The sequence below is a fragment of the Coregonus lavaretus genome (assembly GCF_964263955.1).
Source record: "Coregonus lavaretus genome assembly, chromosome: 28".
Classification (NCBI taxonomy): Eukaryota; Metazoa; Chordata; class Actinopteri; order Salmoniformes; family Salmonidae; genus Coregonus; species Coregonus lavaretus.
In genome coordinates this window covers 3,542,808-3,686,986 of record NC_140015.1, presented here as the reverse complement: position 1 = coordinate 3,686,986, position 144,179 = coordinate 3,542,808, and the positions used below count along the sequence as shown (strand labels likewise).

Sequence of the window (144,179 nt, the reverse complement as noted above, 5' to 3'; positions counted from 1 at the left end):
TACATTAGTATTCAGACCATTTACTCAGTACTTTGATAAAGCACCTTTGGCAGCGATTACAGCCTCGAGTCTTCTTGGGTATGACGCTACAAGCTTGGCACACATGTACAGTGAGGGAAAACAGTATTTGATCCCCTGCTGATTTTGTACGTTTATTTGAACAGTGAGAGACAGAATAACAAACAACAAATCCAGAAAAACGCATGTCAAAAATTTTATAAATTGATTTGCATTTTAATGAGGGAAATAAGTATTTGACCCCCTCTCAATCAGAAAGATTTCTGGCTCCCAGATGTCTTTTATACAGGTAACGAGCTGAGATTAGGAGCACACTCCTAAAGGGAGTGCTCCTAATCTCAGTTTGTTACCTGTATAAAAGACACCTGTCCACAGAAGCAATCAATCAATCAGATTCCAAACTCTCCACCATGGCCAAGACCAAAGAGCTCTCCAAGGATGTCAGGGACAAGATTGTAGACCTACACAAGTTTGGAATGGGCTACAAGACCATCGCCAAGCAGCTTGGTGAGAAGGTGACAACAGTTCGTGCGATTATTCGCAAATGGAAGAAACACAAAATAACTGTCAATCTCCCTCGGCCTGGGGTCCATGCAAGATCTCACCTCGTGGAGTTACAATGATCATGAGAACGATGAGGAATCAGCCCAGAACTACACAGGAGGATCTTGTCAATGATCTCAAGGCAGCTGGGACCATAGTCACCAAGAAAACAATTAGTAACACACTACGCAGTGTAGGACTAAAATCCTGCAGCGCCCGCAAGGTCCCCCTGCTCAAGAAAGCACATATACATGCCCGTCTGAAGTTTGCCAATGAACATCTGAATGATTCAGAGGAGAACTGGGTGAAAGTGTTGCGGTCAGATGAGACCAAAATGGAGCTCTTTGGCATCAACTCAACTCGCCGTGTTTGGAGGAGGAGGAATGCTGCCTATGACCCCAAGAACACCATCCCCACCGTCAAACATGGAGGTGGAAACATTATGCTTTGGGGGTGTTTTTCTGCTAAGGGGACAGGACAACTTCACCGCATCAAAGGGACGATGGACGGGGCCATGTACCGTCACATCTTGGGTGAGAACCTCCTTCCCTCAGCCAGGGCATTGCAAATGGGTCGTGGATGGGTATTCCAGCATGACAATGACCCAAAACACACGGCCAAGGCAACAAAGGAGTGGCTCAAGAAGAAGCACATTAAGGTCCTGGAGTGGCCTAGACTGTCTCCAGACCTTAATCCCATAGAAAATCTGTGGAGGGAGCTGAAGGTTCGAGTTGCCAAACGTCAGCCTCGAAACCTTAATGACTTGGAGAAGATCTGCAAAGAGGAGTGGGACAAAATCCCTCCTGAGATGTGTGCACACCTGGTGGCCAACTACAAGAAACGTCTGACCTCTGTGATTGCCAACAAGGGTTTTGCCACCAAGTACTAAGTCATGTTTTGCAGAGGGGTCAAATACTTATTTCACTCATTAAAATGCAAATCAATTTATAACATTTTTGACATGCGTTTTTCTGGATTTTTTTGTTGTTATTCTGTCTCTCACTGTTCAAATAAACCTACCATTAAAATTATCTACTGATCATTTCTTTGTCAGTGGGCAAACGTACAAAATCAGCAGGGGATTAAATACTTTTAACCCTCACTGTATATGGGGAGATTCTCCCATTCTTCTCTGTAGCGCCTCTCAAGCTCTGTCAGGTTGGATAGGGAGCGTTGCTGCACAGCTATTTTCAGGTCTCTCCAGAGATGTTCGATCAGGTTCAAGTCCGGGCTCTGGCTGGGCCACTCAAGGACATTCAGAGACTTGTCCCGAAGCCACTCCTGCGTTGTATTGGCTGTGTGCTTAGGGTTGTTGTCCTGTTGGAAGGTGAACCTTCGCCCCAGTCTGAGGTCCTGAGCGCTCTGGAGCAGGTTTTCATCAATGATCTCTCTGTACTTTGCTCCGTTCATCTTTGCCTCAATCCTGACTAGTAATCCCAGTCCCTGCCGCTGAAAAACATCCCCACAACATGATGCTGCCACCACCATGCTTCACCGTAGGGATGGTGCCAGGTTTCCTCCAGATGTGACGGTTGGCATTCAGGCCAAAGAGTTCAATCTTGGTTTCATCAGACCAGAGAATCTTGTTTCTCATGGTCTGAGAGTCTTTAGGTGCCTTTTGGCAAACTCCAAGCAGGCTGTCATGTGCCTTTTACTGAGGTGTGGCTTCCGTCTGGCCACTCTACCATAAAGGCCTGATTGGTGGAGTGCTGCAGAGATGGTTGTCATTCTGGAAGGCTATCCCATCTCCACAGAGGAACTCTGGAGCTCTGTCAGAGTGACCATCAGGTTCTTGGTCACCTTCCTGACCAATGCCCTTCTCCCCCGATTGCTCAGTTTGGCCGGGAGGCCAGCTCTACGAAGAGTCTTGGTGGTTCCAAACTTCTCCATTTAAGAATATGGAGGCCACTGTGTTCTTGGGGATCTTCGATGCTGCAGAAATGTTTTGGTACCCTTCCCCAGATCTGTGCCTCGACACAATCCTGTCTTGGAGCTCTATTTTGCAAAATTTTCTAAAAACCTGTATTCGCTTTGTCATTATTGGGTATTGTGTGTAGATTTCTGAGGATAAAAAAAAAAAATCAATTTTATAATAAGGCTGCAACGTAACCAAATATGGTATAAGTCAAGGGGTCTGAATACTTTCCAAGGCACTGTGTGTGTTTTATATATATATATATAAAAAACACACACACATACACACACACACACAGTACCAGTCAAAAGTTTGGACACCTACTCAATCAAGGGTTTTTCTTTATTTTTACTATTTTCTACATTGTGAATAACACATATGGAATCATGTAGTAACCAAAAAAGTGTTAAACAAATCAAAATACACTGCTAAAAAAAATACAGGGAACACTAAAATAACACATCCTAGATCTGAATGAATAAAATAATCTTATTAAATACTTTTTTCTTTACATAGTTGAATGTGCTGACAACAAAATAACACAAAAATTATCAATGGAAATCAAATGTATCAACCCATGGAGGTCTGGATTTGGAGTCACCCTCAAAATTAATGTGGAAAACCACACTACAGGCTGATCCAACGTTGATGTAATGTCCTTAAAACAAGTCAAAATGAGGCTCAGTAGTGTGTGTGGCCTCCACGTGCCTGTATGACCTCCCTACAACGCCTGGGCATGCTCCTGATGAGGTGGCGGATGGTCTCCTGAGGGATCTCCTCCCAGACCTGGACTAAAGCATCCGCCAACTCCTGGACAGTCTGTGGTGCAACGTGGTGTTGGTGGATGGAGCGAGACATGATGTCCCAGATGTGCTCAATTGGATTCAGGTCTGGGGAACGGGCGGGCCAGTCCATAGCATCAATGCCTTCCTCTTGCAGGAACTGCTGACACACTCCAGCCACATGAGGTCTAGCATTGTCTTGCATTAGGAGGAACCCAGGGCCAACCGCACCAGCATATGGTCTCACAAAGGGTCTGAGGATCTCATCTCGGTACCTAATGGCAGTCAGGCTACCTCTGGCGAGCACATGGAGGGCTGTGCGGCCCCCCAAAGAAATGCCACCCCACACCATGACTGACCCACCGCCAAACCGGTCATGCTGGAGGATGTTGCAGGCAGCAGAACGTTCTCCACGGCGTCTCCAGACTCTGTCACGTCTGTCATGTGCTCAGTGTGAACCTGCTTTCATCTGTGAAGAGCACAGGGCGCCAGTGGCGAATTTGCCAATCTTGGTGTTCTCTGGCAAATGCCAAACATCCTGCACGGTGTTGGGCTGTAAGCACAACCCCCACCTGTGGACGTCGGGCCCTCATACCACCCTCATGGAGTCTGTTTCTGACCGTTTGAGCAGACACATGCACATTTGTGGCCTGCTGGAGGTCATTTTGCAGGGCTCTGGCAGTGCTCCTCCTGCTCCTCCTTGCACAAAGGCGGAGGTAGCAGTCCTGCTGCTGGGTTGTTGCCCTCCTACGGCCTCCTCCACGTCTCCTGATGTACTGGCCTGTCTCCTGGTAGCGCCTCCATGCTCTGGACACTACGCTGACAGACACAGCAAACCTTCTTGCCACAGCTCGCATTGACGTGCCATCCTGGATGAGCTGCACTACCTGAGCCACTTGTGTGGGTTGTAGACTCCGTCTCATGCTACCACTACAGTGAAAGCACCGCCAGCATTCAAAAGTGACCAAAACATCAGCCAGGAAGCATAGGAACTGAGAAGTGGTCTGTGGTCACCACCTGCAAAACCAGTCCTTTATTGGGGGTGTCTTGCTAATTTCCTATCATTTCCACCTGTTGTCTATTCCATTTGCACAACAGCATGTGAAATGTATTGTCAATCAGTGTTGCTTCCTTAGTGGAGAGTTTGATTTCACAGAAGTGTGATTGACTTGGAGTTACATTGTGTTGTTTAAGTGTTCCCTTTATCTTTTTGAGCAGTGTATATTTGATATTTGAGATTCTTCGAAGTAGGCACCCTTTGCTTTGATGACAGCTTTGCACACTCTTGGCATTCTCTCAACCAGCTTCATGAGTTAGGACTTTTACCAAATACGGCTATCTTCCCCCTACCTTGTCACAACACAACTGATTGGCTCAAACGCAGTAAGAAGGAAATAAATTCCACAAATTAACTTTTAAGAAGGCACACCTGTTAATTGAAATGCATTCCAGGTGACTACCTCATGAAGCTGGTTGAGAGAATGCCACGAGTGTGCAAAGCTGTCATCTCCTACTCTGTTTAACACTTTCTTGGTTACTACACGATTCCATATGTGTTATTTCATAGTTTTGATGTCTTCACTATTATTCTACAATGTAAGAAATAGTCAAAATAAAGGAAAACCCTTGAATGAGTAGGTGTGTCCAAACTTTTGACTGGTAGTGTATATTTACAACCACTACTAAAGGACACCAATAATAAGAAGAAACCTGCTTGGGCCAAGAAATACGAGCAATGGACATTAGACCGGTGGAAATTTGTCCTTTGGTCTGGAGTCCAAATTGGAGATTTTTGGTTCCAACCGGCGTGTCTTTGTGAGACGCGGTGTGGGTGAACGGGTGATCTCCGCATGTGTAGTTCCCACCGTAAAGCATGGAGGAGAAGGTGTTATGGTGTGGGGGTGATTTGCTGGTTACACTGTCTGTGATTTATTTACAATTCAAGGCACACTTAACCAGCATGGCTACCACAGCATTCTGCAGCGATACGCCATCCCATCTGGTTTGGGCTTAGTGGGACTATCATTTGTTTTTCAACAGTACAAACACCCAACACACCTTCAGGCTGTGTAAGGGCTATTTGACCAAAAAGAAGAGTGATGGAGTGCTGCATCAGATGACCTGGCCTCCACAATACCCCGACCTAAACCCAATTGAGATGGTTTGGGCCGAGTCGGACAGCAGAGTGAAGGAAAAGCAGCCAACAAGTGCTAAGCATATGTGGGAACTCCTTCAAGACTGTTGGAAAAGCATTCCAGGTGAAGCTTGTTGAGAGAACGCCAAGAGTGTGCAAAGCCGTCATCAAGGCAAAGTGTGGCTATTTGAAGAATCGCAAATATAAAATATATTTTGAATTGTTTAACACTTTTTTGGTTACTACATGATGTGTTATTTCATAGTTTTGATGTCTTCAGTATTATTCTACAATGTAGAAAATAGTAAAAATAAAGAAAAACCCTTCAATGAGTAGGTGTGTCCAAACTTTTGACTGGTACTGTATATATATTTGCTACTGCTCAACAACAAAAACATCTTGGTCGACCAACAGCCTATCGACCAAACAATCGACCAGTCGACTAATTGGGGTCAGCCCTAAAAAATTATGTTACAGGTGAAATGAAGAACGTGTCTCTTCTTCATCTCCTAATGTATTGCATAAGTTGACTGCAGGTATTTACTTAAAAAGTAGCACCAAAAAAATCCCATTCCAAATAAATAGTTTCAACGGTAAAAAAAACCATCCCGTGGCTATTTCCAAATACCCCGGTATACAGCATATACGGTATACCGCCAAAGCCTAGTACAAGCAATGAGATTGAGCTGTCCAGTGTAATCAGAGAACTGCCTGACATTCCCACTGAACCCCTGCAGTAGAGTGGGATATCCCTTGAGTTACCAAAAGGGGCTGAGGGTGAAACACAGAGCAGTATCCTCAACCTTGGCCTCAGACCGCGACACCTCCGATGTTCTGTCAAGTGTTTGAGGTGTCTTCGGAGCCTTCTCCTGAGCAGCTGCAGGAGATTGAGCTGTAGCCAAGATGCGGTCAGGAGCTTGATCCAGTGACTAATTGGGTTGACAATTCCCCAAGCAAGCCCTAGTGACATGCAAAGGGTCCGAAGACCATCTAACATACACTAGCCCAGGGCTCATTAAAGATGAGGATGGTGATGATAGTATCCTACCCAGTGTAAGGTACTTAAAACCTGCCCAGCTCTTACAATACCAAGTTCCCCTAGCCTACAACCAACTCTCTGGATCCACCTGCCAAGAGATGATGAGCTGGAAATGCCTCTCAAAAGGAGGCCTGTGGCCCGCCACACTAGCACAGTATTTTTTACTTCCTACTTCCTTCCAAGGGATCCAACCCCAAAATAAACTTCTGAAGATGAGGATGAGCTCAACCGCAGCAGAAGTTCAAAGGTTGAAAATACTGATCATGTCTCCCTGACTATTCTCAATTCAGGTGAGGGTGTACCTTTAGACCGGGCACCATTTTCAGCCAACCCCTGGAAGAGAAATCCCTACACCTGTTGGGGATTGTAGTAAGGGTCTGGGCCCTGGAACTGAATATGCTAGGTTGAGTTCCCCCAGCCAGAGTCCCTTGTGCAAGAGGAGAGGGAGTGGAGTGATGATGATGATGTCAACCACCAGCCCCCCCAGCAGCCCAGAGGCAGAGATACTGGTTCACAAGAGGAAGAAGTCAGACAGGAAGGTCCCCAAACACTGAGACTGATAGTGATAAGAGCATCTTCTGCCTTCAAATTCAACCCCAGCATCTATTTTAACATCCATTCTTGTATAAGATATAGTGAAAATTGTAGTAACAATAAAATAAGAATTCAGCAGCATCATAATGCAGCATAATGTAGTCGTTTTCTCCCCCCAGTGTTGTGGGAGAAATGTGTGGCATGGACTGAATTTTAATATAGTTGACATAATTGTCTTATAATGTAGGCCTATTAAAATGTGGACAGGTAGACATGAATGGGACCAATTCTGTGTTGCGGTATGCTCACATTTGATTGGCTGCAGAGACTGACACCTCCAACCCTGAGTAACCAATAAAATAACAGGGCTCCTAGGGAGTATCAGATATTGACAGAGTAGTCAGGTCATGGTACACTTTTCACCAGTTCCAAGCACATCCTACCGCACATAATCTAGCAAAAGCTACATTTCTGAAATGTAATCTGGACATGTTAGGTGGTTAGCTGTTGAAAGAGTCTGGCTGTTCAGACAGACTACTGTTCTCTACAGAAGATCCCACCCAACTTGATCCCCAGGGCCACACAGACGCCATCACACATTGTCAGACAATCACATGTCTGCCTTGTGAGTTAGTTACAGTAATACACTTCACATGGTAATAGCCAGCTAACAGAAATCATATTATCTAAGACATGCTGTAAAACGTGATGTACAAGAGTGAAGTTAAAATGTCATTACATATTCTAACAAAATGTTATTTCGAGTAAATTCACCTCAAAGGTGGTTTTATGTCTTACTACTACTTAGACCTATGCAACCAATATCTCGACACTTGTGCAGCAAATACATGTTTTTTGTTTTGTTTTTACCTGAGCAGTAGCAGTGCTGGAACTACTCGGTCCGTACTCCATAGATTGAAATATATCGTGGACTGTCTTGGTGGTGCTGCCAGCCATGATATAATGTTGCAAGAAGTAACTTCTAACTTGTGTTGATCATCAACATGACACAATGTATCAGTGATGGAATGACACTGCCTTGCTTGTTCTGTAGTCCGTCAGCGTGCTAACCAGAAATAATGCTAGCTAGCGTCGCAAAATTTCAGTTCAGATATCAAAAGAAAAGTTCCCCACGACGAGTGCAACGTCCTGCCTGAAGAAATAATGTTCTGTCCTGTCGCGCTAACTCCCTCCCACTTTACTAGCTTAGTTGCCACCCTCTCTGCTTTAGCTAGCCGGAAGAAAAAAAATCAACTAGCTACCTAGCTAGCACAGCAGCCAAAGAATCAGCCAGCATGTTGTGTATGTTAGCCAGTTTCCACACGGACACATTAGCGTGTGGACCCATATTGACAATGCGCACGCGCCGATTGTCTCCGTCCTCTGCTCTCTCTCGAATCTCGTCTTTCATTCCATTGTCAGGTCTTGTTATCGGGTTGTTCTTGTTTCTTGCGCTTGTAGATTCTGCATATTATCTTTAAGGATTGTCATATTTTCTTAATAGAGATAAAACAGCAGCAACCATTGTCTGTCAAATAGATGTATAATAGTTTCATACGGGTATAAGAGAAGAACTACAATTACTGTACTAAAGTTTTCTGAAGTTACAGTTATCATTTGGCCTGGGTGTGGACTGTCAATGGCGTGTGTAGAGACATCAGGTAGCTAGGTGTGCCAGTGCAATATCTCATCACTGCAACAATATAACCAAGTTTTCAGTACATTTTCAATGCTAGTTATCATGATTCTGTTCTATTTGGTTTTATTTTATGTCGACTAGACCTAAACTGGTTTTGGTTTCATTTTTTATTTGTTCTACAGATGACAGAGTAGGAGAGATCCTGCTGAATAGGTGAGTTTCACTTTCACAGATACTCATAAAACTGACCACAAAGACGCATCCTATAGACACACCTAGCTGTAAACCTGTGGGGTTGGGAATTGACAAAAACAGACAGCAAAAAAAACAACAATGTATTCTCTACATTATCAGTTAAGTGCAAGGAAGAAATGAAAACCGGCAGACACTGTGTGTCGTGACAACAGTAGTTTAGTTTGACACACTACAGCAGGCTATGTGCTCTAAGAAGGGGTAGTTCTGGACCAGAATGCTGTCTCGTCCCCAGAGTGATGCGGGAGCAGCTGGAGGAGGTGTTGTCATCAGAAGCCCTGGTAGTGCTCCCCACAGAAACCCAGGAGGTTGAGAGTGATCAGGAGCAGAAGGTGGTGTTACAGCTGGCTGTGATGATACGGACCATCGGAGACGCAGTCAAAAAGGACGGGAAGCTGGACGAGTCAGTTGACATTAGAGCCATTGCTTTGTGTTTTACAGTACCTGTTCAATTTCTCAAACTGATTTTTTTATTTATTTTTTTAAATCGTGTGAATTCACGTTGATGAATCTGATGCAGTAGACTACCCAGCAAACCGGGAACATTCCCATAACATTATCTAAGCGTCACATTAAGTTCTAGTTAGGGTTTTATCTAACATTAGCATTTTTTTTTCATCAGAAAAAGTTTTAAATGAAATATCCTTGCAATGTTCTCCTAACATTCACTAAAATGTTGTGCACAACATTTGTAATAATCACAACAGAACATTCCCCAAATGTTCTCATTCGGTTTCCAGGTAATGTAATAACAAAAACTAAATGTGTTCTGGGAACGTTCATGCAACATCAGGCACATTTTTTGTACAAACACTGTATAATCATCAAGTGGACAGTTTTTGTGTTATGAGAACATTTGCCGCAACCTAACGAATGTTCTGGGAACTTTCACAGAACCAATTTTGGTTTGCTGGGTAGGTAAACAAATATGAATATAGAGTATGTGTGTCTATCTGTGTGTTAGTTTACAATGGTCTAAGTCAGTAGTCTAATTCCTACCCTACCTCCCTCAACTCGTCTGTCCGAGCAACAGTGCGATAGATGGAATGGTGGGGCAAATGACCAGCAAGACCAACTACTGGAAGTTGGTAGAAAAGGTATTTGAGGATGGTCAAATCACCTGGGAGAGAATTGCTGTGCTGTTCTACGTAGCAGGGAGGATAGCTGTCAAGGTATGTTATACACTGTTCTTGTTACTTTGTTATTATTATTATTGGATGTACAGTACAATCACTGTTTGTAAGCGTGTGTGTGTGTGTATTAAATCACTCTTTTCGTTTCTGTTAGGTGGTGATTGCTAACCTCCCCCAGTTAGTGAAGGACATTCTGAAGTGGACTCTGGAGTACTTCAGAAGCAAATTACTGGACTGGATCCAGAAACATGGAGGATGGGTAAGATATGGATACCATCAGAGGCTGTCCCCCAAGTGTTTCCCCTTTGTATTAAAATAAACCAAATGGGCAATATTCTATATTGATATAAACTTGGTCTTGGTTGAAGTGTATGATGTGGTATTAACTGTTGTAAGAGAAAACTGAACTTGGATTGTCATTGATTTCTCTCTTTCGGCCCTCTTTCTTTCTCTCCTCTTTTTCTTCTCCCCCTTTCTCTCTCCTCATCTTTCTTTGTTCCCCCTCTTTCTCTTCTCCCCCTATCTTTCTCTCTCTCTTCCCAGGTGAACAGTTTTGCTGAGCTGGCACGTGTGCAGGTGGAGAGGATGTCCTCTATGAGCGCCTGGTCTTCAGGGCTCATCCTGGTCTTCCTCGGAGGTGTCATACTGGGTAGTGTCATCACCTGGAAACTCTCCAGGAGGACGTGACACACACACACACACACACAGTCCCACTCCGGTTCAAGCACAATTGTGTGACATGACATGCAAACGTGTGGGCGTGCGCACACTCACACACAAATATATTTGTTTACCTAGTCTATGTATTATTAGTTACCTACCTTCTGGTTTACTCAGGATAAAGAAGATGACCAGATGCTGCTGGAAGTGGTGTTGGAGAGCCAGTAGGAGGCAGTCTTTCCTCTGGTCAAAAAATAATAATATCCCAATGCCCCAGTGCAAAGATTGGCGCAGCGGTCTAAGGCACTGCATCTCAGTGCTTGAGGCGTCACTACAGACCCCCTGGTTCGATTCCAGGCTGTATCACAACCGGCCGTGATTGGGAGTCCCATAGGGCGGCGCACAATTGGCCCACCGTCGTCCGGGTTTGGCCGGTGTAGGCCGTCATTGTAAATAAGAATTTGTTATTAACTGACTTGCCTAGTTAAATAAAGGTTAAATATTTTTTGGTTGTTTTAAACGATTGGGGACATTGCCCTGTGTAGGGTGCCGTCTTTCGGATGGGACGTTAAAACGGGTGTCCTGACTCTCTGTGGTCAATAAAGATCCCATAGGACTTATTGTAAGAGTAGGGGTGTTAACCCCGGTGTCCTGGCTAAATTAATCTGGCCCTCATACCATCATGGCCACTTAATCATCCCCAGCTTCCAATTGGCTCATTAACCCCCCCATTCCCCAGATCATTGCTGTAAATGAGAATGTGTTCTCAGTCAACTTACCTGGTAAAATAATGGTAAAATAAAACTCATTTTTATCAGTGCCTTCAGAAAGTATTCACACCCCTTGACTTTTTTCACAATCTGTTGTGTTACAAAGTGGGATTAAAATGGATTTAAAAAAAAAAAAAATTATGTCAACGATCTACACAAAATACTCATCATTCATTTGATTATTCTCTCATCATTGATTTAATTTACTTATCTCAGCAATTTGAGTTTTTTTTGTATAGTTGTCTAATGTTGGTGTGGCATATTCTGTTTTAATGTTACTCCTGAATCACTAAAAATCATGTTAAACACTATTATTGCACACAGAGTGAGTCCATGCAACTTATTATGTGACTTGTTAAGCACCTTTTTACTCCTGAACTTATTTAGGCATGCCATAACAAAAGGGTTGAATACTTATTGACTCAAGACATGTCAGCTTTTCATTTTTCATTAATTAGTAAAAGATTCTAAAAACATAATTCCACTTTGACATTATGGGGTATTGTGTGTAGATCAGTGACACAAAATCTAAATGTCATCCATTTTAAATTCAGGCTGTAACACAAAGGGGTGTGAAACACATGTGAAAGTCCAAATTTGATTTTCACATGTGAAAGTCTTTCACATGTGAAACTGCAATTCAAATGTGAGGTGAAAACATGTTATTCTCACATGTGAAAGGGTGGCGTTAACATGTGAACTCTATATTGAATACATGTGAACAAATGGTTTCACATGTGAACAACTGACCTCGCATGTGTCTCTTGTTTTCAAATGTGACATTTGAGCTCAACATGTGAACAGTTATTTCATGTGAAAATACGATTTCAAATGTGAAAATGCAATAAAATGAAATAAATCTATATCATCACATGAAGTGTTCCAAAACCACATGGTTTCAAATGATTTCACATGTGAAATTTCACGTGAAATAAAATGTTACATGTGCAAAACGTAGAAATTTCACATGTGAAATCATGTGGTGTTTCCCGTAAGGGTATGTCATTTACATTATATTTACGTATGTCATCAAGTTTGTTGGTATCCTGCTAGACTAGGGTATCTGTGCCTGAAATGAGAAACCAGTGTAAGCCTAACAGACAGTCAAACATCATGTTATGTGATTGTTTTTTTAACAGAAAAGTCAAATTATTATGAAAATGTATGAAATATGTATTTTGAATAAAATCTGGGATGTTTGACTTAAATGTAATGTATTAAATGTGCCATTTAATTAGGATGAACAACATAAATGTGAGTGGACGATGATGTTTGTGCTGCAATAATCATGTTTGAACTATGACCCCTAAAAGTCCTCAACATGAGAGTCAGTCAGTCAGCTCCATAATATCAGTCATGATAGTAGTTGTTAGCTAAATGTACAAAAAATGCACAGGACACAAATTGAAAATTTTGGCATAAGCTTTTAATATTTTTATTGAGTTTCTGATATTTTCTCTTTAAATTGGATTTGTTTGTTTTTCCAGTTAATTTTGTGTGTTTTTTCATTTGATTATTCTTGTTTTATTTTTCTATCTGTAATGGAGAAGAGTTTTTTAGTTTAATTAGCATTCACTTTCAAACGTTCATACTTTTAATAATAGAACTGTGTTTAAGTCTCTTTTTTCACAAACTTGTTTGTTAAATTATTACTGTTTATTAGTCTTTTTTCTTTACACGTTTCAAAAATATAAAAGGTAAATAATAAACATTCCATTGAAATATATTTTATACAGTTCTTGATTCTTTTATTTTTATTTTCCTGTGGTATGACATTAAAATTGTATCCAGCATCAGTCTTTATAGCATAAACCCCATTCAGTGTTATTGTAGTAACCTTCTCTTCTTCCGTCTCTGTCTTCCCTCTCTTTCTCCCCTGATAGGAAAGTGGCATGGCTGCACCCAGTGCCTTATTCGCTTAGCGGCGATGTAGTCACAGCGCAACAGTTGGCAGGACCAATAGAAACATTAGCTGCATTGGCGTTAATAGTGCAATGTTCTTTCAAATGTAAAATTCATAAACACAAATCAGCGATAAAAACATCAGACAAAAGAGTAAACAGGCACCAAATGAAAATAAAAATAAATAAAAGCATCAAATAAGGAAAATTAACAGATAAAAATGAAGTAAAACTGATATTGACGTATCTGTATCTAGACGGGTAGATTCATAGATAAATAACCTACTGTTATAGACAGAAGATAGGCAGAATGATATATAGAGATGTGCAGATGCAAAAGACATGGACAATGAAAAATGTAACAGAATGGACAGATTGGCGCAATGCCAATAGCACTGCCGAGATCTCCCAGACTGTTGTATGTGTATCAGGGAAGATATCGGACTCATTAAACTGAGCCTATTTCACCTCCCTTTCCTTCCAAGTACAATACACATAGAAAGATAGCCAGTGTATTTCTACCAATTCAGTCAAGCCACACTGCAGTAAACGAAAAATATGACAACCAAAAAATTCACATAAAACAGCGATATAGAAAAATATGTTTTTTTTTAAGAGTCTGTTTCAGTTTGCATATTCCCCCCCATCCTCTCACCACTGGCTGACAGAGAAAGAGGAAGACAGAGATTGCAGGCGAAAAGAGAGTTACTTCATTCTGGCCATTCACAAATAAGTTAAGCCGTCTTATTTTTTTCTCCCACGCATGCATTAGAATTCAACTTTAAACAATATGTTAGAAAAACACAAGAACAAGGATGCAAAAAGAGCTTCTTCCTCAAAAATGTGTGGAGGAGGGAGAGAAGGAGAGGGGGATAAGAGGGAGGAAGACGTCGGGGAAAGAGAGAATATATGACAGCGGGGTTTCTGGCTTTACTCTGCTCCTCTTGATATGTTTTGTATTTGGGTTTCAAGTAAAGTTACACAAGTGTTGAGCTGTCAACCCTCTCAAGTGGGCGTGGCCAAGTTCAGGAGCAGGATCACACCCCCCCCACACCTGCACAACGTGTCTTCTGGTAGCCCACACACATTCCCACTGACACACAGTCAGACTCACAACTGTGCTAGTACAGTCATTCACATACGATGGAGGTTATTCACAGTATATTCACCACCTGTTTTGTGAAAACCCTTCCCAAAACTCAGAGAGACTAGATGTGTATGCATGCTTTAAAATCAAGATGAAAACATTACAGTAGAAAGTATTTAACAGTTTTTTTGTGTGTTATATATATATATTTTTTTTACAGGTGGTAAGGTTACTTTGACAGTAAGGTTAGGTAAATGGCATTGGACTGGCCCACAAAATAGAGGGTTTGGAACAAATTATTGCTCTGACAATAGACCCCCCTCCCCCCTGACATTGTAAATGGAACGGTCTATATTTCCATTTAAAGTGTCTGTGTGAGTTGTGCTACCTGAAGGATGATGGGGGAGGGGGGTGTATGATCCATTCACTTCTGTCTTTAGCTGTATCTAAGCCAGTTGTGCCCATCCCCTCTTCTTCCCATCCACCTTGCACCCGATCCCTCTCCTTCTCTACCCCACAAACAATCATTTCCATCTTCAGAATGAAATGTCTAGTAGCAATGCGTCCTTCCATAGTCTATGCTTACATATGTCTCTATCATTTCAAATCATTCTTTTGGTAACAAACATCGTGCCATAATAAACTTTTTTGGAAAGGGAGAGAGTGAGAGAAAGAGTAGTCCGGAGTTGAAAGAGAGGGAGAGAGGGAATGAAGGTTTAAGGGATGGGGGTCGAGGAGGAGAAGGAAAAGTGGGAGGAATCAGACATAAGGTGATGAATGACAGAGATCCAGTGTTATCAAATGAAAACGGTGAGTTCAGGGACATATCCTGAGTGGCAAACTCCAGGGTCTTCAGGGGAGCCCTATTCTAATTACTTTAACCCCACACCCCCATTTACTGCAGTAAACAATGCACCATGCTAGATATAGTAGCTGCCCCATTCTTGCCCTCCCACACAACAGACAGACAGACCCAACACACTGAACTCCTTTGGCACAATGAAACACTGAAGTATAATCGTATGCTACAGTCAAACTCTTGCATAGGTAGTTGCTCAGTTCTCAGTACAGTTAGCCCCCAACATCTCTGGAACATCATCAAAATCTTCATCATTGCGTAATAACAAATAAACAAACAAAAACAAAAGAACAGTTTTGGCAAGTGAACACAAGTTAACATGCATTTGAGACAAAAATATAATCGAGCAATATGCAAATTGTGTGTCCCAAATTGTATTTGACACGGTCCGAAGTGACGTCATTTAAAAACATAATTAACACTCCTCTCCCACTGTAACATTAAATAACACCCTTGATATGAACCCTGCTCTGCTGGAACACTCTGTTAGACCAGAAAGTCACCAGAGACTAATCACGGCTCAGATGATGGCACTCTTCACTGGGGATAAACTACATCCCCCGCAATGCACTGGAGCCCAGTAGAGGGCGACAAAGAGTAGGCTACATACGCAGCATATTATCTAAACTCTGATGTAGACCTAGCTAAGGGTTTGCAGTGACTGGTGATATATTAATTAATTAATTAATTAATTAATATGCCATTTAGCAGACGCTTTTATCCAAAGCGACTTACAGTCATGCGTGCATACATTTTTTTGTGTACGGGTGGTCCCGGGGATCGAACCCACTACCTTGGCGTTACAAGCGCCGTGCTCTACCAGCAGAGCTATATGAGCTATACCATATGACCTATACATACAGGCTTAGAACAAAGCAACATTAGTTTTCACTTGCCAAAGAAACATGGAAAAACAGGGAAATAAAACAAAACATCTGTTGTTGTTGAGAGTGTGGTGAGGTGCCTGGTGCATACTGCAAAACAGGCAGTGGTGGTGGAAGGTCAACAAGAGCTTTTGTTCATCAACAGAAACAACAACAATTTATCTAGATAAGCTCACTATGATAGCATAGATAGACCGTTTCGCGTTCCCTTCACACGTATTTGAACAGCAGTTGTCCCGGCAATATGCTATCCCCACCTGAGGAAATGGAGCAAAGATGGCTGCTTCACCGACGCCGGGGGAACCAGCATGTGTGAAACAAACACTGTTGACTGTCACATGGGCTTTAGAGTTAGCGATTTAGGGGGGCGATTGTGTTAAATGCCACAACGATGCGTTATGCACATCCCCGTAATCATGGAGATAGGCCTACAGTACATTATCACATAGCAATACAAAGCTATACATCGTATAGCTACAATATCAGGGCTGAGCTAATATGACGCCATCTATGGCCAGTCAGTGCAGTGCTACAGGTGCTAGCTACAGTACAGTGGCAGAGCTACAGTATACATGATCCAATCAATGTAATGTATTATGTGTAAGGTCATAGCTAATCTCGTTCACCAGATCAGATACTTTCTCCCAATGCGCTGTGGGCAATGAGCCTCGCTACACTGCCTTAGTTAGCCGATACCTTATAGGGTCTACAACAGCGTCCCAGTGGTGAAGCTGCCATCTCCCACCTTGAGCACGAGACTGAAAGAACAACAACAGAGTCCATCATGGTTGTATTCATTAGTGCACACCGTAGCAAACCGATTTGCAGCAGAAAACTTGTCAGACAAGTTCAGGTATAGTGCCTCCCCGTTCCGGCCCGTTTGCTTCCGTTTGTATCCTAGTGAATATGACACATCGGATCTGAATGCAGTCCAACTAAACAGAGTTATGCAGACAGACAGTGTAGAGGGGGCCTGGATGGACAGTGGGGTGGAAGACAGAGAACTGGCATCAGGGGCGCAATCAGGGCGGTAGGACCAGAGAGTGAGAGCGGTAGAAGAAGAAGTAGCAGAGTGAGAAGAGTAGTCATCGAAGTCGTAGTAGTTGTAGTATCAGTTCCTCGCACAGTTCATCTCTGGTAGATTTTGTGGTGTTTGTATCTTATTTATCTAAGAAAACATTGTTCAATGTGTATCTTGCTATATATCCTATATATTTTTTTCATTATTCCTTTTTTATTATCCCAAAACAAAATATAGATCTTTTTTTTTATATAATCCTGCTCTTTTTTAAATTAGTTGCATATAACATAAATATTTTTTGTTTTGTCTCGATTTTGTTCATTTTTTCCATTCCTAGCCCTCTTTTTTTTTTTTTGGGGGGGGGGGGGGGGGGGAGGATTAGGGCTTGCAGAAGTAGAGTCATGCAGAATAGTCATGCTGGTAAATAAAGTAATAAAAATGCTTTTTCACTTTTTTCCCGGGAATTGTTTATCAAAGTTCACCCTCTTCCCGCTCTTTTCCCGCACTTCCTTGTGAACCTCTCTGACCCCCCCCCCCCATAGGTACAGTGCTCTTTGAGCTTCCTCCTTTCTACAGAAAGGAGAGAGACCCTTATAGTAGCCACTCTCTCAACGAGCAGTCGACTGTTTGTCATCTTGACACTTGCAGATAGTTACCAATTGGATATTTTTGAAAAAGGTTGATGTGACTATGATTGTTTGATTGTTTGGTTTAAAAAATAAAGTCTCTGGTCTCTCTCTCTCCATCCTTTTGTTCTCTACGTTTCGCCCCTCAGGTTTCTTCGATCATGCCATGCAGTTTGCTACGGAGGGGGAGCAATGCTGAGATGCAGAGGGGTGGAGAAAAAGAGAGGGAGAGATTGAGAGAGAGAAAGAGAGGGCAATGTATGTCCTTGTTCTCCAGCAGTCGCTTCCGTTCTTGGCATGCGCGTTGCGGCCATGCTTCCAGTGTCTCTCCTTTGGCGTGCTCCTCAACTCTCCAGCACACACACTCTCACGCGCACACATATCCTCTGGTTTTCTTTGGGTCCAAATCCTTCAAAGTGGTCGATGAGTAGGTCTGTCCGACACCCTCTCTCATGCAACATGAGTCAGCATCAGTCAGTCAGGGAGTGTATTTTATGTCAGATCTCAGGTTGATATGAAATGGCCAATGGCCTGGTGTACTATATGACTGGTTGCTCTACTATTGGGGCCCATAATTCAGTATCTTCTGAAGTGTGTCTCTTGTGAGAGGTAAGAGGAGGGCTGTCAATCAATGAAAACAGTCCAACCGGTGTGACTGACTGAACATAAGAAGATAGTGTCACCATAGAGGGCCGACTCAAGAGTCACTGGACCCAGTGGTCGTTCAGCCTCATAGCTTTGCATAGTGTTTGGCTGTAAAACAGTCAAATTACTGTTATGTAAATGTTTTGCCATTGGCTAGCACCTGGCTTTCCTTTTCTGTAGTCACATCCACGCTGACTATGGTGAGTCATCTCAGAACACTGCAGTAGTTTGTTTATATAGCCTACCCTACTGTATGTCCAATCTTTGAAGTACTAAATAGGAAGATTTAAAAACAATTGAATATACTGTATCTGAGAGCCACTAAGATGTAATTTGTCTAAGGGAACGTTTGACAGTGGTTAAGAGCATACATTGTCTATGAAACAGTAGGATGACAACCAAGTTGTGGAACATTGTCCTACTGTCCCATGACCCTTTGGCTCTTTCCTAGTAGCATTCTGCTCTATTGTTTGTTTATTTTATTATCTGTCTGAGATTTCATTGTCAATGACCTAGTATAATAAGACTCGGTAAAGCAGGGTGACATAAGGTATGTGTTTCAGTGTTTTCCAGGTAGTCAGAGTCACTGTAAGTCTGTCAAGTTGGTCTGGAGTTTGTTTTCGAAGGGATGGTGCTGATTGAGGAGTCCACAGGAACGAAGGATGCTTCTGGCGTGGAGGGATGACCAAATCTCTTTGTCCGCTCATCATCCGCTCATCATCACCTTCAGTTCTCTCTTTCTTCCTCTCTCTCTCTCTCTCCTTTTTTCTCTCTCTCTCTCTCTCTCCGGTTACGTATCCCTTCAGCCTACAGTGAATCCAGTAGGGAGCTCTGGGTGAATTGTGTCCTAAGGTTGTTCCTCTTCTTGGACAGAAAGGGGAATTTTAGAAACTCAACACTGGGGGAAAAAGAGGAAAGAAACAAGGAGAAGAATCAGTGGAAAGTTCCAGCAAACCTAGAATATCAACCAGCTACGACTGGATGTTTAAAAACCTACACGATCCAGGGTAGTTTAGTTGATATTATTAACCTAACATGAGCTTGAATGGGAGTTTGAATTCATTTCATATTCTCAAATGTTATAGTCAAGTGTTTGATTGTATGACTGGATGGGTTTACTTATGATGAGTACAACTCTTCAAATTATTCAACTGATTGATAGACGATAAAGCAAACGAAATACCTGTTTTTTGCAAAGCACATCTGGCATGCATGTACACAAAATACGAAAAGGCAGAAAAGCCTGTACGTTTTGCACAGACACACGCACAGACACCAATACAATTGGTGTGGGTGGTTTCAGTCCTTGTGGGCTGTTTAGTCCGCTGGTGTTTGTCTACCTCTTAATTCATTGGTTAGTCATAGTCCAATAGGGTGCTTTTCCAGCAAAAAGGACTGAGTCATTCCCACACAGGACTACAGCCCACCAGGACTGTTAGCTTAGCTAAACACAGACCAAGAGCTGAGAGCACTTCAGAAAGTATTCATACCCCTTGACTTTTTCCACATTTAGTTGTGTTACACCCTGAATTTAAAATGGATCAAATTGGGATTTTGTGTCATTGGCCTACACACAATACCCCATAATGTCAAAGTGAAATTATGTTTTTAGAACATTTTACAAATTAATAGAAAATGAAATGCTGAAATGTCTTGAGTCAATAAGTATTCAACCCCTTTGTTATGGCAAGCCTAAATAAGTTCAGGAGTAAAAATGTGCTTAAGAAGTCACATAATAAGTTGCATTGGCTCACTCTGTGTGCAATAATAGTGTTTAACATGATTTTTGAATGACTACCTCAACTCAGTAATTATCTGTAAGGTCCCTCAGTCGAGCAGTGAATTTCAAACACAGATTCAACCAAAGACCAGGGAGGTTTTCCAATGCCTCGCAAAGAAGAGCAGCTATTGGTAGATGAAAATAATACATTAAATAAAAGCAGACATTGACTATCCCTTTGAGCATGGTGAAGTTATTGATTACACTTTTTATGGTGTATTTTACATTATACATTTTAGTCATTTAGCAGACACTCTTATCCAGAGCGACTTACAGTTAGTGAGTGCATCCATTTTCATATTGTGTATCAATACATAGAGTCAGTACAAAGATACAGGCATCCTTCCTAACTCAGTTTCCAGAGAGGAAGGAAACCGTTACAGAGTTTAATGGATCTGATAGGAGAAAACTGAGGATGGATCAACAACATTGTAGTTACTCCACAATACTAACCTAAATGACAGTGTGAAAAGAAGGAAGCTTGTACAGAATAAAAATGTTCCAAAACATGCATCCTGTTTGCAATAAGGCACTAAAGTAAAACTGAAAAAAAATTGGCAAATAAATGAACTTCATGTCCTGAATCCTAAGCGCTATGTTTGGGGCAAATCCAACACAACACATCACTGAGTGCCACTCTTTATATTTTTAAGCATGGTGGTGGCTGCATCATGTTATGGGTATGCTTGTCATCGGCAAGGACTAGGGAGTTTTTTTGGGGGGGGATAAAAATAAATGGAATAGAGCTAAGCATATGCAAGATCCTAGAGGAAAACCTAGTTCAGTCTGCTTTCTAACAGACACTGGGAGACAAATTCCCTTTCAGCAGGACAATAACCCAAAACACAAGGCCAAATATACACTGGAGTTGCTTGCCAAAACAACATTCAATGGTCCAGAGTGGCCTACAGTTTGGAATTAAATTGGGTTGAAAATCTTGGAAATGGCTGTCTAGCAATGATCAACAACCAACTTGACAGAGCTTGAACCATTTTTTAAAGAATAATCTGCAAATATTGTACAATCCAGGTGTGCAAAGCTCTTAGCGACTTAACCAGAAAGTCTCACAGCTGTAATCGCTGCCAAAAGTGATTCTAACATGTATTGACTCAGGGGTGTGAATACTTATGTAAATTAGATATTTCTGTATTTCATTTTCAATACATTTGCAAAATTTTCTAAAAACAGGTTTTCACTTTGTCATTACGGGTTATTGTGTGTAGATGGTTGAGAAAAAGATATATTTAATCAATGTTGTATTCAGGCTGTAACACAACAAAATGTGGAATAAATCAAGGGGTATGAATACTTTCTGAAGGCACTGTATGTATCCTACAGCATACACACACACACACACACACACACACACACACACACACAGATAGGCAACATGGAAGAAAAAATGAGACATGAAACAGAGCGAACACACGCAACACATAACACAGTTACACACAAACGCAAACACACACTGCGGAAACACAGCACACGAAGCACAGAGCGAAACAGCACACAGAACACAAAACACGCATCCTTACACTGAGAAGTGATCAGCTTCCTTCCTCCTCTCTTTTAGTTTTTTTCTTTCTTCCCCAAACTGTCCTCCATTTCATGGTTCTTCCTTTGTTGACAATCATTTTTTTAAATATACAGTTCCTACTTCCCCCCCAAAACATCATACGTAACGTTTGACAGTCTTTCTGTCCTTTTTTCTGTCCACTCCTATCCTCGGGAGACATTTGTAATCCACTTTTAGGGAAGATGGAACTTCAACATTTATGGCGGTGGTCTTTTCATTTTCCCAAAGTCTGTTGTTAAATTTGTGGGTTTTGTAATGGAAGCAGTAGAGACATCTCAAAATACAAATTAAAAAAGAATAGGAGAAGGTGGAGAGGTTGAGATGGGGTGAAACGTGTGTGTCGGAGGGAGAGGAGAGTGGAGGGACAAAATCTCAGAATTACATAACAGGGTACATAGGTGAGCTGGGATGAGGACACAGGACATACACTATTTACAGGTCCATGCATACAGTAGAGACGAAGCGAAACATTTCAAACCTTCTCACTGTTCGGCTCTGATAGACATTACGTCTGGAAGCACTGATTTAAACCAACATAGAGAGAGATATACCTGAGTTGTGAATGGAGGGAGACTGACGAAGAGAGGGAAAGGGGAAATGTGGAAAAGGGGGAAGACAGAGGTGTAGTCAAAAACATTGCACTGATGATATTATTAAATTCATTTCTACGTCAGTTATTGGCTAGACTACAAACATCCTCAATTTTAGCATCTTAAAGTCATTCTCCCTTCTTAGGATTGATAAAAAGTATCTTTCTTCCCAGAGTTTTTTATCTGCAATGATTGAACGAAAACATGCTATGATGCACAGACCTGAACATCACTCTACTAACTGAAACCACTAACTAAACCATCAACTTTCCCATCAATAATGAGCAATATAACCACCTATCACAACAACCTATACTGATCCATTCTAGAATGTCACATGCTCACCTCCTACTGCTTGTCAAAGAGTAGCACCCTCCTGACCCAGTGACAATGGGGGAATATTCAATACCCATTGGGAACACACGTCAATTCAATGTCTATTCCACGTTGGTTCAGCGTAATTTCATTGACATGACGTGGAAACAATGTTGATTCAACCAGTGTGTGCCCAGTGGGTATTGACTATTCTTATTCCCTATAATAGGGCTCTGGTCAAAAGTAGTGCACTATATAGGGAATGGGTTGCCATTTCAATTGCAGAAAGCACTATATAGGGAGTAGGGTGCTATTTCAGATGCAACCTAAGTTTAAAAAATTTGCAGGATGCACAAGGAAGTAGCATAAGTATTTTTGCTCAACAATGAGTCATTCATGTCTGTAGCCTACAGTTGGTTACGCGTCAATTCTACCACCAGAGAGGAAAGTATAGTCTATTTGTAGATTGTTAGTGACAGTCGAGGTTCGTTTTGCTATCTGCTATGACTCAATAAGTGTCATAAACTAATAACCTGTAACCTGGGATATGATGTGCATTTAAATGCTACTTCGTTATGCTACACCTTGTGGTTACTTATTATCACCATTTTCTTATCACTAATAATGCAAACGTTGTGTGAGTTTTCCTTCCACATAGTGGAGGTGAGGGGAATTTGTAACCTACTCAAAAGTAGAGTAACTTCCGTTACTTTCAAACGTTAAACCCCTAAAATGTTCTGTATGTACTGTATCTCAGGATATTTCAAGTAAGATGGGTACAAGACAGGACAGGACAGGACAGGACAAGACAGGACAGGACAGGATGGATTGATGGAATAAGTGAGAGGGAGAACAGAGAGGAGAGGAAGTGATGAAGTGTGTAGAAAAGACGGTAAGGTTGGGGTGGGCTTTGGCCAATGTGGTTTTCACATGTGGTTTTGGGAAATTGAGTTTTGAGGACGTGTTCTGATTAACGTGGAAAAAGGAAGAAGTAGATTATTATTTTTTTCTCTAGTATTAATTCACAGTTACTGCTTCTTTTTGCATATACCTGATAAGCACTGGGCTCTCAGAATAGTTCTCTGTAAAAAGATAACAACAATTATAAATCATAAAGTAATTATTATTACCAGTTAGTCTAGTAAGGTCTATAAGAAATAACAGAGCAGCTACACAAGACCACTAGTTACCCTTCCCCATCATTAAAAAATAAACTTTCCCAAACCCCCCTCCCCGTCTGGGTACAAATGATCTCTTCCACCCTATAGCATCTTAGCATGCATATATAAGCTCCACTCTTCTCAGACAAAACTGTGAGAGGCGAATGCTTTTTCCCCCTAATAGCATGCTGTTAGTCTATATGTTATGTGTATAGAAATATACACATTCATATGCACTTAATATATACAGTAAATATATACACATTCATTAAGCTTATGATAAAATCTGATGTCTTCTCAAATCATATTTCCTTGATTATGGATATAGACATATCAATTCCTTATTGCTTGCAATGGAAACCCCATGCAGATTGAAATAACTGTACAGAACATTTGGACCAATAAAAGGTATAAGAAGAATTCCTATCATTAAAGAATCAACACCCAAAGCACTAGATCAAGGGAGAAGACAGGGGAGGAAGGGAGGAAAAATAGATTTGGTAGTTTGTAGACTGGTGTCTGGGTGTCAACAGAACCATATATAGGGAATACATATATGTATACTACCATATATAACTATATTATCATATATATTACTCTGGGTGCAGAGTACTAGTGTAGGTTGGGGTGAATTCCATTTATATTATATCAACTCTGGAGGTGAATAAAAATGCAAACCATGAATTGAAAAGAATCCGCATTTAATATAACAGGCGATTTTCAATTAATGAATTGAGATTCAATGCATCTCCTGAATTGACTGCAATCAAAATGGAATCCACCCGTACTATAGTTATAGGTCAAACTTTTCCCCTCCCTGACACTCCCACCTCAAACTCAAACTCTACACAGATGAAGGCTTTTCGGATTCTCACCCACTACTATTGGATTAGCATGGTCCCAGATCTGTTTGTGCTGTCTAGCCAACTCATATGTCATTGGCAAGCTAAACATGACATGTTTGATGTGACAATGAGTGACAATGACTTGGTAATAGAGCACAAACAGACTGGCACTCAGGCTACTATTGGATAAGTGCAGATATGGAGTTATGTCACGTGACTGACGACAACAGTTCATATTCTAATCGAATAAACGTCAAACCTCATAGCATCATTTGAGCCTGTAGAGGATACACTTCTCAACCTAACGAGTCCTGAGCTTTGAATTATCGAATGGTCTTGTCTTATTGTCTTTTTTTTACTTTGATCGCTGAGCGAGGTTGCCCTAATAGCCTTTTTAGCTTAACGCTATCTAGAGTGTATACAGGCTACTGCTAATGTCAGTCATAGAGAATGCCTTTCCTACGAAATGTGAAAAGATTGCACCTTCGGTCCTTACACAACCCTCTGTCTGTCTCTAGTGAGAGAGGAGAAGGTGGCAGAGTAAGAGATGAGGAGGGGGAGAGATGGGTAGGTCAAACAAAAAAAAAACACATCAAATCAAACGGACAAATTCCAAGCAACAGAACTGGATACGACCAGTTAGAGACATAAGCATTACCTTAATAGATGGCAACATTCTATGCCAATAAATATCAATAATAAAATCGACAGTAACATCGGAAAATACAAAAATAAACATTTCTGTAAATCAACCGCTTAAATGAAAATATACAATCCATAAGAGTGACAATAATTAAAATGTCGACATTGGGTGTATCAAGATAGAGTGGTCTTAACATTGTCACTATAACCTTGTCATCTTCTACATTTCAACAAACAATTTCAAAAGAAATTAGGATTTGAAGAAGTTTTGGTCTCTTTTTTTTCTGATGTCTGTAATGGAGGGAAAATGTTTGTCCTACTTCAACACTTCCTTTTCCCTCCTTTTTTCCCCCCAGAAAACAGTGAGAAAGAAAGGAATGATCTGTAATTCTGATGAATTGGCACTCTTGCATCTTGGGCCAGAGGTAGATGCATGTCTGTGCACACAAAACCACACAACCCCCATGTGCGCCACAGATATACAGCATACAGCATATCTCCATAGGATTAACTATACATAGATACAAATATATTTCTATACATTGCATATTTCTATATATGTATGTTGCCTTTTTTGTTCATTTTGTCATTGATTCGTTCTGTTCTTCTACCAAGCGCTGTCAGTCCATCCTCCATTCACGGTGCCCTCTTTTTATGTGAGGAGCGATGGTTCAGCAGCCAGGACCGGGAGGTGGGGTGTGGGGGGTGGGAGGAGGGTCAAAAAGGACAAAAGAGAAAAAGAAAAAAAGAAAACTGAAAAAATCACTACACTAAATCATAAGAGTCATTGTGAGAGTGGCGATGTGGTGAAATGCTCGATACAGGAAGACAACGAAGGATTGAGGAAGTGGAGGAAGATCGATGACGAAGATGAAAAATACTGAAATTGATCTCTTGTCTAACGGGTGACCCGAAGCCACTTCTCAATAAAGCCACACCCTCCTGACACTGACATGTGCAGACTGAAGGGTATAGTTTGATATGTGTACAGATTTCTGAGGAGCCATATTTAGAAAAAGAGAAAGAAGCTACATTTCATTTCATGCACCTGCATACAAGAGGGCCGGTAGGGCTGGTATATGGGCACAAGTTCAATGATGAGAAATACTGATCCCTGCTTCGATGGTCCTTCCCCTTTTACTGCTCCCAACCAATGGGAATGAGAGTCCCACCCCCCACCCCTTCTTCTCTACCACCCCTAACCCCGCCCCCTAGAGAAAGAAGAGAGAATCCCTCCATCCCTTCTGCCCTTTAATTCTCACAACCATTATAAAAATAGTGTGTTATTATGTCCTCCCTCTCTGTGGGTTAGGATGCTACTCGCATTCTCTTCTTTAAAACATTGATGGCCGTTGTCCAGGCTTCCATCAGAGTCTGTGTATTGCACAAAAGCCCCAGAACACTTTGCATTCGCTCCAGCTCTCTACATGGCACTGATAATATCAATAATGATAATGATAATAACAGTAGTCGTGAATGAACGCAAGTATAGTATAACTCCCTATCACCCCCTCCCCCCCAGCTTTTAAAATGATACATTGCTGTTTGAGCGGTCAGTTAGTCTCTGTGTGTGTGGTCTCTGTGTATGTGTGTGCCTGTGTGTGTATGAAACAATCTATTTTCAGCACACAGAAACACATTTAACGGTCCAATGAGTCAACTCCCCTGGGAGATCTAGCACTAACCAGTACACGGCGTGTTTTATGGGTGCTCCTAAAAAATACCTTTCTTACTTTGGGCTTGCCTCTTTTTTTCTTTTCAAAGATTTTCTGTTAAATATAAGAATTTCTTTGTGTGATTTTTATTCCTACTGTTTTTCATTAGTTGTTTTCTTTAAAAAAACGAATGCATGCATTTTTTATATATATATATATATATATATATATATATATATATATATATATACACACTATATTAGATATTTTGTTGGTGTTAGTTACTGTACGTGTTCTTCTCCCATATACAAGCGGTGTGTGTGTGAGTGGGTTTGCTGTTGAGGCTTGATGACGTGTGGTGGTGTAGAGTATCAGAAGAAGTCTCATTTGACTAAGGAGCTCTTTAGGATTAGCGGTAATACTGAGTGCAAGAACAGCACACATTTATTATAATACAGGGAGGCCTGCTACTGTAGCTCTACATCATTTATCAGTCTAAATCACTAACCTACACTCAATCCCTGTTAATAAGGCAAGTGTGTGAGAGTATACGTGTGTGTGTGTGTGTCTGTGTTGATGTGTGTTCTCATTGCTCCATCAGGCGTAACATCAAATAAAATAAAATAACATTTGCTGTAGACTAACGCTGAATACCTCTTAACATTTTGCACGTTGGATGTGGTGGGAAAGTGCATGTAGTCATAGCGGATATTTTTGCTATTCATTGTAAGTCCCTTATACACTGAATGTCCCCCTATACCGGGCTTTCAATATAGAGCATTATTAAAATGTGGCTAAATGGCACCCCCTACAGTTCATTATCATTATCACTATATGACTAATATCAGTGGGAGTACTGGGATTACAGTGGTGTTGGTATGTCTCTCTTTCCTGGTGCTCCTCCTGCAGTTGACTTGTTGGCTTGCTTCTCCACATCATGACGCTACAAAATGGAGGGGATGGGGGAGTGACAGCGGCGGAGGTTTGTTCCCGGGGGATCGAAAGGGTTGGTGATGGGGGTGAGGCGCATAGGGGCTCCTGACATGCCCGAAATGTTATTGAGGCTGCGGGACTTCTCATAGCCTGTCGCTGTGGTGACCAGGTTGTCATGGTTAAAGGGTTACATTAGGTTAGAGGTCAAGGGGTTACCGTAGAGGTGGCAGAGGTTATCAACAGTGGTGTTTTGGGAAAAGTAGTTTTAGGGTTTAAAAACAGTTTAAATGCAGGACATTTGGTACAAAATAAAGAAAGTAAAATGGCATAAATGTTTGTGGTTAATTTAAATGTTTGAATGATTATTAGCGATTGTTAATGTTATTTGTTTAAGGAGGACATGGATATCATTTGGATGACAGAGAAAGATGTCGTGTTAAAATATATAATGGGTTAGAAATAGCAAGGAATACCAATTGTTATGAATAAAAAGGTTTAACAAAAATAAAAAAATAAAAAATAAAATCATACCGAATCAAGTTAAATCAACAGCCAAACCGAAAATCCAAATCAAGTTTTAAGGCCAAAGCAAACAAACAGACAGACAAGGGACAGAGAGAAAGACAGACAGACGGGAGAGACAGGACAAAACAGGAAAATGAGTTATGAAAATATGTCATCAAAATCTTGCCACATCAATACAAAATGGTGCTCTCTGTCAGTAGCACCAGCATACACAGTACAACACAGTAAAGTACAGCACAGTACAGTAGAATATAGTAGGGGGGAGAGTACTGATGGATAAAACAGCTGGTGTCAAGCTCCAGTGACTTTTAGCTCCCTCTGGCATACACAAAGAGAGGGAATAACTCTCATTAGTCTCTCAGAAAAAGGGAGAGCGATATCGAGAGAGAGAGAGAGGGCAGACTCAGCATCCAGATGTTTTAGCCTCCAACACTGAATTCTAAACCTCCAGACAGACAGACTTCAGACAGACAGAGGGACAGACAGACGGACAGGGCAACAGTACATACAGTCAAAGCTCTATTCAGCACCTCCCCAGAATAACAACGTGACCAACTTGGACCTGGTGAAGTCGTCAGGGTTTGGGAACAGAAACATAAGCAGAACATTTACTGTGTGTGTGTGTGTGTGTGTTTGTGTGTGGCGGAAGGCCTTATGAAAACACTGACAGCTTCACCGGGCCCAACAGAAGCTGGCTTCCTCCCCCTTATTCACCCTTTACACCTTCCTCTCAGAGCCCCCATCACAGTAGTAATGATCTCGGAGCAGTTTGACCTTTTAGATCATCATTAATAAAAATAATAAGATAAGCTTTTAATGTACAGAGGTGACCTGATCCTAGATCAGCACTCCTACTGAGACGGATTGTGGATGCAGGCCCATACTTCCTCTCATGGTCCAAGCCTGCCTTCTTCCCCTCCTCCTCCTCCTCCTCCTCCTTCCCAGGGATGTTGTGGAACGTAACCTTTTCGTGTTGTGGATAGCCTCTATGCACATACAGTTGAAGTCGGAAGTTTACATACACCTTAGTCAAATACATTTAAACTCAGTTTTTCACAATTCCCGACATTTAATCCTAGTAAAAATTCCCTGTCTTAGGTCAGTTAGGATCACCACTTTATTTTAAGAATGTGAAATGTCAGAATAATAGTGGAGAGAAGGATTTATTTCAGCTTTTGTTTCTTTCATCACATTCCCATTGGGTCAGAAGTTTACATACACTCAATTAGAATTTGGTAGCATTGCCTTTAAATTGTTTAACTTGGGTCAAACGGTTCGGGTAGCCTTCCACAAGCTTCCCACAATAAGTTGGGTGAATTTTGGCCCATTCCTCCTGACAGAGCTGGTGTAACTGAGTCAGGTTTGTAGGCCTCCTTGCTCGCACATGCTTTTTCCGTTCTGCCCACAATTTTCAATAGGATTGAGGTCAGGGCTTTGTGATGACCGCTCCAATACCTTGACTTTGTTGTCCTTAAGCCATTTTGCCACAACTTTGGAAATATGCTTGGGGTCATTGTCCATGTGGATGACCCATTTGCAACCAAGCTTTAACTTCCTGACTGATGTCTTGAAATGTTGCTTCAATATATCCACATAATTTTCCTTCCTCATGATGCCATCTATTTTGTGAAGTGCACCAGTCCCTCCTGCAGCAAAGCACCCCCACCGCATGATGCTGCCACCCCCGTGCTTCACGGTTGGGATGGTATTCTTCGGCTTGCAATTACCCCATTTTTCCTCCAAACATAACAATGGTCATTATGGCCAAACAGTTCTATTTTTGTTTCATCAGACCAGAGGACATTTCTCCAAAAAGTACGATCTTTGTCCCCATGTGCAGTTGCAAACCGTAGTCTGGCTTTTTTATGGCGGTTTTGGAGCAGCGGCTTCTTCCTCGCTGAGCGGCCTTTCAGGTTATGTCGATATAGGACTCATTTTACTGTGGATATAGATACTTTTGTACCTGTTTCATCCAGTATCTTCACAAGGTCCTTTGCTGTTGTTCTGGGATTGATTTGCACTTTTCGCACCAAAGTACGTTAATCTCTAGGAGACAGAACGCGTCTCCTTCCTGAGCGGTATGATGGCTGCGTGGTCCCATGGTGTTTATACTTGGGTACTATTGTTTGTACAGATGAATGTGGTACCTTCAGGCATTTGGAAATTGCTCCCCAGGATGAACCAGACTTGTGGAGGTCTAAAATAAATAAAAAAATGGCTTATTTCTTTAGATTTTCCAATGATGTCAAGCAAAGAGGCACTGAGTTTGAAGGTAGGACTTGAAATACATCCACAGGTACACCTCCAATTGACTCAAATGATGTCAATTAGCCTATCAAAAGCTTCTAAAGCCATGACATCATTTTCTGGAATTTTCCAAGCTGTTTAAAGGCACAGTCAACTTAGTGAATGTAAACTTCTGACCCACTGGAATTGTGATACAGTGAATTACAAGTGGAATACTCTGTCTGTAAACAATTGTTGGAAAAATTACTTGTGTCATGCACAAAGTAGATGTCCTAACCGACTTGCCAAAACCATAGTTCGTTAACAATACATTTGTGGAGTGGTTGAAAAATGAGTTTTAATGACTCCAAACTAAGTGTATGTAAACTTCCGACTTCAACTGTATTATTACGCCAGATTAGTGTTCGAATTAGAATTTCTCCCAACTAGTCATTGTGACTGAATTTAGTTTTTGCCACTACTGTACATCCCTGCTTCCTCAGCATTTCTTACAACTTGTCGGTCTGTTTGACATTTTTAGAGAACAGATGTCAATAACCTGGAGAATGATCAGGTAGAGCAAAGTAGGTCGAGGTTTGACACAAGCTCAAGCTGTTGTTGCATCTGCCAAAATCTCACACCACCCCTTCAAGGGTGAGCCAAAATTCAACACCACCTTTTAAGAGTGAGACAAATTCTAACACCATCCCTTTAAAAGTGAGCCAAAGGCCGCATTCCCCTGCTCAGACGTTGCATGCATCAACCAATGGTTGCGTGCCACGTCATTGACTGTGCTGTCAGCAACTTCTGAGCAGGGGAACACGACCAATATCTAACACCACCCCTTTAAGAGCAAGCCAAAATCTAACACCACCTCTTTAAGAGTGAGTCTATCTCTTCCCAGTTACAATTCAGACGAAAGAGGGGGGAGCGAAAATATTTATATCACTTAACTTTGTGTGTGTGTGTGTGTGTGTGTGTGTGTGTGTGTGTGTGTGCGTGTTGTGAAGTTACAATAGAGCAGCACTCTGGATATAAACCTCACCACACATGACCAAGCAGTAGAATCTTCAGGTTAGGTGGCATAACAGGATAGGTTTGATCATCCTCTGTTCTCTAAACCCAAACAGCCATATCTCCTCCTAATGTGTCCTTTATTATTGTTATTTTTGTTGTCATGAATGACTTTGTTTAATCGTTACTGATAATAGAGAATGTGGCCTTGGGCAGGAATGAATGAGGGTGGAAAGGCAGTCACATCACATGTCATCAAACATAAACCTGGGATCCAATTCAATCAATCACAGATAAGTGGTTTACGTTGTATACAAGGTCTCACAGACATTGTCATTGGATATTTTGATTTTGTAAAACCACATCTACCCTTAAAATACAGCATCAACATTCTGAATGAAACCTGCAGCCCTGCTGAAAAAAAAAAAACAGCATAGACCAGCATAAATTTCAAGCTGGTCTATGCTGGTCCATACTAGTCATTGTCAGCATGGTATAGCTGGTCAAGTTGGTCTGACCAGCATGTTCTGGTTCTGCTGGCTGACCAGTGTGGTCTAGCTGGTCAAGCTGGTCTGACCAGCATGGTCTAGCTGGTTATGCTGGCAGACCAGCCTTCGTTGCGTTTCCGTTGTGTTTTCGCTGATGACCAGCCTTCATTGTGTTTTTGCTGGTGACCAGCATAAGCTAAAGCAAAACCAGAATCAAGTCATATAATGCTGGCTTACAAAATGATGTTTAATTCCTATTGGAATCCAACCAGAGTGGATTCTCACAGTCTGCATTCAGAATTACTGCCAGGGTTTAGAAGATGATGAGGAGGAAGGGTCGTTCAAAACTGCGACGCAGTTGTCAAGTCAACCCATCCGTCAGTGCTGCTGTGAACCGCATCACAAGAGACATCCCAAACGGGATATGTATATATATAAAAAAAATGATATCATTGTTGCAATTTCACTGTTTGAGTTGCTTTGTGAATCACTAACTTAGCTTGAGATGATTTTACTGCAACACTGCATCCAAGTTGCTTGACATAGGCGTTTCAAAGAGCTGTCAGTCATGGCGAGCTCATGAATATAAGCTCCCCACCCACTCATCCTGTCTTTTCAAACTTCCTGGTAGTTAGCCATGAGAGAAAAGGTACTTTTCAGAATGACTGTTCAGGAACGTTGGGTGCCACGTAGAACCCTTTGATTTGCCTCTGTAGGGGAACCCTTTTGAGTTCCATTAAGAACCCTCTCATGAAGAACCCTCTGGTTCCAGGTAGAAGCAATGACAGATTTTACAGTTATACTTATAGGATACTTCAGATGTGCCTGAAGTATCCTACAAGTATTAGTTACCTGCTACTGATTTGCAGTAAAAAAAAATACAGTTGGGCCATACTTGTGAACATAAGCAAACATTTCAAGTTAAATGGGTTCTCACACACAAAATGTGTATCAGCCAATGAAAAGCCTCAATTTACTTACATGTGACGCTAAATTGTACTGGTCCCATCAGATAACATGGCACACATTAGCCCTATGCTAATCTCATCAAATGGTAATGATTATGTCCTGGCACAATTTCTTCATCAGCCTATGAAAGATCTTAGACTTTATATCGACCAACCAATGTCATTTCTTAAAATAGGTCAACCCTGGCCACTAGAGGGATATTTTAAACCTACAAATTCAAGATTGACTTGTTCTGTTGGTCTGTAACAAAATGTTGTGTGCCAATATTGCACTGATGCATCCTTAATTAGGCTACTAGCTACTACTAACGTTAGACAACATTTTCACGTTTTTGCATACAGTACCAGTCAAATGTTTCGACACACCTACTCATTCAAGGGTTTTTCTTAATTTTTACTGTTCTCTACATTGTAGAATAATAGTGAAGACATCAAAACTATGAAATAACACATATGGAATCATGTAGTAACCAAAAAAGTGTTAAATAAATCAAAATATATTTTATATTTGAGATTCTTCAAAGTAGCCACCCTTTGCCTTGATGACAGCTTTGCACACTCTTGGTATTCTCTCAACCAGCTTCATGAGGTAGTCACCTGGAATGCATTTCAATTAACAGGTGTGCCTTGTTAAAAGTTAATTTGTGGAATTTCTTTCCTTCTTAATGCGTTTGAGCCAATCAGTTGTGTTGTGACAAGGTAGGGTTGGTATACAGAAGATAGCCCTATTTGGTAAAAGACCAAGTCCTTATGGCAAGAACAGCTCAAATAAGAAAAGAGAAACGACAGTCCATCATTACTTTAGGACATGAAGGTCAGTCAATCCGGAACATTTCAAGAACTTTGAAAGTTTCTTCAAGTGCAGTCGCAAAAACCATTAAGTGCTATGATGAAACTGGCTCTCATGAGGACAGCCACAGGAAAGGAAGACCCAGAGTTTACCTCTGCTGCAGAGGATAAGTTCATTAGAGTTACCAGCCTCAGAAATTGCAGCCCAAATAAATGCTTCACAGAGTTCAAGTAACAGACACATCTCAACATCAACTGTTCAGAGGAGACTGTGTGAATCAGGCCTTCATGGTCGATTTGCTGCAAAGAAACCACTACTAAAAGACACCAATAAGAAGAAGAGACTTGCTTGGGCAAAGACACACGAGCAATGTACATTAGACCGGTGGAAATCTGTCCTTTGGTCTGATTTCCACAAATTTGAGATTTTTGGTTCCAACCGCCGTGTCTTTGTGAGACACTAAGTAGGTGAACAGATGATCTCTGCATGTGTGGTTCCCACCGTGAAGCATGGAGGAGGAGGTGTGATGGTATGGGGGTGCTTTGCTGGTGATACTGTCAGTGATTTATTTAAAATTCAAGGCACACTTAACCAGCATGGCTACCACAGCATTCTGCAGCGATACGCCATCCCATCTGGTTTGCGCTTAGTGGGACTATAATTTGTTTTCAACAGTACAATGACCCAACACACCTCCAGGCTGTGTAAGAGCTATTTGACCAAGAAGGAGAGTGATGGAGTGCTGCATCAGATGACCTGGCCTCCACAATCACCCGACCTCAACCCAATTGAGATGTTTTGGGATTAGTTGGATCGCAGAGTTAAGGAAAAGCAGCCAACAAGTGCTCAGCATATGTGGGAACTCCTTCAAGACTGTTGGAAAAGCATTCCAGGTAAAGCTGGTTGAGAGAATGCCAAGAGTGTGCAAAGCTGTCATCAAGGCAAAGGGTGGCTATTTGAAGAATCTCAAATATAAAATATATTTTGATTTGTTAAACACTTTTTTGTTTACAACATGATTCCATTTGTTATTTCATAGTTTTGATGTCTTCACTGTTATTCTACAATGTAGAAAATAGTTTAAAAAAAATAAAGATTTCATTGGCTGATATGCATTTTGTGCATGAGAACCCATTAAACTTTAAACACTTGATTTTTTACAGTTGAATTAAGGTGTTATTGTTGTGAAATGACTTGTTTACCTTACTTTCACTGCACTTTGAAATGTGCTGGTGGGGCTCATTAGCATATTTGGGGGCATGGTCTAAAATATGTTAGTGGAAGTATTGTACCAGTTGAAGTGGTTTTATCATTATGTTGATGAAGGTTGAGGAGGAACAACTATCGTACAGTGCAGTGTGCTGCCGCGATCACTGCTCAATGAGTGCAGTCCATAGACATTGAAAACCGGTGCAATCTTCTAGGTGTAGTGTGTGGTGTCTGGGAGTCGAAAATGGCGGCGAGTAGTGTGGACAAAATGGAGAAAAAGTTGGTGAAGCAACAGCTATGTTGGAATGCGAACAATATGGGAGTCAGTTCTGATGGTATGGAGCGGGAGGATGAGGGTCAAGGGTCGGTAGTGGAAAGACACAGGAAAAAGAGAGATCATGATACAGAAAGCAATGGAGCGTCTAGTAAAGGAAGCATAACGAGGGCCAAGGTAGGAAGCAAGAGTAATAATGCGTTGGAGTGGAAAGTGGTGATAGTATTTGATGAGACCACAGGGCCACATTTACACCCTGTCCGACTAACTAATGCCGTAGAGAAAGAGGTAGGTCAAATTAGCTCGGTTTATTGGAAATGGTAGATTGTTAATATTGTGTGGTAGCCAGGCTCAGCAAGAGAAGATTCTGAAAATAGAAACGCTTAACATGAAGAAGATTAAAAGCCATGTCCCTGGTGCTTATTCTAGATTGAGGGGAGTCATCACTAGGGTCCTAATATCTATGTCCATAGATGATGTTAAAGAAAATGTGAAGGGAGGAAGAGTGATTGAGGTCAAAAGGTTGATCAGTAGGAAAGAAGGTCAAAGAAGTGAAAGCCTATCAGTGCTGCCAAGGTTTGAGAAGGTTATGCCTGGGAAAGTACAGATAGGATTCTTTAGTTTCAATGTCAGAGAATTTGTCCCGTCCCCATTGCTGTGTTTTAAATGTCAAAGAATGAGACATGTAGCTGTTCAATGTAAAGGAAAGAAAAGATGTGCCAAGTGTGGAGGGGAACATGATTACGGTGAATGTGGGAGCAATATGAAGGTTAAGTGTTGTAATTGTGTGGGGGAACATAGTGCAGCATTTGGTGGATGCCAGGTGCAGAGAGAGGCTAGACAGTCTCAGAGATATAGAATGAGTCATGATGTATCGTATTCAGAGGCTGTAAGACAGATTGGTAGAACTACAGTATGGAATGATGGAGCTTCCATGGCTGCTCCTGTACTAAGTGGACCTAATGTCGGGGCTGGTGTTTCTGCTGGTCCTGGCATGGTTTCGAGGCCTGTTCAGAAATCTTGTGCTCATGAATGTTTACTTCATAGCTTTTATTGTTAAGGTTATCAATGCGACTCGGGTTGTGGAAAGTAGAAATGCCAGTTTGAAGGTTATTGTGGAGACGGCAAAAGAGATATTGGAGGTAACAGATGTTACTGTTGAAGTGGTTGTTGACATGTTGAACAATCCTAAGGGTGGAGTGTTTCAGCATGATATAGGTCAAGTTTAATGGGGTACAGGGGGTTGGGGAGGGGTTTTGGGAGAGGGGGAGGGTGTGGTAGAAGTTAGTAGGAATTTATTTGGTTTTTATTTTCAAGGTAGTACAGAATTGGGCAGATCATGATTGATCGTACATTCCAGCACAGTAGGTAACGGCATGCAATGAAACGGTTGTTTGCGGACCGCCATGATATAATAGAAGAAGATGATGAAGGTTGAGCGCCTCATTTGTCCGCTCCCAGTTCTACAGTCTTTGTAAGAGCTTGTGACAATCAAGAGCTGCGCTGTTAAGAGGTTACTGTGCATTTTCCAGAAACTTAATGGCAGTTTTTAATTGGGAAGTTCATGCTTAATTTTCATTAACTCACTGTCGGCTTGCTGCAAGCAGTTATTGTAAAATTCACAGGAACTTATTGTGGCTGATCTCTGTCATGCTCACTGACCTGATGGTGTGGCAGGAAGGTCAGTTTGCTATCAACCAAGAGGTTGAGGCGAGGTGAGGCTGGTTCCCAAGTGTGCTCACCACAAAGAATGCTGAGTAGTTATCACCTAATGTTATACGCTATCTTGTAATCAGAAATGTTCAGTGAAGGTACAGTGAGCTACCTTACTGCAAATAAGTTACTGTGCATTTTACAATAACTTACTGACATCTGGTTGCCAGTTAGGTTGCCAGTTAAGGTGCCAGTAAGTTATTGCTGTTCAAATAATTTGTTTTATTTAGTATAGTATAAGCTTCTATCTTCAGCATCCTAAATAACGCCATAGATTCAGATTATGAAAAATAGTAAACTTGAAGACAAAAAAGGGAAGCATGATGACAGATGCGAACTGGTATTCCAACTGATTGTAGGTATGGAAGCCAACAACTTACCGCTGCGCCACAGAGTTTTGATGAAAACAGTGGAGAAAAACAACATCTATCTGATAATCATACGCTGCTATTTATTGCTAACCAGCAGATGTCACTAATGTGCATTGTGAACAGATAATGAAGCTCAGTTTTTCGGCACATTTTGGTGAAAGCGCCGAAGCCTTCAGAATGCCTCGGTTTCCCATCACTAGTGAAATGCACAGTAACCTCTTAACAGTGCAGCTCTTTAATGTCACATGCTCTTAAAAAGATTGCAGAAGTGACAGTGTTAAAAGAGGTGCTCAACCTTTGACCCATCACCCCCCTTAAACTGGTACAACACTTCAACTGACGGTTGGCACAAACACACACACCTTCATTTCAAAGTGCAGTGATGATTGTACCTTATGATTATCCCTACTCCGTCTGGATTCCGATAGGAATAAGAAATCACTTCGCAAGCCCGCATAATCTGACTTAATGCTGGTTTTGCGGGTGACCAGCTTATGTTGGTCATCAATGTCAAAAACACAGTGAAGTCTGGTCACCAGCGGAAACACAACGAAGGCTGGTTGCCGGCAAAAACACAACGAAGGCTGGTCGCCGGCAAAAACACAACGAAGGCTGGTCGCCGGCAAAAACACAACGAAGGCTGGTCGCCGGCGAAAACACAACGAAGGCTGGTCACCGGCGAAAACACAACGAAGGCTGGTCGCCGGCAAAAACACAACGAAGGCTGGTCACCGGCGAAAACACAACGAAGGCTGGTCACCGGCGAAAACACAACAAAGGCTGGTCACCAGCGAAAACACAACGACGGCTGGTAACCAGTGAAAACACAACGAAGGCTGGTCTATGCTGGTTTTTTTTTCAGCAGGTATGGCGGTTTCTTTCAATATCTGTAGTTGATTAAATGTGGGCCATAGTCGCCAACAGCATGGGGAGAGGTTGTAAGCTCCCATCCCTCTCCTCACACTGACACAAACTAACAAACAAAATGAGAGACAAAACTTGGGTCATCACAAACTAATCAAAATCTGAAAAGAACACAAAACAAAATAATACAACACTGAATTACTGAACTATCACAACTACCATGTATTCATATCATTACTATACTTCCATCCTCTCCAGAAAACAGATGATTTGGGCCTCTGTCTGGAATTTAGAACTTAGACCTAGAACGTAGAACACCACACTGAGGGGAAGGTTTGGGGTTGGGGAGCACTGGGCTAACGTTGTCGCGGCCGGATTAGTTAGTAAGTTAGTTTGACGCCAGGCTCTTACATAAATGCACAGCCTATAGGAGCCACTCAGTCATGTGCTGGTGCTGTGAACAGGAGGCATGCTGGGTAATACTACCTGGGTAGTACGCTACAGCTACGCGACAGATCTGGGTCATCGTGTTCCTCACAACCTGACCACTCCTCTTTGGCCGAGCAGGTGTGATGAGAGTGTGTGTGTGTGTTCATGTGCATGTGTGTTAATGGTTTGTGTGCCTGTTTGAGGGTACAGTAATTTCCAGGATTCTGTATTAAAACTTGAGCATGTACTGAGCATGTACCTCTGTCCCAAATTGATGTTGTGTAAATATATGTGCATGTGTCTACTCTCTTAATACAATATATTTACGTATTAGCATTAATTACCGTTTTTCATATCTTTACATATGCATCTGACTAGCATCACTTTAGGTGTAGGGTACAGTACACACATCCTTATTCAAAGGTACAGTGCATGGCTGTGTAGGATAACCTCCTGCGTTGGTCTCTCTCTATTCAAACTCTTGTGTTTGAGACGTCGACCCTTGTAACAGCTCTCATCTATCCCAGCCCTGCAGCTCTTAGCTGATTTGGAAGAGTGCACGTGTTTGCGTGTGTACGTGTGTCTGTGTGCTTTCATGGGTGCGTGTGTGGTCTTAGGGCTCCACAGGCCGTAGGGGGGTGGTTTGATTGAAATCGATACCTCCCAACCGGTTGGCCTATCATGTCCAACAGTAATGACATGTTTGTTTTCAGCCTTGCTTAGCTCAGCTCGCTGTGACCAGGATAGGACCGGGACGGAGGCCCTGGTCAGGAAAGGTTGAGGTGGGAAAGAACAATGTGTTAAACATGAGTAACCACTGGTAGCCTTTGGTAACGGCTGGTAACCATTGGATGGATTCCAGCCATACCTAGCGTAATGATTAATTTGTGGAATTGTAATCTCACGATACAGGGCCGGGAGGTTTTCCTTTGTCAGGTCACAGGGTTGGGAAAAACTCTGGGCCCTTGTTAGCTTTTAACTCTGAACTAGAGCCTTGGGTTTTTCTTGGTTGGATCAGGTTGTCTGGACAAAACTCCCGGCCCTATATAATGACTTAGAACTAGGCTATGTGTAAATACAATGAATAGATAGGCGAATATGTGGTTGGTAGTGACAATTTGATTGGCTAATGGCTATTGCCGTACTGTTCATCTAACGTTACCCAGATCACCTCCTTCACAGCAACCAACACGCCATGCAACATGCACCTTACAACTAGGGGGTGACAGAGAGAAAGAGACAGAGAGAGATAGAGATACAGTGCCTTGCAAAAGTATTCATCCCCCTTGGCGTTTTTCCTATTTTGTTGCATTACAACCTGTAATTTAAATGGATTTTTATTTGGATCTATCCTAAGTTGAATGCACCAATTTGTAAGTCGCTCTGGATAAGAGCGTCTGCTAAATCACTTAAATGTAAATGTAATGGACATACACAAAATAGTCCAAATTGGTGAAGTGAAATGAAAAAAATTACTTCAAAAAATTCTACAAAATAAATAACGGAAAAGTGGTGCGTGCATATGTATTCACCCACTTTGCTATGAATCCCCTAAATAAGATCTGGTGCAACCAATTACCTTCAGAAGTCACATAATTAGTTAAATAAAGTACACCTGTGTGCAATCTAAGTGTCACATGATCTCAGTATATATACACCTGTTCTGAAAGGCCCCAGAGTCTGCAACACCACTAAGCAAGGGGCACCACCAAGCAAGCGGCACCATGAAGACCAAGGAGCTCTTCAAACAGGTCAGGGACAAAGCTGTGAAGTACAGATCAGGGTTGGGTTATAAAAAAATATCTGAAACTTTGAACATCCCACGGAGCACCATTAAATCCATTATTTAAAAATTGAAAGAATATGGCACCACAACAAACCTGCCAAGAGAGGGCCGCCCACCAAAACTGAAGGACCAGGCAAGGAGGGCATTAATCAGAGAGGCAACAAAGAGACCAAAGATAACCCTGAAGGAGCTGCAAAGCTCCACAGCGGAGATTGGAGTATCTGTCCATAGGACCACTTTAAGCCATACACTCCACAGAGCTGGGCTTTACGGAAGAGTGGCCAGAAAAAAGCCATTGCTTAAAGAAAAAAATAAGCAAACACAGTTGGTGTTCGCCAAAAGGCATGTGGGAGACTCCCCAAACATATGGAAGAAGGTACTCTGGTCAGCTTTTTGGCCATCAAGGAAAACGCTATGTCTGGCGCAAACCCAACTCTCATCACCCAAGAACACCATCCCCACAGTGAAGCATGGTGGTGGCAGTATCATGCTGTGGGGATGTTTTTCATCAGCATGGACTGGGAAACTGGTCAGAATTGAAGGAATGATGGATGGCGCTAAATACAGGGAAATTCTTGAGGGAAACCTGTTTAGTCTTTCAGAGATTTGAGACTGGGATGGAGATTCACCTTCCAGCAGGACAATGACCCTAACAATACTGCTAAAGCAACACTCAAGTGGTTTAAGGGGAAACATTTAAATGTCTTGGAATGGTCTAGTCAAGCCCAGACCTCAATCCAATTGAGAATCTGTGGTATGACTTAAAGATTGCTGTACACCAGCGGAACTCATCCAACTTGAAGGAGCTGGAGCAGTTTTGCCTTGAAGAATGGGCAAAAATCCCAGTGGCTAGATGTGCCAAGCTTATAGAGACATACCCCAAGAGACTTGCAGCTGTAATTGCTGCAAAAGGTGGCTCTACAAAGTATTGACTTTGGGGGGGGGGGGGGTGAATAGTTATGCACGCTCAAGTTTTCTTTTTTTTTGTCTTATTTCTTGTTTGTTTCACAAGAAAAAATATTTTGCATCTTCAAAGTGGTAGGCATGTTGTGTAAATCAAATGATACAAACCCCCAAAAAATCAATTTTAATTCCATGTTGTAAGGCAACAAAATAGGAAAAATGCCAAGGGGGGTGAATACTTTCACAAGTGCAAGCAAAAATAGTTCATTAAATTATCGCCAAAAATGTCAAACCATATCAACAAAGAGAGCAAAATTATAATAATAATAATAAATTAGCCAATAAACTGTAAATATATTATCTATTTTTGAATACTCTACTCCATTATTTTTGTTTTGACTTTATAAGGAACTCCTATTGTTTGATTAGCACTCTGGAGAACTTAACATTGTTTCTTAGCTTAATTTTGACACAAATGCATACTGTATGCTCACACACACACTCGAACGAACGCACGCACGCACACACACACACACGCCATAAAACAAGATGATTTGAAACTGGCCTGCTGGTATGTGATCTATAGTTTGGCCAAGAAGTTGTGAGGTCACACAATATGCATTGCCGAAGCTTTCTTGCTGTGGAACATGCATTGTGCATCACTATCAAATATTTTAATGCTATTAGATCTCAGACTATAAAAAAATCCATTTGGATTCACTTTTAGATTTGTAAAAGCTAATGGATGTCATTCTACTCCATTCTTGCATTACATCCTTACATATATCAGGTTGAACACATTCACGTCACTCTACATGACTTTACGGCGAAGCCTGGTTGTTTAATGCAGCAGAATGCAGCACTGTCCCTGCCAAAGCCGTGACATACCAGCTTGTTCCTCCTTTACCCTTTTCACACTACCAAGCCAAACAGAGCCGAGCCAAACCAAGCTGTACTGTGCTGGCTTGGTTAGTGGATACACATCCACTACAGTTGCTGGAACTCTGCTGGAAAGGACAATGTGAAAAGAAGATATCTGAGCCAGCGCAGTGTGGTTCGGGTCGGCTTGATAGTGTGAAGATAGTATTACAGAGGAGGAGGGCAGGAAGCTAGTCGGTTGTACGTACCTCGGGTCAAACTTTAGTTACGCTACGCAGGTGCAATGACTGGGGATGTCCTGGGGATGGGATGGAACGGAACATGGAAGTTAGTTTGAGAGGGGGAGGGAGGGGAAGGGGGAGGAAGAGGGGAGTGAGGGAGGAAAACAAGGGGGCAAATATTTCCCCCAGCGCAAATCTACATGCAGATAAGGTTTCCAATATCAGAGTTGTTATATACTTTGTTATGGCAGCCATTTTGTATTACATCTAGTGTTTGGATGGTTGGTAGTGGATGTAAATAAATATGCATGCTCAGGTAGTTGATGTCAGATACTGTATAGGCTATATACTCCAGTATTGTGCAGTAGATACCTTTGTAGCAATAGAGTTCAATAAAATGTGTACTGTATTATCACTGTCGCACAACTGTCACTGTAGTATTAGTGTAATATCATGTAGTATCACTATAGTAGTATTACTGTAGTATCACTGTAGTATTAGTGTAGTATTACTGTAGTATTACTGTGGTACAGTATCACTGTAATATCGTATCACTGTAGTATTAGTGTAGTATCACTGTAGTATCACTGTGGTATCACTGTAGTACCATATCACTGTAGTATTACTGTGGTATCACTGTAGTATCACTGTGGCATTAAATACAAGCAGCTTAAATACATGCATATACTGTACATTGTTTTAAACTGCCAAAGTATAGTACATTTTCATTTAATAATTTGCATACATTTTTCTTATTATGTTCCCACTTTTTTAGTATTATATATTATATACAAAGTATTATACATTTGCATTGGCTGATTATTGTTATGTCACATTACGAAGCAACATGTAGATTTGTAATCACCCGAGGCAATATTTGCAACACATTTTTCACATTTATGGATGTATGACAGACAACAACACAATTGATACAGTAACCATACATACAGTACAAAATCTGTATGTATCAGACATAGCGTGACAAACTCAACCACGTTTTAACACACAAACACCATATCCCCAAAGAACATTGAGTTGATTAATAGGAAACCACACTGGGCCTAGATGGCCAGCTCTCTGCTATGTCACATGGACACATACATGAACACACATGCAGAACACACATTACTTACAATGGGGAGAGGGAGAGGGGAACTATAGATGAATGAATTAACCTACTAAATCTCCTCCTGATTGAAGAATCTAATCCTACTGTTCTTTTCCTCATGCATATTGCATGTACCTTGATAGTGGCCCATGACGGAGAGAGAGAGAGAGAGAGAGAGAGAGAGAGAGAGAGAGAGAGAGAGAGAGAGAGAGAGAGAGAGAGAGAGAGAGAGAGAGAGAGAGAGAGAGAGAGAGAGAGAGAGAGAGAGAGAGAGAGAGAGAGAGAGAGAGAGAGAGAGAGAGAGAGAGAGAGAGAGAGAAGAGAGAGGGGAGGACAGGACAGACAGAGAAAGATAAATATTCTATGAGGTGAAAAAGGTTAGTTTAGTATTATGGTAATATTGGACGCAATCACATCTAAGAAACAGGAAACTGTTCGTTGTACTGACACTGCTACAATGAACATAACCCATAGATGTAGGTTACGCATTTATGTTCTGTATATACAGAGGATAACCAGAGTATATACAGTAGAGATGATTCCATGTTGGCGTCAATGACTGAGATATGACAATAAATAACACACACACACATGCACGCACACACACACACACAAGCACGCACAGACACCCACTCTTCAGGACTCTATGTCACTGTCACATACAGTATGTCCCAGTCTATTCATTGATATAATGCATAATCATGCCTGCCTGATTTTACATACAGTATTTTCACCTGCTGATTCTAAAAGACATCATATTGGTTTAGATCGAGGGGGGTTGAGCGTGTATTGTCATGTACAGCATTGGATTTATTTTTATATTAGCTGTTGTTCAATGGTCAATATTAGCAATTTAAGTGCAATATTATCTTTGTCTTTAATCTGCAGTTTTACCATCACTGCAGCACATACCCAGGTATATAGACCTCCAGTGTTTCTGAGGCAAACCTCAGGCAAAGGGTTCTGGTCTGCTGCCAATAATCAAAGTCCATTCTAAAAGGCCATTGATTATCAAGACAGCCTGGTTTGAATAACAAAACGGGTGCCATGAGATTGCTAATTCAAATGAATGGGTTATTGCGCCAGAGAAAGAAAGGGGTGGGGGGGAGAGAAAGAGGGGGGAAGGGAGGGGGAGAGAGAGGACAAAGTGGCAAAGAGAGAAAGAGGGAGAGAGACAGTGAGAAGCAGAGAGAGAAATAGGGAGAGGGGAAGAGAGAGAGAGAACACCATTATGGAACGGCATCTCCTTCCGTCCATCAATGATTCCGAGTGCAGCACAGAGAGAGCAGCAGCCTAACGGCGGTGGTGCTTTGTGTCTATGAGGGAAAATCAATGGTAGAAGAGATCAACTGGAACAGCGCACAAGAGAGAGATTAATTGAACGGACCCCTGATTCTAAATGAACCCACTCGTCACATATGGCACCCTATTCCCTATATAATGCATTACTTTTGACCATTGCACATAGAGGGTAGTGCACTTCATAGGGAATAGGGTGCCATTTGGGAAGCACCCCTGGACTACTCCAGTGTTTTAAAAGTAGAGCCTGACAGACTGTAAGTGCTACTCAGCTGCTCTCAGTGTAAGAGCCCCAAGGGGAACACTTTGTTCCTGGATCAGCTCTTACAGGACCAAAGACACTCTGCTCCACTAGGAGTCATTAGGGAGGGGATTCACCCTGGTCCTGGATCAGCTCTTACAGGACACCAGACCCTCTGCTCCAATAAGAGTCCTTAGGGAGTGATTCACCCAGCTGGCCCCTTTGGGCTGATGCTGCACTGCTGTCTGCTTATAGGGATAGAGGCCACTTCTGGATTTGATGAGGTCTTTCGCCAAATAATACATTCTAATTAATAGTACATGATGAGAATAAAAAGCAAAATATTAAAATGATAAACAAACACTGTAGAATAAATAATAATATAATACAACTTGAACTCAGTGCATCGTGGGAGCATGGTTTGATGACTACATGTAGTATTATCTGATTTGATTACATACTAGTACAACATATTTACACATTATTAAAGTGAAAGAATTATGCAATCATTCATTTTAATAATCAATTTGTAAGTCGCTCTGGATAAGAGCGTCTGCTAAATGATGTAAATGTAAATGTAACCCAGAATGCTTTGCCACAAAAGTCCCAGAATGCTCTCTTCCACTGTTCCCTTTGGCAACAGTGGGAAATAAGGAGAAAAAGGAGACAGAAAGAGAGAGAGGAGAAGAGAAGGAGCGGTAAAGATGAAGAAAGAAAGAAAACCCCACAGTACATTACAGGTACGAAAATAAATACACATCATATGTACATAAAACACAACACAATATCCACACACACCCTCAAACACACCAATTACACACAATATTTATAAGAGGAAAGTATTACAGAGAGCGGGAGAAAGGCTGCTTCCCAATATGTCCTTTCTCCCGAAGTGTACGCTTGTGCTTTCCCCCAGCTCATTTGAAAAGCATTGGATTTGTGTAAACCATTGGATTTTCTCTAGACAGAGTTTCCACCATATGTTTTAGGCATACCAATCTTTTTCTTTTAAATCCATGAGGGGGAGTGAACAAGTGCACACTTCGGGAGTAAGGACAGATATTGGGACGCAGGGTATAGATGTAAGGAGCCCAACCCTCCAAGATTTAACCTTTCCTGACCTCTGCACTTTAGCATTTGTCAACAGAGGTCAAAGCTGCACGCGTCATTAAAATAAACCACAATAAAATAAAGCCATAAACCAGCAGAACCACTCTGGGCACAGAAACAAAGGAGAAGCGCCAGAAGGAGGAGGAGGAGGAAGAAAGGGAAGAAGGGGAGGTTTAAAGCACTATATCCCACTTTAAAAGCGGAAGGCCGGCAGCCATTTTGGGGCGCCTTTGGAGGATGGCTTTTTTCCGCTTTTAGAGTGTGGAGGAAGCTTCTATTATTATTACAGGGCCGTCAGGGGCTGTGGCTCAACACACTCTGTCACCACTAACACCAGTCAGCCAGTCCCCACAGACCGCACGGCTACTACTGTCACTTACCTGGCACTGCACGTAGCAGTCTGTATGTAAGTCTGTCTGCCTGTCTGTCTGCCAGTCTGCCAGTCTCTGTCGGTCTGTCTGTAAGTCTGTCTGTAAGTCTGTCTGTCTGACTGTCTGTCTGCTTGTAAATCAGTCTGTCTGTCAGTCTGCCTGCCAGTCTGTCTGCCAGTCTTTCTGCCAGTGTGTCTGTGTGTAACACTGTGTGTGTGGAGGGGTGCCATTTACACCTGCCCAGTGCCGGTCAGCCTGTCAGTCCCAAGGTGTGTACAGTATCTAGACGTGTTGATCTAGCCTGGCCTTAGTGCTCTCCCACTAGGACTGAAGCACACCTTAGAAGCACTAGACTCGTGAACAGTGTTTCAGCACAGCCAAATGCATCCCCCACTCCAGCCACTAACATTCATAGATATACTGCTGTATAGACTATGATAGCTTGACAGCTTGAGTCAATGCCACTCATATAGGGACATTTGTGGTGGTGGGATTAGGGAGCAGGCATAAGATCTGATCCAGAGTCAGTCTTGGTTTAGGGTTGTAAAGGAGAATGGAGAGGATTGAGGTCTAAGGACTGACCCTGGACCAGCACATAGGGCCTGGGTTCCCCCCTGGTACTGTGATGAAACAATGTTCTGGTCACCTCAGCGTGGAGGGCAGTTCCAGAAAAGAGAGAGAAGTAACCAGCTTTCACTTCAAGAAATCAACCAGTACACACCAGTGGATTTTACTCAGTTTATATAACACAAACATGTTAACACTGATTTGGTCCAATCATCTGGATTTAAGTGTGTCACAGTTTTGTTCTCTCAGAATTCTCCAATTGTATATCTTGGATTATACAGTATCTTGGATTTGTGTATTGGCTGTGTGACTGTTTGTACACTGCTAAACAGGGCAGTTGTACTAGTGTCTCTGAGGAAGCGAGAGGAGACCGTACCAGAGTAAAGAGCCACAGGAGCGAGAGCAGGACACGGCAACACACAACAAAAACCACAACAAAAACAACGGGAGCACAAAGGAAAACACAGGACACACAACGGACAGACGGACAGAGGACATAGACTGGGGAGAGGACCGCGACAGACAGACAAGTGTAACACAGAGCAACAAGAGCCGACATACAAACGCATGACACGACACAACCTGAGGAGGGAGACAACACAACAACAGACACGTCAGAAGACATGGCCCACCTCACAACCCCACCCCCACCCCTCTCCATGGTGGTCCTAACACACATACACACACACACACACACACATACACACTGCAGAGAACAGAGGGCTTGCATCGCTGACGACAAACACACACACAGATATACACACAAACGCACACACATTTGTACGCACACAGCGCTAGCCGATGGACAGAGGGACATCCACAGCCAAACACATGTACTGTAGCTCATTCACACACACACACTCCCGATCAGAATCTTTTGTTATGTTGGTAGCGTTGCGTAGTGGCTTAATTGGTGAAATGGGTCGTTAAGGGTTCAGTTGATGGTGTGTAACAGGACTCTAAGACGGTGAGTCGAGGGGTAGGCTACAAGTACATGTAGTGAGAAATCCTGTGTGTTGTGGTGTGTGGAGGAGTAGAGTTCTGAGAGGGTGAATTTGAGTGGAGGCCGGGGCTGAGATTGCAGACGAGGTCTCTGGGAAGGAAGGAAGGAAGGATGGAGGGAGGGAGGAGATGAGGAGGGGGAGGTAGGGGTGGCCATCATATCGCTCACATTACATTACATAGCTCCATTTAGCCTCCCATCGCACAATTAAGCCCAGCTCCCTCTCTCTTTCCCCCTCTATTGGATCCAATGAGTCATGTAGGTCCAATCGGCCCCGTTCGCTCAGGGCACATTCTCTCACCCCTCAGTGGAAAACGGTTGTGGCGTTTTGCTTGCGAGAGAGAGAGAGAGAGAGAGAGAGAGAGGGTTGAGTAAGAGAGAGAGAGAGAGAGAGAGAGAGAGAGAGAGAGAGAGAGAGAGAGAGAGAGAGAGAGAGAGAGAGAGAGAGAGAGAGTGAGGAGAGAGAGAGAGAGAGAGAGAGAGAGAGATAGAGAGAGAGAGAGAGAGAGAGAGAGAGAGAGAGAGAGAGAGAGAGAGAGAGATAGAGAGAGAGAGAGAGAGAGGACTACACTGGTCTGCAGGGACTGAGAGAGGGTTTGGGGTCATCTGGAGGGCAGAAAAGGAGGATAAAGGTTGTGAGTGTGTGTGTGTGTGTGTGTGTCTGTGTGTGTAATGTAAGGTTAAGTGCAGTAGTTGAACTGAATGAAATTGACCAAAGGCTAAGCCATAGTTGGGGCGAACTGTGTTAAATGTGGGGAGATGTAAACACATACATTTCCAAACATACATTGATGTACAGTGCCCTCCTGAATTATTGGCACCCTAGGTAAATATGAAGAAAAAAGGCTGTGAAAAAATGTCATTGTTGTTTATCAGCTTGATCTTACACTCAAAATATCATAGAATCTGACCTTTAATTGAGTAAAAAAAGAAGAAGAAGAATGTCATCAACAAATAATTATTTTACTCAAAAACATGCGTGTCACATTTATTGGCACCCCTAGAAATTCTTATGAACAAAATCTAATTCATGTATATTCCGATTTTACTTTTTAAAGTTCATCTGACTCTTTGGGAACTCTTAATTGGTCCATCCATGACTTCCTATTTCACTGGGGTATAAATATGAGGTGACACACAGGCTAAACTCCCTTAGTCATCCATCAACATGGGAAAGGCCAGAGAACACACAAATGAAATTAGATTAAAGGTTGCTGACCTTCACAAATCAGGCAATGGCTATAAAAATATATGTATTTTCAGGCATGTAGCTATCTCCACTATTAGGGCAATAATTAAGAAATGTAAAACAACTGGAGCTGTGATAATCCTGCCTGGAAGAGGACGCAACTTTATTTTGCCCCCATGCACAGTGAGAAGGATGGTTCAAGAGGCAAAAAATTATCCAAGGATCACAGTTGGAGAATTGCCAAAGTTGGTTACATCTTGGGGTCACCAACTCTCCAAAACTACAATTAGACGCCACCTCCATGCCAACAACCTATTTGGAAGGGTTACCACCTCTGCTGTCACCAAACTACAAGCGTAAGCGCCTGGAGTTTGCTAAATGTCATTGGAACATTGATTGGAACCAGGTTCTATGGTCTGATGAGACTAAAATAGGGCTTTTTGGCAACAAACACCAGAGGTGGGTCAGGCGTAAAAAGAGCCATGGTCATGCAGAAAATAACCTAATCCCCATTTTGAAGTATGGTGGTGGACCTGTGATGTTGTGGCCTGTTTTACTTCCAAAGGCCCTGGGAAACTTGTTAGAATACATGGCATCATGGACTCCATCAAGTACCAGGAGATTTTAGGCCAAAACCTGTCTGTCTCTGCCAGGAGGCTAAAACTGGGTCATCCAGCAGGACAATGATCCAAAGCATACCTCTGAATCCACACGCAAATGGTTCACTGACCACAGAATCAAGGTTTTGCCATGGCCCTCCCAGTCCCCTGACCTAAACCCCATAGAAAACCTGTGGGATGAGCTGAAGAGGAGAGTCCACCGGCATGGACCTCGGAATCTGAAGGATCTGGAGAGTTTCTGTATAGAGGAATGGTCTCAAATCCCTTCCTATGTGTTCTCCCACCTCATCAAACATTATTGGAGACGACTCAGAGCTGTTATCTTGGCAAAGGGAGGGTGCACAAAGTACTAAATACAGGGGTGCCAATAATTGTGTCATGCATATTATTGAATAAAATAAACTATTTTGGGGGGGGGGAACAATTTTAACTAAATTAAAGGTTAGATTCATATGATATTTTAAGTGTAAGATCAAGCTGATGAACAACAATAGTTCATACAGTATGGTGGCAATAATTCAGGAGGGCACTTTATGCACACACACACAAACACACATAGAGAAAGCGCACACACGCACCCATGCACGAACACACACACACACACAAATATGCACGCACACACACGCACCCGGGCACGAACACACATACATTTACCCTCCCACCCTACACTTAGGACCATAATCCACCATGTAAATGCTGAACCAAATTTTAAAGCTTTACTGTAACAAGCAATTAACTGTCATACATTCTTAAACATACAACCTTTCAAGAGTGTGTGTGTATGGGGGGGGGCATTTTGCTTCGTGTGTGCTTTGCTGTGGTTTGTGAGCGTGTGTGTGTGTGTATGTGTGTGCGTGCGCACGCTTGCCATGTTACTGTGTGTTTCCTCATTGTGCTTTCAACCAAACTTCTGTATGTGTCTTTTGTGTTACCTCTGTATCGCTATGGTTTGATCCAGGAGGAGGCAGAGTTTGCATTGAGGTCCTGCTGTAGCAGAAGCCCCTCTGGCTTGAACCACTCCTCTCCTGGGGGGGATGCCGGGCCGGCCGCTGCAGCGTCTGGTGTTTGTTGTGAGGGGAGTGTTGGAGTGGGGTTTGTAGAGGAGTGTATTTGGGATCGGGGACGTCAGGGGCAGGCCGGGCGGGGGGTTAGTTTTAGGTTGAGGTTGAGGTGGCGGTACAAAATGGTGGGTGGAAGGGGTTGGATTGTTGGAGGTAGAACCATGGGGATGTCAGGTGAAAGAAGAAGCAGGTGAGTGGTAAAAGGTAAATGAAAAAGAGCATGCATGACCAGTGAGAAAGCATGGAGAAATGGAGGGGAGGAGGAGAGGAGGGGAGAGGAGGGAGGATGAATGGATGGGTGGAGCGATTGCAAGCAGACAGGGTGTGGAGAGGAGAGAGAGAGACAAAGGGAAAGAAAGCGTGACCAATAAATGAGAGCCAGAATGAGAGCCACAATATACAGTCGTGGTCAAAAGTTTTGAGAATGACACAAATATAATTTTCACAAAGTCTGCTGCCTCAGTTTTGATGATGGCAATTTGCATATACTCCAGAATGTCATGAAGAGTGATCAGATGAATTGCAATTCATTGCAAAGTCCCTATTTGCCATGAAAATGAACTTAATCCCCCAAAAACATGTCCACTGCATTTCAGCCCTGCAACAAAAGGACCAGCTGCCATCATGTCAGTGATTCTCTCGTTAACACAGGTGAGAGTGTTGACAAGGACAAGGCTGGAGATCACTCTGTCATGTTGATTGAGTTAGAATAACAGACTGGAAGCTTTAAAAGGAGCATGGTGCTTGAAATCATTGTTCTTCCTCTGTTAACCATAGTTACCTGCAAGGAAACACGTGCCGTCATCATTGCTTGCACAAAAAGGGCTTCCCAGGCAAGGATATTGCTGCTAGTAAGATTGCACCTAAATCAACCATTTATCGGATCATCAAGAACTTCAAGGAGAGAGGTTCAATTGTTGTGAAGAAGGCGTCAGGGCGCCCAAGAAAGTCCAGCAAGCGCCAGGACCGTCTCCTAAAGTTGATTCAGCTGCGGGATCGGGGCACCACCAGTGCAGAGCTTGCTCAGGAATGGCAGCAGGCAGGTGTGAGTGCATCTGCACGCACAGTGAGGAGAATACTTTTGGAGGATGGCCTGGTGTCAAGAAGGGCAGCAAAGAAGCCACTTCTCTCCAGGAAAAACACCAGGGACAGACTGATATTCTGCAAAAGGTACAGGGATTGGACTGCTGAGGACTGGGGTAAAGTTATTTTCTCTGATGAATCCCCTTTCTGATTGTTTGGGGCATCCGGAAAACACCTTGTCCGGAGAAGACGTGAGCGCTACCATCAGTCCTGTGTCATGCCAACAGTAAAGCATCCTGAGACCATTCATGTGTGGGGTTGCTTCTCAGCCAAGGGAGTGGGCTCACTCACAATTTTGCCTAAGAACACAGCCATGAATATAGAATGGTACCAACACATCCTCCGAGAGCAACTTCTCGCAACCATCCAAGAACAGTTTGGTGACGACAAATGCCTTTTCCAGCATGATGGAGCACCTTGCCATAACGCAAAAGTGATAACTAAGTGGCTCAGGGAACAAAACATCAACATTTTGGGTCCATGGCCAGGAAACTCCCCAAACCTTAATCCCATTGAGAACTTGCGGTCGATCCTCAAGAGGCTGGTGGACAAACAAAAACCCACACATTTTGACAAACTCCAAGCATTGATTATGCAAGAATGGGCTGCCATCAGTCAGGATGTGGCCCAGAAGTTAATTGACAGCATGCCAGGGCGGATTGCAGAGGTCTTGAAAAAGAAGGGTCAACACTACAAATATTGACTCTTTGCATAAACTTAATGTAATTGTCAATAAAAGCCTTTGACACTTATGTAATGCTTGTAATTATACAGTGAGGGAAAAAAGTATTTAATCCCCTGCTGATTTTGTACGTTTGCCCACTGACAAAGACATGATCAGTCTATAATTTTTAATGGTAGGTTTATTTGAACAGTGAGAGAAAAAAATCCAGAAAAACCCATGTCAAAAATGTTATAAATTGATTTGCATTTTAATGAGGGAAATAAGTATTTGACCCCCTCTCAATCAAAAAGATGTCTGGCTCCCAGGTGTCTTTTATACAGGTAACGAGCTGAGATTAGGAGCACACTCTTAAAGGGAGTGCTCCTAATCCCAGCTTGTTACCTGTATAAAAGACACCTGTCCACAGAAGCAATCAATCAATCAGATTCCAAACTCTCCACCATGGCCAAGACCAAAGAGCTCTTCAAGGATGTCAGGGACAAGATTGTAGACCTACACAAGGCTGGAATGGGCTACAAGACCATCGCCAAGCAGCTTGGTGAGAAGGTGACAACAGTTGGTGTGATTATTCGCAAATGGAAGAAACACAAAATAACTGTCAATCTCCCTCGGCCTGGGGCTCCATGCAAGATCTCACCTCGTGGAGTTGCAATGATCATGAGAACGGTGAGGAATCAGCCCAGAACTACACGGGAGGATCTTGTCAATGATTTCAAGGCAGCTGGGACCATAGTCACCAAGAAAACAATTGGTAACACATTACGCCGTGAAGGACTGAAATCCTTTAGCGCCCGCAAGGCCACCCTGCTCAAGAAAGCACATATACAGGCCTGTCTGAAGTTTACCAATGAACATCTGAATGATTCAGAGGAGAACTGGGTGAAAGTGTTGTGGTCAGATGAGACCAAAATCGAGCTCTTTGGCATCAACTCAACTCGCCGTGTTTGGAGGAGGAGGAATGCTGCCTATGACCCCAAGAACACCATCCCCACCATCAAACATGGAGGTGGAAACATTATGCTTTGGGGGTGTTTTTCTGCTAAGGGGACAGGACAACTTCACCGCATCAAAGGGACGATGGACGGGGCCATGTACCGTCAAATTTTTGGTGAGAACCTCCTTCCCTCAGCCAGGGCATTGCAAATGGGTCGTGGATGGGTATTCCAGCATGACAATGACCCAAAACACACGGCCAAGGCAACAAAGGAGTGGCTCAAGAAGAGGCACATTAAGGTCCTGGAGTGGCCTAGCCAGTCTCCAGACCTTAATCCCATAGAAAATCTGTGGAGTGTCACGCCCTGGCTCTGAGGACTCTTATATGTTGAGCCAGGGTGTGTAGGGTCTATGTTTTGTGTTCTATGTTCTGTTCTAGGTTATGTGTTTCTATGTTGGCCGGGGTGGTTCTCAATCAGAGGCAACGTGAATCAGCTGTTGCTTGTTGTCTCTGATTGGGGACCATACATAGGCAGCCTGTTGTGCACTTGTGTTTTGTGGGATCTTGTTCCGTGTTGGTTTGTGTTCCTGACCGAGGACTTCACGTTTCGTTTTGTTGTTTGTATTTTTGTATCGTGTTGCAGAGTACACTATTAAAAAGATGTACGCATATCACGCTGCGCCTTGGTCCGTTCATTACGACGATCGTGACAGAAGATCCCACCAATACAGGACCAAGCAGCGTGTCCAGGAGCAAACGCCGGAGGTAACGTTAGTGGATGTCCTCCTCGGTTGGGGGCAGATCACGGAGGAGGAGGCTGTCCGTTACCGGAGGGCGATGAAGGGGGAGACCCAGGCAGGAGAGGAGAAGCGGCGCCAACCGGGCCGTCGTTGGACAGGCGAGAGGCACCCCCAATGATTTTTTTGGGGGGGGCACACGGCATGGACGACGGGGCTGCTGGAGGCAGATAAAGGGCGAGTTTGTGGACGAGGAGAGAAGGCCACCAGGTTACGGGGGCCATTGGTCAGTAGAGGGAAGGAGAGTGTAGAGGCACGGCGAGAGGTACTGAGGTGTGTTACCAGTCCGGTCCGGCCCGTTCCTGATCCCCACACAAGGCCAGTGGTGTGTGTTCCCAGTACGGTCCGGCCTGTTCCTGTCCCTCGCACCAAGCCTGTGATGCGCGTCGCCAGCCCGGCCCGGCCTGTTCCTGCCCCTCGCACCAAGCCTGTGGTGCGCGTCGCTAGCCCGGCCCGGCCTGTTCCTGCTCCCCGCACCAAGCCAGTGGTGCGCTTCGTCAGCCCGGCCCGGCCTGTTCCTGCCCCTCGCACCAAGCCTGTGGTGCGCGTCGCCAGCCCGGTCCGGCCTGTTCCTGTCCCTCGCACCAAGCCTGTGATGCGCGTCGCCAGCCCGGCCCGGCCTGTTCCTGCTCCCCGCACCAAGCCTATGGTACGCGTCGCCAGCCCGGCCCGGCCTGTTCCTGCTCCCCGCACCAAGCCTGTGGTGCGCGTCGCCAGCCCGGCCCGGCCTGTTCCTGCCCCTCGCACCAAGCCAATGGTGCGCGTCGCCAGCCTGGCCCGGCCTGTTCCTGCTCCCCGCACCAAGCCAATGGTGCGCTTTGCCAGCCCGACCCGGCCTGTTCCTGCTCCCCGCACCAAGCCTGTGGTGCGCGTCGTCAGCCCGGTCCAGCCCGTTCCTGCTCCCCGCACCAAGCCAGTGGTGCGCGATGTCAGCCCGGTCCGGCCCGTTCCTGCTCCCCGCACCAAGCCAGTGGTGCGCGACGTCAGCCCGGTCCGGCCCGTTCCTGCTCCCCGCACCAAGCCAGTGGTGCGCGACGTCAGCCCGGTCCGGCCCGTTCCTGCTCCCCGCACCAAGCCAGTGGTGCGCGACGTCAGCCCGGTCCGGCCCGTTCCTGCTCCCCGCACCAAGCCTGTGGTGCGCGTCGCCAGCCCGGTCCGGCCCGTCCCTGCTCCACGCACCAAGCCTGTGGTGCGCGTCGTCAGTCCGGCACAGCCCGTGCCTGTTTCACCGGTGCCTGGTCAGGTACAGCTGCTCCACACCGGAGCCTAAGCAATCCGCTCCACCGATGTCCAGTCCAGCTCCAGCCAGCGGGGCCAGACCAGACCAGGGGCGCTACGGGGGGGTTGTTAGAGGGTGGTGGTCACGCCCGGAGCCGGATCCGCCTCCGAGGCGGAATGCCCAACCGGCCCCTCCCCTGTTGGGTTTATGTTGGCGCGGTCGCAGTCCGCGCCTTTGGGGGGGGTACTGTCACGCCCTGGCTCTGGGGACTCTTATATGTTGAGCCAGGGTGTGTAGGGTCTATGTTTTGTGTTCTATGTTCTGTTCTAGGTTATGTGTTTCTATGTTGGCCGGGGTGGTTCTCAATCAGAGGCAACGTGAATCAGCTGTTGCTTGTTGTCTCTGATTGGGAACCATACTTAGGCAGCCTGTTGTGCACTTGTGTTTTGTGGGATCTTGTTCCGTGTTGGTTTGTGTTCCTGACCGAGGACTTCACGTTTCGTTTTGTTGTTTTGTATTTTTGTATCGTGTTGCAGAGTACACTATTAAAAAGATGTACGCATATCACGCTGCGCCTTGGTCCGTTCATTACGACGATCGTGACATGGAGGGAGCTGAAGGTTTGAGTTGCCAAACGTCAGCCTCGAAACCTTAATGACTTGGAGAAGATCTGCAAAGAGGAGTGGGACAAAATCCCTCCTGAGATGTGTGCAAACCTGGTGGCCAACTACAAGAAATGTCTGACATCTGTGATTGCCAACAATGGTTTTGCCACCAAGTACTAAGTCATGTTTTGCAGAGGGGTCAAATACTTATTTCCCTCACTGTACTTCAGTATGCCATAGTAACATCTGACAAAAATATCTCATAACACTGAAGCAGCGAACTTTGTGAAGACCAATACTTGTGTCATTCTCAAAACTTTTGACCACGACTGTAGATAGATAGATAGATAGATAGCATGACTACAGGCAGTAGAAGATAGATTGACAGCCAGATGCAGTGTGATAGCTATTCAGTCAGCGATCGTACTGTACTGATCTCGTTTCAGAACAGGCTGTGAAAATGTGCATTAAAGCTCAACCAACTGAGCTACAATGGAGCACTATTGAAATGTACTGATATGTATTGATATTGTATTGATATGTACCAAACTCAGGCAATAATACCTATATGTTATTTTATGTTATAACTCCAGTGTCCAAAACGGTAATAGAAAGCACCACAGCACATTTAGATATACAGTAGTAGACGTGGGGTGCCAATGTTATTGAATACAGCATGTGGGAATTGGTCCGACAAAATATCAATCCATTGATATTTCACTTATGCCATAATGTGGCATAACCCAGTTCATATAGGAAGGTCTGGAGAGTGAGACAGCTCAAAACCGCCTGTGGATATTGTGGGTGGTGTCTGTGACTGTCAGTCAAAATGATTATGAGGAATATGAGGAGGGGGAGGGGGAGGGGGAGAGGAGAGGAGGTAGTTTTTCCTTAGTGTGTGTGTGTGTATGTATGTGTAAATTGGAAGTCAAATTATTCCAAGAGCTGCAATTGATTACGTTTGCCTGGTACGATGGAACCAATGGAATAGTTCCAAAAGTGTAAACCCCAAGCTGAATTAAGCACACCTCAAATACTGTTAAGTTTAATGAAAGTATTTGACCTAAGGTACTTGAACCAGCTCTGAAGTGTATAGTTGTGTATGTGTGTGTGCGTGTGTATGTTTATGTGTACGTGTGTATGGATGTGTCATGAGCACACAGTGAGTGTGGAGCTGCTGAGTGTCGAGCTACTGAACCCTTGGGTATGGCGGAGCGCAGGCCCTGATTCTGACCCCAGCTCTGACCCCGGCCCTGACCATGAGCCTGACCCGGGCGTACCTTTCCTCACGTTGCCGTCTGTGGCACGGAACTCTCCGGTACTGAGGAGGAAGCAGGCTCGGTCATGGGGATAGCGCTCGCGGCTCCCGCCGGTGCCCAGACCCCCAGTGGCAGGACTTCTCTCCTCCCCAAGCACCATGTCTATGGTGGGGCAGTCCTCGTTAGCCAGGGCTGCGTTGGCCGCGTCGCCATTCTGCTTGGAATCTGGAGGGGACAGGGGTAGGGGGAAGAAGAGAGGGGAGAGAGGGGAAGGAGGAGAGAGATAGGGGAGGGAGGGGTTGGGGGGAGGGGGGAGATGAGGCATGTAAGAAGAGGTAAGGAGGGTCGACAGAGAAGGGTGAGGAGGTGGGAGAGAGGGGTGGAAGGAAGAAGAGGTAGGGAGGGACAGAGGGAGAAATAAGTAGGGAGGAAGAAAGAGAAGGTGAGGGGGTTGGGGTGTAAGGAAAGGGGGAAGGAGAAGGGTGGGAGAGAGATAAAAGGAGAGAGAAAAGGATGGAGAGGAGGAAGAGAGAAAATATGTAGAGGGCAGGAGAGAGATAAAGTGGGGCGGTAGAAAGAGAAAGGAAGAGAAGGGGAGGAGGAAGAATGTGTAAGAAGAGGGGGATAAATGGAGAGGAGAGAAGGCAGAGAAATAAATAAGTAGCAGGAAAAGGGGGGATGGGGAAAGGCATGACAACCAGATCAATTAGGTTTAAGGTGATATATAGTAAGAACAAGGAAGTAGAGACGGACAGGAATGAAGAAGGAGAAATAGAAGAGGGTGATGTGTAAGAGCGGGACAGGGGGAGGAAGGTATAGAAGGTATAGAAGGAAAGGAGAAAAGAACATTAGTGTCCTGCTCATCATGTGACCAAAACACTGCAGTGGAGGAGGGGAGGTAGGAGCCCAGCCTCTCCAGGTCCACACACACACTGAGCTGAGTATCATTACATTAACACACACACACACAGCAAAAGAGAGAGAGGGGCAGAGCAAGAGAAAGAGAAGAGAGAAGGGGAGGAAGGAGAGAGAGAGAGGGGGAACTGAGAGATACTATACCGTGTAGATACTCACATACAGTTGATGTCGGAAGTTTACATACACCTTAGCCAAATACATTTAAACTCAGTTTTTCACAATTCCTGACATTTAATCCTAGTAAAAATTCCCTGTCTTAGGTCAGTTAGGATCACCACTTTATTTTAAGAATGTGAAATGTCCGAATAATAGTAGAGAGAATTATTTATTTCAGCTTTTATTTCTTCCATCATATTCCCAGTGGGTCAGAAATGTAAATACACTCAATTAGTATTTGGTAGCATTGCCTTTAAATTGCTTAACTTGGGTCAAACGTTTCAGGTAGCCTTCCACAAGCTTCCCACAATAAATTGGGTGAATTTTGGCCCATTCCTCCTGACAGAGCTGGTGTAACTGAGTCAGGTTTGTAGGCTTCCTTGCTCGCACACGCTTTTTCAGTTCTGCCCACACATTTTCTATAGGATTGAGGTCAGGGCGTTGTGATGGCCACTCCAATACCTTGACTTTGTTGTCCTTAAGCCATTTTGCCACAACTTTGGAAGTATGCTTGGGCTCATTGTCCATTTGGAAGACCATTTGCAACCAAGCTTTAACTTCCTGACTGATGTCTTGAGATGTCGCTTCAATATATCCACATCATTTTCCTTCCTCATGATGCCATCTATTTTGTAAAGTGCACCAGTCCCTCCTGCAGCAAAGCACCCCCACAGCATGATGCTGCCACCCCCGTGCTTCACGGCTGGGATGGTGTTCTTCGGCTTGCAAGCAGACCCCTTTTTCCTCCAAACATAACAATGGTCATTATGACCAAACAGTTCTATTTTTGTTTCATCAGACCAGAGGACATTTCTCCAAAAAGTACGATCTTTGTCCCCATGTGCAGTTGCAAACCATAGTCTGGCTTTTTTATGGCGGTTTTGGAGCAGTGGCTTCTTACTTGCTGAACGGTCTTTCAGGTTATGTCGATATAGGACTTGTTTTACTGTGGATATAGATACTTTTGTACCCGTTTCCTCCAACATCTTCACAAGGTCCTTTGCTGTTGTTCTGGGATTGATTTGCACTTTTCGCACCAAAGTACGTTCATCTCTAGGAGACAGAACGCGTCTCCTTTCTGAGCGGTATGATGGCTGTGTGGTCCCATGGTGTTTATACTTGCATACTATTGTTTGTACAGATGAACGTGGTACCTTCAGGCGTTTGGAAATTGCTCCCAAGGATGAACCAGACTTGTGGAGGTCCCAAAAAAAATGTCTGAGGTCTTGGCTGATTTCTTTTGATTTTCCCTTGATGTCAAGCAAAGAGGCACTGAGTTTGAAGGTAGGCCTTGAAATACATCCACAGGTACACCTCCAATTGACTCAAATGATGTCAATTAGCCTATCAGAAGCTTCTAAAGCCATGCCATCATTTTCTGGAATTTTCCAAGCTGTTTAAAGGCACAGTCAACTTAGTGTATGTAAACTTCTGACCAACTGGAATTGTGATACAGTGAATTATAAGTGAAATAATCTGTCTGTAAACATGCACAAAGATAGATGTCCTAACCGACTTGCCAAAACTATAGTTTGTTAACAAGAAATTTGTGGAGTGGTTGAAAAATGAGTTTTAATGGCTCCAATCTAAGTGTATGTAAACTTCCGACTTCAACTGTATATGCGCACTCGTGCACGCACACGCGCGCGTGCACACACTCACGGGGAGATACTGCGGGGTAACTTGTGCTTATAGCTTCCGACACAGCTGTCAAATCTAATTTGACGTGAGTTACTGCTCAACAATTTACAGAAATAACCCAGAGGGCCAAACCTCACAACGACACACAGCGACGCAGAGAGACAGCGAGAGGGGGGGGGGGAGATGGACGGGGAGAGAGAGAGGGAGGGGGAGAGAGAGAAAGAGAGAGAGAGAAGAGCGAGAAAGAGAGAGAGAGTAAGCGAGAGAGAGAGAGAGAGAGAGAGAGAGAGAGAGAGAGAGAGAGAGAGAGAGAGAGAGAGAGAGAGAGAGAGAAAAATTGTAGGGGGCAGAAAGACAGAGAAAGGAACAGAGATTGCAGAGAGTAAATGAGAAAGAGAGCTGGAGAGAGAGGGAGTGTGAGAGAGAAAGAGAGAGAAATTCAGTAAATAGCATATTACAGAGAGAGGGAGAGGTGTGAGAGAGGGAGAGAGGTGTGTGTGTGTATTTGTGAGCGTGTGTGTGCGTGCGTGCATATGTCTGTGAGCATGTGTGTGTGTGTTCAAACAGGCGTATAACACGATGCTGTGGCAACACCTGGTAGTGGAGCCAGGGGGCGTCGGAACATTAAGAGGTCAAATATTCATTAAAGTAAGAGGCTTCATTAAGATCACTCACTATACCAACTACAAAACTGAAGTATGAAGATCACTATATTTTATTTATTTATTTTTATTTATACTGGCCCCCCGTGGGAAACAAAGCCACAACCCTGGCGTTGCAAGCGCCATGCTCTACCAACTGAGCTACACGGGGCTGTGTTCCTTGATGCTGTTGTTTTTGATGGAAGGTTTAGTACATCTGACTAGCTTTTGTCAGGAGGTAACATGGAGACCAGATGCCTCAGCAGCATAGACTGTTGTGACAGTTCAAAACAATACAAGAGCAACAAGTCCGGCTATATTTTTCATGTAAATATGTTATTAGCACTGACCCTGTAGCTTACTTACTTTCTTGTGTCATTATTTGTATTCATTCATTATTTTCAGCTGTTGTCGAACACACGTGAGTGTGAAAAGACGATTATCTTCCTCAATAGTGTGCAGCGAATTCTACTAGAAAAAAGCCAAAATGGGTATGACATCTGGCATTTAATGTATAATCAATATTTTTTTCATATAATCAAATGGCCTACTCCCCCTCAGGAGACTGAAAAGATTTGGCATGGGTCCCCAGATCCTCAAAAAGTTATACAGCTGCACCATCGAGAGCATCCTGACCTGCTGCATCACTTCCTGGTATGGGAACTGCTTGGCATCCGACTGTAAGGCACTACAGAGGGTAGTGCGTACGGCCCAGAACATCACTGGGGTCAAGCTTCCTATATACTATTCAGTGTTAGAGGAAGGCCCCAACATATTTCAAAGACTCCAGGCACCAAAGTCATAGACTGTTCTCTCTGCTACCGCACGGCAAGTCTAGGTCCAAAAGCCTCATTGTTGTTATTTTATTGTGTTATTTTTTTATATATTTTTTACTTTAGTTTATTTAGTCAATATTTTCTTAACTCTATTTCTTGAACTGCATTGTTGGTTAAGGACTTGTAAGTAAGCATTTCACGGTAAGGTCTACACCTGTAGTATTCCGCGCATGTGACAAATACATTTGATTTGATTTGATACTATTTAGGACTACGTATGGGTATTCGGACATGGCCTTAGACTTCAGGGGCCAGTTTCCCAGACACAGATTAAGCTTAGTCCTAGACTAAAAAGCATGTTCAATGGAAATTCTTGATTGAAATAGTTTTTTAGTCTAGGACTATGCTTAATCTGTATCCCGGAAACCGGCCCTAAAACATTCAAACAGACTGAGCCTAGATGGAGTAAAAGAAAGCAAAATAGAAAGAAAGAAAGAAAGAGAAAAACGGCGATTGAAAGGTAGATAAAGTAACAGGAAAGAGATCAGGGTCAAAGCCTCTCCATTCTTTTTGTATGTTACGTTTTGTAGCGCCCTCTTCTCCTCCACACCCACCCCTCCAATCCTCTCTTACCCCCTCTTCTCCTCCACACCCACCCCTCCAATCCTCTCTTACCCCCTCTTCTCCTCCACACCCACCCCTCCAATCCTCTCTTACCCCCTCTTCTCCTCCACACCCACCCCTCCAATCCTCTCGTACCCCCTCTTCTCCTCCACACCCACCCCTCCAATCCTCTCTTACCCCCTCTTCTCCTCCACACCCACCCCTCCAATCCTCTCTTACCCCCTCTTCTCCTCCACACCCACCCCTCCAATCCTCTCTAACCCCCTCTTCTCCTCCACACCCACCCCTCCAATCCTCTCTTACCCCCTCTTTTCCTCTACATCCTCCCCTCCAATCCTCTCGTACCCCCTCTTCTCCTCCACACCCACCCCTCCAATCCTCTCTTACCCCCTCTTCTCCTCCACACCCACCCCTCCAATCCTCTCTTACCCCCTCTTCTCCTCCACACCCACCCCTCCAATCCTCTCTTACCCCCTCTTTTCCTCTACATCCTCCCCTCCAATCCTCTCTTACCCCCTCTTTTCCTCTACATCCTCCCCTCCAATCCTATCTTACCCCCTCTTCTCCTCCACACCCACCCCTCCAATCCTCTCTTACCCCCTCTTCTCCTCCACACGCACCCCTCCAATCCTCTCTTACCCCCTCTTTTCCTCTACATCCTCCCCTCCAATCCTCTCTTACCCCCTCTTCTCCTCCACACCCACCCCTCCAACCCTCTCTTACCCCCTCTTCTCCTCCACACCCACCCCTCCAATCCTCTCTTACCCCCTCTTTTCCTCTACATCCTCCCCTCCAATCCTCTCTTACCCCCTCTTCTCCTCCACACGCACCCCTCCAATCCTCTCTTACCCCCTCTTTTCCTCTACATCCTCCCCTCCAATCCTCTCTTACCCCCTCTTCTCCTCCACACCCACCCCTCCAATCCTCTCTTACCCCCTCTTCTCCTCCACACCCACCCCTCCAATCCTCTCTTACCCCCTCTTTTCCTCTACATCCTCCCCTCCAATCCTCTCTTACCCCCTCTTCTCCTCCACACCCACCCCTCCAATCCTCTCTTACCCCCTCTTCTCCTCCACACCCACCCCTCCAATCCTCTCTTACCCCCTCTTTTCCTCTACATCCTCCCCTCCAATCCTCTCTTACCCCCTCTTCTCCTCCACACCCACCCCTCCAATCCTCTCTTACCCCCTCTTCTCCTCCACACCCACCCCTCCAGTCCTCTCTTACCCCCTCTTTTCCTCTACATCCTCCCCTCCAATCCTCTCTTACCCCCTCTTCTCCTCTACATCCTCCCCTCCAATCCTCTCTTACCCCCTCTTCTCCTCCACACCCACCCCTCCAATCCTCTCTTACCCCCTCTTCTCCTCCACACCCACCCCTCCAATCCTCTCTTACCCCCTCTTCTCCTCCACACCCTCCCCTCCAATCCTCTCTTACCCCCTCTTCTCCTCCACACCCACCCCTCCAATCCTCTCTTACCCCCTCTTTTCCTCTACATCCTCCCCTCCAATCCTCTCTTCCTCCACACCCTCTTCTCATTTTAATCATTTAGCAGATGCTCTTATCCAGAGCAACTTACAGTAGTGAATGCATACATTTTAATACTTTTTTTGGTACTGGTCCCCCGTGGGAATCGAATCCACAACCCTGCTCTACCAACTGAGCTACACTTGTCTCCTCTCCTGGGCTGTAAGCAGTGCTGACAGAAGGAGCTCTTTCGGCTGTATGAACTCACCAGCTGATCGGCACTGGCATGTCCCTACAAACACACACACATACAAAAGCCTATTTATTACTAGTGTGGGGGGTTGCTAGTGCAAGAGGGAAATAGGCCGATATGATGTACAAATGTATGTAGGGGTGTGTGCGTGTGTGTGTGTGTGTGTGTATGTGTGTGTGTGTGTGGAGGGTTAGGGTTAGGGTTAGGAGCTAGGGTTAGTTTTAGGGTTAGGGTTAGGAGCTAGGGTTAGGTTTAGGGTTAAGGTTAGGGTTAGGGTAAGGGTAAGAGTACGGGTTAGGGTTAGGTTTAGGAGTTAGGGAAAATAGGATTTTGAATGGGACTGAATTGTGTGTACCCAGAAGGTTAGCTGTACAAGACTGTGTGTGTGTGTGTGTGTGTGTGTGTGTGTGTGTGTGTGTGTGTGTGTGTGTGTGTGTGCGTGAGTGCACGCACACGCACAAAAGTGTATGTATCAGGCTCTGATTAGCTTACATGTGTAAATTGAAGGGCCCTCTCTAATGCCATTTTACATGCTTCTCAACTTCTCTCTTGTCATAACTAATCCTTCTCCCAATACCACCCTCCCCCACCCCTCCACCATCACCCCCACCACCCCGCTCTACTCTTCAAGTTTAATTACATTTCTGTCCTCTGTCAAACAGCGTTTTGACAGGCCAATCTTCGCAACCAAATATTTTTAAACGTTAAAGCCGACGTGTTGAGAGCTCCCCAGCAGAGAGAGAAGGATGCGGGTGGAGGGGGTTAGATTATGGGATCACCCTGCTCTATAAAGAGTTACGGAGTCTATCTGACCTCATCAGCTTGTTTGTGTGTGTGTGTGTGTGTGTGTGTGTTTTAAGACTGTCCCAGTATCTTATGGGTTTTCTTTATCGGTTAAAGTACAGTACAGCGATTCAGACATGGGGTATAATTTTTTGGTACTATGGGTTAGTTATATGGGAGTCAGAGACAAGCAGAGACACCACATCATGTCGAGAGAGTGATCGGGGTAATTTGATCATACTATTGTAATATTAGTGTGAGGGATGCTGCAGGTCCCCAGCAGTCAGTCACTCTAGATATATTTCAAATATACTGCATCAGCACACAAACACAAACACACACACTCACAAACACACACACACACACAAACACCTCTCCTCCCCTTCTCTCCCTCCCTCCATCCCTCTCCTCCCTCCCCTGTTTTACTCACCTGTCCTGTTGATCTCGATGATCTCCTCCTGGGCCAGAGGGCAGTCCCCTCCCCCCAGGCTTCCTGAGCCCACCATACCCGGCCCGGCGGTGGCCATGGCCAGGGCGTCTGGCTTGCAGTAGTTGGGCGAGCCAGGCATGGTGGGCCGAGGGATGTGCTTGCCCTTCCTCTTGGGCAGCTTCTGCTTGGCCATGGCCAGTGAGTAGTACATGCCAAAGTTGTTGACGATGACGGGAACAGGCATGGCGATGGTCAGTACCCCCGCCAGGGCGCACAGCGCGCCCACCAGCATCCCCGACCACGTCTCTGGGTACATGTCCCCGTAGCCCAGAGTGGTCATGGTGACCACGGCCCACCAGAAGCCAATGGGGATGTTCTTGAAGTTTGTGTGTTTGGCGGCCGTAGGGTCGTCAGGGTCGGCGCCGATGCGCTCGGCGTAGTAGATCATGGTGGCGAAGATGAGCACTCCGAGGGCGAGGAAGATGATGAGGAGGAGGAACTCGTTGGTACTGGCGCGGAGCGTGTGGCCCAGCACCCGCAGGCCCACGAAGTGACGCGTCAACTTGAAGATACGCAGGATCCGGACGAAGCGCACCACTCGCAGGAAGCCCAACACGTCTTTGGCGGCTTTGGAATCCAGACCACTCAGTGCCACCTCCAGGTAGAAGGGCATGATAGCAATAAAGTCAATGATGTTGAGGGTGCTACTGAAGAACTCCTTCTTGCAGGGGCAGAAGATCACGCGCATCATGACCTCAATGGTGAACCAGATGACGCACGTTCCCTCCACATAGGTGAGCCAGCCGTCGGTCACCACCTCGTAGACTATCTCCTCGCGCGTCACATTGCCCACCGTCACGTTCTCCGTCTTGTTGTAGATGGTGTTGAAGGCCTCGTGCGTCTCCAGGCAGAAGGTGGTGATGGAGATGAGGATAAACAGAAGGGAGAGGAACGCACAGTACTGGAGGAGAGGAGAGAGGGAGAGAGAGAGAAGGAGAGAGAAATATAGTTAGGTTCAAGTTTTTTTACTTAGTTGCCTGTTACAGGATTATGTTTCTTGGGCTCATTGAATTCTCACAGAAGCCTAACCCAAAGGATCACATCGATTTACAGATTAATGTCATTCACATACTGTATCACAGAAAACATGCAGCAACAGAGGTTAACCTAAACTGCTAAAAAAAACACCAATGGTTTCCACTTTGCATGAATAGATCTGTTTTAGACAGTTTTAGGTCTAAAGCCAACATTTACACAGAAACTCTGATGAACTCACAGTTCAACTGAACAAACCACCTAGCAACCATGCAGTTAGGATTGGGGAGTAACGGATTACATGGATTACAAAAAAGCTGTGACTGTAATTAGTTATGTTACCAGCAAAAATATTGTAATCAGATTACAGATACTTCTGAAAAACTAGATGATTATTTCTAGGATCACTTTTACATTCAGAAAATACTTTCTATTTTATTTTTTATTTTTTTTAGGGGGTAGATCAGCTTTAATATTTCAGATAGATTGTAACTTCCATCAATGTAATTGTCTGCATCACTTCCAATCCCCCATATGTTTTTCTTCTCACAAATATATATATATATATATATATATATGTATATATATATATATATATATGTATATATATATATATATGTATATATATATGTATATATGTATATATATATGTATATATATATATATATATATATATATATATATATATATATATATATATATATATATATATATATATATATATACACATACATACATATACACATATATATATACACACACATACACATATACACATACATACACATACAGTGGGGAGAACAAGTATTTGATACACTGCCGATTTTGCAGGTTTTCCTACTTACAAAGCATGTAGAGGTCTGTAATTTTTATCATAGGTACACTTCAACATTGTATGATTTTTAAGTAATTCATTTGCATTTTATTGCATGACATAAGTATTTGATCACCTACCAACCAGTAAGAATTCCGGCTCTCACAGACCTGTTAGTTTTTCTTTAAGAAGCCCTCCTGTTCTCCACTCATTACCTGTATTAACTGCACCTATTTGAACTCGTTACCTGTATAAAAGACACCTGTCCACACACTCAATCAAACAGACTCCAACCTCTCCACAATGGCCAAGACCAAAGAGCTGTGTAAGGACATCAGGGATAAAATTGTAGACCTGCACAAGGCTGGGATGGGCTACAGGACAATAGGCAAGCAGCTTGGTGAGAAGGCAACAACAGTTGGCGCAATTATTAGAAAATGGAAGAAGTTCAAGATGACGGTCAATCACCCTCGGTCTGGGGCTCCATGCAAGATCTCACCTCATGGGGCATCAATGATCATGAGGAAGGTGAGGGATCAGCCCAGAACTACACGGCAGGACCTGGTCAATGACCTGAAGAGAGCTGGGACCACAGTCTCAAAGAAAACCATTAGTAAGACACTACACCGTCATGGATTAAAATCTTGCAGCGCACGCAAGGTCCCCCTGCTCAAGCCAGCGCATGTCCAGGCCCGTCTGAAATTTGCCAATGACCATCTGGATGATCCAGAGGAGGAATGGGAGAAGGTAATGTGGTCTGATGAGACAAAAATATAGCTTTTTGGTCTAAACTCCACTCGCCGTGTTTGGAGGAAGAAGAAGGATGAGTACAACCCCAAGAACACCATCCCAACCGTGAAGCATGGAGGTGGAAACATCATTCTTTGGGGATGCTTTTCTGAAAAGGGTACAGGACGACTGCACCGTATTGAGGGGAGGATGGATGGGGCCATGTATCGCGAGATCTTGGCCAACAACCTCCTTCCCTCAGTAAGAGCATTGAAGATGGGTCGTGGCTGGGTCTTCCATCATGACAACGACCCGGAACACACAGCCAGGGCAACTAAGGAGTGGCTCCGTAAGAAGCATCTCAAGGTCCTGGAGTGGCCTAGCCAGTCTCCAGGCCTGAACCCAATAGAACATCTTTGGAGGGAGCAGAAAGTCCGTATTGCCCAGCGACAGCCCCGAAACCTGAAGGATCTGGAGAAGGTCTGTATGGAGGAGTGGGCCAAAATCCCTGCTGCAGTGTGTGCAAACCTGGTCAAGACCTACAGGAAACGTATGATCTCTGTAATTGCAAACAAAGGTTTCTGTACCAAATATTAAGTTCTGCTTTTCTGATGTATCAAATACTTATGTCATGCAATAAAATGCAAATTAATTACTTAAAAATCATACAATGTGATTTTCTGGATTTTTGTTTTAGATTCCCTCTCACAGTTGAAGTGTACCTATGATACAAATTACAGACCTGTACATGCTTTGTAAGTAGGAAAACCTGCAAAATCGGCAGTGTATCAAATACTTGTTCTCCCCACTGTACACATACATATATACATACATCCATACACACACACACACATATCCTTTTTAAAATTATATTTCCCTTCTTTACTTTCCAACCCCACCACCCCTTCCCTAATTGGAGTAAACTAGTGAACAACAACGCTTAGGCCTCTACTTCCAGCCCATACATACTATATATATTTTATGGACACAGTCAAATTCTACAATAATTATATTTTGTTTGTTTTTACTCCTGAACTTCCTCCGATCATTTTCATGATGTCCATCTGGTTTGCTTCTATATGCCATATTTTTCTAACTGTGCTCTTTCACAAAAGCTCTCAACCTATAACCTATATACTTATTATGGACACAGTATGCTTTACATTAGTTATCTTGTTCTTATTAGTTGTTGTTATTAATCCCATCCTTCAGCTCCATTCAACACCTCCCATCTATCTCTTAACACCATCCATATTGGATTTCTATTTGCCATATATTTTTCAACTGTACTGTGATGTTTTACAAAAGATCTGAACCTTTCTATTCTCATTGTTCCTACAGATCGTAAATTGAAAATAAACATTTTTGCTAAAAGTATTATTATATTATTGATCGATTGACTATGACTTTTCAGATCACCCAGTAGTGCTATCTGCAGGGTTAGCTCCAGGTAAATATTGCAATCCTTTAGCCATTCCTGGACCTGTGTCCAAAAACAAGCTACAAATGGACAGTACCAAAACAAATGATCTAATGATTCTGTCTCTTCGCAGCAAAATCTGCAGAGCTGGGAAGATTGTATCCCCCATATAAACAGTGGCGGCTCCTGAAAAAATTCTCAGGAGGGGCAATTTTTCTGATGATTTAGGTGACCTACACACATTTAAAAAAAAGATATGTCCAGCAACAACATGAAGACAGGGGCAGCATATAAGTCAATACCAGAAGCATTTATTGACTGATCTCAAAAGTGTTGGCTTACCAGGGTTGGTGGAGCCCTCAGTTTCATCTTTGCCTCGCAAAGCTAACTCAAACACTCCGCAAAACTTCACACACTGGATTAGCCGGCTGAGGATGTGGCGGTTCTTGCTAATGTCGTAGTAAATATATTTGTTATAGTGAATATGGAATATGATATGTTGAGTAAAATGTTGTGCTAAGATCTATTTAGGTCAGGAGCTGGTTATAAGTTCTGTTCCTATCCAATAACAATGGACAAAAGGGTCCTATCTTGTCAGCCTTGTCAGCAGGTGGCCAAGGACAACACCCACGCCATAGGCCTCTCAGTTCTTCCAACTCACGAGTTCTTGCTCTGAGGACACACACACACACAAACACACACACACACACATCATCACTGTTAAACACACACACACACACACATCATCACTGTTAAACACACACACACACACAAAAATCCCCTCTCTTAGGCTGAACATTTGAAGACAGAGAACCCGACTCAGAGCCAATGCAACAGTGACAGTAGCCTGGAGGTGACCTCGCCCAACTCATCAGGACCAATCAGAAGATCAGAACTACTAGATTGAACCTACTTCATTTATTGCATAAAATGTCTGCACACAATGTTTCGGGGCTCTCTTCAGATAATAATAATAATAATAATAATATGCCATTTAGCAGACGCTTTTATCCAAAGCGACTTACAGTCATGCGTGCATACATTTTTGTGTATGGGTGGTCCCGGGGATCGAACCCACTACCTTGGCGTTACAAGCACCATGCTCTACCAGCTGAGCTACAGAAAGTGGATACTCATGGATGCGCATTGCAATTGTAAAATGTCAACACAATTGGAGACACCACGTCATTTTTGGAGACATGTTATTGACAGTAAACTATTGTAGATGCGACTGCTAACTAAATAAAACATTTTAGCTGGCTAGCTAATCATCTTAGCTAAATGTGGGGCAAACAATTCAGTTATTTACCGTTAATTTGAGGGATTGGGGTGAAAGAAATCGAGTTACATAGTGATACTTTACGATATACTGTATTGACAATATCGCAATATTTTAGCGCTAGTTGGCTGTACCTGCACCAAAACACCATTATTGTTCCTTCATAGCTTGTTCTCAATCTTTTCACATTGGGAGCCAATTAGTTTTCAGCACTTTTATTTCCATGACTGATCAAAACTCGTTCTCATGGCTTTCTGATCCCTCTGCAACAGACATATGGTGCGCAATAAAATCACAGTATCGAATCGCAATACGTATAGAATCATGAGACTCGCAATGCTGATGCATATATCTTATCGTGAGGTTCCTGGCAATTCCCAGGCCAAGTTCATTTGCCACAACAAATCTCTTCGCTAGCAAACGCGATGTCTTCTCCAAAACGACAATGTGTCTCCAGCAATGTTTACTTTTTTGACGTTCTATGGCATCTCCACTTTCCAAGCATATATGACCACATGTAATATTTTGGTAAGTGATGCAAATAGTGAACTATGTAGGGCCAGGATGTAAAATATATGTAGCTGCAGCAATTTCTCTTATCTGATATGGTAAGTAATGGGGCTTAATTTATAGCTCCCTAAGAGTTTGACGAACGGGTCCGTGAACGCGATTCCAGATATATTTACCTCTGAATAAACTGCCTTTATTACACCATATCCACATCCAGTAAACTTGTGATTATCAACACTAACCTCATCGTTGTGGCGGCGGACAGCTAGCCTGTATCCCTCGTCATCCAGTTGAGTGAGTGGCAATGTCTTTTTTCGTTCGTACCAATTTTTGGAAAATCCTCGGGTGTAGGACTTTCCGCCTTTAGTAGAAACCTGTTGAATTATTAAATTTGGTCTGGGAGGTCCTAATTGTTTCGTTGCCAATTTATCTTAATTTGTTCGCCGACAAAAAGGAACTTCTTTCAAAGACACAATCGAGTTGGACTGAAGCCTAGCCATTTTGATAGTAGTAGTGAATTGATTGAGGCTGCTACCTGGTCTTTTCTTAGTTACGTTCATTCGTGGTTACGTTATGTATGACGAAAGCGCGTAAGTGCAAGCCCACAGACACCCATAGAGAATGTATTGAAAGCTTTGAAATGTGAAAAAAATAGATTTTACATGACAGGCTATGAGAGACTTCTGGGCGATTTTCAACCTGACTGAAATCGCCCAAAAAACGGGCGGGGCCATTTGAAGCACGACTTTAGCCTGATTTGACATTTAGTGGCTGTCAGATCAGACGTGAACACTGATAACTGCTGTTGCCGTGATATAACTTTTTATAAATTTATAAAAAAAAAATATAATTTTTTTTTTTTTTTTTTTTTTGTATAATTGATTAGAAAAAAAATCCCTTCCTTTTCCCGTTTGGCAGTGCGTCGCCCATATCGCCCTATTGAACAAGCCGTCCCTGCATATAAATAACATTCTATTGGTATCAAGAATTGTATATAATAATTTAAATTGAAAAATTCTAAGTTTTGAATCTGGTGTCGTTTCGCGAATCAATTCATGAACACTATGCCATGGAATCGGTACGTCAAAAATCTCTTCCCAACTATTTTGCAATCTATATGGGACGGCTGTCATCCTTTGGTCCTTAAATGAAACTGGTATACTTATCACAATTTTCTTTAACCAATTATATTCTTTAATGCAAGGCCGACAGACAAGTTCCTTACTTTTTCCCCCTTCCACTTTCCTTTTCCATTTTTGCGGTAATGCTGCAATTATTTGGTTGTAATTTTGGGTAGAGCAGACATTTCCATATGTTTTTGTTAGCTGCATGTGCGACATAACTCCACCAGTCCTACCGATAATATAATTTATGAAGCAGTCCTACCGATAATATAATTTATGAAGATTATACCTTTTTTTTTTTACATTTTGTCAAAAAAAAGTTTTTTTATGAATTAGTATATTTGACTTTAACCACATTATTTGTTGCATTATTTGTTCTGTCGTTTCTGGAGGATTAAATTGAAATTGCAACCAACTTTCTATAGCTTGTTTTAGAAATAGTGATATTTGGGAGATGATTTCCTTTTCAAATAACTGAAAGTGAGAGGTTGTAATCTGAATAAAGGGAAAAAGGCCATTCTTGAATATTGGGTGAGACAATCTTACTAATTTTCTAGAGAACCAGTTCGGATTTAAGTATAACTTTTGTATGACTGAAGCTTTTAGTGATAGGTCTAATGCTTTAATATTTAATAATTTCATTATATAAATAGGCCCGTTTAATTTTGTCTGGCTTGCCGTTCCAAATAAAAAGGAACATTTTTTTCTCATATAATTTTTTTAACAACGCTAGGCATAGGCAAGACTATAAGAAAATAGGTAAACTGGGATAATACTAAAGAGTTAATCAGGGTGATTTTTCCACAGATTGACAGGTATTTACCTTTCCTTGGTAGCAAGATCTTATCTAGTTTTGCTAACTTTCTATTAAAATGTATTGGAGTGAGATCATTTATTTCATTTGGGATATGTATTCCGAGTATATCCACATCACCATCAGACCATTTTATTGGTAAACTACATTGCAATGTAAAAATTGTATTTTTTAGTGATCCAATACGTAATATAGTACATTTATCATAATTTGGTTGTAATCCAGAGAGGTTAGAAAATGTATCTAGATCCTCTATGAGGCTGTGGAGGGATTCAAGTTGTGGATTTAAAAGAAAACATGAATCATCAGCGTACAATGACACCTTTGTTTTTAAGACCTGGATTTCTAATCCCTTGATATTATTGTTGGATCTGATTTTAGTAGCCAACATCTCAATGGCAATAATAAATAGATATGCCGATAGTGGACAACCTTGTTTCACTCCTCTTGACAGTTTAAAACTTTCGGAGAAATAGCAATTATTTACTATTTTACACCTAGGGTTACTATATATGATTTTAACCCAATTTATAAGAGATTGTCCAAAATTGAAATGCTCCAGGCATTTATATATAAACCCCAGTCGTACTTTATCAAATGCCTTTTCGAAGTCTGTTATGAATAGTAGGCCTGGCTTCCCAGATTTTTCATAGTGTTCTATTGTTTCCAGTACTTGCCTTATATTATCTCCAATGTATCGCCTATGTAAAAAACCTGTCTGATTCAGAAAATATGTTTGCTCAAGAATTATTTGACACCTTTCTGTTTTTTCAATGACATTCAAATCAGCATTGAATAAATGTGCGAATTTAAGTTTGCTCCGCCTGAGCGAGTCTGACCACAAGTCAGAGACCAATATGATGACAAACCAAATTAGCTGAAATCACTCAGTTCTGCCTCAAAGACAAGACTCATAAACGTCAACCTGCTTAAGAGTCATTAGAAGAAGACAAACATTTATATTAACAATTGAACATCTATTGCAGGATAAATCAATGTTAGAGTTTACATAGCTGGCCATAAAGAGATGTTGAATTTTTACTTCATTGTTTGGTTATGTAGGCTTCTTCTAACCCATTGATTTCTACTACAGATAATACTACGATTAGGCTATATCTTTACATAAAAAAACAACAACAGAGTCTGTCAGATTTTCTGTCATTCCAATTAATTTAATACCCCTTGATCTTCAAAAATAGGAGATAGGCCTAGCTATGGAAATATAGATTAGCCAAATTGTTTTAACTGAGCTGCTATATTGTAAAAATTTATGAAAACAAAAATGTGCTTTTTGTTCTTAATTTAAGGTTAGGGTTTAGGTATTAGGGTTAGCAGTGTGGTTAAGGTTAGGGTTATTTAAGGTTAGTGTTAGGCATTAGGGTTAGCAGTGTGGGTTAGGTTTAATTAAGATTTTATGACTTTGTGGCTAAAACGTATTAGCTACGCTCTTGAATAATGCAACCAAACCATATTATACTCTTGAATAATGCAAAAATTCACACGCATGTGCAGACAATTAAAGGGTTTATTTTCTCCTTAGTACACACATTAAATGTAGCTTGCAAGACAATAACACAGCTAGCTAGCTAGTACCCCATTAATAGACGGTAACTGCTTTATCGCCTATTGATGATAGTATCTTCAGACCAGGGGAGTTTTTTTACGAGGTCCGACGCTTCCTCTAAAAATTAACACGCATCGCTTGCAGTACGGTTTTGGAAACATAAGTAACGTATCTTTCATATCAGCGAAAAAAAATAAAATAATAATAAGTTAACTACTACACACCTTAATAGGGTTCACACACAGCCATATTTCCATGTTACAGCGCATGTTTACGTAAAACAGAATACCTGTGTGTAAATGGAAGATGGACACCACAAACGTGTTATCACTGAAGAATACCGTCTGCTGCAACTGTGTTAAAACCAGTGTGTATTTTGCATTTGTGAAATTATTTTGATGTGATATGAAAGTAGAGGGATTTATGTTTCTAGAACCGTACCGCAATTGAGATGGAGTGTTAGGCTGTTTTGGCTTCCAGAGCTAATTCCCCTTTAATAAGAACATGAATGGTCCTTGGCTCCTTTCATCCATTATTGGACTAGCTAGCTAGTAATGTTAGCATATCAAACATGAACGTTCACCCCTCTCATAGGAATATAAAAGTACATTTTTATTAATATCATGTAACTCAACACCGTTGAGCTTCCCTTTTTTAAAGCTACGCGACAATTTCAGAATGTAACAGGTGAAAACTCAATAAAACTAGTTTAAAAGATAATGAAAATGTCTGTACATTTCAGCTGTTTCAAAAACATTTCTCTGCTATTAGTATTTTGACTGTATGAATGTTGGCCTCAAGGAGTCAATTCTGTTTACACTACCCTGCTTAGAGGGGGGCAACTGTCGGACGAGTGTCGTGCACGACCTCCGGAGGTAGCATTCGAGACTATGAGAAATACGCAAGTTCACATTACAGTAATGTCTCTCGAGAATAGATACCTCTAAAATCTCTCGAAATTCTCCTTAATTCTCGTCAATGAGAATAGACCCATAGCTTTGGCCTATCAGCTGACAGTGAATGTAAATAAACATTAGCTGAAAGCTAAATGAATGTTCTCTGATAGGTAGCTATATCCAGTGAAGGGTGGCTGTGCTGTGCTGCATTTTGGGTCATTGCAGTGGTTCTGTAGTGTGCATTCAGACCTGCGCTTCTGATAATATACGGAAGATAGGTGGCGCCAGACACCACGAACAACAGACCAAAAATACACACCAGCGAGAGAGGAGAGAGAGAGAGAGAGAGAGAGAGAGAGAGAGAGAGAGAGAGAGAGAGAGAGAGAGAGAGAGAGAGAGAGAGACAGAGAGAGAGAGAGAGAGAGAGACAGAGAGAGAGAGAGAGAGACAGAGAGAGAGAGAGAGAGAGAGAGAGAGAGAGAGAGAGAGAGAGAGAGAGAGAGAGAGAGAGAGAGAGAGAGAGAGAGAGAGAGAGAGAGAGAGAGAGAGAGAGAGAGCGAGAGAGAGAGAGAGTGCGAGAGAGAGAGAGAGAGAGAGAGAGAGCGAGAGAGAGAGAGGAGAGAGAGAGAGAGAGAGAGAGAGAGAGAGAGAGAGAGATGCAGCTAATACAGTATGAGCATCCTGAATGCTGCAATCTCATTGACACTGCACTGAGACAGAAAGAGAGAGAGAGAAGTAGAGAGAGAAAGAGCTGGGGGAAAAGAGAGGCGGAGGAAGAAAACGGTGAGAGAGGGGGTTCAAGATGGAGTGCGACTGTACAGTAGAGACAGAGAGAGGTGGAAAGAGGAAGAGGGAGATGAATAGAGACCGAGGGAGAGCGAGAGAAAGAGAGAGAGAGATAGGGGTTAGTGAGTTACGACGCTGTGGGCAATGCAAGGCCACCATTATGAAAACAGAGATGTCATGTTCGCTCTCACATAGATAAATGTCTATCGATTGAGCCGGCGTACCTGTTTAAAGCACCAGGCCTTTTCTCCTATCGGCCCCTCTGGATCAATAGCATCTGTTCATCTCAGGCACACAGAACCTCAGTCTCTCTCACACAACCGACCTAAACCCAACCTAACCCAACTCAACCCAGCTTCAACCCAGCCCAACATAATCCAACCTCAACCCAACCTAACCCAACCTCAACCCAGCTTCAACTCAACATAACCTAACCCAACTTCAGGCCAGCCTCAATCAAACCTAACACAAGCTAACCTCAACCCAACCTAACCTAACCCAACCTCAACCCAACCTAACTCAACCAAGCTTCAACCAAACTTAACCTAAACCAACCTCAATCTAACCCAGCCTCAACCCAAACTAACAACCAACCCTCAACCTAACCAATCCGCAACCCAGTCTCAACTATGGCTCGCCAATATATCGAATTAATTCAATTCATTCGAATTTATGTTTTAGCACGATATTCCAAATGCCTGTATTTTTTAATGGGGGTTTATTCCACTTGTTCTCGTGTTGTCTTTTTGGTCTCGCTCCTTCTGCTGTGACTGTGCACCTTCCAATTTACACACAAACACCTCCCCCTGCCACTGAGAAAAACAAATAGGGAAAATCACTTCTTCCTCTCTGACAACATGCGGTTTCAACTCGCCATTTGCATTTGTAGTTTGGTCCAACAGAATCGCTCATATGGACACCAAAACACATTGAGACATTATTTTACTGTAATAGAGGAAAACTTAAAGATGCACTCTGCAGAAATCGCTCCGCCATTTCCTGGTTGCTAAAATTCGAATAGTTCGCCTAATTTCAGTTTATGTGACAAAACAAGGAAGTATAGTGTAGAGAATCATTGTATCATCTAAACCGCTGTGAAATATATTTTTGATTAACAACATTTGTTGTATTTTAAGCTGTTTGAAGCTGGTGTACAAAACCAAAAGTAAAAGTTGAAAAAAACAAAAGAACAAAGTGGACAGGCTAGCATGCTGTTCAAACAGTGGCAGATGGACAGAAGGGTGTGTTCATAACAATTCAACTGTTCTACCTTGTTAGCAAGCAAATAGATCCAAGTTGGCTAGACTTTAAATATAAAGATTAGCTGGCTACTCACTAGCACATGGGCTTGTACTTCAGAGATTGCTTATGAGACCTGTGTTAATTTTCTATAATGCCTGCTACCAGAAGTTGATCATTATTAGTGAATGTGCATTATGCCTGGTTCTGGTAAAATTTGTAACAAAAAGGGAATTTTCATAGACAGTTAAACTATTTTGATAAAATAATTACATTATTAGTGGGTCTTATTATTGTGGAAGGCCTAGGTCGCCAAGGTATAATTTCACATGCCCTGAATTCATTAAATTGTTGCTGACTGTTTCAAATGCAGTGTATTTTACCTTTAATTGTACAACAAAGCTTATTTAGAGAAAACATTTTTTTAATCAAGATATATATTGTGAATCACCCATAAGTTCGAGGTATGATTTTTAGGCCATATCGCCCAGCCTCTCTTTCTCTACCTATCTCTCTCTGCCTCGCTCTCTGCCTCGCTCTCTGCCTCGCTCTCTGCCTCGCTCTCTGCCTCGCTCTCTGCCTCGCTCTCTGTCTGTCTCTCTGCATCTCTGCCTCTATGTCTCTGACCCTCTGTCTCTGACCCTCTGTCTCTGACCCTCTGTCTCTAACCCTCTGTCTCTAACCCTCTGTCTCTAACCCTCTGTCTCTAAACCTCTGTCTCTGCCCCTCTTTCTCTCTGTCCCTCTTTCTCTCTGCCCCTCTGTCTCTGCCCCTCTTTCTCTCTGACCCTCTGTATCTGACCCTCTGTCTCTGCCCCTCTTTCTCTCTGACCCTCTGTCTCTGCCCCTCTTTCTCTCTGTCTCTGACCCTCTTTCTCTCTGACCCTCTGTCTCTGCCCCTCTTTCTCTCTGACCCTCTGCTCTCTGTCTCTTCCCCTCTTTCTCTCTGACCCTCTGCCTCTCCCCCTCTTTCTCTCTGACCCTCTGCCTCTCCCCCTCTTTCTCTCTGACCCTCTGTCTCTGCCCCTCTTTCTCTCTGTCTCTGCCCCTCTTTCTCTCTGCCTCTCTGTCTCTGACCCTCTTTCTCTCTGCCCCTTTTTCTCTCTGCCCCTCTTTCTCTCTGCCCCTCTTTCTCTCTGCCCCTCTTTCTCTCTGCCCCTCTTTCTCCCTGCCCCTCTTTCTCTCTGCCCCTCTTTCTCTCTGCCCCTCTTTCTCCCTGCCCCTCTTTCTCTCTGCCCCTCTTTCTCCCTGCCCCTCTTTCTCCCTGCCCCTCTTTCTCTGTCTCTGCCACCCAATGAATTCCCTTTATGTAACACGTCATTACAGTCACTTATGTGTGTGTGTGTGTGTGTGTGTGTGTGTGTGTGTGTGTGTGTGTGTGTGGTGCTGCTGCTGTTTCCCCCTCTGCAGCGTTCCCCTCCCCTCCTCTCTGTTCCCTCTCTGTTCCCTCGCTATCCTCTTCATCCTCCCCTTTCTTTCTCACAGAAATCCCTCTCTCTTTCTCTCTCTCTCTTTCTCTCCCTCGCTTTCTCTCGCTCGCTCTGTATCTCTCACTCACTTGCTCGCTCTCTACCTCTAGATCTTTAGCTCTCCCATACCTCCACACTCCTCCTCCTCCGGCTCTCTCTCTCTTTCTCCCTTTCCCTCTCTCTCTGGTCTATGCAGTAAGCTGCCTGAATGTATTGGGGTCCTTCCAGAGCCCTGGCTGCAGAGTAGCAGTTGTCTTGCAAAATGCCTGCTCAGATCTCAGTATAGAGAGAAACACGTATATCCGGATAGGGAGCTTGCATTTAATATTACACAAACTTAAAACATACAGGCACGCATGCACACGCATCCCTCTAATTTCCCAAAACACAAAAACTTACACACACTCAACCGACATTGGCTCTAGTGTATATACAGTCTCTCACAAAAGTGAGTACACCCCTCATATTTTTGTAAATATTTGAGTATATATTTTCATGTGACAACACTGAAAGAAGAAACACTTTGCTACAATGTAAAGTAGTGAGTGTACAGCTTGTATAACAGTGTACATTTGCTGTCCCCTCAAAATAACACAATACACAGCCATTAATGTCTAAACCGCTGGCAATAAAAGTGAGTACACCCCTAAGTGAAAATGTCCAAATTGGGCCCAAAGTGTCAATATTTTGTGTGGCCACCATCATTTTCCAGCACTGCCTTAACCCTCTTGGGCATGGAGTTCACCAGAGCTTCACAGGTTGCCACTGGAGTCCTCTTCCACTCCATGACGACATCATGGAGCTGGTGGATGTTAGAGACCTTGCACTCCTCCACCTTCCGTTTGAGCATGCCCCACAGATACTCAATAGGGTTTAGGTCTGGAGACATGCTTGGCCAGTCCATCACCTTTACCCTCAGCTTCTTTAGCAAGGCATTGGTCATCTTGGGGGTGTGTTTGGGGTTGTTATCATGTTGGAATACTGCCCTGCGGCCCAGTCTCCAAAGGGAGGGGATCATGCTCTGCTTCAGTATGTCACAGTACATGTTGGCATTCATGGTTCCCTCAATGAACTGTAGCTCCCCAGTGCCAGCAGCACTCATGCAGCCCCAGACCATGACACTCCCACCACCATGCTTGACTGTAGGCAAGACACACTTGTCTTTGTACTCCTCACCTGGTTGCCGCCACACACGCTTGACACCATCTGAACCAAATAAGTTTATCTTGGTCTCATCAGACCACAGGACATGGTTCCAGTAATCCATGTCCTTAGACTGCTTGTCTTCAGCAAACTTTTTGCGGGCTTTTTTGTGCATCATCTTTAGAAGAGGCTTCCTTCTGGGACGACAGCCATGCAGACCAATTTGATGCAGTGTGCGGCGTATGGTCTGAGCACTGACAGGCTGACCCCCCACCCCTTCAACCTCTGCAGCAATGCTGGCAGCACTCATACGTCTATTTCCCAAAGACAACCTCTGGATTTGACGCTGAGCACGTGCACTCAACTTCTTTGGTCGACCATGGCGAGGCCTGTTCTGAGTGGAACCTGTCCTGTTAAACCGCTGTATGGTCTTGGCCACCGTGCTGCAGCTCAGTTTCAGGGTCTTGGCAATCTTCTTATAGCCCAGGTCATCTTTATGTAGAGCAACAATTCTTTTTTTCAGATCCTCAGAGAGTTCTTTGCTATGAGGTGCCATGTTGAACTTCCAGTGACCAGTATGAGGGAGTGTGAGAGCGATGACACCAAATTTAACACACCTGCTCCCCATTCACACCTGAGACCTGAGACTAACGAGTCACATGACACCGGGGAGGGAAAATGGCTAAATGGGCCCAATTTGGACATTTTCACTTAGGGGTGTACTCACTTTTGTTGCCAGCAGTGTAGACATTAATGGCTGTGTGTTGAGTTATTTTGAGGGGACAGCAAATTTACACTGTTATACAAGCTGTACACTCACTACTTTACATTGTAGCAACGTGTCATTTCTTCAGTGTTGTCACATGAAAAGATATACTGAAATATTTACAAAAATGTGAGGGGTGTACTCACATTTGTGAGATACTGTATACCTTTACTACAGTACATTATATTATAGATGTCTTTGAGGATGCGTCTCAAATAGCAGCAGTCGGGTTAATCTTCTCATGACAGATGAATAAAAAAAACACAGCCCAAATGAGTAGTCTGGATGCTCCTGGGAGAACTGCTTCATTCCCCCAGCCTATTAACATGAACTCATTTAACAAGCCTCATCTCATCTCACTGTGACCTGGAAACGCTGATGAGGAGACCCGTTTCTGTGCCGACTAGAGACACCGCCGCCCATCGCCTGTGATGTCACCTGCCTCGCCATCCTGAAGCACTCAAGTTCCACTTTTGGGGACACTTTTTTGTGTGTGTTTGCAAATCTCGCTTCTCTTTCCATTGGATCTTTCTCTTTCTGTTGCTTTATCAAACATTTTGCCAGTCCCCACAAGGAAAAAGGCTATTTCTAGTGGGTTTAGGGTTAGAAATAGTGTTAGGGTTAGAATTAGGTTTAGGTGTTAAAGGTTAGGTTTAGGTGTTAAAGGTTTGGTTTAGGGTTAGGAGTTAGGTTTAGGGTGAAGGTTAGGTTTTGGGGTTAAGGTCAGTAATAGGGTTAGTAGTTAGGGAAAATATGATTTTGAATGGGAATCAATTGAGTGTCCACAAGGTAAAACAAGAGGAGTGTGTGTGTGTGTGTGTGTGTGTGTGTATGCATGCATTTGTGTGCATGCGTGTGTGTCTGTGTCTGTGTGTAACCTTGGCTGGAGCAAAAGCCTGCCATTCCCCTGGCCCTTGCAGTTGCAGGGTGAGATTTCCCCTCTTCTAGCAGCTCACAGGCCCCTACTATCCTCCTAAACTTTAGTCCCTGACTGTGCCGTCAAATCCTTGCTTCCTCAGTCCTTGTTTCCGCCATCTCCTCATTGGAGGAACAGATCGAAGGTCCCTCCCCTCTGACCTCCTCCTCAAATACGCTTTGAGAGGCGAAGAATGGAGGAAGCAAGGGTTTGATGGCTAGTGATATATTCAGCATCTTAAAGCTCCCTAGGGAGTTCCTGAGATGATACAGTATGGACGTGTCCCAAATGGCACTCGATTCTCTAGATAGTGCACTACTTTTGACCAGGACCCATAAGGCTCTGGTCAAAAGTAGTGCACCGTGTAGGGGAATAGGGTGCAGGGTCCTGGTCAAAGGTAGTGCACTATATAGGGAGTAGGGTGCCATTTGGGACCCAGTCAGACTAACAACACACCTACTGATGGAGATGGACTGGCAGACAGCCCCTTTGGTAGAGGTCAAGTCAGAGGGCTGGCCAAATCTCTACCTCCACCCTTCTCCTGAAGTGTATGTGTTTAACAATGGTGGAAACTCTCCTCCAGCCAATGCTTGCACCAATCCAATGCTTTTAAATGCATGCAGGGAAGTGTGCAAGTGCACACTTGGGGAGAAGGGTGGATAATGGGGATGCATGGGCCCTGGTTAAAATGTGTGCACTACATATGGAATAGGGTTCCATTTCAGACACAGCCCTGGTGTACCTGACCCAGATGTAAACGTGACAGTGACAGTGACGAGGGTAGTGCTGTGAGGAGAACACTTAGTAGTTGGTGTTCAGTCACACTGAGGCAATGGGGTTGTCTTGAAGGCTATATTGTTCTGAGCTCTAATACACACACACACACACACACACACACCAGATGCACACACACACACACATAGAAAAACATGCACGCACACAAGCAGTGATTCAGTGAGTCTGTCAGTCAGTCACACACACACAGACCTCTTCTGTTTCCAAATCAGAATACAGACAGCCCGCTATGACACACAGACATATCATAATATTATTTCCGAAACAGTGCTATAGTACTACACACATAGCATTATGAATGATGATCTGAGCATCAACACTGCAATGGTCTGAGGACATCTTTAAACACTGCACCAATATGAAAACCCTCGACATTGCAGCAGAGTAGAGGAGGAGGGGGGAAGAGAACAGAGAGAGGAGAGAGGTAGAGGGAGAGAGATGAGGGGGAGAAAAAGAGAGGTGGGGAGAGGAGGAGGAGGGATAGAGAGAGAGAAGGAGAGAGAGAGAGAGAGAGAGAGAGAGAGAGAGAGAGAGAGAGAGAGAGAGAGAAAGAAAGAAAGAAAGAAAGAAAGAAAGAAAGAAAGAAAGAAAGAAAGAAAGAAAGAAAGAAAGAAAGAAAGAAAGAAAGAAAGAAAGAAAGAAAGAAAGAAAGAAAGAAAGAAAGAGAGGGGGAGAGAGAGCGAAAGATAGAGAAAGAGAGAAGGAGAGGGAAATGACTGGACTGATGTCTAAGAGAGAGTAGGAATTAAATTAAAACATAGGATGAAGGCGGCACTGATGAATAAATGATTGTTTTCATAAATAAGTGATTATTTACAGTGCTTAAGTTTTATAAATAAACGTGTGATATCAGTAGATCTGTCTGCCTGGAAAAGTGACCAGCAGGAATACTTAAGAATTAGAAATTACATTTGAAAGGTCTTAGGTTTGTCAATGGACATGACAGGGGTGTTTCTAAACAGTTATTGATTTTAATAATATTAAAATCACTATTAGCTGCTCAGAAATACCTTATCGGAAATATATTATCATTGCAGGAGAGGCGAGACAGCTAGGAGTATTTGGAAAGACAATGTGATCCTTTCTAAGACCCCTTATCAGGTTTGGGCGGTATCCAGATTGTCATACCTTCATACCACATGAGGCTGCTGAGTGGAGAACGGCTCATAATATAATGGCCGGAACGGAGCAAATGGAATGGCATCAAACACCTGGAGACCATGTGTTTGATGTATTTGATACCATTCCACCATTCTTCCCAATTAAGGTGCCATCAACCTCCTGTGCTTCATATCAACCTTGTACCATCGTGGGATATTCGGTAATACTGGCACTGAACACAAGTAATCCAAAGTTTAGCAATGCTAACAAGTAAATGTAAAATCCCATAGCGAATGCTAGCTAAATGCTAATGAGCGCATTGCGAACATTTTATACAGTCTCTGACAAAACTATTTGCAGGACAGACATCCCAGCCCATAAAGTTATACGATTAACAAAAAAAATGCTACTCACAGTTTGCTGCACGCACAAAACAAATATTAGACATCAAGGCTCTTGTTTCCGGAGGGGATTCTCTGCTGTTACCAAGAGAAGCTTGATTTTGCAAGAAGATCACCACTTATCTAGATAAATGGTTACTAAATTAGCAAACTAAATGCACATTTTAGACAGTTAACTTAATAGTTATAAGATACTGTATCTAGCTGGCATACATTTAGTTGTGAATTCCATATTGTAACTAGATCACCTGGCGCTTACTGCACAACAGTGATTGACTCACAAGGCTCCAGTCTCTCGTCGTTGTGTGCTTGTAAACAACACCATGTGACAGGGGACTACCGGTAAGCTTCATAATGAAAAATTATGTGACAGGTGAAATGAAGAACGCAATGTGCTTTATCTCCTAATGTATTGCACAAGTTGACTGCAGGTACAGTGGAGAAAAAAAGTATTTAGTCAGCCACCAATTGTGCAAGTTCTCCCACTTAAAAATATGAGAGAGGCCTGTAATTTTCATCATATGTACACGTCAACTATGACAGACAAAATGAGAAAAAAAATCCAGAAAATCACATTGTAGGATTTTTAATGAACTTATTTGCAAATTATGGTGGAAAATAAGTAGTTGGTCAATAACAAAAGTTTCTCAATACTTTGTTATATACCCTTTGTTGGCAATGACACAGGTCAAACATTTTCTGTAAGTCTTCACAAGGTTTTCACACACTGTTGCTGGTATTTTGGCCCATTCCTCCATGCAGATCTCCTCTAGAGCAGTGATGTTTTGGGGCTGTCGCTGGGCAACACAGACTTTCAACTCCCTCCAAAGATTTTCTATGGGGTTGAGATCTGGAGACTGGCTAGGCCACTCCAGGACCTTGAAATGCTTCTTACGAAGCCACTCCTTAGTTGCCCGGGCGGTGTGTTTGGGATCATTGTCATGCTGAAAGACCCAGCCACGTTTCATCTTCAATGCCCTTGCTGATGGAAGGAGGTTTTCACTCAAAATCTCACGATACATGGCCCCATTCATTCTTTCCTTTACACGGATCAGTCGTCCTGGTCCCTTTGCAGAAAAACAGCCCCAAAGCATGATGTTTCCACCCCCATGCTTCACAGTAGGTATGGTGTTCTTTGGATGCAACTCAGCATTCTTTGTCCTCCAAACACGACAAGTTGAGTTTTTACCAAAAAGTTCTATTTTGGTGTCATCTGACCATATGACATTCTCCCAATCCTCTTCTGGATCATCCAAATGCACTCTAGCAAACTTCAGACGGACCTGGACATGTACTGGCTTAAGCAGGGGGACACGTCTGGCACTGTAGGATTTGAGTCCCTGGCGGCGTAGTGTGTTACTGATGGTAGGCTTTGTTACTTTGGTCCCAGCTCTCTGCAGGTCATTCACTAGGTCCCCCCGTGTTGTTCTGGGATTTTTGCTCACCGTTCTTGTGATCATTTTGACCCCACGGGGTGAGATCTTGCGTGGAGCCCCAGATCGAGGGAGATTATCAGTGGTCTTGTATGTCTTCCATTTCCTAATAATTGCTCCCACAGTTGATTTCTTCAAACCAAGCTGCTTACCTATTGCAGATTCAGTCTTCCCAGCCTGGTGCAGGTCTACAATTTTGTTTCTGGTGTCCTTTGACAGCTCTTTGGTCTTGGCCATAGTGGAGTTTGGAGTGTGACTGTTTGAGGTTGTGGACAGGTGTCTTTTATACTGATAACAAGTTCAAATAGGTGCCATTAATACAGGTAACGAGTGGAGGACAGAGGAGCCTCTTAAAGAAGAAGTTACAGGTCTGTGAGAGCCAGAAATCTTGCTTGTTTGTAGGTGAACAAATACTTATTTTCCACCATAATTTGCAAATAAATTCATTAAAAATCCTACAATGTGATTTTCTGGATTTTTTTTCCTCAATTTGTCTGTCATAGTTGACGTGTACCTATGATGAAAATTACAGGCCTCTCTCATCTTTTTAAGTGGGAGAACTTGCACAATTGGTGGCTGACTAAATCCTTTTTTCCCCACTGTATTTACTTAAAAAGTAGCTACAAATATTCAAATGTATAAAAAAAAAACTTCAAAAGAAATAGTTTCAACGGTATTGACGGTATTGAAAAAACATCTGTGGGTATTTCCAAATACCCCGGTATATGTTATATATGGTATACCGCCCAAGCCTACCCCCAATGTCTAATTTTACCCACTTTCTTACCTAAACTATTTCTAATCTAAATCTGAAACAAGCACAGGCTTCATCATCATCATCATCATCCCCATAGCTCTCTCTGTTTTGCCCTCCCTCCCTCTCTCCGTCTCTCTCTCTTTTCTTTTCTCCCCTCTCCCCTCTAATCTAGCCCACTCCCTCACTCACCGCTCACTCAAGTCAGTGACCTAATTTTCATGAATGCCTCCTCAATCTCACAGCTCTCCTATAGCTTCCTCTCATATCCTTCTCTTCCTCTCATATCCTTCTCTTCCTCTCATATCCTTCTCTTCCTCTCATATCCTTCTCTTCCTCTCATTTCCTTCTCTTCCTCTCTTCTCCTTCTCTTCCTCTCATATCCTTCTCTTCCTCTCATATCCTTCTCTTCCTCTCATATCCTTCTCTTCCTCTCATATCCTTCTCTTCCTCTCATATCCTTCTCTTCCTCTCATATCCTTCTCTTCCTCTCTTCTCCTTCTCTTCCTCTCATATCCTTCTCTTCCTCTCATATCCTTCTCTTCCTCTCATATCCTTCTCTTCCTCTCATATCCTTCTCTTCCTCTGCTCTTATCTTCCTCACACTGATTTTCCTTTCTGTTTTGCCATCTCTGGCCCACTTGAATTGAACAACAACTTTAAGAACCCTTCATAAAACCTTTATAAGCCTCCGTAGATGCTTCACAAGTCATTTATAAGAAAAAGTGAATGAGCTCCAAAGTTGTTCGTTTAAAGTAGGACGGCCATCTCTTCCTCTGTCTCTTTTATTGTTCTCTCGTCCCTCGTCCCTCGTCATCGTAACTCCGCCTCTCCTTTGTATCTCTTAGTGCTTCCACCTTGTTTTCCCTCTGTCTGTCTTACTCCTCTCATTTCTCCCTCTCTTCCCTCTCTCCTCTCTAACCCTTCCATTGTGTAGTTTGAATAATACATGCGCTTGGAAACATTCCACAGTTCGCTGACATGCTGACACTGGCCATTAGGCAAACTGGTGTTCACCCCTCAAAAATGCCTTTTAACATAAATACAAGCCTTTATGGCTACTTGAAAGCAACTAAGTGGTGTCAGGATCAAGAAGTTTCATACACACAAACACACACACACATACACAGGTCTGCTTGTGCATAAAATAAGACATAAAAGTGGATATTAACAACATTCTCATTAATGGTCTCTCAGTTAATAATTTCAGTGTACTGAACAAAGGGGGGAGAGAGAGAAAGGGAGAGAGCGAAAGAGAGATAGTGAAAGAGAGAGTGGGAAAAAGAAAGAGAGGGACTGAGAGAGAGCGAGTGAACGAGAGGGGGAGACAGAAAAATAGGCAGAGAGTGAAAGAGGGAGAGAGAGAAAGAAAGATAGACGAGAGCGAGATACAGGATAAAGGAAAAGAGAGGCGGCAGGAAAGGAGGTTGTGATGAGAGAAGGGTAGGAGAGGAGGAGGTAGTGAGGTGTAAAGGGAGAGAGAAAGAGAGCTTGGGACAGCAGATCACAACAGACTATTAGCATCAATTAGGCTGTATGGAGACGAGCCCCGCTCACAAGTCATCACAATCAGATAATACAGCACAGCAGAGCGCAGCACTGATCTAACATCACTGAGGGGGGAGGGAAACCGAGAGAGAGAGAGAGAGAGAGAGAGAGAGAGAGAGAGAGAGAGAGAGAGAGAGAGAGAGAGAGAGAGAGAGAGAGAGAGAGAGCGAGACAGATAGATAGAGAGAGAGAGAGAGAGAGAGAGAGAGAGAGGGATCGGGTTAGACTAGAGGGAGAAAGTCAAGAGAGGTAGCAAGAGAGACGCAGGGTTTAAGTGCACCCTAACTATGTGAATGCTGGTAATCTAGGGTGCACTGTCATATAGAAGGGTGTTCCAGGAAACTAAACTCATCACCTACAGCAGCACACACATGTACCGACATGGGTTTGAATCCGAGTATCTGACCCACTGTCTATGTGACACTCTCTCCTCCTATCCTTTCCACTTTTTCTCTCCTTCTGTCTAATAACATTTTGTGTGTGTGTGTGGGGAGGGGGGTTTTCCAACTACATGTCATTGAAGTTGGCTGAAGTGTCCCAAATGAAGAGTTTTGACTAGCCACTGACTGGTCACTAACACTCCAGTACACTGCAGTACAGAGGAGTAGAAAACTTTGCTCTCTATGTATACAAAGAAAGAACATGGGATTAATATTGCAGTTATATAAATATTGCAGTACAATATAACACATGGCCTAGCCCAGAGCCCGAATACAGGGATAAGAGGTGTGGAGAAAGAGGAGGAATGAGGGCCTGACGTGTGCGTGTGCGTGTGTGTGTGTGTGTGTGCAGAATTCTTATAATTGAACAGAAACAGCAAGAGACCTACAAACACTGCCCTCTATCTGTGTGTGGCAGGACTAGTCCTCTCATTTTCCTAGGGTGGTACTGTAGTGTGGGGTCTCTCTCTCTCTCTCTCTCTATATATATATATATATATATATATATATATATATATATATATATAAATATATATCTCTCTCTCTCGCCAGCCCTTTTTTCAGTGTGTCGTGCATTAGCACTGCGCTCTATTCATATCCCAGACCTTAGACAGCCCCAGAGCTGTGTTTGGGCTCTCCAGAGTGGTAGCACTGAGTCGGAGAGAGAGAAAGAAGGGATAGAGAGAAAGAGACAGAGAGAGAGAGAGAGAGAGAGAGAGAGAGAGAGAGAGAGAGAGAGAGAGAGAGAGAGAGAGAGAGAGAGAGAGAGAGACAGAGTTAGAGAGAGAGACAGAGAGACAGACAGACAGACAGACAGACAGAGAGAGAGAGAGAGAGAGAGAGAGAGAGAGACAGAGAGAGAGAGAGAGAGAGAGAGAGAGAGAGACAGACAGAGAGCGGAGAGAGAGGAGATGGGGAGAGAGAGTGACTAGAGTTGCTACCTAAAACAACCCAGCCTGCTAAGCACTAATGCACTGCACCACCTCCTCCTGTCTGAATAGACAACACAACACGCAAGTACAGTTCATGAGCAAGAAGTGGAGGCAGGGTAAAACAAACACACACATGCACACAAGCGCGGAAAGTCGTAATGCCGGTGTGCAGTTGAGGCCAAAGCATAAAACATAGACTAGAGGACAGAGCATAAAGACTAGAGTATAGAGGACAGGCAGGGCACAGCGTTTATTGACACCTCATGGGGAATAACTGATGCAAATGTTAAGAGAAGCTATTTGTAGTCCGGTCACCTCCATGACGCTCCGGTCAGCCTCACCCCACTGTAAGGACACGGTCATGACGTCAGCTCCTTTTGAGCTGGGGAGGGGACACTGACATACTGTTCATTAGACCCACTACAGTTCACATTCTGCTGAATCATTTTAGGCTATAAGTGTGATGTAATATACTGTAACCCAAACCTGGTCACTACTACTATATACTATTAGCACTATACACTGAGTGTACTAAATATTAGGAACACCTTCCTAATATTGAGTTGCACCCCCTTTTGCCCTCACGACAGCCTCAATTCGTCAGGGCATGGACTCTACAAGGTGTTGAAAGCGTTCCACAGGGATGCTGGCCCATGTTGACTCCAATGCTTCCCACAGTTGTGGGAAACGGTTGAGCGTGAATAACCCAGCAGTGTTGCAGTTCTTGACACACTCAAACTGGTGCGCCTGCACCTACTAAACATACCCCGTTCAAGGGCACTTAAATCTTTTGTCTTGCTTATTTACCATCTGAATGGAACACATACACAATCCATGTCTCAATTGTCTCAAGGCTGACAAATCCTTCTTTAACCTGTCTCCTCCCTTTCATCTACACTTATTGAAGTGGATTTAACAATATCATAACTTTCACCTGGATTCACCTGGTCAGTCTATGTCATAGAAAGAGCAGTTCCTAATGTTCCTAATGTTTTGTACACTCAGTTTATACTACCACTATATGCTACTACTACTATTATATACTATCCCTATATACTATCAACCACGATATAATACTACCACTATATCTACCATCAAAATGCCCTTAGTCATTTTTACAGACATCAAAAGTCATACAATTCAAAACAGACAAAAGTGCTGTGATTGGCTCTTCCCAGTGTGGGCGTCTCAAGGGAGGGATCAAATGAAGAACCAATAGAAGCAGTCTGGGCAGATTTGAATTTCTGAATTGTAATTGTTAGAAAGCATTGAGGATGATGATGGCCTTTAAAGGCCCAGTGCAGTCAAAATTCAGTTTTCCTGTGTTTCGTATCATATTGCATGATAACAGCTGATGGAACTAACACTGTAAAAGTCTGAAGAAATTTGATCAGTGTTATGTCCTGATAGGTAATGATTGAAAATACAATCTACACAGGACCTTCTAATCAGCAGGTTTGCATGGGCAGGAGTTTCGGCTTTGGTTAATAGACCAATAACAAAGAGAGTTGCAAACCTCTCTGCCAATATCAGCTTGTTTTCAGTTTTCCCTACTCAGACCACTCCCAGAAAGTCCTAGCACAATTATTGCTTGAGAAATAGTTTTTGAAAAAATAATGGAAATCTATTACAGTAAGGTACTTAATTGTTACCCAGAAATGATTTGATATAAAAACATCTACATTCGGCCTTTACCTGACAGAGAGGCTTCTGACAGGGAGAAGTTTACCTCTGGCTTTGGACAGATTTCCAAAACCTTCCACTGAGCTTGTGAATAACAGCTCAAATGGAGGGAAAACTGCCATTACGCTACAGTGGCCTATATAGGCCTAGAGTGAGGGAAAAAAGTATTTGATCCCTGCTGATTTTGTACGTTTGCCCACTGACAAAGACATGATCAGTCTATAATTTTAATGGTAGATTTATTTGAACAGTGAGAGACAGAATAACAACAAAAAAATCCAGAAAAACATGTCAAAAATGTTATAAATTGATTTGCATTTTAATGAGGGAAATAAGTATTTGACCCCTCTGCAAAACATTACTTAGTACTTGGTGGCAAAACCCTTGTTGGCAATCAGAGGTCAGACGTTTCTTGTAGTTGGCCACCAGGTTTGCACACATCTCAGGAGGGATTTTGTTCCACTCCTCTTTGCAGATCTTCTCCAAGTCATTAAGGTTTCGAGGCTGACGTTTGGCAACTCGAACCTTCAGCTCCCTCCACAGATTTTCTATGGGATTAAGGTCTGGAGACTGGCTAGGCCACTCCAGGCCCTTAATGTGCTTCTTCTTGAGCCCCTCCTTTGTTGCCTTGGCCGTGTGTTTTGGGTCATTGTCATGCTGGAATACCCATCCACAATCTATTTTCAATGCCCTGGCTGAGGGAAGGAGGTTCTCACTCAAGATTTGACGGTACATGGCCCCGTCCATCGTCCCTTTGATGCGGTGAAGTTGTCCTGTCTCCTTAGCAGAAAAACACCCCCAAAGCATAATGTTTCCACCTCCATGTTTGACGGTGGGGATGGTGTTCTTGGGGTCATAGGTAGCATTCCTCCTCCTCCAAACACGGCGAGTTGAGTTGATGCCAAAGAGCTCGATTTTGGTCTCATCTGACCACAACACTTTCACCCAGTTCTCCTCTGAATCATTCAGATGTTCATTGGAAAACTTCAGAAGGCCCTGTATATGTGCTTTCTTGAGCAGGGGGACCTTGCAGGATTTCAGCCCTTCACAGCGTAGTGCGTTACCAATTGTTTTCTTGGTGACTATGGTCCCAGCTGCCTTGAGATCATTGACAAGATCCTCCCGTGTAGTTCTGGGCTGATTCCTCACCGTTCTCATGATCATTGCAACTCCACGAGGTGAGATCTTGCATGGAGCCCCAGGCCGAGGGAGATTGACAGTTATTTTGTGTTTCTTCCATTTGCAAATAATCGCACCAACTGTTGTCACCTTCTTACCAAGCTGCTTGCAAATCAAATCAAATCAAATTGTATTGGCCACATGCGCCGAATACAACAGGTGCAGACATTACAGTGAAATGCTTACTTACAGCCCTTAACCAACAGTGCATTTATTTTTAATAAAAAAGTAAAATAAAACAACAACAAAAAAGTGTTGAGAAAAAAAGAGCAGAAGTAAAATAAAATAACAGTAGGGAGGCTATATATACAGGGGGGGTACCGGTGCAGAGTCAATGTGCGGGGGCACCGGCTAGTTGAGGTAGTTGAAGTAATATGTACATGTGGGTAGAGTTAAAGTGACTATGCATAAATAATTAACAGAGTAGCAGCAGCGTAAAAAGATGGGGTGGGGGGGCAGTGCAAATAGTCTGGGTAGCCATGATTAGCTGTTCAGGAGTCTTATGGCTTGGGGGTAGAAGCTGTTGAGAAGTCTTTTGGACCTAGACTTGGCACTCCGGTACCGCTTGCCGTGCGGTAACAGAGAGAACAGTCTATGACTAGGGTGGCTGGAGTCTTTGACAATTTTGAGGGCCTTCCTCTGACACCGCCTGGTATAGAGGTCCTGGATGGCAGGAAGCTTGGCCCCAGTGATGTACTGGGCCGTACGCCCTACCCTCTGTAGTGCCTTGCGGTCGGAGGCCAAGCAGTTGCCATACCAGGCGGTGATGCAACCAGTCAGGATGCTCTCGATGGTGCAGCTGTAGAATCTTTTCAGTCTCCTGAGGGGGAATAGGCTTTGTCGTGCCCTCTTCACAACTGTCTTGGTGTGTTTGGACCATGATAGTTCGTTGGTGATGTGGACACCAAGGAACTTGAAGCTCTCAACCTGTTCCACTACAGCCCCGTCGATGAGAATGGGGGCGTGCTTAGTCCTCTTTTTTTTCCTGTAGTCCACAATCATCTCCTTTGTCTTGGTCACGTTGAGGGAGAGGTTGTTATCCTGGCACCACACGGCCAGGTCTCTGACCTCCTCCCTATAGGCTGTCTCATCGTTGTCTGTGATCAGGCCTACCATTGTTGTGTCGTCGGCAAACTTAACGATGGTGTTGGAGTCGTGCCTGGCCATGCAGTCATGGGTGAACAGGGAGTACAGGAGGGGACTGAGCACGCACCACTGAGGGGCCCCCGTGTTGAGGATCAGTGTGGCAGATGTGTTGTTACCTACCCTTACCACCTGGGGGCGGCCCGTCAGGAAGTCCAGGATCCAGTTGCAGAGGGAGGTGTTTAGTCCCAGGATCCTTAGCTTAGTGATGAGCTTTGAGGGCACTATGGTGTTGAATGCTGAGCTGTAGTCAATGAATAGCATTCTCACGTAGGTGTTCCTCTTGTCCAGCTGGGAAAGGGCAGTGTGGAGTGCAATAGAGATTGCATCATCTGTGGATCTGTTGGGGCGGTATGCAAATTGGAGTGGGTCTAGGGTTTCTGGGATAATGGTGTTGATGTGAGCCATGACCAGCCTTTCAAAGCACTTCATGGCTACAGACGTCAGTGCTACGGGTCGGTAGTCATTTAGGCAGGTTATCTTAGTGTCCTTGGGCACGGGGACTATGGTGGTCTGCTTGAAACATGTTTGGTATTACAGACTCAGTCAGGGACATGTTGAAAATGTCAGTGAAGACACTTGCTAGTTGGTCAGCACATGCTCGGAGTACACGTCCTGGTAATCCGTCTGGCCCTGCGGCCTTGTGAATGTTGACCTGCTTAAAAGTCTTACTCACATCGGCTACGGAGAGCGTGATCACATAGTCATCCGGAACAGCTGGTGCTCTCATGCATGCAGTGTTGCTTGCCTCGAAGCGAGCATAGAAGTGGTTTAGCTCGTCTGGTAGGCTTGTGTCACTGGGCAGCTCGCGGCTGTGCTTCCCTTTGTAGTCTGTAATAGTTTTCAAGCCCTGCCACATCTGACGAGCTTCAGAGCCGGTGTAGTACGATGGTCTTGTAGCCCATTCCAGCCTTGTGTAGGTCTACAATCTTGTCCCTGACATCCTTGGAGAGCTCTTTGGTCTTGGCCATGGTGGAGAGTTTGGAATCTGATTGATTGATTGCTTCTGTGGACAGGTGTCTTTTATACAGGTAACAAGCTGAGATTAGGAGTACTCCCTTTAAGAGTGTGCTCCTAATCTCAGCTCGTTACCTGTATAAAAGACACCTGGGAGCCAGAAATCTTTCTGATTGAGAGGGGTTCAAATACTTATTTCCCTCATTAAAATGCAAATCAATTTATAACATGTTTGAAATGCGTTTTTCTGGATTTTGTTGTTGTTATTCTGTCTTTCACTGTTCAAATAAACCTACCATTAAAATGATAGACAGATAATTTCTTTGTCAGTGGGCAAACGTACAAAATCAGCAGGGGATCAAATACTTTTTTCCCTCACTGTAGGTCTAATGGAGGCTGGTGAGGGGAGGACGGCTCACAGTAATGGCTCGATTGGAATGAATGGAATGGTATCAAACACATGGAATCTAGACATTATATGAGCCCATCCTACGATTTAGCCACCACTGATGCTGTCTACTCTCCACACTTCCACAATTTTTTTTATCTGTTAGCTACACATCCATCCTTCAAAACCTCAGAGGGACAAGTCAATATTAAAGCAGAAGAAAGACCTACAACCACCACTAGCACTCAAATTTTAATTGCTTTGGGCCATAAGCAGCGCGTAAGCGGGATCGCTGCACTGAATCAGCACGTCAAAAATCAATAGGATCATTTGGATGAAAAACAAAGAGTGGTGGAGAAGTCTTTAATTATAAATCAATAGATTAAAGCCATCAACTAAAAGCATCCTAGTCCATAGATCTTAGAAGACAAGAACAGAAAACACAGGGTTTATTGGGGGGAAAGTCATATTTTCTGCTCATTTAATCTGCTAAGCAAGCTTGTTTGTATCTCTAAAAGATTGGGAGGGAGGGATGGAGGGAGGGAGGGAGGGAGGGAGGGAGGGGGGGGGGGGGGGAGGGGGGAGGGAGGGAGGGAGGGAGGGAGGGAGGGAGGGGGGGAGGGAGGGAGGGAGGAAGGGAGGAAGGGAGGGAGAGGGACAGAGGGAGGGGGAGAGAGGGAGAGGGACAGGAGGAGGAGTGGGAGCACTCTAGCTTCACGCTAATATATTGCCTTGAGCGCTTTGCCTCTCTCTCTCTCTCTCTCCGTCTCTCGCTCTCTCCATCCATCTCTCTCTCTTTACTGCACCATAATGACACGGACCAATGGATACCCAAGGTGGAACAGGGAGGGAGGAGAGGCAGGAGAGGGAAATGAGAGAGAGAGAGAGAGAGAGAGAGAAGCAGTGGCATAGTCATTGGGCTATAGCACAAAGAGCATCCATCCGTACAGTAGCTACAGTACATAGAAGTGCAGACACCCTCAAGCCACGGTGCAAACCTGCATAATGTGTGAACGTGCGTGTGTGTGTTGGGTCTGAGGATATTGATAGCGGCTAACAAAAGGAACATTATGAGCAGAGCAACTATTCTAAAATAGAGGAAGAGGAAAGAAGGAGATGAAAGGAGAAGAGAGGAGGATGTGGATCGGAGAAGAGGAGGCAAAAAGGAAAGGAGAGAGAGAATGAAAATGTGCTCACTCCAGCTCTGCTAGTGGTTAGAGATTGGTGCAATGCTATGTACAAGGCAGAGGTTGGCCTAATACAATGAATGACTAAGTTACTGCTCTGAACGGCAAGAACAGCCACCTGACAAATGCTGCTCCGGGCTCCTACACAACACAGCCATAACCAAAAGGAAGCGCTGCCAGAAAGAGATCGCTAAAGGTCTTTAGAGCTGCATGAATGGAGAATACCATAGGGAGCAGTATCAGTCACAACTCTAATAATGCCCCTGTACAAAGGGCTATGTACTAAGAAAGAGAGAGCGAGAGCGAGAGAGAGAGAGAGAGGCATGTGTGGGGTGCAAACCATGCATTGTGGGTTGGGCTGTAGTCCACTGTGACATCATCTGTTCTGCTTCAGCCACTGTGACGTCATCTGCTTCAATCACTGTGACATCATCTGTTCTGCTTCAACCACTATGAAGTAATCTGCTTTATTTTGCCCATCATATTACGAAAGCAACACAGCTCTGTGTCCAGTATGTGTAGAGGGACATCCATGTCGTAGTAGTTTTAAAACAATCTTTTTTGGACAGTATTGTATTCTAAGTTAATCTAACAAACAAACACAGATCTAGGATCAGAATTTTTGACCACTAACTCTAACCTCAACCACAAGAGAGATGAAAGAATATCTGACCCTGGGTAACTTCCACCTACTGTGAGGTATAGGCCTATGTGGTGGAGAGGCTGTGTTAGTGTAGGATGTGACCGGTGAGCAGGTACTGAGATGATTGACAGCAAGGCTCCGCCCACCTGCCTCTTACTGACACTTTAATGTGCATGAGGTCATCAAGCCATTGTCTATTGATCAGCAATCAGTCAGTGTGTGTGTGTGTGTGTGTGTGTGTGTGTGTGTGTGTGTGTGTGTGTGTGTGTGTGTGTGTGTGTGTGTGTGTGTGTGTGTGTGCGTATTCATGTTTGAATGCACCACACCAAGCAGAGAAGTGTTTGTTAGAGTGTGTTTACGTGAGAGATAATCCCACTAAAGCATAGAGATGGTGTGTGAAATACAAAGACCCTGCAGGAGCGGGGGAGCGAGGAACGAGAGCCAGAGTGTGTGAGAGAAAGAGGAGAGAGCGAGAGGGGGGGATAATGTGAATAGCATCAACGTGTGAGAGGAACCGAGAGTGATAACTTGTTTATTATCTTTCACTTGCTTTGGCAATGTAAACATGTGTTTCCCATGCCAATAAAGCCCTTTAAATTTGAATTTGATTGAGAGAAAGAGAAAGAGAGAGAGAGAGAGAGAGAGAGAGAGAGAGAGAGAGAGAGAGAGAGAGAGAGAGAGACAGAGAGCGAGAGAGAGAGACAGAGAGAGAGAGAGACAGAGAGAGAGAGAGACAGAGAGCGAGAGAGAGAGAGACAGAGAGACAGAGAGAGAGAGAGAGACAGAGAGAGAGAGAGAGAGAGAGAGAGAGAGAGACAGAGAGAGAGAGAGAGAGAGAGAGAGAGAGAGAGAGAGAGAGAGAGAGAGAGAGAGAGAGAGAGCGAGAGAGAGAGAGAGAGAGAGAGAGAGAGAGAGGAGAAGCCGTAGACGCAGGGATCAGTCACACCATCATCAGTAGCAGCATCAGAGCCATCTGGGGGAGAGAGGAGGTTAGGACAGGACATACTGTGCACCATCCCAGCCAGCTCTCCCTCCCTCTCTGTCTCTCTATTTTTCTCTCTCTCTCTGACTATATATGTATCTCTCTCGCTTTCTATCTATTTCTCTGTCTCTCTGTCTCTCTCTTTATCTCTATTTCTCTGTCTGTCTCATTCCCTCTCTAATTCTCCCATTTTACTCTCTCTCAGCTTCTTGCTCATTCCGTTTCCCGTGTGATTTGAATAATGCCATAAAAGCTGGTTAAATAAATAAGAATCTCCCACACGCTCTCTCTCTCATCAGCTCTCTCATTCTGTCTCTCTCTATTTCACTCTTTCCATGCTCCTCTCATTCTCTCTTGCTCCCCCCTCACTACTATCTCTCCCTCTCCCCTCTTTCTCCCCCCCCCCGCCCCCCCCCCCTCTCTCTCTCTCTCTCTCTCTCTCTCTCTCTCTCCCTCCATCCATCCCTGGCAGCAAACCAGAGGGAGTGGGAACTGGCCAGAGCTACAGAGCCACAGAGTGTTGGAGCCACAGGGGCCAGGGCCTGGAGAACCCAAGCGGCCCAGCAGCTGGTCCCTATCCTGGCCAGAGAGAGAGTTGGGGAGGGGGTGGATGGATGGGTGTATGGATCAAATTAGGCTAAGGCCAGAACTTTAGAGTCTAGGGCCAGGGAAAACTCTGAGTCCGGACAGTTATAGCCAGCTATATCTCTTCTGACCATGTGACCGGACCAGGAAAAATATACAGGAGTTTATATGAAACACATACTTAGTGGCAAATTGCAGCTGAATGAGTCTTAATAGTCTTATTAGTTTCAGCCCAATGATAACCTATCTCTTGAAAATGAAGCCTCTCTGAAATGGAAATGGATGGCTCTCCCTTCAGCAAAATATATTTAACTAAACCCTCCCCCTTGAACGTACCCAAAAATAATAATTAGTACAAAGTGGATAGCAGAGAACATGCCTACCATTTACCTTCACTCATAGGACATACTAGAGCCTTTTAGATATGCAGTTTTAGAAACAGTTCTTCGTCCTGTAAGCATTACATGGCAATGCTGACATTTAGATAGCACAGGGCTGCTGGCCAGAAGGTTGTGGGTTCACAGACCCCTATAGACAAGAGCAATGGTGGAAAGATCTAATTTATAGTAAAATAGTGAATCTATCATCGTATTTGCATGTCTGAGAAAAATAAGCCTTTTATAAACATTTCATGCAATTCATCATTTTACATGACTGGAGACATTTAATACCACACAAATTACCAAAATGACAGGCTAAAAATGGACAGAGAGCTAGGCCTATGTGTTCATCTCATCATATTTCTCAACGCCAAATCAGTGTGTCTTGTTTGCAACAAAACTGTCCCTGTTCGCAAAAATACATCTGAGACTTCATTATGAATCTGAGCATCTGCTGGCTACTTCTTCTTACATGGCTTAACCCAACGAGAGAAGGTCACAAGTGTTTCTCTAAAAGCTGGGTTTAAACATCCAGAAAGTGAATAGCTCAATCAATTGATAGCGACAGAATTAGATTACTTCCCAAGCACAGTCCCATTTTTTGGCTCCTCGGCTATGGAAGGTTGTAGCTCAGCCAATGATTGTCATAGAAACTAAACAAATATCCCCATATGCAATCAGAGTCACGCCCTTCCCAGGTTTTTACAGCTTGTTTCTAGCATAAAACATCGAGGACTAAAGCGCTGTTATAGATTATATAATCGGATCCATTTTATTTTCTTCAAAATCTTAAAGGGATACTTTGGGATTTTGGGAACGAGGCCCTTTATCTACTTCCTCACCATTTTTATGTCTCTGCGTGCAGTTTGAAGGAAGTTGCTAATAGCGCTAGCGTTGGCTGGTGAAACTACCTCTAACTTCCTTCATACTGGACACAGATACATAAAAATGGTATGCATGAGTTAATCTAACTTTGGGGAAGTAGATAATTGGCCTCATTGTCAAATCTTGAAGTATCCCTTTAAGCTAACAAGGTGTGGGCCTATGTTTTTTGCCATATTCTTTCACAAAAGGTGAGCTTATTGCACACACATATACACTCTCATACCCCTCAATTCGAGTCCTGGTTTTAACTTCACTGATATGGAGGTAGGCTATTTAGAGTGCATGGCGCAGCACCATGAGCTGTCCAATTGATTGTGCCGCGGCTACTGCTTCATGTTTCAGCACCACAATGCATGTTACTCGATTCTGGCTAATCGCGAGGTCAACATCTTGATAAATACACTAAACAAAAATATAAACGCAACATGTAAAGTGTTGGTCCCATGTTTCATGAGCTGAAATAAAATATCCCAAAATGTTCCATATGCACAAAAGCTTATTTAGCTCAGATTTTGTGCACAATTTGTTTACATCACTGTTAGTGAGCATTTCTCCTTTGCCAGATAAATCCATCCACCTGACAGATGTGGCATATCAAGAAGCTGATTAAACAGCATGATCATTACACAGGTGAGCCTTGTGCTGGGGACAATTAAAAGGCCACTCACAACACAATGTCACAGATGTCTCAAGTTTTGAGGGTGCATGCAATTGGCATGCTGACTGCAGGAATGTCCACCAGGAGCTGTTGCCAGAGAATTTAATGATAATTTCTCTACCATAAGCGCCTCCAACATCATTTTGGAGAATTTGGTAGTACGTCCAACCGGCCTCACAACCGCAGACCACATGTATGGCATTGTTTGGGGAGAGCGGTTTGCTGATGTCAACGTTGTTGACAGAGTGCACCATGGTGGCGGTGGAGTTATGGTATGGGTAGGCATAAGCTACGGACAATGAACACAATTGCATTTTATCGATGGTAATTTGAATGCACAGAGATACCGTAACGAGATCCTGAGGCCCATTGTCGTGCCATTCATACTCCGCCATCACCTCATGTTTCAGCATGATAATGCATGGCCCCATGTCACAAGGATCTGTACACAATTCCTGGAAGCTGAAAATGTCCCAGTTTCTTCCATGGCCTGCATAATCAACAGACATGTCAACCATTGAGCATGTTTGGGATGCTCTGGATCGACGTGTACGACAGCATGTTCCAGTTCCCGCCAATATCCAGCAACTTCGCACAGCCATTGAAGAGGAGTGGGACAAAATTTCACAGGCCACAATCAACAGCCTGATCAACTCTATGCGAAGGAGATGTGTCGCGCTGCATGAGTAAAATGGGTGGTCACACTAGATACTGACTGGTTTTCTGATCCATGCCCCTACTTTCTTTTTTAAGGTATCTGTGACCAACAGATGCATATCTGTATTCCCAGTCATGGGAAATCCATAGATTAGGGCCTAATTATTATTATTTTGTATTTTTATTTTTTTCTCCTTAGGGGGTAGATCAGCTTTAATATTGCAGATAGATTATAACTTCCATCAATGTAATTGTCTGCATCACTTCCAATCCCCCATATGTTTTTTTCTCTCGCAAATATATATATATATATATATATACATACATACAGTGGGGAAAAAAGGATTTAGTCAGCCACCAATTGTGCAAGTTCTCCCACTTAAAAAGATGAGAGATTTAAAAAATACTAAACCCACCCCATGACTGAAATTGAAAAAGCATGACCCTCCCCCATTTCCCTCCTGGCCCCCATTCTCCTGGTCCCCTCCCCAATTTCGAACCATCCCTAATGACAAGCAAACCCTCTTTCCACTCTCTCTCTCTTCCAGCTCTCTCTTCTATCCCCCTCTCTCTTTTCTACCTCTCTCTCTCCCTCCTGCCTCTCTCTCCCTCCTGCCTCTCTCTTCTCTCCCCCTCTCTCTATCTTCTCTCCCCCTCTCTCGCTCTTCTCTCCCCCTCTCTCTCTCTCTATCCCCCTCTCTCTCTCTCTCTCTCTCTCTCTCTCCCCCCTCTCTCTCTCTCCCCATTCTCTTTCTCCCTCCCTCTCTGATCCATATACTGTATTTTGCCAATTGAGACATATAGATGTTGCGACAGTCCCACGCATCCAGGCCATTTATATAACCAGCTCGTTCAACAGTAATGACACTACTGCTCATTGCTCATTAACCAGGGACTAAAGTGTACCCTACATAGGGAGGGAACATCCCCATGCCCTTAGGAGTGTGCATTGATGCTACCAAAGAGTGGAATGAACTCTCACATATCCCGTTAGGTCTGAGTGTCCCTGTGTTCTAAACGGACTTCATTCCTGAAGAGAAGCACCCGAGTGGGCATTACTTCCTATCTTCCCTAAGGAGGGAACATTAAGAGCCCTTAGAAGTGGACATGCGTTTCCACTGGGAAAGAGAGTGACAGATAGAGAGATGAATACAGACAGAAAGAAAGAGAGAAGAAGAAGAAAAGGCAGGAGGATGACGAGGAAGCAAAGAGGTAGAAGAAGAAGAAGAAGAAGAAGAAGAAGAAGAAGAAGAAGAAGAAGAAGAAGAAGAAGAAGAAGAAGAAGAAGAAGAAGAAGAAGAAGAAGAAGAAGAAGAAGAAGAAGAAGAAGAAGAAGAAGAAGAAGAAGAAGAAGAAGAAGAAGAAGAAGAAGAAGAAGAAGAAGAAGAAGAAGAAGAAGAAGAAGAAGAAGAAGAAGAAGAAGAAGAAGAAGAAGAGCAGACAAATGAAGAGAAAGAGAGAGAAGGACAGAAAGAGGAGGGAGATGCTCCCATGTGGGACTGGGAACAGAAAAAGCCCAGCAGCCTTGGGAATAATTGTGGAAAATAGGACATTTTACAGATGGAGGGTTGGAAGGATGGAGGGATGGGATGGGAACACCATAGGAATTCTATTGAAAGGAAAGTGGAACAGTGAAGTAATGTTAGCTTCAGGTAGGTAGAGCACTAACTCTTGAAGAACAGTGAAGTATAGAGGGTAATGTTAGCTTCAGGTAAGTAGAGCACTAACCCCTAAGTCTTGGAGAGTGCTTATCGTGTACATTGTATTCCGGTGCATTAGACTGTGGAAAGTACAGTAAGTGCAATAGGAAGCCATAAACATGCAGGAATACACACACATGTAAGAACACACACGCAAACACACACACACATCAACTGGTCCTTACTCTCGCACACACACATGCAAACGGACACGGACACCCACACACACATTCCCTCTCTGGCCGGAACACACACACACCCTGTCCATTGATGTGAAACCAGGTAAAGAGAAGGCATTGCATTTTTTCTGCTTAGTATTCAACCCTGATCACTGCAGTGCACTATGCATGTTTGTCCTTGCAAATTTTCCTCTCCTCTCCTGCTCTCCCTCCCTCCTTCTTTCCGTCTGTCAGTCTCTCTTCTCTCTCTGTGCCCTCATATCACTCATTCTTTTACCATTTTCTCCCTCATTGTACCTCTCTCCCTCGCTCTCCCTCTCATTGTTTATCTCCAACACTTTATTCACCACTCCACACACATACGTTCTGTAGTAAAGTACCCACACTGCATGTGGGAAAAGCATACTTGTCCTAGAGAATAAACACACACAGGCAAACACACACAGGCTCTGGGCACTGAGTCATTGCGTCTGTATTTGTACAGGAACAGTCAGCAGAGAGCGGAGCAGCCGCTATTCTACAAAGACACACTGGAATCTTCTCCATCATTAAATACAACACACACACACACATGGGCCAACTGTGTTCAAACCGTCAGAGACAGGGCCACCCGGAGATTGACTGGGTTGTCTGGTAAATGTACCCACGCTTCACAGACTTTGTGAGAGAGAGAGAGAGAGAGAGAGAGAGAGAGAGAGAGAGAGAGAGAGAGAGAGAGAGAGAGAGAGAGAGAGAGAGAGATTCAGTTAAAATGCAGAACTTTGCTATCCTGTCTCTTTCCATCCCTCTTTGCAAATCTCTCTCTCTACTTCTTTCTGTCCTGTCTTGTATTCCTGTCTGTCCATTCGCCTTTATTCTGCACATGTAGGCTGTTTCCCCAGCAGTCCATGGCCTGAGGTGCTTTGATATGGCTAAGCCCAGGATCGTCCCTCCATTGCTGCTCTCTCCTTCATTCCTCTCTCAAATCCTCCCTCTTTCATTCCCAGGCAGCAACAGTCCCTCGCCTCCTCCTCCTCCTCTTCCTTCTTGCTCCGCATCTCTCTCTCTCTCTCTCTTCCTCCTTCCCGCCAGCCTCTCTCCACTCTCATCCCCCTCTCCACTCTCATTCTCCCTCCCCTATACGGAGCTCTGCAGCATTACCGTCATCATCATTTCATGAGTTCCCTTCCTCTCACACACCTCTTCTCTGCAGTGCGCATGCGCACACACACACACATTCTCACACACACACACACACACAAACACATACATGCACACACACCGATACACACAATGAATCTGTTTTTGCCTGGAAAGTGCCACAGGGGATTTCAAGATCGTGAACACACTAAGAGGGTTTACAGAAATCATCACGTTGTCGGCGTGGTGCACAGAGATTGACGGAGAGGTTTATTGTGTGTGTGTGTGTGTGTGTGCGTGCGAGCGTGTGAAATATATTACTTGTCAATTAATTGCACCTTAGGCAATGTTTGATTCGACTAGGTGGGCCTCACACCTAAATGGCTTGGCTACAATAACTATTCTCTACTCCTGTGTAATTTCTCCACTGGTAATCCAAATGCCATTCACTTATCTCCACTGGCTTTTTCAGCAGCACCTCACATAGTACACTTCCAGGAAATTACAGCTGCATTATAATGGTCATGATTTGTGTTTACAGTACAGAACAGATTACACAACATCTTCCTCAAACTCAAGGTGCTTTACGTTGTATAGGGGAAACTGGGGTAATACTTTCCACCATTTTGTGGTAAATGGGTGGCAGTTGTCTTTGATACAGCCTATTGACGTTCATTGATACGTTCTAAAGATTAATTTTGTTTCTAATATAGGCCTAAACATTGTTTTACTGAGTGTAGCAATACACATATACAATTCAAGTGTCAAATCAATACAATTCAAGTATTCTCACCACATCATTGCTTTACCGTGGAAACCTGGTTAGCAGTTTTGATTGAACTGGGCCCTGTAGGTCTATGTAAAGAGGCTAATACAGGGCCGTAATAAGGAGAATTTGACGTCTGCCTGGCAAATCCCACAAATCTCCAAAAGCGTCAAGTTTTCTCTCGCCGGAGGACGGGAATCATCCCATCATCCTATTACCAGAAGGAGAAGAGGGGAAGACGAGAGTGGAGGATGGGAGAAAAAGGGAAGAGAGGAGAGGGGAGGGAAAGAACGGAAGAGGGTGAAAATGGGGAACTGAGTGGTAGAGGGGAAGACTGGATTGGTAGAGGGGAAGACTGGATTGGTAGAGGGGAAGACTGGATTGGTAGAGGGGAAGACTGGATTGGAAGAGGGGAAGACTGGATTGGTAGAGGGGAAGACTGGATTGGTAGAGGGGAAGACTGGATTGGTAGAGGGGAAGACTGGATTGGTAGAGGGGAAGACTGGATTGGTAGAGGGGAAGACTGGATTGGTAGAGGGGAAGACTGGATTGGTAGAGGGGAAGACTGGATTGGTAGAGGGGAGAGAAAGAGAGAAGTGGAAGAGGAGAAGGGAAGAGGGAAAGAGGGTGTTTAGGTGTTGGGGTTATTCGCCCCCAGTCCTGTGCCAAATTATCCATTTTTACACGAGGGGAAAGAGTGTTCCCTCAGGGCCAAGAGGAAAGGCACCTTGCCAACCCTAACCCTACCCCTTTCCCCAGAGGATGTAGACTAGTGGTACAGAAGCCCTATGTCACATGAACACACACCCTGACTGCTACCTCTCCTTTCAATAATAATAATAATGATAATACATTGAATTTATAATGTGCTTTTCATTGAAAAACAATCTCTATAATGGTTCCTATGAATATAATTAAAGGCAGTATAAAGGAACAAAAACTAAATATTCACACACACTAAAAACTCCCAAACTACCTTTTATGTGACAAATGTTTCGGTCCGAGGTGGTTTTTTATCAGGTCAAACACTACCACATATCATCTCACACTGCAGTATACTGGATCAAGTTCATTCAGAGGTCGCTTGAGTGTCTCTCTGACAAGCTATAACTCTAGTACTATACCTTAGCTAGCCTACTATACCTTAGCTAGCCTACTATACCTTAGCTAGCCTACTATACCTTAGCTAGCCTACTATACCTTAGCTAGCCTGTATGACTGGCTCGACCCTTGGCCTGAAATCCATTCGTAACAACTTCTTGTGGCTATCTTTTACGTTACACGTTATACCTCAACTGATCCCAGGCTTCTTTTAATAATTGTTGCTCTAACTGGTGCTGGTTAGCACTGAGATAAATAGATCTGAACAGAAATCAGCTGTTAGAGGCATAAAGTGACCAGAGCCAACCCACTGGGCACACACTGGTTGAATCAACGTTGTTTCAACGTAATTTGTCAATGTATTGTGATATCAAATTAACATGGAAAATACATTGGATTTGAAAAAAGTTATCAACCAGTACTGTTTTCATCTCGTTTCAACCAGCGTTGTAAACATTGAAATTAGAGTAAAACTTTAACTTAAATACATTGACTTGTATTTAAATGATGGTGTCCTTTGGGCAAATCAGATGTTAATGTAGCCTACATATACCCAACCTCACTCTGAATTTACTTTCACATACAGCTTGCGTAAGAAAAGTTAGAGGAGTTACTTTTAACTATTCAATGTTATTTAGGTAGTCTACGCAAATGAGTATGGAAGCTGATCAATGTCTCAATGTGTTGACGTGGTAGCTCAGCTGAATTGAACACAGCTTGTTTCCAAAGCTAAGCAGGGTACATAGAGGTAGGCATCTGGATGGTAGACTCGTTCTCACTGTTGTGCATTACCCCTCATATACCAGTAGGAGTCACTGTTCAGGCAGGAATCATTGGACTGTGGCATCAGATTTTATTTCAATATTCCTCTATTTCGGTTGATGGCATGATATTGAAACAATGACGTTAATTCAAACATACCATTTTACTATCAACATTGAAACAAGGTCAAATAACATATGTCTTATGTGGTCCTCTGTAGAGCATGGCGCTTGTAACACCAGGGTAGTGGGTTCGATCCCCGGACCACCCATACATAAAAATGTATGCACGCATGACTGTAAGTCACTTTGGATAAAAGCGTCTGCTAAATGGCATATTATTATTATTATCAAATATGAAATTCAACATAATTTCAACCACCCAATATATATTGAATATATTTCTATATGGAATTTTCAATGCAATTTCAACGTATACATAGTTCTAATGATTATGTTGAAATTAGATTGATGTAACAAACTGTTAGTCAGGTTAAGTCAATGTATTTAAGTTGAAGTTTTACCCTAATTTCAATGTTTACAACACTGGTTGAAATTAGATGAAAACAGTACTGGTTGATGACTTTTTTCAAATCCAATGTATTTTCCACGTTAATTCCACCTCACAATTTGTTAACAAATTACGTTGAAACAACATTGATTCATCCAGTGTGTGCCCAGTGGGAAGATCTATCTGCACTGCAGCACCCTGTGGCACTCTGCTCTCCTCTGCCGGTCCCCTATCAGGCTAATGGAGAGGTGGTGCTTTGCCAAACTAAACTCACATGACACAAGTCACCTTGCCTGGCACTTGGAGACTTGTGTTCGCTCCCAGAGGCAAATGCCAAGTCTTTAGCTCAGTGGGCTAGCACAGCTATCATGACATTGACTCCAGGGCACACACAGGGCACGGTTCAAATACTTTCAGACTGCATCCTTCCTTTCCTTCCTTTCTCAAGGTTATTACTGATGTGTATGATTGGATGACAGAAGGATGCATGTTTAAAGTATAAGAATGGGGCCAGTCACTCACTAACTGAAGGAAGGAAAAAAGGATGCATGTTTAGAGTTTTTGAACGGGGCCAGTCACTAACTTACTGAAGGAAGGATGGAAGGAAGGATGCATATTTAAAATATTTGAATGGGGCCAGTCACTAACTTACTGAAGGAAGGATTTTAGGAAGGATGCATATTTAAAATATTTGAACAGGGCCAGTCCCTGACTAACTGAAGGAAGGATGGAATTATGCATGTTTAAAATATTTGAAATGGGGACTGTCCCTTATGAACTGAAAGGACACTAAGGAACAGGATGTGTGGGCAGAACATAAGGGGTGATACAACATTAGATGATGCAGGGATTGACAGAGAGAGAAAGTGTCTGTGTGTGTGTCTGTGTCTGTGTGTGTGTGTGACAGAAAGGCTATAGGAGTGATCCCTGCTGCTACTCAATTCAGGAAGAGAAAAATATAAGTTTTGTGGTGCAGCGCCATAACACACTGTTGCCTGGACTCTATACAATAGAATCTTGTTATGGGAAACACAGGGCCTGTAACCTATATGATTCATACCTCTATACATAAACCTACATACAGTCAATGGTCTGCATTCTGCCTGTAAATAAATTACATCGATTGAATTTATTAGATCATTCAAAAACAGGCTACACATAAAGTCATGTCACCTGTCGGTAGATTACCTCTCACGCATGTAAAAAAAAAACTTTATAAATAATTAACAAAAATAACTAAGCTTTTTTTATTTTTTTCACCGACTGAATTCAAAAGCCCCCTTGACTGGGCCCCATGTGCGAACACCGGCGCTGAAAGCCTTCAGTTCCCCCGACGTTTGTCGCATCTCTCCCCGCAGAGGGGCCCCGCTGCCACCGCAGTGGATGCAGTTCACACGAAACACTCCGCACTGGTACAATCGACGAATACAAGGGCGAAAACGATGTGGCTGGGGTACACGCTGCAAACCAGCCAGCACTGTGTAAGGGAAGCCAAGTAACCGGCCGCTGAGGGCGGGCCACGGGTGGGCAGCACGCACATCTGTAAAATAAAAGAGAAATGGGAGAGAACCACGGGCGGTTTTGATGCACACGGTGGCCGGTTGCTTCTGAAAAGCACTCGGCTGCATGGGAATGTGCAACAGAGGAGCAGTAACGTCCAGGGAAAACCACCGGCGGGAGGTGTGCGTGTCAGTATGGGGAAGAGGAGGAGAGATGCAGCCCATCTCCCCTTTTTCTTTCTATATTTAGAGGTAGAAGAGGAGAGAGGGAGGGGGGGGGGTCCAGCCAAAATAGGATCCAGCCAAACAGAAACCTTAGCAGAAAAACGGCAAGGTGGTGTAAAAGGAGGGGAGTGCAACATTTGTATGCACAGGGAAATTTGAGACCGTTTTTTCACGCAATGTCAACCACACTCCAAATAGGCTACTCTGTCACATGCGTTTCCCATTACATTTACTAAAGAACAACACAGAAATGCCAATCCGCAGCAGCAGCAACCTTTAAATAGGCCACAGACAGACCAATAGGGCCTGGAAATGAAAAGTTTCCCGCTGGTCAATGCCACCACAGAGGACCCACTACAAATACCGGTTAGTGATAAATAAAACTGCTGACAGGGAAAGGTGAGATCCCTGCCGGCTCGAGCATGCGCGCGGGTAAGTCTGTCAGAGTGCGCACGACACACTTTTGAAGTATACAGTACAAAGGAATCTAGTTCTAGTTCACACACGCGACATGCGCCGGTTTATTTTCGGCACCCGTGTCCCCTATTCACAGATTGTTTACAAACACCTGAGGAGAGAAAGAGATAACTTACACACCGAGACAAGGACGATTTATCCCCATTTAAAAAGTGGAACACCCAACATCAAAGTCATCTAATATACGTTTTCGCTCTTGAGCTCTATGGTCACGTCACCAATGAGTTGATTCCTGGGGGAATAGTATTTTTCATGTGCCATGCAGTAGGCTAGCCTATTTCTACACTATGGATAGAAAGAAAATGAAGATTTTCGCAAGCTATGCAGTTTCCGGGGGAGTGGCCGATAACATTGGGAAAACTGATCCCCCTAAACTTATAATAGGCTATACTGTTTATTTTAGGCCTATAGTCTGTTGGGGGTACTCGAGGACTGGAGTTGGGAAACACTGGTCTAAGCTACACAAAGTGATCAACGTGGTTTGAAAATAAACCTGGCTGAGTTGTTCCCTTGACGCTCAGTGACTTATCTTACAATCAATGAGACCTGAGAGAGTTGAGTCAGCCAGTGAAGTTTGAACACTTTGGAGACCAGCGGTATGAACTGAATGATATATGATATATTTTTTATTTTTTTCATGATATAACTCAGTCACATAACGTGTCCTGGACAATCAACACATTGAGTAGGCCTAGGCTATCAGTGACACCAAGTTGCCTGGTCGCATTGTTGTAACATAATAGGTTGCTGCAAAGTAAGATTGCAAGAGCAGGCCACTATACAGTCAGACACTTTAGTTCACAAGAGTAGAAAGGATTGTAAAGTCGTAAAAGGGAGAGGCCTAGGCGCTGTCCAGTGCTGAAACAGGCCTACAGAATGCCTCTGTCCGGTTCTATAATCAAGCTACAGAATGCCGTTGTCCGGTGCTGAAATAGGCCTACAGCCTGCCGCTGTCCGGTGCTGAAATACAGAAGGTGTGGGTGAAGCTGTCCGGTTCTAGAGCAGGGATGGAAAAGCCAGTCCGCAGGGGTCGGAATTGTGCCAAACCTTTCGCCAAACCCTAGCAAACACAGCTGATTAAACTAATTGCATTCTAAACTGGAAATCATGATTCGTTGATTATTGGAGTCAGGTGTTTTAGCTGGGGCTGGGGCAGAAGTGTGACACCAACCAGGCCCCAGAGGACTGGAGTTGCCCCTGTTCTAGAGGCCTGCATTTCAGAGGACAGCTCTGCCTAGGCCTGCTAGTCTCCATCGTTTCTCGCCTCTACTACTTTACCTACTCACCTTTCTACCTGCTCATTTAGAGTAAAATGACGGGCTCTACTCATATCGTTTGACCAAAATAGCCATAGCATTCCATGTAGCCTACATAATATACAGAACGGGATAAATCATGGACAACATGTCAGTTAAAAAAGCGAACCAATGTGAAACAATAAGCACTAATTACCTATAAGCACCATTTGCCTAGAAATGTGGCCACTTCCATCTGGGGGAAGGCTGTATGCTTACTACTAAGGGCTTTGTGTGACTAATTGGGACTGGAATGAGTTGCATTTAATAGTTAGCCTATTACCCTAATTTACATGAAGTCCATAAAACACTTGCTCATCCATAGCAAATGGGAGAATGAATAGGCTAACTGTTCATCTGCAGGATGTTGTTGGTGTTGTGGACTAATAGGTGCCTATAGGAAATATGGTGCCGGGGTCAAATAACTACATACCGTTAGGTCTATATACAGATCAGCTGAATATTTGGCCTAGTCCTAAAGAGAGTCATAAAACGTTTTTTGGGGGTGATTTATTCTTCCTCACGAGCGCTGGTCTATCTGAGAGGGGAACACAGCTATGACCGACCGACTGTGTCATCAGCCAAGAGGCGTGAGGAGGCGCGTGACACGGAGAGAGCTGGATAACACAGAGGTTAAACAGATTTTTTCCTGACATGTCATCAAATATCACGCGCTCCCTCTGATATCTAGGGAAACCTCGGTAGCAGCACATTCTCAAAAGCACAGTGTGTGTGTGTGTGTGTGTGTGTATGTGTGTGGTAATTGTAACACGAGTGAAACTGGACCAGGGTCCTTCGTGAAGTTTACAAGGTAGACAAGGGTACATTTCTCTCTTGAGGCGTGATATTGAGCGCCCGTCCGTCAGTCCGTCTGTACACACACACACACCATATATGGCAGAATAATTCAAACTGACCAAACAGCGCAAGCGTAGTACACGAAAGGAGGTCAGAAATGAAAAAAACATAACCTTTACGGGCATGATGTGAAAAAGGAGACTAGTCAGCCATTCTAGAGCTTGACAGGTAGAGAAACTAACAGCGGGCACTCGGCTATCGCCTACCCGCATTACACCCCTCCCCTCTCTCAATGTCTGTGTGTGTGTGGGGGGGGGGTTGGAAAGCCAGTGCAACTCAATGCGTAAAGTGGGGGCTTCGCTTTACAAAGAACACCATTTGGTGGAGACAGCCACGTGAATGGTGCAGACGGAGACATATGGATTAATCAATAAGCGGATACGCACATCCAAGCTTGCAATGCTAAGCTAAAACAAAATACGCGAGAGGGGAAAAGCGACCCCATCCAATAGTTTTAGTGCTTTTATTCTCGATCGAAGTCTTAAAAAGGGCTAGCACAAACACCCCCCTCTCTCTCCGCCTCCCCCTCTCCTCTTCTCTCTTTCCCTTTTTCTCTACTTTTCCACCGCTGCTTCGTGTGCTGCGCTGCAGCAGAAATCGGCGCGCAGTCAGCTACTATCGGCACTGCAGTGCTACGCTATAGCACAACAAGAGAGAGTAGGAGAGAGGGGGGTAGAGAGAGAAGGGGGGGGGGGGGGGCTAGAAGGTGATAATAAGCAATCCAGCGCACACCCCTGCATCCGTGATAATAAAACAAGTCGTGTGTCATATACGATAAAGAGTTGACGGATACACTGTCCGCACCGCAGAGCGATGACGACATTCACCCACAGTGCGAAGAATAAGCCACCACCAACTGAGATGCTGTTTCTCACTATCAGGGGGGACTCTGTTGTCAATTATGTAGCCTAATCAATGCTATGTTAGAGTCCATTTTTCCTCTCCGTGCAACACCATTTCCCATTATTTCATAATATATTAAAGACGTTTTTATCCAAAGCGATTTACAGTCATGTGCGCACACATTTTACGCATGGGTGGCGCGGGGATTTGAAACCCCAATCCTGGCATTGCAAGCGCCATGCTCTACCAACTGAGCCATACATGACCACAGCATGTATTATGTTTTCAAACAGGTCAGGGGTCTCATTTATCAATCAATTTGCATGTGCAACAAATTATTGGGATTTATCAAACATATACGCATGTTTTCATTGATAAATCAGAGCCATACTATATTTGTGCGCTCATGAACAAGCGCAACAACCCCGGCTGGAAAGTGCCCTTCATTCACATTTTAGAGTAACAAAAACGCCCTTATTTGCTGTGGGATTAGGAGATGTTGGAACTGGGCCATGATAGTTTCTAAAGTGCAATAGCAAATTTGATCAAATTTATGTAGAGGTGTGCGCAGAATGTTTTAATCTTTTGCAGTGACTTTTTCAAACAAAAAACGCATGCCGCCTATAGCAAGTGCCAAACACTGGCTGCGCATTCTGCAAGATTGATTGTCTATTGAAACATTTAAAAGTAAATGCTGCCTACAGCCAACACAAAATAGGAATTGCTGTTCAATATTTAGTTTATCAATACATGATAAATACATGCTATAGGCTCGGAGATGAAACCGGTTATTATGTCACGCTCCTATCGCTCATTTTACATTTACGTTTTAGTCATTTAGCAGACGCTCTTATCCAGAGCGACTTACAGTTAGTGAGTGCATACATTATTTTTAATTATTTTTTCATACTGCCCCCCTCCCGCTCCTATCGCACAACACTACTGTAGCCTACTAATACTGTCATAGGCTCCCGGACTATTTACTAATATGGATAAATAGTAGATTCATATTTGTTGTGTAGCGGGAATAAACCAGTCATGTCAGAAAGAGTGAGACATGCCCTGCAATATGATTATGATTTAGGCCTATATAATATAAGTAAAATACATATATTAGGCGACATGCTGCTATGCGATCTTATCAACAACAAATGCATCTGTTTTATCATTAGGCCTAGGTTTGAATGTTTTTATGAGCCTCCCATTATTATAATTACCGTGCATCAAACACCTCAATTTCCCCCAAAATAATGTGTTTTCTTGCAATACAGTTGATCAACCACTAGGTGTGCATACGCATGGTCTGAGATTTGCGTGGAGATACAGTATGCACACTTTCCGGTCAAGTTAAAAAATGATAAATACCAACCTTTGCGGAAAAACTGGCGCACGCAAGGTTTAGAGTATTTTCTATGCACAAGCACTTTTGATAAATGACTCCCCTGGTATCTTACTATACTGCAAACCTTTAGGAACCTGACAGGCAAGGTCACTTGTGCCCTCACTAACTTATAGGCCAGCAAACTATGCCATTCAGCTAGATTTCACTCCACTTAAAACCAAGGATTCACCATGCTTTCATTCTTCAGTCATTAATTCCCAGCTCTGTTAACATCTCTGTTACAAAGGAAGCCTGCAAGAGACAGCAACACAAGCATCTACAACATCCAGTCACTGAATGACGGCAGGAGGACCGAGTGGGTGGTTTATCTGAGATATTTAGGGCTATGAACGGTTTTTAATGTTTTCCCCCCTGCATGCAGTCTCTTCATACAGGCCAAACCAGGGACCAGGCATGCAGGCGCAGCCCGGTCAATACACTGTCTTGATGTGCCCAGTTGACAGAAAATACTCTTTTAACACACAATAATCTGGGTCACGGCACAGCTTTGTCTCCGTAAATGGATATGGATCTTTAGAGACAATTAAGCATGAGGAGGGAGAGAGAGGAGGAGAGAACAGGACTATTGTGGTAGCGACTCTGCTATAGTTACATTTAGTACAGCCTCTACCGAGTGGGTTAATCATATTGGCACAGGTGAGGGTGTGCTTCCGCTTCCCTCCAAAGTGTCTGGTGGTGTAAAGTCACGTCTCACTTGGAATAACCCCCTTGATTCTCTTCACAATGTCTTGCAATATGACGTTCAAAATGTGACCGTCCCAAACAACACAAGCTCATCTGTGATTGGTTTACTTCTGTTGTGTTATAAACAGTGGTGGAAAAAGTACTTGATTGTCATACTTGAGTAAAAGTAAAGATACCTTAATAGAAAATGACTCAAGTAAAAGTGAAAGTCACCCAGTAAAATATTACTTGAGTAAAAGTCTAAAAGTATTTGGTTTTAACTGTACTTAATTACAGTGGTGGAAAGAGTACTCAATTGTCATACTTGAGTAAAAGTAAAAAGCACAAGTAAATGCTATACATCAAATTCCTTACATTAATAAGCAAACCAGATGGCACGATTTTCTTATTTTTTATTTTATTTACGGACAGCCAGGGGCACACTCCAACACTCAGACATCATTTACAAACGCAGTATTAGTGTTTAGTTAGTCCACCAGATCAGAGGCAGTAGGGATGACAATGCGTTATATTGATAGGTGTGTGAATTGGACCATATTGCTGATCTGCCTGAGCATTCGAAATGTAACAAGTACTTTTGGATGTCAGGGAAAATGTATGGGAGTAAAAATATATATTTTTTCTTTAGGAATGTAGTGGGAGAAAAAGTTAAAGTTGTCAAAAATATAAATAGTAAAGTACAGATACTTCAAAGTATTTTTTACTTAGTAACTTTAAACCACTGGTTATAGAGCAAGAAACCTTACCCCTGTTTTTTATTATGTTACTAATCAACCACGCAGTGCAAAGCAAAAGTCCATTCAGAAGCATCAGCTTGTTTTGGATCAGCCCACAGTAGGCCTATAGCATTGTAGCCTACAGGACAGGACCATGCAAGCTCAATCATGGAGTGGTTATTTCAGCTTACCGGGCATTTTCTCCATGCACATCACACTGTAAACTCCCTCATCTGTGAAGGTAGTAGTACTAGCCCCAATGATGACATGGGAACACAATACTGCAGGCTTTTGTTTCCCGGGGGTTTGTGTTAGAGGGCGCAACGGGCTTAGAATCAAAGTCTACGTCCTAAAAGGCACCGTATTCCATATAATAGTGCACTTATTTTGACCAGAGTCCTATGAGTAGCCCCGGATAGTTGTTTAGATGATAGAGCAGAGGGGTACTGAGCAGCAATAGGTCTATCCAGTGTTTTCCCTCTCCTGGCTGCAATGACAAAACCAAACTCATTTTAAGTGATTAGAAAAGTAATTTGACATTAGGCTACTTACATCGATTGCATTTATTAATTTAATTTAAGCATTCGAAAATTCAGCTGAAATAACTTCACTTTATAGTCTGAGGGGATAAACGCCAAATGTGGAGAATTCAACGCCCAAACCTGGAGGGTTATCTTGGCAACACTACCTGCTGAGTAAGCCTGGGAATCGACCTAGCTGTAATTTCTCTCTGGGGTAGGGTGACATTGGCCCTAGACACTGATCTAAGGTTAGATTTGCATTCCCTCCTCCTATTGGGTTAGGTTAGCATTGGAGGAGAGTAAACTGATCCTAGATCTGCTTCTGAGGGCAACTTCTATACCTGGAGCTCTCACACTGGCAGTGTCCCAAATGGCACCCTATTCCCTATAGTGCACTACTTTTGACCAGACCAATAGGACTCTGGTCAAAAGAAGTGCACTATTATAGGGAATACGGTGCCTTTTAGGACGTAGACTTTGATTCTAAGCCCGTTGCGCCCTCTAACACAAACCCCCGGGAAACAAAAGCCTGCAGTATTGTGTTCCCATGGAGACAGCATCCTTGGAGGTCAGGTAGAGGGCACCACCCCAGAAAGACAACATCAGGTGAGTTAATCGCATAGAATTAGACTTAGTAGAACAGATACACAGCTCTAAAAACCCACCGAATTGCATAGATAGAATGTCCATTCTACCAAGGACATGCGTTTAGAAGGACGAGGAGCTATAGCCGCCCGCAGGACGACTTTTGATATAAATTACGCCTGTTGTGTGACGGTGAATATTCTAGTGTCACTCCATGTACGAAGACCTCAGGCTTAAACAGAAGCAATCAGTCCTATACAGACCATTGATGATTATACCATTTTTAATCAAGAGCGGAATTCCTTAGTTTCCTTCTCTTGACACCTTACCTTACACCTTAAATAGGTCTGTGTGTTCTCTATAGAACGCCTTGGTTCTACTAATTCTATTTCTATGTCAAGCCTTCACCTGTGATAGCCTACTGTCGCCTGGCTCCAGAATACAGCATAGCATATATCCTGTTGCCAGGGAACCACATGCATTCAGTGTCACCCGCGTGAAGGTGTTAATTTGTGTTTGTGAGCCGTTGTAACAGGTAAGGTTACAGGCCTGGCCTGCATATCCTCAACAGTCAACACATTTCAGCCAACAGTTCCTGGTTATGAATGCTCCCTCATCTCCGCAGATGCGTAGTCCTAACTGAATACTCATACAGATGTGTCTTTGTTCATTTGTCACAGGTGCAGGCCTGTTGATGTCCCTGTTTTCACACACAGATAGCCTATCAGCTTGAAAGAAAACAGTGGGTAGCCTTCAATAAAAAAGCCACCACACTGAAGATAATAGGCTATATGGTTTGTCATGTTGAAGGGGAATAACCAACCGCTGGGGCGTCATACATACAGGGCCACATGTGACACCGGCCTACTGTATGTCACCAACATGGCTGACTAGGCCTACACTGTAAAGGGGTTACTGTGAATTTGTCAGTAGCTTACAGGCAGCTCAGTGGCAAGTAAAATTCTGTATTTCATATTACAGTTCACAGTATCAAAGCAAGTACTGCGTAATGACACACAGTACAATACCATAAAATTGACTATATTATACTTTTAAAAAGATAATGCTACCATAATCGGAGTGAATAAATGAATGACTGAATTAAATTAGTTTAGAGGTTTGTATTTCACAGGATTTTACTGTAATTACAGTACCGTTCAAAATACAGCAATTTTTTCCAGCTCACAACATTTTCCCACAATGACCATAATTTACAGTATGCTGCAGTAAAACATTTAAAAGTATTTTACTGTTGATAATACACACAATTACTGTATCATTTACAGTTTTCCATTAGTGTATGTCAACACAAGCAAAATGAGATAGGCAATTGATAGGCAACTGTAAACAATTGGTCAGTCAACATACAGAGGCAAGCAAAGCATTAATTCAAAATGTTGGTTGGCAACAAAACCCTAAACTAACTAAGCCTAAAATAACCCTTCACTTGTATAAATTGCGACTGTGGGAGAGGAGATGGAGATGTTGATTGGCGGGAAAGACAGGTGCAATGGTGACAGGTAGGTTGTTCAAACAGCAGGAGAGCATGGTCAAAGGTTTAGGTCTAGATTAGAATGAAAAGTGAGTTAATTAAGTAATTTCTGTGGAGGGCACAAACATTACAAAGGTTCCATTCATTAACGATTAACTTCTTTAGGTTTTAACCTTATTTGAGTTAGATAAGTGGACACTGGACTAGTTTACAAAACTAGCTGCTTAAAATGCGCGAAAATCACAGCCAGGGTGCGCAAAACGCGGGTAGCCTATAGACTGGAGAGGGAAGCAGCACGAGAAGGCTTGTTAAAACCCAAAAGTTATTGGTGTGAAGAGATAAATTGAGAGGAGGTAAAGAGAAGGGGTGAAAGTGAGATGGAGAGAGTGAAAGGCAACGAGAGAGAGTGAAAGGCAAGGAGAAAGAGAGAGATGCGCAACGGGGGAGTGGACAGTGCGGAAGACGAGAGAGTGAGCGAGAAGAGATAATGCGCTAATCGAGATTGAATGATGCGCTCGATGACAACGGGCGCTAGAGGTCCACAAAGAACGACAATTTAATCAAGCGTGGGAAAGCGTGTGTGTGTGTGTGTGTGTGGGGGGGGGGGGGGGGTCGTATGCAGTACGCTCGAGACGCAGTGGTAACCGGGAAATAATGCGTAAAAATGGAGAAGGAGAGAGGGACGAGGTACATGGGAGAGGGTCTCCCCACACAACTGTAATAGCGTACTATGGAGCTAAATTAAATAATTTATAAAAATAGAGAAAATAACACACCATAGGCCACAACAGTCCATTTCCAATCGGCAACATCATTTCTAGGCACACCAGCACTGGTCTGAGTTGGCTGCTTTTTGGAAATCCCTAACCGATGTTTATGACAGTCACTGTTCTTTTTCTTCCAACTAATTTTCCTTGACTATCAAAGCGAACATCACCATCATTCTGACAAGAACACAATGAACACCATTCCAACACACCCTCCCTCATCATCGTATTAACTTTGGACATAGCAGCCAACTTTCATAGACTGCAGTCTGTACACATGACGTCCATTATAAAATATGTCAGGGATATTCAATATATAGCCTAAATAAGCAGTAGGCTATGCGGGATCTCCCTCTTCTAAATCCAGTTTAACATTCCAGTGCACTTGCAATAGACTTTTGTGGGACGGCAACATTTTTTCAAGAGGAAATGTCACAACGAGAGAGAGAGAGAGAGAGAGAGAGAGCGAGAGAGAGAGAGAGAGGACTCACCTTGGCATTCTTGGAAGAATATGGATCCTCAAAAAGATTCCAGAAATAGGGTTGCCACACACTCCACCAGCTCCTCTTGCGCCCGTCTTCATGCAGGCACAGCCTCTTGAGCTCTCCGTCCGCAGTCAGCTCCAGGTCGTCTTCCGGCTCCTCTGGCTCGGGCTGCTCGAAGCTGTCCAGCGCCTCTTCGGCATCCCTGTGTTGACGGTAGTTCATCCAGCAGCACGCCTCCACGTCCGTCTCGTCGATGCCCCAGAAGGCGAGTTCCTCCTCGAACAGTGGTCCGCACACATCGTTGGGACAGTGAAGCTTGCCTGTGCGGTAGTAGTTGAGGATGAATGTGAATGTGCCGGGGTGGCGGTCGAAGAAGAACTCGTCGATTTTGGGGTCGTAGTCGAAGTTGCTAAACGCGTCCGGATCGGTAAGCCAAGATAAGCGGGTACCGGGCAACGTCTTGAGGGTGCTGCGGTAAGTCTCGTGTCGCACCCCTCCGCAGTTTATTACGATTTTCTCGCTGTCTGACGGACAAGTCATGTCTGCACTGTAACATGCTTTGTTGGGCGACTTGTTCCCACCCTTGCGTCCTTTGAAAGAGGAGACACACACCGAACTGAGCATAGGGTGAAAAAGGGAGGGAGAGGAAGAGAGATAGAACACAAGGGGGAGGGGGGAAGGAGGAGTCTGTGGAGAGGGAAAGAGAGAGGGGTAGAATATTTAGTGGAAAAGGATGGAGTATGGTTTAGATTTTTTAACATGAGGGTCAAATCTACAAATGAGGGTAAAATCTTTGAAATACAAATAGACCATAGCTTATCATGTGTGCACTGACTGCACCATACATACAGTTGAAGTCGGAAGTTTACATACACCTTAGCCAAATACATTTCAACAATTCCTGACATTTAATCCTAGTAAAAATTCCCTGTCTTAGGTCAGTTAGGATCACCACTTTATTTTAAGAATGTGAAATGTCAGAATAATTGTAGAGAGAATGATTTATTTAAGCTTTTATTTATTTCATCACATTCCTAGTGGGTCAGAAGCTTACATACACTCAATTAGTACTTGGTAGCATTGAAATTGTTTATCTTGGGTCAAACCTTTTGGGTAGCCTTCCACAAGCTTCCCACAATAAGTTGCGTGAATTGTGGCCCATTCCTCCTGACAGAGCTGGTGTAACTGAGTCAGGTTTGTAGGCCTCCTTGCTCGCACACGCTTTTCCAGTTCTGCCCACACATTTTCTATAGGATTGAGGTCAGGGCTTTGTGATGGCCACTCCAATACCTTGACTTTGTTGTCCTTAAGCCATTTTGCCACACTTTTGGAAGTATGCTTGGGGTCATTGTCCATTTGGAAGACCCATTTGCGACCAAGCTTTAACTTCTTGACTGATGTCTTGAGATGTTGCTTCAATATATCCACATAATTTTCCTTCCTCATGATGCCATCTATTTTGTGAAGTGCACCAGTCCCTCCTGCAGCAAAGCACCCCCACAGCATGATGCTGCCACCCCCGTGCTTCACAGTTGGGATGGTGTTCTTCGGCTTGCAAGCAGACCCCTTTTTCCTCCAAACATAATGATGGTCATTATGGCCAAACAGTTCTATTTTTGTTTCATCAGACCAGAGGACATTTCTCCAAAAAGTACGATCTTTGTCCCCATGTGCAGTTGCAAACCATAGTCTGGCTTTTTTATGGCGATTTTGGAGCAGTGGCTTCTTCCTTGCTGAGCGGCCTTTCAGGTTATGTCGATATAGGACTCATTTTACTGTGGATATAGATACTTTTGTACCTGTTTCCTCCAGCATCTTCACAAGGTCCTTTTGTTATTCTGGGATTGATTTGCACCAAAGTACGTTCATCTCTAGGAGACAGAATTCCTGAGCGGTATGACGGCTGCTTGATCCCATTGTGTTTATACTTGTGTACTATTGGTTGTACAGATGAACGTGGTACCTTCAGGCGTTTGGAAATTGCTCCCAAGGATGAACCAGACTTGTGGAGGTCTACTATTTTTTTTCTGAGGTCTTGGCGGATTTATTTTGATTTTCCCATGATGTCAAGCAAAGAGGCACTGACTTTGAAGGTAGGCCTTGAAATACATCCACAGGTACACCTCCAAGTGACTCAAATGATGTCAATTAGCCTATCAGAAGCTTCTAAAGCCATGCCATCATTTTCTGGAATTTTCCAAGCTGTTTAAAGGCACAGTCAACTTAGTGTATGTGTCACGTTCGTTTAAAGATGGGTCGGACCAAGGCGCAGCGTGATATGTGTACATGTTTATTTAACGATAAACACACGACAAAGGAAACGAAACGTGAAGTCCAAAGGTACAACACAACAAACCTTACACGGAACAAGAACCCACAACTAGACAGTGCCAAAAGGCTGCCTAAGTATGATTCCCAATCAGAGACAACGAGCGACAGCTGCCTCTGATTGGGAACCACACCGGCCAACATAGAAATACAAATCTAGAATATTCACACCCTGACCAAACTAGCTATTCTGTAGGCCAGGGCGTGACAGTACCGCCCCCACAAAGGTGCGGACTCCGGCCGCACAAACCTGACTGAATAGGGGAGGGTCCGGGTGGGCTTCCAGCCTCGGTGGCGGCTCCGGCGTGGAGCTGCTGCCCGGAGCTGGCTTGGGCACCGGTGGGGCGGACTGCTCTGGCTCCGGAGTGGAGCTGCTGACTGGAGCTGGACTGGGCACCGGTGGAGCAGACCGCTCTGGCTCCAGAGTGGAGCAACCGACCGGATCTGGATCAGGCACTGGTGGAGCGGACTGCTCTGGCTCCAGAGTGGAGCCACTGACTGGTGCCGGACCAGGCACCAGTGGAACGGGCACGGGCCGGACTGGCGACGCGCACCACTGGCTTGGTGCGAGGAGCAGGAACAGGCCGGGCCGGACTGGCAACGCGCACCACTGGCTTGGTGCGAGGAGCAGGAACAGGCTGGGCCGGACTGGGAACACGCACCACCGGCTTGGTGCGAGGAGCAGGAACAAGCCGGGCCGGACTGGGAACACGCACCACTGGCTTGGTGCGATGAGCAGGTACGGGGGCGTACTGGACTGAGAACCGGCGCTGGAGGTCTATGACTGTCTCCGTCCTTTACACTCCGCGCCCCGTCCTCCTCCAGTGAGGACTCCTCCTTGAGCCCCCACGAGTGCAGTGGTCGGGGCTCCTCTCTGTCGCTCCCCGACCACCCTTTTAGCCCCCCCAAAATGTTTTATTGGGGCTGTCTCTCCTTCTCCACCCTGATCCCTTTCAGGGCCTCCATCTGCCTTGCCAGATCCTCTCTTATCTCCCACCAAGTCCATACTCTCTGCTCCTCCACCTGTGTCCAGGGTGTCTGCTGCTCCTGGGCACGCTGCTTGGTCCTCGTTTGGTGGGTTCTTCTGTCACGCTCATTGAAGGACGGGTCGGACCAAGGCGCAGCGTGATATGCGTACATGTTTATTTAATGATAAATACACGACAAAACAACAAAGGAAACAAACCGTGAAGTCCAAAGGTACAACACAACAAACCTTACACGGAACAAGAACCCACAACTAGACAGTGCCAAAAGGCTGCCTAAGTATGATTCCCAATCAGAGACAACGAGTGACAGCTGCCTCTAATTGGGAACCACACCGGCCAACATAGAAATACAAATCTAGAATATTCACACCCTGACCAAACTAGCTAGAGTTCTGTAGGCCAGGGCGTGACAGTATGTAAACTTCTGAAAATAATCTGTGAAATAATCTGTCTGTAAACAATTGTTGGAAAAATTACTTGTGTCATGCACAAAGTAGATGTCCTAACCGACTTGCCAAAACTATAGTTTGTTAACAAGAAATTTGTGGAGTGGTTGAAAAACAAGTTTTAATGACTCCAACCTAAGTGTATGTAAACTTCCGACTTCAACTGTATATACACTTAAACCTACAGGCTAGTTAGAGAAACCATTCACCCAATAGTGACTGAAACCACAGCTAATTAACAGGCTAATTCACCAGTTCTATAGGCTAGTTAACAACAGCATATGAACATGAGACAGATGAGGGGAGGTTAGGAGGTGAGGTGTTTCCTTTTCAATAGAGGTGCAGGTGCAGGTTACTATGGTGACAGCAGGTGACCATACACTGATGAGATGGAGCATGACATAAGGGGCACTGCATGAGAAACCTTGTGTTATCATTAGGGTCCGTAGTGGACACGGTGAGGAATAGTAAAGAAAACACACACATGTGCACACACACATATACACGTACACACAGACACACCGGTAGGGCAATGTTGAATTGGGGAGAGGTAACGTTTTAATGTGATATTACATAACGAATGGGTCCCTCTCTTCGCTCTATTCCCCCCCCCCCTCCTCTCTCCCTCTCCCCCCTGCATGGCCCCACTCTTCCCGTCCTCCTGTCTTTCAATTCACTAAACCACTTTCTTCAATTAGAGAGGAGTGAGATGAATATGACAGAGTGTTTCACGTCCCCTCCCTCCCGCCGTCTCTCTCTCTCTCCATCCCTCCGTCTCTCGCTCTCTCCAAGCTTCAAGCTTATCCAATGGGAGAGAGGGGAGAGTAGAGTGGGAAAGAGACAGAGTGTGAGGAGAGGGGGAGAGGAGAGCTAGAGGCAGAACGATTATTTGCTGAGCTGCACAAAATGGGGAGAAAAGACTGCAGACCATTAATGCACCCTGTTCTCTCTACCTCTCTCTTGCGCTCCTCTCTCCCGCGCTCTCACTCTTCCCCTCTCTCTCCCTCTCTCTCCCTCTCTCACCCATCTCTCTCCCTCTTCCTCTTCTCTCTCCTCTCCCCCCTCTCCTCTCTTCTTCTCTCCCTCTCTCGTTCTCAGTGCAAAGCTAATGTGCCGTGTAGTTGATTGAGTACATTCTGATTATACTGTATTAACCCTTACTGCGGCGATGCAATGTCATTGATTACACTGGATTAGCTTAGCATGTGGCTACATTCCTCCTTTGGTGCAGTGGTTGGAGTGTGTATGTGTAGCTGTACAGCACCTTCACTTACAGTGAGGGAAAAAAAGTATTTGATCCCCTGCTGATTTTGTACGTTTGCCCACTGACAAAGACATGATCAGTCTATAATTTTAATGGTAGGTTTATTTGAACAGTGAGAGACATAATAACAACAACAAAATCCAGAAAAACGCATGTAAAAAATGTTATAAATTGATTTGCATTTTAATGAGGGAAATAAGTATTTGACCCCTCTGCAAAACATGACTTAGTACTTGGTGGCAAAAACCTTGTTGGCCATCACAGAGGTCAGACGTTTCTTGTAGTTGGCCACCAGGTTTGCACACATCTCAGGAGGGATTTTGTCCCACTCCTCTTTGCAGATCTTCTCCATTATCATTAAGGTTTCGAGGCTGACGTTTGGCAACTCGAACCTTCAGCTCCCTCCACAGATTTTCTATGGGATTAAGGTCTGGAGACTGGCTAGGCCTCTCCAGGACCTTAATATGCTCCTTCTTGAGCCACTCCTTTGTTGCCTTGGCCGTGTGTTTTGGGTCATTGTCAGGCTGGAATACCCATCCACAACCCATTTTCAATGCCCTGGCTGAGGGAAGGAGGTTCTCACCCAAGATTTGACGGTACATGGCCCCGTCCATCGTCCCTTTGATGCAGTGAAGTTGTCCTGTCCCCTTAGCAGAAAAACACCCCCAAAGCATAATGTTTCCACCTCCATGTTTGACGGTGGGGATGGTGTTCTTGGGGTCATAGGCAGCATTCCTCCTCCTCCAAACACGGCGAGTTGAGTTGATGCCAAAGAGCTCGATTTTGGTCTCATCTGACCACAACACTTTCACCCAGTTCTCCTCTGAATCATGCTTTCTTGAGCAGGGGGACCTTGCGGGCGCTGCAGGATTTCAGTCCTTCACAGCGTAGTGTGTTACCAATTGTTTTCTTGATGACTATGGTCCCAGCTGCCTTGAGATCATTGACAAGATTCTCCCGTGTAGTTCTGGGCTAATTCCTCACCGTTCTCATGATCATTGCAACTCCACGAGGTGAGATCTTGCATGGAGCCCCAGGCCGACGGAGATTTACAGTTATTTTGTGTTTCTTCTATTTTTGAATAATCGCACCAACTGTTGTCACCTTCTCACCAAGCTGCTTGGCGATGGTCTTGTAGCCCATTCCAGCCTTGTGTAGGTCTACAATCTTGTCCCTGACATCCTTGGAGAGCTCTTTGGTCTTGGCCATGGTGGAGAGTTTGGAATCTGGTTGATTGATTGCTTCTGTGGACAGGTGTCTTTTATACAGGTAACAAACTGAGATTAGGAGCACTCCCTTTAAGAGTGTGCTTCTAATCTCAGCTCGTTATCTGTATAAAAGACACCTGGGAGCCAGAAATCTTTCTAATTGAGAGGGGGTCAAATACTTATTTCCCTCATTAAAATGCAAATCAATTTATAATATTTTTGACATGCGTTTTTCTGGATTTTGTTGTTGTTATTCTGTCTCTCACTGTTCAAATAAACCTACCATTAAAATTATAGACTGATCATTTCTTTGTCAGTGGGCAAACGTACAAAATCAGCAGGGGATCAAATACTTTTTTTCCCTCACTGTACAAGCACAGGGTCTCCTTACTGCAAAGTCTTAATATAGCTGATACACTGCTGTTATAGTATGTAAGCAGAGCCCTATTCATATCATTGTTGTGTTTGCAGAGTCAGTGTGTGTGTGTGTGTGTGTGTGTGTGTGTGTGTGTGTGTGTGTGTGTGTGTGTGTGTGTGTGTATACTGTAGAAGGCTATGCAGTGCCCTTGTACATCAAGGGGTGCATCTCAATAGCCTCCCTTCCTTCGTCAGTGTGTGTGTGTGTGTGTGTGTGTGTGTCTACTGTAGAAGGCTATGCAGTGCCCTTGTACAACGAGGGGTGCATCTCAATAGTCTCCCTTCCTTCGTCTGTAAAGAGAGGATGAAGGGAAGCCTACAGGAGGACTACAGGAGGACTGGCTTTCACTATTCCTGCTCTTATAGATCAGAGGGGATGAAGGAAAGAATATGAAGAATGGAGACGAGAGTAGGAGACGAGCGAAGGAGATGAGGAAAGGAGATGAGAGAAGGAAGCAAATGACTGAGTTGCAGAAATGCGTCAGGTCATTATCCCACTATATGTGTGTCACGGATTCTGCCGAGACTGGCCTATCTTCTTGTTGGGGCAGGCTACGGTGTTCGTCATCACCGGAATTCTAGCTGCTCCCGATCTATGTTTTATGTTTCTATGTTCACCTGATTGTTGTATAGTGTTGCGCACCTGTTTCCCATTATAGTATTATGTCATTTCCTATTTAACCTGTTCGCCCCCACTGTGTGTTGTGCGTGTTTGTTCTTGTTACGAGTGTCGTTTGTCAGTGGGTTTGCTCCTCCCTGTGTTTGGAGGTTTTGCTTGTTTCTTTACTATTCAGTAAAGTAGATTTTCATTTCATTCTGTGTCCTGCGCTTGACTCTGGCCTACCGCATTCCACAGACATTCATGACAGAAACACGCACCACTATGGAGTCAGCCGGATTTACCGAGACAATGGAGGAACGAGTCCAACGTCAAGAGTTGATGATTCAGACTCTCGGTGTCACCATGGAATGAGTGTTCCAGACGATGGAACGATGGAAGAGAGGTGGTATCCCGTCACCATTTCCAACCACTCAACCACCTACAACACTGGTCACCACTTCGCCACCTGGGTCCAGTGGGATTCGGCTCTCGCTCCCGAGGGCATATGACGGTACACCTGCCGGGTGCCAGGGATTTCTCCTCCAGGTAGAGCTCTACCTGGCCACCATTCACCCGGCGCCCTCGGGATACGAGAGCGTGTCCGCCCTCATCTCCTGTCTATCGGGGAAGGCGCTTGAATGGGCCAACGCCAAGTGGGGAGGAATAGACTCAAGAACTGTCCGCTACGAGGATTTCACCCTCCGCTTCCGGGCGGTATTCGATCATCCACCAGAGGGGAGAGCGGCGGGTGAACGTCTGTTCCACCTACGACAGGAGATGAGGAGCGCACAGGAGTTTGCGCTGGAGTTTAGAACTTTAACAGCCAGCGCGGGATGGAATGAGAGGGCCCTGATTGACCATTATCGTTGCAGCTTAAGGGAGGACGTCCGTCGGGAGCTGGCCTGCAGGGACAACGATCTCAACCTGGACCAACTGGTCGCACGTTAGGGTCAGGTATAATCAGGGAGGTCACCATTCCACTTCTGATGAGAACGCAGGGGGGTCATGAGGAGAGGATTAGCCTCTATCTGATTGATTCTCCTGCGTATCCTGTGGTGTTGGGAATTCCCTGGTTAACCATTCATGACCCCACGATTTCATGGCAACAGAGGGCTCTCAAGGGATGGTCCGGTCAGTGTTCAGGGAGGTGTGTAGGAGTTTCCTTGGGGGCAACTACGGTGGAAAGTCCAAACCAGGTTTCCACTATGCATATTCCTGCCGAGTATGCCGATTTGGCTATCGCCTTCAGTAAAAAGAGGGCGACTAAATTACCACCCCATCGTCCGGAGGATTGCGCGATAAATCTCCAGGTAGGAGCTGCACTTCCCCGGAGTCACGTGTATCCTTTGTCTCAGGAGGAGAGGGCGGCTATGGAGACATATGTCACCGAATCTCTGAGACAGGGATACATTCGGCCATCCACTTCACCTGTCTCCTCAAGTTTCTTTTTTGTGAAGAAGAGGATGGTGGTTTACGCCCGTGCATTGGTTACTGTGCCTTAAATCAGATTACCATCAAGTACAGCTATCCATTACCCCTGATAGCTAGTATGACGGAATTATTGCACGGGGCACGCTTCTTCACAAAATTGGATCTCAGGAGCGCATACAACCTAGTGCGTATCCGGGAGGGAGATGAGTGGAAGACGGCATTTAGTACCACCTCTGGACATTATGAGTATCTTGTCATGCCATACGAGTTAATGAATGCTCCATCAGTCTTCCAATCATTTGTGGATGAGATTTTCAGGGACCTGCACGGACAAGGGGTAGTGGTGTATATTGATGACATCCTTATATACTCCACTACAAGGGCAGAGCATGTGTCCCTGGTGCGTAAAGTGCTTAGAAGACTGTTGGAGCATGACCTGTATGCTAAGGCAGAGAAATGCCTGTTCTTTCAGGAGTCCATCTCCTTCCTAGGGTACCACATGTCCGCGTCTGGGGTGAGGATGGAGAGTGACCGCATTTCGACCATGCGTAATTGGTCGACTCCAACCATGGTGAGGGAGGTGCAGCGATTCTTGTGGTTTGCCAACTACTACCAGAGGTTTATCCGGGGCTTTGGTCAGGTAGCGGCTCCCATTACCTCGTTACTGAAGGGGGGACCGGTGCGTCTGCGGTGGTCAGCTGAGGCGGACAGGGCTTTTAGTCGCCTGAAGGACCTGTTTACCTCGGCTCCAGTGCTGGCTCATCCGGATCCCTCCTTGGCCTTCACGGTTGAGGTGGACGCATCCAAGGCTGGGATAGGCGCTGTACTTTCTCAGCGCTCGGGCACGCCACCCAAGCACCGCCCCTGTGCTTTCTTTTCGAAGAAGCTCAGCCCGGCGGAGCGCAACTATGATGTGGGGGACCGGGAGCTGTTGGCTGTGGTCAAAGCCCTGAAAGCATGGAGACATTGGCTTGAGGGGGCTGAACACCCTTTTCTCATTTTGACTGACCACCGCAATCTGGAGTACATCCGAGAGCCGACAAGGTTAAACCCTCGCCAGGCAAGGTGGTCTATGTTTCTAACCCGTTTTGTTTTCACCCTTTCTTACAGGCCAGGCTCCCAGAATACTAAGGTAGATGCTCTTTCCCGACTGTATGACACGGAGGAGAGTTCCGTGGAGCCCACTCCCATACTCCCGGCGTCATGTCTGGTGGTATGGGAGGTTGACGTGGACATCGAGCGGGCGTTGCATAACGACCCCACTCCTCCCCAGTGTCCAGAGGGTCGTGTGTGCGTACCGCTGGAGGTCCGAGATCGTTTGATCTATTGGGCTCACACGTCACCCTCCTCTGGTCATCCTGGCATCGGTCGGACAGTGAACTGTCTTAGTGGGAAGTACTGGTGGCCCACCTTAGCTAAGGACGTGAGGGTTTATGTTTCCTCCTGCTCGGTGTGCGCCCAGTGTAAGGCTCCTAGACACCTGCCCAGAGGGAAATTACAACCCCTACCCGTTCCACAACGACGTGGTTCCACCTATCGGTGGATTTTATGACTGATCTTCCTCCCTCCAGAGGGAACACAACCATCCTGGTCGTTGTGGATCGGTTTTCTAAGTCCTTTCGCCTCCTTCCTCTGCCCGGACTCCCTACGGCCCTACAAACTGCCGAGGCCCTATTTACACACGTCTTCCAGCACTACGGGGTGCCTGAGGATATAGTGTCTGATCGGGGTCCCCAATTCACCTCAAGGGTTTGGAGGGCGTTCATGGAACGGTTGGGGATCTCGGTTAGCCTTACCTCAGGTTTTCACCCCGAGAGTAACGGGCAGGTGGAGAGAATCAACCAGGAGGTGGGTAGGTTTCTGAGGTCATATTGCCAGGACCGGCGAGGGGAGTGGTCGGTTTTCCTAACCTGGGCAGAGATGGCAATAAACTCCAACCGCCACTCCTCAACTGACCTCACTTCTTTCCAGTGTGTGTTAGGCTATCAGCCCGCCCTGGCACTTTGGCATCAGAGCCAGATCGAGGTACCTGCGGTGGACGAGTGGGTTCGGCGCTCGCAGGAGACCTGGGACGCTGCCCATGAATGCCTGCAGCGGGCCATCAGGCGGCAGAAGGCGAGCGCCGACCGCTACCGCAGTGAAGCCCCGGTGTATGCACCGGGGGACCAGGTCTGGCTCTCGACCCGAAACCTGCCCCTTCATCTGCCCTGCCGGAAGTTGGGTAGGCGGTTTGTGGGCCCATTTAAAGTCCTGAGGAGATTGAACGAGGTATGTTATAGGTTACAGCTTCCTATTAATTATCGCATTAACCCCTTGTTCCATGTGTCTCTCCTCAGGCCAGCGGTAGCTGGCCCACTCCAGGAATCTGAGATACGGGAGGTTCCTCCGCCCCCACTAGACATCGAGGGGGCACCGGCATACTCGGTCCGTTCCATCCTGGATTCGAGACGTCGGATGGGGGGCCTGCAGTATCTCGTGGAGTGGGAGGGGTACGGTCCGGAGGTGCGATGCTGGGTTCCTAGGAGGGATATCCTCGATCCCTCCTTGTTGAGAGAGTTTCATCGAGATCATCCGACTCGCCCCGCGTCCTCCTGGCCGTCCCCGAGGCCGGTGTCGACGCACGGCTGGAGCCGCGCGTCAGGGGGGGTGTACTGTCACGGATTCTGTGGAGACTGCCCTATCTTCTGGTTGAGGCAGGCTACGGCGTTCGTCCTCACCGGAATTCTAACTGCTGCCGATCTATGTTTTATGTTTCTATGTTCACCTGGTTGTTGTCTAGTGTTGCGCACCTGTTTCCCATTATGGTATTATGTCCTTCCCTATTTAACCTGTTCGCCCCCACTGTGTGTTGTGCGTGTTTGTTCTTGTTACGAGTGTCGTTCGTCAGTGGGTTTGCTCCTCCCTGTGTTTGGAGGTTTTGCTTGTTTCTTTACTATTCAGTAAAGTAGATTTTCATTTCATTCTGTGTCCTGCGCTTGACTCTGGCCTACCGCATTCCACAGACATTCATGACAATGTGTCCTTTATTGAACGGTGATATACTATGGAGTGATATTAGTCTGGATGGAGAGGGAGATTCAGAGGAGGGAGGTAATAACACAAATGGAGGGTTAACACATAGCTACATGGATCTGTATCCACACACACACTGGTAGAGCTGCACTGCGAGCGGGGAACAGGTCCATGCTGGAAAAGTGAATGATCTTTTGCTGCAGTGAAAACAAGAATGAGGCTCTCTCTCTATCGTTCCATCTCTGTTTCCGCCATCTCAGTAAAGGTACTGCACTCATCACATTTACTACCTCCCCTCCATCCCTCTCTCCATCTCTCTCTCTTTCACACACCCCTATCTCTCCTTTCCTCCTCTCCCCTCTGTATGTCCTTCTCCCTCCACCCCTGCCCTGCCCTCCCCTCTCTCTCTCTCTCTCTTTCTGTTCTTTTGTCTTTTGGCTATTCACTTCCGCAGGACCATTACTTTGCTGGCGGTGCTGTTTGAAATCCCCCTCCTCTCCTCTCTCCCTCTTTCCATCTCTGAGTTGAAAGCCCCCCCCCGCCTCCACACTCCCCTCCTCTCCAGATGTCCTCTGTGCTGCTACCTCATGCTATCGCTTCATTAAGTCCAGGCAAACTGCCACGGACCGGACCACAGTCCCCCTGAGAGGAAGGAGGGAACCACAGTCAGAGAGAGAGAGGGTGGGAGAGAGAGAGAGAGAGAGAGGGAGAAGGGTGGGGGGGGCTACAAACCTCCAAGTAAAATTAGTAGATTACAATTCTGTTGAAGAATGGGATGGTCATGTTTTGTATTGGGGAAGGGGTTTTCATATCTTTCATAATAAAATATATGAAAACTGAGGAATGTGAAGGAAACGGAGAGATTTTTTATTTTATTTTTGAAAACTATTCTACAACGATTACATTTAATTTGTTGTATACAAACACGTCACCAATGGTCAGAACACATAATCTCTGAATAAATAACTGCATAGTAGATTATTGGAGTGGGAGAAGGGGATTGAAATGTGAGCTGAATTGTCCTATAGCGCTGCACGGGAATGCTATAGCTGCCGCGGTTGTCGGTTTCACCACCATGGACAGCGTGCATACCGTTCGTCAGTGAAAACACGTGACACCTTCGGCTATTTCCGGACGCGGCCGGAAATTTAGAAGAAGAAAAGTAGAGCTAGTAAAGGGAGGAAGCCTGAGCGCGAGATTTGCAGTGATTTCTGTTTCTGCTGGAACGTTACTGTAATGACGGAGTACATTCCAGATAATATACCATGCCCTTAATGTGTCTGTTGTTGCAATGTCTCCAAAACCATTAGACTATTAATACAAACACATTTAAATACGAAAAAGGTCTAATGTGATAGCTAATTACTACACCAGAAAGCGTGTATCAATGTAAACACCAATGTTACAGATGAGGGGTCTCCAACAGGTGGATCGCGAGCTACCAGTAGCTTGCAGCCCACCTGTGAGTAGCTCACCAAACAATTCTGAAAGTACATGCAATTTTCACCTGTTACACCGCAAACTGTCAAACAAATCTCACAAGTATCAGCCACGGCAAGCGCCCAGCTACTATTTAATCAACACAACATTGACATTATCCGACCTCTGGTTAACTACCATTGGCATAAAAAGCCAAACCTAACACAATATCTGCCAATTAATTTCCAGCAATATTGCCCGTCTGTCTGTGTGGTGTGCGCGTTTGTCTATCACTCCGTGTGTAGACAGTGGATGTGGTAACCATCTTGTTTGTGGGTTGACAGAAATACTTTCCCCTAAACCTTCTCAATTAAATGTTAACTCCAAAGTATGCTTACCTGGCAGAAGTATATAATGGGTAAGTATACCATTTGTATCTATTGTTATTTGCAAACTTTGCAATGAAATGAGCAGCAGCATTACAGAACCATCACTAGACTGGCACATTAGACAACACATTCCTCACTCGATAGATGTGCAATTAAAGGGCCAAATGCGCAATTAATGGGAATTACACACAAAATTCTTCCAGACCCTCCCAAAAAGGTCTTGTGATGTGATTTAAGCATTGACATCGACTCAGAACATCACATTTCGTTGTTTCTCTATGAACAATTGTAATTTTGAGAGTGAAAAACAAATCTAAAACCAGTAAAAATACAACTGAGAAAACATAATTTTGAAAAATGTAAAACATAATTTGGCTGAAAATTAAACCCCCTTAGAGTTGTTTATTAACCATTATTTTACCAGGTATAGTGACAGAAAACAGTGCACTACTTTCTCTTGTACACTAAGGACCCGGGGAAGAGTTGCAAGGGGAGAGGAGAAGAGAAGAATGTGCCTATTTGAAAGCTAGAAATAAAATGGTTGCTCGCAACATGTTTCATTTTTTAAAAGTATCTCTCGTGATAGGAAAGGTTGGAGACCCCTGTTATTGATGTTATCAACAAATGAATAAACTGAACAAATAAGCTTGACCAAATACTTCCTCATAGTCTCGTCACCATTGTGTTTGAAAAGGAAATTCCAGTATACTGGGATTCTTCTATGTTCCACATTCTAATAGATCATAAAAACCAATGCTGTCGTGCAGTTTACCATATTACCAACTATGTTACCAACATATATATCATTTTCTCTCTTGAAACAAATCCATAATCTATGTACCCTCATCATGTTGCCATAATTACTTAAATTATCATAACATAACATGTTAATAGTAAAGGTGCGATCTTCAGTTCGATACCCCGCCACTTTTTCGGTAAACAGCCGGGGGATGGGGCAGGAGAAATTTAACCACTCTCAAAGTCAAAGAGAAAGCTATGGATGCAATGGACTAACCATCCATGATATCAAAATGATAGTTTTAACCATGTGTTGAGGCTATAGAGTGTTTGTTTACAATTACATTGTTCACAAACAAAGGAGTAAAATAAGCTAATACTTTGGGTTCTGATGGGGTACGACAGTTGAACTAAGCTCATGAGGCATTTATAAGTTATATTTTTCAAGAATCAATGGGTATATCGTTAATTTATAAGTCAAAATATGTATGTAGCAACTGCAGATTGCTCCTTTAAATAGATTTTACAAAACAATGTTGCGGTCAATAGACCCTTCTCAGAGCGTACCATGTTACAGCCTACAAACATGTCCCCATAATAACTTAAATCATAACATTTTCATATCTACGTGAATATAGAGATTATGATCACATCAAGACGTGGGAGGTCATTTCAGCACCACGGACAGCACCCACCATACAAAATGACGAATAGGTAACAGGGCTACGTCACAACCATTCAGATACAGCTATGGTAGTACACTCATTCACACACACACACACAATATTAATTAAGTTAACATGCTGAGTAAGGAGGTGCATAGGCCTGCACTGTATGAGAGTGATAGAGGGGAGCGGGCAGGGATCACACACACAATAGCCCACAGTCGGGAGAGGTTAATACAATGACTGAACTAACAACCCAGAGACTAGGATCAGTACTGACACTGCACCGGGAGAGAGGGGTGGTGGAAGGAGGGAGGAGGCGGAGGGAGGAAGGGAGAGGGAGTGTGAGCAGGAAGAGAGAGATTAGTAGAGGAATACATGATTGTGAAGTAAAAAGCAAGAAACACAAATGGCTTAGAGGGAGAGAGGAGGGTGAAAGGGAGGGATGGAGAGAGACGGAGCGAGACAGGGGAAGCAGAAAGAGGAAGAGAGAGAGAGAGAGAGAAAGGGAGGGAGGGAGGGAGGCGTGCTGACTGAGCAAAACAAGGCTTCTACTGGAAAACAGGAAAATCCTTGCTGTGTGTGTGTGTGTGAGAGAGAGAGAGATGGTGGGATGCGACAACATCAGAATAGACCCAGAGAGAGAAGCAAGCCGAGAAGAATGAGAGTATAAGAAGCAAGCGAAAAAGATGGAGAGGGAGAACAAAAAAAAGGGAGATGAGACAGAAAGAGAGGGGCTGGATGGTGTGATTATAGTAGAGGGAGGAGAGAGAGAAAAGTGCACTGGTTCTGAGAGGGGGGGATTACCAGAGAGGAAGTGAGAGAGAGGGAAGGGAAGAGAGAGAATGTGTGTGAGACAGCAAAATAAGAGGTGGAATACAGCAAAAGAGAGGAGAGGAGGAGGAGGATTCAAAGGGGAAGTATGCAGATATGGAATACCACATATAAATATGAGTACCTCTGGGGAGACACAGTGCTGACAGAGAGAGAGAGAGAAAGAGAGAGAGAGAAAGAGAGAGAGAGAGAGAGAGAGAGAGAGAGAGAGAGAGAGAGAGAGAGAGAGAGAGAGAGAGAGAGAGAGAGAGAGAGAGAGAGAGAGAGAGAGAGAGAGAGAGAGAGAGAGAGAGAGAGAGAGAGAGAGAGAGAGAGAGAGAGAGAGAGAGAGAGAGAGAGAGAGCGAGAGCTGGAGGGAGAGAGATCTACCCAACCGTCTCAGTATGTGCCTGGCTTTTATGCACTGTAGTGTATCTGCATCTCTCTCTCTACAGTGCAGTGCCTCTCTCCATATCTCTGCCTGCATCTCCCTCACTGTGGTGTACAGGAGACATCTAGAGGACATACTGGGGTACTGCGGGCTGACAAAATGCTGCAGTCCCCCCCTTTCTCTCCCCTCTTTCTCGGTGCAGTGTACTGCTGGTTTACGATATCCATCTGTCTCTGGCTTTCACTCTATTGTATTCCCTTGCTTTTTAGCTGCCATGTTGGTAAGCTTTTAAATCTACCTCTCTCTCTCTCTCTCTCTCTCTCTCTCTCTCTCTGTCTGTCTGTCTCCTTAAAAAATATAGGGATGTCATTGTTCTTTGATGACCTGTTAACCGGTACTGCATAAAGAATTCTACTCTGCACCCTACCTCGTGTGTGTGTGTGTGTGTGTGTGTGTGTGTGTGTGTGTGTGTGTGTGTGTGTGTCTGTGTCAGCAGGCCCAGTTATAATGAATGAACAGCCGAGACCAGTGGGTGAGAGGTAGGGATGTGGGGAGAGAGGGAGGGGTGTGGGGAAAGAAGGAGGGGTGGAGGGAGAGAGGAAGGGGTGTGGGGAAAGAAGGAGTGGTGGAGGTGGAGAGGGAGGGGTGTGGTGAAAGAAGGAGTGGTGGAGGGAGACAGGTAGGGATGAATAATAAACAGAGGGAGACGAATAATAACGCACATACAGACCAGCACCGCAGGCGCTCACACCGGCTCCTCAACAGTAGGCATGAATCACCTTAAGACTAGGGGTACTGCTGTGGTGGAGAGAAAAGACTCACACAGCACACACAGCACACACAGCACACACACTCCTTCACACAGCAAATTGGCCAGTGTTGATTTTTCAGTGTGACATTTCTAGTGTTGATGCAGGAGTTAAATTCACTCTTTAAGAGTGAAATTAACACTCAGTGGTGTAACGCTGCCCAGTGACACAAGACTTCCAGACGAGCTAAACCACTTCTATGCTCGCTTCGAGGCGAGCAACACTGAAGCATGCATGAGAGCACCAGCTGTTCCGGATGACTATGTGATCACGCTCTCCGTAGCCGATGTGAGTAAGACTTTTAAGCAGGTCTACATTCACAAGGCCGCAGGGTCAGACGGATTACCAGGACGTGTACTCCGAGCATGTGCTGACCAACTGGCAAGTGTCTTCACTGACATTTTCAACATGTCCCTGACTGAGTCTGTAATACCAACATGTTTCAAGCAGACCACCATAGTCCCCGTGCCCAAGGACACTAAGATAACCTGCCTAAATGACTACCGACCCGTAGCACTGACGTCTGTAGCCATGAAGTGCTTCGAAAGGCTGGTCATGGCTCACATCAACACCATTATCCCAGAAACCCTAGACCCACTCCAATTTGCATACCGCCCCAACAGATCCACAGATGATGCAATCGCTATTGCACTCCACACTGCCCTTTCCCACCTGGACAAGAGGAACACCTACGTGAGAATGCTATTCATTGACTACAGCTCAGCATTCAACACCATAGTGCCCTCAAAGCTCATCACTAAGCTAAGGATCCTGGGACTAAAGACCTCCCTCTGCAACTGGATCCTGGACTTCCTGACGGGCCGCCCCCAGGTGGTAAGGGTAGGTAACAACACATCTGCCACACTGATCCTCAACACAGGGGCCCCTCAGGGGTGCGTGCTCATTCCCCTCCTGTACTCTCTGTTCACCCATGACTGCATGGCCAGGCACGACTCCAACACCATCATTAAGTTTGCCGACAACACAACAGTGGTAGGCCTGATCACCGACAACGATGAGACAGCCTATAGGGAGGAGGTCAGAGACCTGGCCATGTGGTGCCAGGATAACAACCTCTCCCTCAACGTGACCAAGACAAAGGAGATGATTGTGGACTACAGGAAAAAAAAGAGGACTGAGCACGCCCCCATTCTCATCGACGGGGCTGTAGTGGAACAGGTTCAGAGCTTCAAGTTCCTTGGTGTCCACATCACCAACGAACTATCATGGTCCAAACACACCAAGACAGTCGTGAAGAGGGCACGACAAAGCCTATTCCCCCTCAGGAGACTGAAAAGATTTGGCATGGGTCCTCAGATCCTCAAAAAAATTATACAGCTGCACCATCAAGAGCATCCTGACTGGTTGCATCACCGCCTGGTATGGCAACTGCTTGGCCTCCGACCGCAAGGCATTACAGAGGGTAGTGCGTACGGCCCAGTACATCACTGGGGCCAAGCTTCCTGCCATCCAGGACCTCTATACCAGGCGGTGTCAGAGGAAGGCCCTCAAAATTGTCAAAGACTCCAGCCACTCTAGTCATAGACTGTTCTCTCTGCCGGAGTGCCAAGTCTAGGTCCAAAAGACTTCTCAACAGCTTCTACCCCCAAGCCATAAGACTCCTGAACAGCTAGTCATGGCTACCCGGACTATTTGCACCCCCACCCCCCACCCCATCTTTTTACGCTGCTGCTACTCCGTTAATTATTTATGCATAGTCACTTTAAATCTACCCACATGTACATATTACTTCAACTACCTCAACTAGCCGGTGCCCCCGCACATTGACTCTGCACCGGCCTCCCTACTGTTATTTTATTTTACTTCTGCTCTTTTTTTCTCAACACTTTTTTTGTTGTTGTTTTATTTTACTTTTTTTATTAAAAATAAATGCACTGTTGGTTAAGGGCTGTAAGTAAGCATTTCACTGTAATGTCTGCACCTGTTGTATTCGGCGCATGTGGCCAATAAAATTTGATTTTATTTTATTTGAAAAGAACCCCCAGTGTTGGTGTTAATAACCATCATTCTTGTTTTACACTTTGAAGAGTAAAACAGTCCCATCAAAACCACACCCATCATTATCATATTTTCCAGCATGCTCTACTGGAAGCTTATTTTCTAGGATTGTTTTTAATATCTGTGTTTTTGCATGTACTTTGAGTGATTGATTGATACATTGATCTTATGCCACACAAAGATAGATACAATTTATTAGTTAGGTATTCTTCTTATCAACTTTTCTAACCCTGACAGTCATTCTGAATGCAGGTTGCGGGTGAATAAAAATGCCAACTGTTGAATATCCTAACTCATGCTGGATTCCAATAGGAATTACACATTACTTTGTAAGCCAGCAGGCCTGATGTGGCCTGTAAACCAGGAATTTCTAAACACCACTGTGTTAGGGTAAAACTAGGCCATCAAAGTAAAGCCTTATGATATACATTGACTATGGATAACATGATATACACTGAGTATGTTCTTTTCATGACATACAGTTGAAGTCGGAAGTTTACATACACTTAGGTTGGAGTCATTAAAACTCGTTTTTCAACCACTCCACAAATGTCTTGTTAACAAACTATAGTTTTGGCAAGTCGGTTAGGACATCTACTTTGTTCATGACACAAGTAATGTTTCCAACAATTGTTTACAGACAGATTATTTCACTTATAATTCACTGTATCACAATTCCAGTGGGTCAGAAGTTTACATACACTAAGTTGACTGTGCCTTTAAACAGCTTGGAAAATTCCAGAAAATGATGTCATGGCTTTAGAAGCTTCTGATAGGCTAATTTACATCATTTGAGTCAATTGGAGGTGTACTTCAAGGCCTACCTTCAAAGTCAGTGCCTCTTTGCTTGACATCATGGGAAAATCAAAAGAAATAAGTCAAGACCTCAGAAAAAAAATAGTAGACCTCCACAAGTCTGGTTCATCCTTGGGAGAAATTTCCAAATGCCTGAAGGTACCACGTTCATCTGTACAAACAATAGTACGCAAGTATAAACACCATGGGACCCCGCAGCCGTCATACCGCTCAGGAAGGAGACGCCTTCTTTCTCCTAGAGATGAACGTACTTTGGTGCGAAAAGTTCAAATCAATCCCAGAACAACAGCAAAGAACCTTGTGGAGATGCTGGAGGAAACATGTACAAAAGTATCTATATCCACAGTAAAACGAGTCCTATATTGACATAACCTGAAAGGCCGCTCAGCAAGGAAGAAGCCACTGCTCCAAAACTGCCATAAAAAAGCCAGACTACGGTTTGCAACTGCACATGGGGACAAAGATCGTACTTTTTGGAAAAATGTCCTCTGGTCTGATGAAACAAAATATAACTGTTTGGCCATAATGACCATTATTATGTTTGGAGGAAAAAGGGGGCTGCTTGCAAGCCGAAGAACACCATCCCAACTGTGAAGCACGGGGGTGGCAGCATCATCCTGTGGGGGTGCTTTGCTGCAGGAGGGACTGGTGCACTTCAGAAAATAGATGGCATCATGAGGAAGGAAAATGATGTGGATATACTGAAGCAACATCTCAAGACATCAGTCAGGAAGTTAAAGCTTGGTCACAAATGGGTCTTCCAAATGGACAATGACCCCAAGCATACTTCCAAAGTTGTGGCAAGATGGCTTAAGGAAAACAAAGTCAAGGTATTGGAGTGGTCATCACAAAGCCCTGATCTCAATCCTATAGAAAATTTGTGGGCAGAACTGAAAAAGCATGTGCGAGCAAGGAGGCCTACAAACCTGATTCAGTTACACCAGCTCTGTCAGGAGGAATGGGCCAAAATTCATCCAACTTATTGTGGGAAGCTTGTGGAAGGCTACCCGAAAGGTTTGACCCAAGTTAAACAATTTAAAGGCAATGCTACCAAATACTAATTGAGTGTATGTAAACTTCTGACCCACTAGGAATGTGATGAAAGAAATAAAAGCTGAAATAAATCATTCTCTCTACTATTATTCTGACATTTCACTTTCTTAAAATAAAGTGGTGATCCTAACTGACCTAAGACAGTGAATTTCTACTAGGATTAAATGTCGGGAATTGTGAAAAACAGAGTTTAAATGTATTTGGCTAAGGTGTATGTAAACTTCCGACTTCAACTGTGGACTGACCAGGTGAATCCAGGTGAAAGCTATGATCCCTTATTGATGTCACTTGTTAAATCCACTTCAATCAGTGTAGATGAAGGGGAGGAGACAGGTTAAGACTTGAGACAATTGAGACGTGGATTGTGTATGTGTGCCATTCAGAGAGTGAATGGGCAAGACAAAATATTGAAGTGCCTTTGAACGGGGTCAAGAACTGCAACGCTGCTGAGGTTTTCACCCTCAACAGTTTCCCGTGTGTATCATGAATGGTCCACCACCCAAAGGACATCCAGCCAACTTGACACAACTGTGGGAAGCATTGGAGTCAACATGGGCCAGTATCTCTGTGGAACGCTTTCGACACTTTGTAGAGTCCATGCCCCGACGAATTGAGGCTGTTCTGAGGGCAAAATGGGGGATGCAACTCAATATTAGGAAGGTGTTCCTAATGTTTGGTATACTCAGTGTATGTACAGTGGGGGAAAAAAGTATTTAGTCAGCCACCAATTGTGCAAGTTCTCCCACTTAAAAAGATGAGAGAGGCCTGTAATTTTCATCATAGGTACACGTCAACTATGACAGACAAATTGAGATTTTTTTTTCCAGAAAATCACATTGTAGGATTTTTTATGAATTTATTTGCAAATTATGGTGGAAAATAAGTATTTGGTCACCTACAAACAAGCAAGATTTCTGGCTCTCACAGACCTGTAACTTCTTCTTTAAGAGGCTCCTCTGTCCTCCACTCATTACCTGTATTAATGGCACCTGTTTGAACTTGTTATCAGTATAAAAGACACCTGTCCACAACCTCAAACAGTCACACTCCAAACTCCACTATGGCCAAGACCAAAGAGCTGTCAAAGGACACCAGAAACAAAATTGTAGACCTGCACCAGGCTGGGAAGACTGAATCTGCAATAGGTAAGCAGCTTGGTTTGAAGAAATCAACTGTGGGAGCAATTATTAGGAAATGGAAGACATACAAGACCACTGATAATCTCCCTCGATCTGGGGCTCTACGCAAGATCTCACCCCGTGGGGTCAAAATGATCACAAGAACGGTGAGCAAAAATCCCAGAACCACACGGGGGGACCTAGTGAATGACCTGCAGAGAGCTGGGACCAAAGTAACAAAGCCTACCATCAGTAACACACTACGCCGCCAGGGACTCAAATCCTGCAGTGCCAGACGTGTCCCCCTGCTTAAGCCAGTACATGTCCAGGCCCGTCTGAAGTTTGCTAGAGTGCATTTGGATGATCCAGAAGAGGATTGGGAGAATGTCATATGGTCAGATGAAACCAAAATATAACTTTTTGGTAAAAACTCAACTCGTCGTGTTTGGAGGACAAAGAATGCTGAGTTGCATCCAAAGAACACCATACCTACTGTGAAGCATGGGGGTGGAAACATCATGCTTTGGGGCTGTTTTTCTGCAAAGGGACCAGGACGACTGATCCGTGTAAAGGAAAGAATGAATGGGGCCATGTATCGTGAGATTTTGAGTGAAAACCTCCTTCCATCAGCAAGGGCATTGAAGATGAAACGTGGCTGGGTCTTTCAGCATGACAATGATCCCAAACACACCGCCCGGGCAACAAAGGAGTGGCTTCGTAAGAAGCATTTCAAGGTCCTGGAGTGGCCTAGCCAGTCTCCAGATCTCAACCCCATAGAAAATCTTTGGAGGGAGTTGAAAGTCTGTGTTGCCCAGCGACAGCCCCAAAACATCACTGCTCTAGAGGAGATCTGCATGGAGGAATGGGCCAAAATACCAGCAACAGTGTGTGAAAACCATGTGAAGATTTACAGAAAATGTTTGACCTGTGTCATTGCCAACAAAGGGTATATAACAAAGTATTGAGAAATTGTTGTTATTGACCAAATACTTATTTTCCACCATAATTTGCAAATAAATTCATTACAAATCCTACAAGAAAATTACAGGCCTCTCTCATCTTTTTAAGTGGGAGAACTTGCACAATTGGTGGCTGACTAAATACTTTTTTTCCCCACTGTATTGTATTGTCATAGAGTTCAATTTTAATGATAGCATTCGCCTAGGTACTCACTTGGTAAAAGCCACAGGCCTTTAAAAGGAAAGAATTCAATAACCATGTCTCTGTCACTAACAAATAGTCATGGGTGGTAACTCTACAATTCACTCGAAAAGAAAATACAAATTAGCCTTTAGACCATACAGTGTTAAAACAACTCCCCAAAATGATTTACTGTAACACTACAGCTGTTCATTTCTTACACTGAGAAAGTGTAACAGCGTCAGCACTACGAAAAGTGAGTCCAGTTTACTCTAAATCAAGTGTTATGCTTTTCACAGAAGGTGTTGTGTATTACTGTACAGTAGAGCTATACAAACACCACAATCAAGTTTATTTGAACACTTTAAGAGTTGAATGGGGAACACTACAACAGAGTTCAATTTTAAACACATGTTATTGTATTTTAAAACCAGTACAGTGGGACTCATATGTTCACTGAAAATATTGTACATTTTATACTTTCCGAGTTAAAAGTACACCATTGATTTTGCTGTGCAGACACACAGGGCTTGCGCGCACGCACGCACACACACACGCACAAACACACACACACAGTAGACACACAGGGAGTACAGTAGACCCTGAAGGTTAGTGGTTTGACCTCTGTCTTTGAGCCAATCACCAATGACCTGTCCTCCTCAGTGACCCTTAGGTACAGAAAGATATATTATATCTGGTGCTAACATGCGTATTTTGTCCTGATCTTGTCCACATTCTGATTTCACCCACATTTTTAGACAGATGTAGACGATTAAAAGACGTATTGTGATCTGATGGTGATCAGTCAGGAATGCATTGTGTCCGGATATCTCAAGTCGTGTTAGACTTGACAGTTAATGCAGTTTTTGTATTCTGATCATGGAGTTCTGATCATGGAATTCCGATTAAATGTGTCCATCCTGTCCACATTGTGTCAGGATACCTTTTTCCCACGCTATATTCAAATGCCAATATGCATTCTGGCAAAATATGATAATAACACAACAACAACTTGATGATTGTAGCTAGCTTGTAGCTAACTAGCAAGCTAGCTAGCAAAGCTAAAGGGATTGCAAACGGTTAGCATAACTCTAGCCAAACAAACATTTGTTTTTCTAAATGTTAGCTAGCTGGCTAGTATTTATGAGACCAGCAAATACTTTCTTCACACGCTAGGAACGTATTTCCTCCAACGTTATAATGAAAAGGTGCCTCTCGACTTGTGGGCGGAGTGCTGATGACGCCGCTCACTGTATGCACTTTTTGTAGTGTGATTGTGTCCAGACTGAGGAGAAGTCCGCACACAATGCGTCCATAACCACCTCCTGAAGTGGTCAGCCAGATCTGAACACAATCAGACCACAATGCGACTTTTGTGCATCTAGACCTATCTTTTCAATGCGATCATCGTATTCTGATAGCAGAAGTCACATGTAAGTGTCAAGTGTAGACATGCCCTTACAAGTGTAGACAGATCTGGACAGTGAACCCATTTAAAATAATTGACAGGTGGCACCCTTGACTTATGGCATCAAGAATTTAAATACATAAATAAATATTATTTTCAAAGAATATCTGTGAAATAATTTGCATACAGGGAGTGACCAGGAAATTTGGTCACAAAACGTGGACAACGTGGACGGATAAGAGACACATTTTAATACCATGTGTAAACACACGTCTGAAAATGTGTGCACAATCTGAATGTGGACAAGATCTGGACACAGGATCAGGCACCAGGTTAGCACCAGGTATATACGAGGCTAGAGAGAGAGAGAGAGAGGCAGAGACACAGAGAAAGCGAGAGATAGAGAATGAACGAAGAACAGAGAAAGAGAATATAGAACTGTCTCAAACCAAGAACAAAGAGAACAAAGGTGAGAGAATCAAATGAACACACCCTAGGAGAAGAAAAAGAGAGAGATGGAAAGAACGAGAGAGAGGGAGAGGGAAGCGATTCCTGACAGAAACGACTCCATCCCGTCTATTCCCATATCTAGAGCTAACAATATCCTTAAGATAGCTTTAACCCCTCTCCTCCTCCCCCCTTATCTCCTCTCTTCACTCATCTCTCGTTAAAAGCTAATTAATAAAACTGCCCTTCGCGGTTAATTACCTCCTCTTTATAGGCCCACGTAAAGCACTCTGGGAATAGAGGGAGAGAGAGAGAAGGAGTGATGGGAGAGAAGGAGGGATATAATTGTTTTAAGGCAAATCACATATGAACTTGATGGAACCTATTCTTATCCCAGGGAGTCAGGGAGGGAGGAGAGAGGATAGTGTGTGTGTGTGTTTGTGTGTGTGTGTGTGTGTGTGTGTCAGTCTGAGGTGAAAGGTCGGGCCTTGTGGCCTTGTGGGGTCAGTGGAGGGCAATAGGTTGAACAGGAAAATAAAGAAACAGAGAAAGTGTGGGAGAGAGAGTGATTTCTAGTAGAGGAGGATAGATTAAAGAAAA

At 44.0% G+C, this 144,179-nt stretch overlaps 3 protein-coding genes across 6 annotated transcripts in view; 1 reads left to right on the top strand and 2 right to left on the bottom strand.

Moving 5' to 3' along the window:
* LOC311104436 (aldehyde dehydrogenase family 16 member A1-like) overlaps positions 1–8,271 on the bottom strand; it is an 18,010-nt gene extending 9,739 nt beyond the window's left edge. The window contains exon 1 of the mRNA XM_084146273.1: positions 7,836–8,271. Coding sequence (XP_084002399.1) covers positions 7,836–7,922 — 87 coding nt within the window. The 5' untranslated portion in view covers positions 7,923–8,271. The remainder of the gene's footprint in view (positions 1–7,835) is intronic.
* A 53-nt stretch (positions 8,272–8,324) lies between these two features.
* Positions 8,325–12,621, top strand: LOC311103678 (apoptosis regulator BAX-like). The gene is made up of 6 exons (XM_084145293.1): positions 8,325–8,626; positions 8,787–8,817; positions 9,092–9,259; positions 9,890–10,028; positions 10,144–10,248; positions 10,533–12,621. The coding sequence occupies exons 1-6, from the start codon at positions 8,605–8,607 to the stop codon at positions 10,674–10,676; spliced, it is 609 nt and encodes a 202-aa protein (XP_084001419.1). The 5' UTR covers positions 8,325–8,604; the 3' UTR covers positions 10,677–12,621.
* Positions 12,622–23,720: 11,099 nt separating this feature from the next.
* Positions 23,721–119,358, bottom strand: LOC311104294 (voltage-gated potassium channel KCNC1-like; the record flags this gene model as incomplete). Of its 4 annotated transcripts, XM_084146095.1 has the most annotated exons (5): positions 27,949–28,094; positions 47,856–47,876; positions 57,771–57,974; positions 65,439–66,399; positions 118,665–119,282. In XM_084146095.1, the coding sequence occupies 5 exons, from the start codon at positions 119,280–119,282 to the stop codon at positions 27,949–27,951; spliced, it is 1,950 nt and encodes a 649-aa protein (XP_084002221.1). The 4 variants fall into 4 exon arrangements, with proteins under 4 accessions (XP_084002222.1, XP_084002221.1, XP_084002223.1 ...); XM_084146096.1 differs by lacking the exons at positions 27,949–28,094; positions 47,856–47,876 and adding an exon at positions 23,721–23,785; XM_084146097.1 differs by lacking the exon at positions 47,856–47,876 and having other exon boundaries at positions 118,665–119,338.
* Between the last annotated feature and the right edge of the window lie 24,821 nt (positions 119,359–144,179).

What these genes read in the sequence shown, in the direction of transcription:
- LOC311103678 (XM_084145293.1), top strand. Translation starts at nt 8,605, where the DNA reads ATGGCGTGTGTAGAGACATCAG. An exon ending in GGCGTGTGTAGAGACATCAG is followed by an intron (nt 8,627 to 8,786) that starts GTAGCTAGGTGT and finishes TTTGTTCTACAG; the next exon opens with ATGACAGAGTAGGAGAGATC. An exon ending in CAGGGAGGATAGCTGTCAAG is followed by an intron (nt 10,029 to 10,143) that starts GTATGTTATACA and finishes CGTTTCTGTTAG; the next exon opens with GTGGTGATTGCTAACCTCCC.